The sequence below is a fragment of the Gossypium hirsutum genome, chromosome A01 (assembly GCF_007990345.1).
Source record: "Gossypium hirsutum isolate 1008001.06 chromosome A01, Gossypium_hirsutum_v2.1, whole genome shotgun sequence".
NCBI classification, from domain to species: Eukaryota; Viridiplantae; Streptophyta; class Magnoliopsida; order Malvales; family Malvaceae; genus Gossypium; species Gossypium hirsutum.
The window spans coordinates 428,413-553,941 of NC_053424.1; the positions used below are offsets into that span (position 1 = coordinate 428,413).

General features: G+C 32.2%; 14 protein-coding genes and 2 pseudogenes across 24 annotated transcripts in view; 8 read left to right on the top strand and 8 right to left on the bottom strand.

Moving 5' to 3' along the window:
- Positions 1 to 5,816, bottom strand: part of LOC121231885 (proline-rich receptor-like protein kinase PERK5) — a 6,794-nt gene extending 978 nt beyond the window's left edge. The window contains exons 1-8 of the mRNA XM_041116927.1: positions 5,608 to 5,816; positions 4,706 to 5,515; positions 3,227 to 3,685; positions 2,669 to 2,755; positions 2,429 to 2,499; positions 2,269 to 2,345; positions 872 to 1,016; positions 348 to 509 (exon numbers count right to left, since the gene is read on the bottom strand). Coding sequence (XP_040972861.1) covers positions 348 to 509; positions 872 to 1,016; positions 2,269 to 2,345; positions 2,429 to 2,499; positions 2,669 to 2,755; positions 3,227 to 3,685; positions 4,706 to 5,441 — 1,737 coding nt within the window. The 5' untranslated portion in view covers positions 5,442 to 5,515; positions 5,608 to 5,816. The remainder of the gene's footprint in view (positions 1 to 347; positions 510 to 871; positions 1,017 to 2,268; positions 2,346 to 2,428; positions 2,500 to 2,668; positions 2,756 to 3,226; positions 3,686 to 4,705; positions 5,516 to 5,607) is intronic.
- Positions 5,817 to 9,024: 3,208 nt separating this feature from the next.
- Positions 9,025 to 16,495, top strand: LOC121231887 (membralin-like protein At1g60995). 2 transcript variants are annotated; one of them, XM_041116934.1, is made up of 15 exons: positions 9,028 to 9,336; positions 11,014 to 11,076; positions 11,195 to 11,438; positions 11,520 to 11,632; positions 11,716 to 11,797; positions 12,067 to 12,128; positions 12,256 to 12,350; positions 12,481 to 12,560; positions 13,121 to 13,204; positions 13,646 to 13,762; positions 14,119 to 14,204; positions 14,287 to 14,393; positions 14,882 to 14,973; positions 15,053 to 15,129; positions 15,763 to 16,495. In XM_041116934.1, exons 1-15 carry the CDS (start codon positions 9,184 to 9,186, stop codon positions 16,147 to 16,149), a joined length of 1,842 nt encoding a protein of 613 aa, XP_040972868.1. In that variant the 5' UTR covers positions 9,028 to 9,183; the 3' UTR covers positions 16,150 to 16,495. The 2 variants fall into 2 exon arrangements, with proteins under 2 accessions (XP_040972865.1, XP_040972868.1); XM_041116931.1 differs by having other exon boundaries at positions 9,025 to 9,336; positions 11,195 to 11,632.
- Positions 16,496 to 19,133: 2,638 nt separating this feature from the next.
- LOC121231890 (protein starmaker) lies at positions 19,134 to 25,068 on the bottom strand. 2 transcript variants are annotated; one of them, XM_041116941.1, is made up of 4 exons: positions 24,685 to 25,068; positions 24,081 to 24,616; positions 22,467 to 22,911; positions 19,134 to 19,702 (listed from the first exon to the last, which is right to left on the bottom strand). In XM_041116941.1, the coding sequence occupies exons 1-3, from the start codon at positions 24,910 to 24,912 to the stop codon at positions 22,470 to 22,472; spliced, it is 1,206 nt and encodes a 401-aa protein (XP_040972875.1). In that variant the 5' UTR covers positions 24,913 to 25,068; the 3' UTR covers positions 19,134 to 19,702; positions 22,467 to 22,469. The 2 variants fall into 2 exon arrangements, with proteins under 2 accessions (XP_040972875.1, XP_040972871.1); XM_041116937.1 differs by lacking the exon at positions 19,134 to 19,702 and having other exon boundaries at positions 22,181 to 22,911.
- Positions 25,069 to 25,643: 575 nt separating this feature from the next.
- Positions 25,644 to 30,336, top strand: LOC121231893 (transmembrane 9 superfamily member 1). The gene is made up of 12 exons (XM_041116943.1): positions 25,644 to 25,910; positions 26,146 to 26,338; positions 26,430 to 26,534; positions 27,109 to 27,126; positions 27,216 to 27,313; positions 27,390 to 27,542; positions 27,696 to 27,830; positions 27,931 to 28,097; positions 28,339 to 28,433; positions 28,528 to 28,901; positions 29,263 to 29,536; positions 29,844 to 30,336. The coding sequence occupies exons 1-12, from the start codon at positions 25,812 to 25,814 to the stop codon at positions 29,909 to 29,911; spliced, it is 1,779 nt and encodes a 592-aa protein (XP_040972877.1). The 5' UTR covers positions 25,644 to 25,811; the 3' UTR covers positions 29,912 to 30,336.
- Positions 30,337 to 30,961: 625 nt separating this feature from the next.
- Positions 30,962 to 34,106, bottom strand: LOC107928832 (COBRA-like protein 6). The gene is made up of 6 exons (XM_016860110.2): positions 34,014 to 34,106; positions 33,853 to 33,932; positions 33,301 to 33,754; positions 32,858 to 33,002; positions 32,268 to 32,545; positions 30,962 to 31,399 (listed from the first exon to the last, which is right to left on the bottom strand). Exons 1-6 carry the CDS (start codon positions 34,102 to 34,104, stop codon positions 31,116 to 31,118), a joined length of 1,332 nt encoding a protein of 443 aa, XP_016715599.2. The 5' UTR covers positions 34,105 to 34,106; the 3' UTR covers positions 30,962 to 31,115.
- Positions 34,107 to 43,021: 8,915 nt separating this feature from the next.
- On the bottom strand, positions 43,022 to 45,449 carry LOC107928907 (B3 domain-containing transcription factor VRN1). 3 transcript variants are annotated; one of them, XM_016860197.2, is made up of 6 exons: positions 45,100 to 45,397; positions 44,597 to 44,658; positions 44,266 to 44,435; positions 44,138 to 44,212; positions 43,865 to 44,064; positions 43,022 to 43,480 (listed from the first exon to the last, which is right to left on the bottom strand). In XM_016860197.2, exons 1-6 carry the CDS (start codon positions 45,157 to 45,159, stop codon positions 43,199 to 43,201), a joined length of 849 nt encoding a protein of 282 aa, XP_016715686.2. In that variant the 5' UTR covers positions 45,160 to 45,397; the 3' UTR covers positions 43,022 to 43,198. The 3 variants fall into 3 exon arrangements, with proteins under 3 accessions (XP_016715686.2, XP_016715684.2, XP_016715685.2); XM_016860195.2 differs by having other exon boundaries at positions 44,266 to 44,710; positions 45,100 to 45,449; XM_016860196.2 differs by having other exon boundaries at positions 44,138 to 44,194; positions 44,266 to 44,710.
- Positions 45,450 to 48,375: 2,926 nt separating this feature from the next.
- Positions 48,376 to 51,926, top strand: LOC107944298 (uncharacterized; annotated as a pseudogene).
- Positions 51,927 to 59,771: 7,845 nt separating this feature from the next.
- LOC107944299 (protein DMR6-LIKE OXYGENASE 1) lies at positions 59,772 to 62,340 on the top strand. The gene is made up of 3 exons (XM_016878124.2): positions 59,772 to 60,336; positions 61,161 to 61,488; positions 61,898 to 62,340. The coding sequence occupies exons 1-3, from the start codon at positions 59,822 to 59,824 to the stop codon at positions 62,153 to 62,155; spliced, it is 1,101 nt and encodes a 366-aa protein (XP_016733613.2). The 5' UTR covers positions 59,772 to 59,821; the 3' UTR covers positions 62,156 to 62,340.
- Positions 62,341 to 63,344: 1,004 nt separating this feature from the next.
- On the top strand, positions 63,345 to 70,491 carry LOC121231906 (flavanone 3-dioxygenase 2). 2 transcript variants are annotated; one of them, XM_041116958.1, is made up of 3 exons: positions 63,345 to 63,881; positions 64,052 to 64,379; positions 65,446 to 65,597. In XM_041116958.1, exons 1-3 carry the CDS (start codon positions 63,430 to 63,432, stop codon positions 65,467 to 65,469), a joined length of 804 nt encoding a protein of 267 aa, XP_040972892.1. In that variant the 5' UTR covers positions 63,345 to 63,429; the 3' UTR covers positions 65,470 to 65,597. The 2 variants fall into 2 exon arrangements, with proteins under 2 accessions (XP_040972892.1, XP_040972893.1); XM_041116959.1 differs by lacking the exon at positions 65,446 to 65,597 and adding an exon at positions 70,101 to 70,491 and having other exon boundaries at positions 63,347 to 63,881.
- Positions 70,492 to 71,102: 611 nt separating this feature from the next.
- Positions 71,103 to 74,861, bottom strand: LOC107943303 (serine/threonine-protein kinase SRK2E). Of its 2 annotated transcripts, none has more exons than XM_016877052.2 (9): positions 74,185 to 74,860; positions 72,963 to 73,037; positions 72,764 to 72,865; positions 72,623 to 72,676; positions 72,456 to 72,548; positions 72,224 to 72,316; positions 72,014 to 72,118; positions 71,844 to 71,942; positions 71,103 to 71,640 (listed from the first exon to the last, which is right to left on the bottom strand). In XM_016877052.2, exons 1-9 carry the CDS (start codon positions 74,353 to 74,355, stop codon positions 71,350 to 71,352), a joined length of 1,083 nt encoding a protein of 360 aa, XP_016732541.1. In that variant the 5' UTR covers positions 74,356 to 74,860; the 3' UTR covers positions 71,103 to 71,349. The 2 variants fall into 2 exon arrangements, with proteins under 2 accessions (XP_016732541.1, XP_016732542.1); XM_016877053.2 differs by having other exon boundaries at positions 71,150 to 71,640; positions 74,193 to 74,861.
- A 2,052-nt stretch (positions 74,862 to 76,913) lies between these two features.
- Positions 76,914 to 80,534, top strand: LOC107943306 (pentatricopeptide repeat-containing protein At2g15820, chloroplastic). Its single transcript, XM_016877056.2, has 2 exons — positions 76,914 to 77,565; positions 78,448 to 80,534. The coding sequence occupies exons 1-2, from the start codon at positions 76,939 to 76,941 to the stop codon at positions 80,329 to 80,331; spliced, it is 2,511 nt and encodes an 836-aa protein (XP_016732545.2). The 5' UTR covers positions 76,914 to 76,938; the 3' UTR covers positions 80,332 to 80,534.
- A 4,346-nt stretch (positions 80,535 to 84,880) lies between these two features.
- On the top strand, positions 84,881 to 90,897 carry LOC107943305 (la-related protein 6C). The gene is made up of 9 exons (XM_041116975.1): positions 84,881 to 85,219; positions 86,107 to 86,188; positions 87,126 to 87,220; positions 87,494 to 87,565; positions 88,437 to 88,516; positions 89,285 to 89,363; positions 89,474 to 89,521; positions 90,140 to 90,247; positions 90,437 to 90,897. Exons 1-9 carry the CDS (start codon positions 84,911 to 84,913, stop codon positions 90,668 to 90,670), a joined length of 1,107 nt encoding a protein of 368 aa, XP_040972909.1. The 5' UTR covers positions 84,881 to 84,910; the 3' UTR covers positions 90,671 to 90,897.
- Positions 90,898 to 91,154: 257 nt separating this feature from the next.
- LOC107943308 (armadillo repeat-containing protein 6) lies at positions 91,155 to 95,183 on the bottom strand. 2 transcript variants are annotated; one of them, XM_041116972.1, is made up of 9 exons: positions 95,045 to 95,183; positions 93,603 to 93,826; positions 93,202 to 93,510; positions 92,828 to 93,111; positions 92,616 to 92,744; positions 92,359 to 92,481; positions 91,945 to 92,052; positions 91,523 to 91,701; positions 91,155 to 91,372 (listed from the first exon to the last, which is right to left on the bottom strand). In XM_041116972.1, the coding sequence occupies exons 2-9, from the start codon at positions 93,748 to 93,750 to the stop codon at positions 91,249 to 91,251; spliced, it is 1,404 nt and encodes a 467-aa protein (XP_040972906.1). In that variant the 5' UTR covers positions 93,751 to 93,826; positions 95,045 to 95,183; the 3' UTR covers positions 91,155 to 91,248. The 2 variants fall into 2 exon arrangements, with proteins under 2 accessions (XP_040972906.1, XP_016732547.1); XM_016877058.2 differs by lacking the exon at positions 95,045 to 95,183 and having other exon boundaries at positions 93,603 to 93,942.
- LOC107943304 (E3 ubiquitin-protein ligase RNF170) lies at positions 94,814 to 99,035 on the bottom strand. 4 transcript variants are annotated; one of them, XM_016877054.2, is made up of 5 exons: positions 98,787 to 99,035; positions 96,598 to 96,797; positions 96,211 to 96,309; positions 95,594 to 95,645; positions 94,814 to 95,196 (listed from the first exon to the last, which is right to left on the bottom strand). In XM_016877054.2, exons 1-5 carry the CDS (start codon positions 98,935 to 98,937, stop codon positions 95,057 to 95,059), a joined length of 642 nt encoding a protein of 213 aa, XP_016732543.2. In that variant the 5' UTR covers positions 98,938 to 99,035; the 3' UTR covers positions 94,814 to 95,056. The 4 variants fall into 4 exon arrangements, with proteins under 4 accessions (XP_016732543.2, XP_040972915.1, XP_040972912.1 ...); XM_041116981.1 differs by having other exon boundaries at positions 94,814 to 95,237; positions 96,211 to 96,312; XM_041116978.1 differs by having other exon boundaries at positions 96,211 to 96,312; positions 98,787 to 99,034.
- A 3,081-nt stretch (positions 99,036 to 102,116) lies between these two features.
- LOC121203406 (vacuolar-sorting receptor 3-like) lies at positions 102,117 to 106,398 on the top strand (annotated as a pseudogene).
- A 6,463-nt stretch (positions 106,399 to 112,861) lies between these two features.
- Positions 112,862 to 113,987, bottom strand: LOC107928855 (uncharacterized). The gene has a single exon (XM_016860128.2). The coding sequence runs from the start codon at positions 113,900 to 113,902 to the stop codon at positions 112,895 to 112,897; it is 1,008 nt and encodes a 335-aa protein (XP_016715617.2). The 5' UTR covers positions 113,903 to 113,987; the 3' UTR covers positions 112,862 to 112,894.
- Between the last annotated feature and the right edge of the window lie 11,542 nt (positions 113,988 to 125,529).

Consider the following 125,529-nt stretch of genomic DNA (forward strand, 5'->3'; position numbering starts at 1 on the left):
GTAACCCATGCCTTATAACTTATAGGGCAATTTTTAGGTGAGAATGCTACCATTTAGGCTAACTATAAGGCATATGTTCGAGTCCAACTATGCGCAATCGTGCACGGTTAACCTTCTTAAACACTAGACAAGCACTCCAACTCTGTGAACCTGCCATCTCTTCAAGCACCAGACATGTGTATTTTTCTAACTTTTATATAAAAATATAAAAGATAAAAACACTCTCATAATAATATGTTACTTTAGAAAAAATAATGCATTTTTAGTAATTTTTTAACATCTTTAAAACCTAGTTAATGAGTGAAACCAACTCAATTAAGCACTTAAAAAACAATATAGATAAATACCTGTCGCATTTTGGGTCGTTGTCTAGCAGAATGCCTAACACATGCACTGGCACATGAAACCATGGATGCCATCTCATGGATGACAAAATTGTTTCCTAGTCGTGGATCCACCAATTGACCAAAATTCCCATCCTCCATAGCTCTTGCACATAAGGGCCTAGCCTATTAATCCATATACAAACATATATGGATACTATATAGTTTAGTCATTCACTATCAACATTTGGTGTTATATCAAAGATGTTAAAATTTAGGAAAATAAACATGATGCAACGACAATTTGCTGATGTCAAATTCCAATTTGTGCATAGATAAAGGAACATGGTTGCAGACTGGTTAACAAGGAATTGTTCCTCAAATGCAGAGAGTTTAGTTAAGATAGAATTTCCTTCATTTCATGTTAAGAAATTACTTCTAGAAGATAAACTAGGAAATGACATTGTAAGAACAAATTGAAATAAGGCATTATGATGCTTTCTTTTCTTCTATAAAAAAAAAGATGTTAAAGTTTATATATTTCATACCCAATCTACTAAGCTTTCATCCATATTCAATGTGGGATTATAAGGCCGACGTCCGGTTATCAGCTCCAATAACACAATGCCAAAGGAGAAAACATCAGATTTGTTTGTCAGCTTACCACTTGATACATATTCAGGTGCTAAGTAACTGCATTTATTTGATTATAATAAAGATCATATGAGGCTTTAAACAATTCAAAATCAAAGAATTTAAGGTGTGCTTGGTTGCATGAAAAAGTGAAAGGTTGAAAAGAAAAGAGTGAAAGTGAAAAGAAATAAATTTTCAGTGTGCTTGGTAGTAAAGAAAAGTAAGAAGAATGAAATGATGAAAGATTGACAAAATTTTCCAATTCTAAATGCATAAAAGCAAAAGTCTAATGATAAATTTCATCCCTTTGCTTTATGAAAATAGAGAAATTAGTCTCTTTACTTTTGTTTGTTGGAATTTAGTATTAGTATTTTACAAAAATTAAAAAGTAGTTCAATTATTGTTATAACACAAGAACCATAACTATTATTTTTTTGCTAGTAGTTTGCATATAAATTGTTGAACTGTTGATTTTAAGATCAACGATTTGACAAGAAGGATTAATAGTGGTATCCAATTGGACTCACTTCTTAGTTTTTGTAAAATATGAAGATATGATTCTAACAAATTAAGTAGAGGGATGAAACTTATAATTACACCAAAAATAAATAATTCCAATTTGAAATTAGGGTTAATGCAATTTTTTAGGGCTTAAACTTGACTATTGTTCCCACATTGGAACGAATTTTTTTGTCCAAGATAGTCATTGAACTTGTCAATTATTTTCACGCTAGGGCTTGAACTAGACAATTTTTTCTCACATTGGGGTCTAAACTTTTTTTTTACTCAAGTTAGACCCTAAACTTGACAATTGTTTCCACATTGGGGTCTAAACTTCCTTTTGGACCAACTTTTTCAAAGGAAATATTAGGGAATAACTTGAACCAAAAAAGAGTTCAATCCCTAATGTAATAACAATTGACAAGTTTAAGAACTAAATTGGACAAAAGGAAGTTTCGGCCCCAATGTGGGAACAATTGCCAAGTTCAGGTACTACCTTCGATTAAAAAAAATTCAAGCCCTAATGTTGGAACAATTACCAAGTTAAGGCCCCAAATAGTGCATTAACCCTTGAAATTATAAGACAATTGAAAATAAAAAAGATATAAAGTGTGCAAATTTACACGACAATGTATTTTTTTGAAAATTTTATTTATTTCCTCCCTTTTCTTTTTTTTTTTAACTTTACCAAGTAATTGATAAGAAAAATATAACTTTATTCACTTTAAAAGAATTTTTTTTTTCTCTTTCAATTTTTCTAAATTTCAAAATTTTTTCACCCTATCAATCAATTTTAACCATTTTTGCTTACCCAAATGTTCCCATGACACGAGTGGAGACATGAGTATTACTATCTTGAGTAAGTTTAGCCAATCCAAAATCTGCTACCTGAATTACAATTCAAATATATATATTGAAAAAATCTAAAACAAACACAATTTAATTAAATAATTTTGAAGTTATTGACATACCATGGCTTCAAAACAAAAATCAAGTAAGATGTTGGCAGATTTGATGTCTCTATGAATGATGCGAGGGTGGCCTGTTTCCTTAAATGGCATTAGAAAAAGAAATATGTAGAAATGTATTATGTGGATTCCAATGCACTTAAGTGTATAATATCCTCCACTTTAGATTGGAGGCTGTGGGTTATGTGTAATTTAGGTATTATATAAAAATAAACAATGTTATATAGGGGGGAAATTACTTACAATCTTCATGCAAGTATGAAAGACCTTTAGCTGCTCCAAGTGCAATTTTAAGCCTAGTAGGCCAGTCCATGGTTGGGAAACCTTTCTCTATAGCCAAACAATTAATGATAGCATAAATAGGGTTATTATTGTAATCATATAAGTCTAATTACACCCTCAATCGTTGTATTTTTTAGATTTCTAAAATGTAGTCCCCTTATTTTAATTCTAGGAATTTAATCCCTTGTTTGATTAAAAATGAAACAAGTAGAGAAACTAAATCCATGGAATTAAAAGAAAAGGGACTAAATTTTAAAAGTTTGAAGAGTATAAGGATTGATCACATAATTAAACCAATCACATATTTCATATATAGTAAGCAATGTTGTTGAAAACCAACAAGCTATCAATATTAGTACTAGACTCATCCTAGTAAAGGCGAGAATATAAGTTCAAATATTGAGAAGTGCATTTAACACTCCTAATCTGACATGGATTCATCTCAAATCTAATGTGACTCCAGATACTTTGTTTCACACAAAAAAATTGATAAAAAAGTACCATTATCCCATTACATACCATGAAGGTGGAATTGAAGAGTTTTGTTTGGAAGAAACTCATAGACCAACATCTTTTTATCCCCAGCAATGGAAAACCCAACAAGAGAAACGAGGTGACGATGATGAATGCGGCTAATGATCTCAACTTCGGCTTGGAATTCACGTTGGCCTTGCCCGCCACTTGATTTCAAGCTCTTGACAGCCACTTCTCTTCCATTAGGTAAGACCCCTTTGTGAACAAACCCGAACCCACCTTGACCCAACAAGTTCTTCTGAGAGAACCCTTGAGTTGCAATGGCTAGCTCTTCATATGTGAAAGAGCACTTGTTGATCCCTAATGGTGATTGATATTTGGGTGTCAAATTTGGAGGTGATTCCTCTCGTGGTGACCCTCCTTTACCTACAATCCCACTTGGATTCACAGGTATATTAACACCATGCTCATTTGCTTCATTCCCAATTCCTTTTTCAGAATCACCTATACATATCAATCAAAATGCATGGCAATTTTCAAAAGAAAAGATTGATTAAACACTTTTTTTAACATTAATCTCATCATAGGTTCTTATCATATTCACTCTTTTTTATACAATGCCTAGAACTAACCATAGCCCCTCCCCAACTCTTAAATAGGAGGATAATGCACTTCAGCTCACTCGAACCCACATCCTTCTGCACTGGCAGCAATACCGATGCAAACAACTTGAAGTATATGATTAAATTGTGCTTCTATTCCTTATATTCTTTGATGTTTAATCCCAGTATTTTTAACTAGATAACTTAGTCTCATGCCGACTGAGTCCTAACTCGGTTAGCACCATTGATGTTACAACAACTTTGAGGTTGTGCGTTCAAGCGCGCTTAAACATATAATATCCTTCAATTTAGTTAGTTTAGGGTTTGAAGGTCTATGGGTAATTTAGAAAATGTATCAAAAATAATTTAAAATATGCTTTAAGTCCCTGTACTCTTCGTAAATTTAGAATTTAGTCCACGTGCTTATATATCCAAGAATTTAGTCCCTCTAGTTTTCAAATTTCAAAATTCAAGTTCTGTCGTTAACATCGTTAAAATTCTTTTTATTAAATTCTCTAGTGTGAAATTTTGGAATAAAAAAAATACTCGCTTAGTAGCTATCTAACAAAAAATTTGACATTGTAATACTTAAATTTAACAAAAGAATTTTAACTGTGTTAATAATTGAACATGAGTTTTGAAATCCAAAAAGTAGGGGACTGAACTCATTAAAATATAAATAGAATGACTAAATTCTAAATGAACAAAAAGTACAAGGACTTGAAGTATATTTTAACGAAAACAATTAAAATAACACACATTCAAATTTAATTTAAGTTCATCAATAGTATAATCAATTAGACTTTAATTTTTAGATCAGATGATTAAAGAGACTAAATTCCTAAAGTTAAAAACAGAGGAACCAAATTTTAAAAAATTCAAAGGGTAAAGAAACTCGAGAATTAAATGAAAATATATTTACCTTTTTGCACATGCTTTTCGAAGTCTTCTTTCCTTTTAGTGCGCATCGCATTGATGCACATTAAAATGAGACCAAGTAATAAACCAACACTAACTGGAACACCTATTATAATTGGCAATGTAGATGAAAATGGCATATTAGATGATTTTGGTGTGTTTTCAATTTGATTAGTGGATGAGTTTGATGTTGGTGGTGGGGATGAAAGTATTGGGGTGGAAGAAGGATTCGGTAAGCTATTTTCAAGTGGCGAATTTGCTGGCAGTGGCGGCGGTGATGATGATAGTGATGATAATGGTGGTGGTGGTGATGGTGTAGGGCTTGTTACGGTGGTATTATTTTGATTGTTTCCATTGGTATTTGACGAGGGTTTCTGTAAAGGCGATGTTGATGATCTTGTTGATGATGATGAGGGTGATTTTGATGTCGATGTTGTCGATGATGTCCATGATGATGGTGATGATGGTGACGAGGACAAGGTCGACTGTGATGACGATGATGTAGAAGACGATGTCGGTGGGAGCAAAGTGGGTGTCGAAGGTGGTGAAAAGGATGAAGTACTTGAATATGAAGGTGGTGAAGGTGAATTTGACTCTGCTGGGGGAGGCGGTGGCACCAAAGGTGGGTTTGGTGGCGAGGAAGCTGGAACTGGCGGTGGCGCAGTGGACTTATCCCCCACTGATGGAGGTGGTGATGAAACATGTGATGAAGATGTAGAACCTTTTGGGGAAGAAGCCATTTGGGGTATTTTTCACAAAGGTTTCCTTGAAAAACCCCTTCTTCTATCCTCCTAACAATCCCTTTTGGTGACCTCTACAATGAAATATACTACAAATTAGACATAAAATACTCTTTTACCAATAATCAACTATTTATTGTAATTTGCATTTAAAAAAATGACATACCATAAGACTAATTAGCCATGAAGAAGAATCCAATAAGAAAAATAAAAAAGCTTTAACTCAACAAATTAAAAAAGAAAATGGAAATAGCATACTTGTAAGAGAAGATAAAAGAGACAATGGAACAAATTTGGGTAATAATTTCCTTTTTTGTTTTGTTTTGTTTTGTTTGGTTAGGCAAGCTCTTCCTAAACCATGAGTTTTCCTTTTTTTCTTTATCATTTCCTAAAATGGAGGGGAAACTCTTGGGGTTTCTAATTTTAAGATCAATTTTCCTTTTTTGCATTTTGTTTTAGGATATATATATATATATAGATTCTACTTAATTTATTTGTTCAAGTTGTATCTAAATTGAAAACAAAATTATAATTTAAAGAGATGAATGACATTATTTGTAATAGTTAAAATCTTGAACCTTCGAATGTTTAGATTAAAGTCTCATAATGTGAAAAATTATGTGCGAACTAATTAGTTAGTTGAGTTAAATTATGGTCAAAGTTTACTAAGAGTTCCTGTACTATTAAGTAAAGTTCTTTGTAGTCCCTCTATTTAAATTTACTTTAGATTAGTCATTGTATATAAAAAATTTGTTCAAATCATGATAACGTTACAGTTTGTTAATAATTTGGACAAAATATAGCATACCCAACAAATTTATCTATTATTTGACCCATAAAAAAATCCAACCATCCCCCAAAAGCATCCATATTATGTGGTTGGAAAATACATAGATTTTTTTTTTTGGTGGGGGGATGGTTGGGTTTTTATGGGTCAAGTGGATCATATCAGTTGGATATGATATATTTTGTCTAAATTATCAATAATTTATTAGCAAATTGTAATGGTGTCATGATTTAAATGAAATTCTAATGTACAATGATTAATTTGTTGCATTTTTTAGTAGATGGACTAAAATGAACTTTACATAATAGTATAGGGACTCAAAGTAGATTTTGACCATTAAATTATTTGCTTCAATGATTGTAATGATTAATTCTTATGGAAACTATTGATAAAGCTGAATCTTAGTTTTATAATTTTATATTGCTTATTTTTGTGTAGGATGTAAATGAGAAGACTGTGTTTGCAAGATATTGAGTTTTAATTCCCAAAAGAAAAAAGAAATGGTTTCGATCAATTTCGAGTCAAATTTGAGTAACTTTAACTATCGAGTAAAATGAATTTGAGTATTCTTATGCTCAACATAAGCAGGGATAAAACCATAAATTTTATTATAAGGTAGAATTGAATTATAAATTATTGAGAGGTCAAAATATATTTTTATCATGTATTAATTTAAGCTTTAATCAATTTTGAAGGACCAAACATAATTTTTTAAACTTAAGGGGCAAAGTGTAATATTGGCATTTTCAATTTTGTAGATCTAGCCTATGAACTCACAAGGCTTTTTGCAAAACAGCTCAAATGGTAGCATCCTCTATGTAAAATGACTTATATGTCACAACTTTTTTGCTCAAGTCTAGAGTTGTTCATGGGCCAGGTTAGATCAAACTTTAACAAAAATTAAGACTCGATTGATATGTTTGGGATCGACTCGAAAAATAGGATTAAAATTTTGCTCAATCCAACCTAGAATATAGATGCTAAACCCAGATCCGGCCCATTTTACTTTTTTTTAAAATTCTTTTATTATATAAAACAAATTTAAAAATATAATATATTAAATACACTAAAAACATTAAAATAAATGTTTTCCAACAAATTGAAAATATATTAAAAACATTGAAACAAATGTTTCCTAACAAATTTTAAAAAGACATGTATCCGAGCCAGGTCTAGCTTGAGCAAAAAAAGCTTATTTTGAGTCCCATATTTTTGTCCCAGCTTATGTTTTTGTCCAAATCCTTCCATTTTTCGAATAAGCCTTTAGGCTTGATTGAGTGACTCGATCCATGAACAACTCTAACAAAATCTCTTCTATTGAGCCTAACCGAACACGAACTCTTCAAACTTATGTAATTTTTGTCTATTCAAATATTTTAAGAGTTTCTCCTTTTATGAACCCTTTAGATAGAATTAAAAACCTAACCAAGAAGTTTTTTTTTTCATGGTAAAGCCTAATAAGTAGAAACACCTCCACTTTTATGTTAAATTAAATTCAAACCTAACTTGAATTACAAGTAAAACTCCAACTTGTTAGGGACCTAATTTCTTTCTAACTTTTTTTTTAATGTTGGGCATGCAATTTTACCCAATTACTTTTTTTTTTTACAAATATATATGTTAAGATTTAATATTTTTTAAATTTATTAGTTAAAATAATTATTAATTAAAATTTTTTTTCTAACTTTTAAATAGAAAGATAATATATTTCAACACATTCAAACTCATATTCTCTTACGTTGACAACAATAACAATATTCAATTTTTATTAATTTATTATTAATTCACTGTAATGGATGCCACAAGATTAGTTATTATATAATATTTATTGTGAATGTAATGAATGACACATGTATTCTTATAAAATATAATTAAAAGAGCTTCTCATTTAGACAAAATTCTCGATTGAAACAAAATATGAATGATTAAGATTAATTTAATTTTTTATATCTCAGGAGCTGTGAATTTTTAATTAATTCCAGATTAACAATCATGTGTTATTAAATAAAGGTAAAAATTCAACATTAGTTCTTTTATTATGCTTAAGTTCTCAATTTAGTCCATATACTTTACTCTCGATTATTTTCACTTTTGTACTTCTTTTTTTTTCTAAAGTCTTATGTAGCAAATATATTATCACGTTTATTATGAATGTCAGCTTGTTATTTCTACACGATACTTATAAAAAAAACTCATGTCATTTTAGTTAATAGATTTAACTGTTACTATTTAAGTCAAAATTGAATTTTCAAATTTTGAACAATATAGGGACTAAAAATAATTAAATTGAAGAATAAAAGATTCAATCCACAACTTATATGTAATACGTGAGTAATAGTAAAATTTAACTAAAGATATTTAATAGCTATTATTTGGGTCATGACTCAAATTTCAAAATTAAATTCATAATAAAAAGAATAATTGCATAATTTGACCTTAAGAAAAAATGAGAAAGAATACTATACATTATTAAAAGGTTTAAATACAAAATTTACCTTCAAGCTATGCCATTTTTTTTCATTTAGGTCCATAAATTTTAATTTAAAGTGGAATTTAAACTATTAATTTTCTTTCATTTTACTTCAAAACACAATAGCAACCAATAAAAACATACCACATGGCACATTCTTATCGGGCATAATATATTTTTGGGGTAAAATAACGTGAAATGGATATTTTAGGTACTACTCTTGATAATAAAAAATTGAAGTACCTAAATGTGAAAATTGAAATAGTTTGAGGGCTAATTTTGGCATTAATCCTAAATAAAAAGAACAATGGCGGTCAAAATCAGACTTCGCGAACATTTTCAATATCAGACAGCTATTGTAATATAAACCCACAAAATTTTCCCAGAAAGAGTAAAGAGGGAAAAAAAAATGAAAGGTCGTTTAATCTGAAAGTTGTGGAATATATAGTTGATTGGGAGATTAAGAAAAAAAAAATTGAAAAAAAATGGATCCAGAGCAAACATTTATGAGGGTTCAAGGGAGATTTTCTCAGATATTAACCCCAAGAGTTAGGGTAGCATTGGAGTATATCTATCTCTTCATTGCTATTACTTTCTTTTGTATTCTTGTTACTATGCATGCAAATTATGTTCAACAGGTATTTTCTTTTAATTTGTTGGGTTTTTTTTTCTTTTTGCTGATTTTTTTTGGGGGGTGGGATTGTTTAATCGGGTTTAGAAGAGTTTAGTTGACGTAATTTCAGCTAAATTTTTTTTGGGTATTTCTTGTTTGGAACTGTTTTAGGTTTAATTTATATTCACTGTTCATAATTCCAACTTACTAGCTTAATTTTATAATTGAAGTTTGAGAAAGTGGTTCTCTTACTGCTGACCGTTTGATCAACTAAATTTAATTGTAGAATAGATGATTTTAATGATCGAAACGCCCATTGGAATACGATTTTACAAGTACTATAAATAGTTAGAGGGTGTTCATTGTTTTACAATAGGGTGAACAGGATTGCTAAATATCATTAGGGAATTGAACTAGGATGGCAGTGGTAAGGGTGGTTACGGTTCAGTTCGAGTCAGCTTTGGATTTTTAAGGCCTGCTACTTTAATGAAGCAAATACTAAAGTCAAACATGCCAGTTACAAAGTCAGTTACAACTTTTATAGGAGACTATAATGTCTTGGTCACTGTTTATTTTACTTTGATTAGGAGTTGGGATGGTTCATCCATAGAATGGTTGAAAAATCTATTGTTTCTTTCTCTCCGTACAACATAAATGAAGGCATTCAAATGCTAACTTGATGATGATAGTGATCGAGGATTTACCCTTTAGGTTGCTAAGAGCCCAGTATAATTTGTGGTCTCAATCAATGACTTTCATTTTGATGTTGCATAACACTGGTATTTGCTACCATAGCTCTTTGGAGAAACTGCAGCCTAAGCAAATGCATTTAGAGCATAAAAACAGTGCTCATCCTCTACAAGTCCCCATCGTACTAGCCTATCTCTTGTTGGGAGGTCTATCCAAAATTGCGATCTTAGAGATAATTGCGTGTTTCGGGGACTGAGAATTGGTACCAAATCAGTCTATGCCATTCAACTTTATCCTTCCCCAGCCTTAACTCTTGCTGAACTGCTGCCACTATGTATTTATCCCTGGGAAAGGCCTCTTAAAGTGCCATTCACTTGCTTCATGACCTGTTGTGCCATTGGCCTCAACTGCAGAAAGCTTTCACCAATTCCTAAGTTTGCACTTAGGATTTGATCCATGCTATCCAAGTGGAACCAGCTGAAGCAAGAATAGCCCAAAGGTTTCTAAGAATACAAGCAAGTTTCCAAGACTTTATGTCTTTGATTCCAAGACCTCCTCCAGATTTGGGAAGACATATAGACTGCCAACTAACATGAGCACATTGACAAATGAACCAAGCTGACCTGAATTCCACTGGTTCGGGTTGGTTAATTTTTTACTTATTTAGAATAAAATATCTATTTTTATATTAGAAATAATTATAAATAAAAATAGAATTCTGTCTGGTTCAAATTGCTGTAGTTATTTAACTTTTGAACCAAAAACTGAACCGAACCATATATGTTTAAGTATTATATAAACTAAAATGAAGAAAATTCAATAAAACCAAACGAAACACTACGGTTTGAATGAGTATACTGTTTTCTCTTTTTTTTTTTTTTTTTTTTGCTCAGCTCTATAAGTGGGAGAGGGATGGCCAACATGTGATTAATTTGTCCTTTCCCTTTAAATTTTTTTCTTGACATGTAAGGAAAACTTGAATGAATTGTGATACTTTTTTTTGCATATGAAGCCTGGATGTTCGAGTGAGCTCTCTGGAATTGATTCAAATGAAGTACAACTTATTCAGATTAAGGTAAGATATTAGCTTTTATTTGTAATATATTAATGATACATAGAGCTTGAAGAGACAAGAGACCTATTTGATATAATACTATTGCTCCTTTAGACCTCAAATTTGTCCTTTAATGTAGATAACCAGTGCTGGCTTGTGGTCAAGAAATGAGTCTGAAACCGTTACTGTAGATAACACTGATTTAAAAACCGCAACTGAAAATGTAGAAGTTGCAAGTGTTGTTGATGAAGGGTTGATGTTCTTGGATGCCAAGTTTTGGTTGAACTGGTTTGATTCAGGTGCTAGGAAGGGGAAATCAGCATGGAAGTTCTGGAATACTGATGGTGATCTTATTAAGCAACATGCAGAAAGCTCTACCAATGGTGAAATCTCTAAGCCAAATATCGACAATGTTGTTGCTAAAATCGATAATGAGGAGACACATAACGGTTTCTCTTTATCAGCAAAACAGACATTTAAAGCAGCTGTTGTGCACTTTGGCAAAAAGTGGTACAGACGTTTATCTTTTATTTGGAGACATGCAGTTCAAATCTTTGCAAGTTTCCATAAGTTGTTGGTGAGTAAAAAAGGAAGCAAACATATCCTTTTTTTTCATGGCTTAAACTTCTCTTTGCTGAGTTTTGAACTTCTTAAGTGCAGAACATAACAGGTTTACATCTAAATCTTGATGTTCCTAAATGGTTGCGTATACTTCACTTCGACAAGCTTAACTCATATGCAGGTGATGACATCATTTCATCCTCTCATCTTTGTTCACTTGGTCAAATTGTGAGCTTTCAGAAATAATTATGAATACTTAGGTTTTATGGTAATGATAGATTATGATTCTTCTTGTAAAAGATTCTGTTTCTTGCTTTGTTGAGCATGAATAGCAAATAACAAGCACATGAACGCGAACACACCATATATGTTATAAGCAATTTGGCATTTTTGGCATCCTAGGGTGTATACTTTTTATTTTATTAAAAAAAATTGTGCTGTTGATTTCAGTGCACTGGCTTGAGAGAAGAAGTAAAGCATTTGAACCAACTTATCTCTATTCTTTGGAAAAGGTATTTTCTCTGAGTCTGAATTTTCTTCTTTTTTTTGGGTGAATCTTTGATGCATTCTAAGATTTTTTAATGCGTTCCACCATTCGAAGTCTGTATCTTTAAACATAAGAAAATGCCACTGCTGCAGGGTTACTTCTTGCTGCCTGAAGCAGCTAAGTCACAGCATAACATCCGTACTGTTAATATTAGCTTATCAGCTCGACATCCCTGTTTTGGGAACAGGTATATTTGCTGAAATTTACTATTTGCAACTTCCACTTTCATCTTTCTTAGATTGCTATGTTTTTATCTTCATGTGATGCGTAAATAAAATGAGAAAGAAAGCCATACATTAATGCCAACTTGTTTGCAGGTGGCAGCAACTTCTCATCAATAGATTTGTCGGGTATGACACTATTATGATGAATAGCCTATTGCATAAGCCTGGCCTAGGTAATACTTTGTATTCAAATGCTGCATCACACTTTTCTTCAATAGCTTTTTGAGTTTTACACTATGTAACAACATGTTTATCATGCAATATTTGATACGGTTTCAATGCATCAGTGAATTTCATTTTAAGGTCGTTTTATCATTACATTCTTAGCTTTCATTTTATTAGTCACTTAACATCTTTGAATGATTATTTTCTTTATATATTCACAATTTATCATACATGTCGATAACATTATGCACTTAATCCCAGTGCCGATAAGGGTCATTATGACATTATAAGCAGACTCTGCATATCCTTCTAGTCCTTATGGTAGCTTTTGTGTACCTAAATGTTTAAAGTCACCTTGTAGCTGTTGTTTTTTTTTTTTTTTTTTTTGGTATGACCAACGTATCCTTTATGTCAGTTTTATAATCTATGAAGATTGATCCTTTGGGGGTCTGTGGCTGCCTCTCCCAACAATGTTTTTTTCAGGGTTTGAACCTGAGTTCTCTTTTTGCATGGTGATTTTGGGGCTATTTTGTTCCTCTTTATAGCTTGTTTTGGAACTGTATTTCAGGTTATCTTTATAACTTTCAGACGAAGGAGTTCTATAATCTTAATTATGCACAAGAATTGCCTGGTAGTTCTGCAAGACTTGGAGGTTTGTAGTTTTAATTTCTTTTACACATTAAGCCATTTTATTTCACTAGCCATCTAATGCTAAAACCACCTATGTTACTTGAACTTGGGTGTGAATGTCGGATACCTGTATGAGTCCAACATGGATATGTTCAATTTTTGCTAAGTTTTCGCATGTGTTTGAGGGACCCTTTGAGTGCCATATTCTGAGGCCCGTGTCAGAAATGGGTTTCTAACACGTGTACTTCAAGAAAAATGGCACATACTTAGAGAACACATTAAGAAAGATAGAAATATGAGAATAAGAAAGAAAGTGGTACAAATGGTGAGAATAATGGCACTTGATCCTTATAAAATAGCAAAGATGATAGTATATTATTGTCATATTTCGTACTATAATCTTGTTTTGTCATCAATGGATGAAATTTTCCTTGAAGTTATTTTTTATCTGGTTTCAATGCAGACTACCTTGTCACCAAGTGCGGTGTGCTCATGATGTCTTTGTTTGTATTTTTCACAACGACCATGTCGGTATCATTTACATTGAGGGAAACTCAGACTCGCATGCTTAAGTTCACAGGTCCGTTAACTTCTATTTCTTGGCAGGCCATGTGACGTTGTGCAAGGCAATGTAATGTTTGTGCAGATTGCATTCATTTCAATTTGTTGAAGAAGTTTATGATTAAAAACTTGGATACCAACTTATCACCCTTAGACTTTTGAAATCCTTTTAGATGGGTTTTTACTTTTGTTTTAGAGAGACTATGTTTTGACCTTTTGCCTATAGTTTACTGAAGGAGTCATTCAATTGGATTATATTGATGGATGAATTCTGTGTTTAGAAAGAGGTGGCAGCACTTTGACATCGTTGAAATGCATCATTTTTCCTTCAATTTTCAAATATGAATTGTATCTCCTTTTCTTAAATTATTTCAGTGCAGCTTCAACACCACGCTCGACATAGGCTTCCAACATTTCAGTTGATATTTGTGCATGTAATTGAATCGCTTGTATTTGTACCGGTAGGCATAAATCTCTTGGCTTTTCTTTCGAACTTTCAAGCGTTTGCCACTAGCCTTAAAGAATGTTGTTGTCGTCTTGCAGATTATGATTGGCATCCTCTTTTTTCTGTTTGAGTTCTATGATGATCAACTATTGGCTTTCATGGTTTTAATTCTTGTCTGGATATGTGAACTTTTTATACTGATCAGGTTCTCTCTCTCTCTCTCTCTCTCGTTATATATATATCTAAACTAGAAAGAGTTGGGTTATACATGTTTTCTTAGGTGTTAGGACCAGTAGGTGGTGTTTATGGCAGGCATAAATTTGAGCAAAATGGAGAAATCTCTCAACCTGAGTTACTTGAACTTCGGTGTAAGTGTCGAACATGGGTATGTGTTAGACACGGGTATATACAAATTTTTCCAAGTTCTTTCATGTATTTAGAGGGTCTTTGGAGAGTCCTAATACCCACATTGAAATTGTGTCGGACATGAATACTTTAAGAAAAATAAAGAGTTGGAGCAACGTAGCTCTCAACTGTAGGTTATAATCATATAACTTCAATTAGATAATTCCGGCTCCTTTTGGTTTTTAATTGGGTGCAGGTTAATATCTACGATATACGAATGCATCGAACGAGTTTACTCCGTATCTTCTGAATTCCATAACTATTTAATATGATTGTTTCTGTTTGCAGTGTTCGGACACCAATATCAATGAAGTTTTTTCCTCGATTCTTTTCTCTCTACTTTCTGGTTTTTCACATTTATTTCTTCTCCTATGCATATGGTATGATCCTATACCGTTCGTAGAATAATTAGCCTCGGAATTTGCTTCTTTTTCTGATTTTTTTTTTTAATTTCTCAAGGTTTTTCGTATTTGGCTCTCTCTACTGCTGCCGCATTCATGCAGCACCTTATTCTGTACTTTTGGAATCGTTTTGAGGTAATGATCATTGAAAAGGCTGGCAATCTTCTGTTCTATACTGTGGTTTTGATATAATTTTGGGTAAACTTAGGTAGAAGTCACCGAACTATGGTTCTTTTTTCTTTTTGTCATTCAACTATGAAAAGTTACAAAATGGTCACCCAACTATTAGTAAATTTCTTTTTTGGTCACTCAACTGTTCAATTTTGTCTTTTTTAGTCACCAGCTGGCTGGAAACACCCAAAAATCCAAAATAGTTGGGTGACCAAAAAAGATAATTGAATAGTTGAGTAACTATTTTGTAACTTTTCATAGTTGGGTGACCAAAAAAGGAAAAAAAAAATCATAGTTAGGTGACTGCTAATGTAATTTACCCTATAACTTTTTATCTAAGTCTTATTATGGGAATTTATGATTTAAAATTCACTTAAATGTAACTAGTAAATATAATTTATCGGCTAGGTGTAGGGAGAGTGATTGGGGATCAAATTCCCATACTTGGGTCCGGGTGTTTGTTTGTTGAACACTAATACTTCCATAAGAACGAAGATTCGGAGTAACATAACAACAAATAAGTTGCGGAAAAGAAAATTTTCCGATATAGATATTTTGTTTACATTTCTAGTACTTATCAGTACGTTACACTTCTAGGTACCAGCAGTTCAAAGGTTTATGCAAAGCCGGCGATCTCAGCTTCAGCAGCATCCGGACTTCCATATCACTTCTTCGACTATACTTGCATCTACTCTACACATTCGAAGATTAAACACCCGGAATCCAGGCCTAGCTAATACAGATCCTTCCTCCGGGCTGGGGTCGAGAACCATATCTGATCAAGCAATGCCAGCAAATGTTGCCGGAGAAGCTGCTGGCCCTCAAGGAAACACGGGAAACAACAATGTGGGCCAGATTGTTGACTCTGTGCAGATTCCTGGACAAGGACAACCTGAGCTACCGCAAGCCGAAACTGGCTCTAATCCTGGGACTACGAGTTCATTCAGTTCATTGTTATTATGGATCTTGGGAGGTGCTTCATAAGGTCTCAATTCATTTCTATCCATGTTCCGGGACGTGAGAGAACAAGGGCAGGTTTATACTAACTCTCCTAGGCATGAAGATCGTGCGACGCAGAATGTCCAATAGCCCTGAGCAGACTGAGTGGCACACTCGAAAGCAAAATGAAGATACATTTTAGTATTAGATGTTTGTATAGCTAATATTTCTAGTCATCTATACAGCAAAGATGAAACAATGCATAAAGACACACATATGATATATGGTACAAACCAATGCTTTAAAGTGTATAGATAAAAGAAAAAACACTTAGAATATTCACTTAGAGAAATTTAAAAAGGAAATGACAATATTGACATTGATATGAAAATAGGTTATAGCCCTTTTGAATGGTTTTTTGCCCTTTTTAATGCAATTCAAGTCTTTAAAGTATTTCTTTCAAAAAAAAAACACTCAATGTGATTAAATTATTAATGAGTTTACATATTAAATTAAATTATTAGTAAGTTTTATATTTTTTAACGTCAAAAAGTTACAAAATTGATATTGAATTTTGAATTTGAAAGTTTCTATTTAAATTATAAGTTGTTTTGCTTTCCTTCTTAAAGTTTGTTTAGCGAGTTTTAAACGATGATTTGATAATTAGTATAGTAAATTAATATCTGTTGACAATATTTATTGACAAATGGAAGAATATATGTTAGATATAAGTCAATTAGATGGTGCCAAATATAAGAGAAGAAAGTTGGTTGGATTTCAACTCGCATATTCATTACGTTCAAAGTTGTATCATGAAAATTGAACAATAAAAGAGAAGGGAAATGAAAACTTTCGATTGGTGCAGGTGATGCGAACAAAGAAAGTCATAAACAACAATTTTAACAACCTAATGGCTTAAATGAAATCTTTCGAATGGTTCAATGATATTAGTTTAGTGAAATTAGTTGTATTTTATCCCAAAAAACTCTATAAAGTATAATAATAATTTATTAGAGTACTAACTAGTTTGATGTCCTTTTAAGGTCAAAGTTTAGTTTTTTCCTATTTTTGTCAGTTCAGATAAATTTCAAATATATGAAATTTAATTTAATGTGTAATTTAACACACGAATTTTGATTTTGTGTGATTATATGCATAAAATTTTGATTATAGTTCAAATATATATATAGAACTTTAATTTCGAATCAGTTATATACTTTTAAAGAAATAAATACATCAAATTATTTTTATATTGGATATATATAATTATTTATACACGCAATATATGTAACACTCCTAACCTATATCCGTTGCCGGAATAAGGTTATAAGGTATTACTTGACTAAACAAAACTTCTATAAGGTCAAAGATACTTACCAGACATAAATTATCAACAATGCAAACATGTCTCATTGATTTCCAATAAGAGCTCTTATAAATTTCTAAAATGACTCACTATCAAAACATAACCGAATATCTAATAACAAATTAATTACTATCAAGTTATAACTAAAATGTATACAAAGTCAAAATATCATTCTACCTATAGTCTATCCTATACATGCCTTAAACCATGATGATATACAATCTTCTCAACTCACATAATGACTAGATAGTGTGATGATATCTCCGGCCCTTCCAACTCGAGCTAAAGTATATACCTATAAGAAATGGAAAAGAGAACACGGAGTAAGCTTCAATGCTTAGTAAGTTTTAAGCAATGCAAACAATTAATTTACTTATAGATCGATTATTCAAATTTTCAAGAAATCATTCCTAGATAATTGCCATTTTAGCCAAGTATCCATGAGCATAATGCATTTTAGCAAATTCACCACTTGAATCTGAAATCAATTAAAACCAAATATTGAAATTACAAATAAGATCATAAGAACTCGAAAAGCATCTCATTAACAAGTTTTAACCATGTTTGCAACAAAATCACAAATTCACTACAAGCTGTCTTCCTGAGCAACAGTCACTAAATTATTTATAACTGGAGCTAAGAAACACCAAATCAAGTGCCGTTAATTTTCCCTGAAAATAGACTCATATAACTTCCATCCATCAAATTTTCAGAATTTTTGGTTTGACCAATCAATACCAGGTTTTTATTGAAGTTTCCCCTGTTTCACTGTTTGACTAATCTGACCACTCTTCACTACAAATTAAATTTCTCATTATAAAGAATTTGAAATATGTTATCGTTTATTTCATTTGAAACTAGACTCATTAGGGAGTCTAAGAATATAAATTTTATCTTATAACCATTTTTGTACCATTTATAATGATTTTCTGAAAACAGAACAGGGGACCTCGAAGTCATTTTGACTCTGTTCCACGCCACTTCAAATATCTCATTATTGAAAACTCTTTTGCTTACACGGTTTCTTTTATAAAAACTAGACTCATTAAGATTTCATGACATAATTTATTCAGCCTCTAACTCAACTTCCACAATTTATGGTGATTTTCTGAAATCACGTTACTGCTGCTGTCCCAAGCAGATTTATTACCCATTCTTTGGATTCATATTATTTAACATGTATATCACCAAATCAATCTCATATAACCTTTCACCATAACCGAATACACACATACACATATGAGATTGTCACATATACTTCTCATTTCGCATTCATGATTCAATTCCGATCAATCTAACATATAAAAGTATATAATACATATCTGACCGACTTAATGTATTGAACATATATATTCAATGGTAGTTTACTACGAACATTTGAAATCATAATCTTACTCCAATCATCGGCATTAAGTCTGCTGGATTTAAAACCAAAATCAAATCACCACCACAAAGCATGCAGGACTTTAAGCCCGGATATAATACCAGCACGAATGCCTTCGGGACTTAGCCCGGATATAACACCAGCACGAATGCCTTCGGGACTTAGCCTGGATATAGCACTAGCACGAATGCCTTCGGGACTTAGCCCGGATATAATATCAGCACGAATGCCTTCAGGACTTAGCCCGGATATAATACCAGTACGAATGCCTTCAGGACTTAGCCCGGATATAACACCAGCACGAATGCTTTCGGGACTTACCCGGATATTTTTCCAGCACTTAGCCTGCGGACTTTAAGTCTGGATATATTTCCAGCATAAAGCCTGCGGACTTCAAGTCCGGATATATTTCCAGCATAAAGCCTGCGGACTTCAAGTCCGGATATTTTTCCAATACCATGCATACTTAGTTATATATTTAACACATCTCAATCGACCTATCACTTAGTAATCATTTAATACATTCGGATATAAGTTCAATAGGCACATCATCATTAACATTTCAACTCAAAAATTATACCTAATATCACACAATCATTTCGCCATTCAAGCTTAAACTCAAAGTTACCATCGACCTCAAAGTCATATACACGCATTGTTTATTAAACAACTTTGTACAAGTGCTAACTGAATTTCAATTCACCTATTATACTCTTATAAACCAGCATCAATTATATATTAAAGGAAACTACTCAAAACTTACCTCGGATATTTTGAACAGTTGCGGATAGGCTACTCGACTGCTTTTTCCTTTCCCTTATCTGATTTAGACCCTCTTTGCTCTTGAGCTTAATTAAAATAAATAGATTTATTTAATGACTTATTCAACTTTACTAAATACAAATATCAATTTTTTTCAAAACAATATTCAAACATTATATCCAATGAACCACAACTATCGAGTATTTAACTTATAATCGGACATATGATATTACCCGTATGTCATAAGCTGATTACCGAACCTATTACTTCAATTCATGTACATATCGAATGGAGTAATCCTTACTTGAACTATTAGTCAACCTTATCAAATGGACAAATATACTTAAGATACCTTATATATATATATATCTATATATGTGCATAGATACCATGTTACCGAAAATTATTTTTCTAGCTTAGTTGCCGAACCAATATACAAAACCCATATGCTAAACAACTCGTCAATGTTACCTATATATATATCAAATTCATTCCTCATCCATTCGACTAGCTAAGTTAATATCACGACACACTATCATATAATCCTTACGGCCACAAAGCATGCTCATTATTTATTATTTCCAAACCAATTTATAAGCTAATTTATACAATCAAAACAAGTCTATAATAAACCACAACCTAATCATATCCACCAATCACATTTACTTTACTTAAACCGAATAAGCAAGCACATTTAGTCCTTGGCCGAATATCACTAAACACAAGTCAACAATAGTCTTAATATTTATCACCCTATATATATCATTTGCAAAAGAAAAGAAAAAAAATGGATTAATCATACATATATACTACAAAAGCCGAATACAAAAATTTAACCTATGCATAACATTACTTACATTCCAATACTCAAATTATTCAAAATCAAACTCTTAAAAGTTATGCACAAAGCCGAATCCCTAATATGAACAAACCTCAAATTCATTCATTTCAAACATCCACACGGTATTTGTTCAAGTCATTAAGTAAATTTATGTTCGGCTATAGTACTCATGAGTATTAAAAATTTATAACTTAACTAACTCCAACCTTCCTCTTCAACAATTCTTCATAAAACATAAAGACTATAATCCAATCTCCTCCTTTAATAACCAAAACCGAATGCTCAAATCATCACCAAATTTCAAAATTTTGACATGGGCTATGTATGAAACTATCTAATTAACTAAAATCAAGCTTAAAATTTCATAAACTAACATAATACTAACCTTCCCCAAGCTTAAAGTGACCGAAAATCTTGTCCCTTTTTCTTTCTTCAATTCGGCCAAGAAGAACCAAAAAAAAAATGAAGCTTTGTTTTCATCACCTCTTTTTCTATTATTATTTTTATATACATTAATACTATAAAATATAAAGCCACTTCACTAATAAACAATACATATATTCTAAATAAAACCACATCATGGCCGGCCATTACACAACAAAATAGATATTTGACATGCAAGTCCATCTTTTTGTATTTATACATTAATAGGCCACTTTAAAATTAACCTAACATATTTCACAATTGTCTCACCTAAGTCCTATTTAATAAATTTCACATACAAATGACAAAATTAAAGCATGAAACTTTCACACTTGCATGTACACATACTATAAGCATAGAATATAACAGTTAATTATTTTTTTATGACTTGGTTTTGTGGTCCCGAAACCACTTTCCGACTAGGGTCAAATTAGGGCTATTACAATATATAAACAAAAAATGATGCTATATCAATAATTGTATTAAAAAAAATTTGAAAATTGGATCAAATCAAAATTTCATGTATAAAATTCATAAAATCAAACTTTATATATAAAATTGCACATCGAATCAAAATTCATATATAGTTTTGAGATTTATCTTAGTTTGATTCTGCATTGTAATTGATCCTACATATATTTGTACTTGTAAATGTATAATATTTGACGATGAGCTCTTGAACTATACATGTTTTCTCATTTTAGTATTTAATTTTTTTGCTCTACTTTAATACTTGAATTATAATTTTTGTCTTAATTTTCCCTTAGAACGGGGAAATGATATAGTTCAAAGATCAAATTATGATATAAACTTTTTTTTTCCATTTTGATCTTTCAAAAATAAGTGCCATATAATAGTAATTTTAACAATCCAATGATTTAAACGAAAACTTTCATATAATTTAATTACATTTTTGTATTTTTTAAAAATTAAATAACCAAAACATAAATTTATTAATAGTTTAATGACCTTAATTTAATATACTATTTTTTTTACAGATTTATTAAAAAGTTAAAAGTTGAACTAACTTTTCCGAAATTTATTATCTATGTAACCAGTGGCGGAGCCGAGCTACTCCCTTACCCTAAAAAATGATAAAATTTTAATTTAATCTTTTAAAAATTATAAAAATATAGACTATTAAAATAATGAAATTAAATTTTTACTATAGTAAAAATATACAATTTAATTCCGTCCAAAAATAATTTTCTAGTTTTGGGGCTATATAACCATAATAATTTTAAAAAGTAAATAATTTTAAATTCAATAAACATAATTTTCACGAAAATACCACCTTTGACCCGACATTTTTAATTAAAAAATCTACTTAGAATTTTTAAACATATGAAGTAAATCTCAAATTTTGCAAAAATATAGGGATTAACTGCATATTTTAACCTAAAATAAAATAAAGTTTTCATGTTTTCGTCCTCCGCAACCTCTTCCATTGAAGAACACAAAATCATACCAAATATAGCTTCAAAAAAAAAAAAAAAGAAGAAGCTACAAATCACTTGAAAATGTGAGCCAAAAAAACACTAAAATCACTTGAAAATCATACAAAAAAACATAATTAATTGATTTACCTCTCAACAACAACCTTCCAATATACTACACGTCTCCGATCTCTGTTCGTCGGAGAGTTCCATCGGAAACTTAACGAGAAACGTAATCCTCAAGTCACCTCGTTTGTCTCCTTTAACGTTAGGCATCCCTTGGCCATGAATCACTTTTTCGTATCCCGGATATATGACCTCACTGACGTGTATGCTCATCGTTTCACCTCCGAGCAACGGAACGGACAAGGAACAGCCCGTCAAGGCCTTAACCAACGGGATCTCGACGACTATCTCCAGATCGTCGCCGGTTCGCTTGAATAGCTCGTGCCTCTTCTCTTGAATCGTGAAGATGATGTCGGCCGGAAGGTAACCCGGTTTCTGATCGCCCTTGCCTTCGAAGGTAACCTTCGTCCCTTTGGTCCATCCCGGCTTTACGTTAATTGTTAGTGTCTCCTCTTGCTTGACTATCATTCTGTATACATAAAGAAAAAAAAATGAATTTATATGCGGGTCGGGTCGTATCGGGTGGGTGGAAACGGATTTTAGTATAGCTTAATTCAAATTAGTTTTAAAAAGTTATAAGGATAAATTTAGTTCTTAACATTTAAATTTTTTTATTAATTTGGTATTTATTTTTCAGTTAAACTTATTTTTTTAACAGAGTTAAATTATTTTTTTAACAAAAATATTAATTTTTTTTACAATTTCAGTGTGACAAGTTGTGTACCAATCTATATGTATTTCATAGGAAAAATAAAATAATTTTAAGAATTAAAAAAATTAACATTAAGTACACGTGGATTGTTATGCATGATGTTTGTTGCTTTTAAAAATTTAATGTTTTAGTCAATATTTTTATTAAAAAACAATTAGACTCTTTTTGAAATTTGATGGACAAATTTGACACTTTTTAAAATATTAAAAGCTAAATTATAGACTAAATTTATCATTATGCCTTTAAAAATATTTACTATCATTATATTGTTTTTAAAGAGCTAAACCGAAACCAAAATCGAAACTAAATTGAACCATACTAATTTGGATCGGTTTAGTTCATTGGTTTCTTTACTCATCCTTAATTGGCCGGCTTATGTATTGTATTAAGATTATACTTGCTTGTTGAAGTTTTGCCTAACCCGACAAGAAATATGAGTTTTAAATTTTATTCGAAATCGTTTGTATTTGTAGGTAGTTATTTTTTTAATATTTTATTATATCGCTATAGGATACTTGTTAACTCTTTATTGCTTGTGGAATCTAAAAACTCCCATCAAATGTACCAAATATTTTTCCTTAATTTAAAATTCTATATTTTATAAAAAAAGACTATATTCTAAAATTAGAAAACAGGTCGAGATGAGCTTGGACCAAAATACAGGAGCTCAAACTCAATTCGTATTTTAAATAGATTTTAATATTTTCATCCAAATCACACTTTTTGAGCTTAATTTGTTCAAACCCTTTCAAATATAGGGTAAGACTTCAGATTTAAGTGAGTAGTCTAACCATAAATAAGTCTACCTCAAACTCGAGATTCAATTTAATTGTTGATTATAGCATCATGCATATTTAAGTCTTATGAACATTAGATATACTCGAGAAAAAGATGGCATACATATAAAAAGAAATAGAGTTTCATACCCTTCTTCAGAAATGACATCTTTTACGATGTTGATCTTTTTTAGCCCTCCATGACAGAGCTCCTCCAAGGTGCATTCAAGTGTTTTTTCGACTGGCAAAGGTTTTCTCCGAGCAATGGAGTGTGAGAATATAATAGGAGTGGTGCTCCTTTGGCTTGTACTTCTCGAAAGGTTAGGTTTTTCGGTTTCTGAATTGCCTTTTCGGCTCAAACTTCTCGAAAGAGTGGAAGCTCGATTGACACTAACACTTCTCTTCTGTTGTTGTTTTTGTGGTGTTTCATCTTCGTCTCGACCCTTTTTACTAAAAGTTCTCGAAAGCGCGAATCTCGAAGGGCTATTAGATGTCCGGATCGAACTCTTTGACAAATAGGTCGGTACAGGTGTAGGTGTGTGGCTCCTCCTACTCGAACTCTTCGAAAGAAACGAAAACTGACGAGAAAACATGCTCTCGTCCGCACTTAGCCTATTTTGTTTCTCTCTTTTTGAATGTTTCTCACCTTTTTTTGATTTATCTTCTTGTTCCTTTTTATTACCTTTCTGAAATTTAAAGAAAATCAAACATCAACATACATACATACATTTGAATTGAAAATTTATGTACAAACCTTGGAAGAATCATCATGATCTTTGATCTTGCCTTCCTCTTTCTTTGGAGAATTTCTATCAGAACACCATTTATTAACAATAGATTTGTATGCTTTGCATGACAAGCCAATAATGCCAGACGTATTTGAACGATGACGATCGTGATTGTGGTCTTCATCTCGATCTTGATCATGATCGTCCTCATGATCATGACGACGACGATGACGAGAATGAGAGTGATCTCCCATCAAAAAGACTATAAAATACCAATAATTAAATGAATGTTTAAAAAAAAAACTAAAGAGAGAAATTGAGGAAAAGGTTTCAGAAAAAGAATGAGAAGATGGAATAAGAGAGAATGTTGGTGAAATGCCCAAACAGTCATCACAAAGCAATTTGTTAGGAGCTTTTATTAGCCATAAGAATAGGTCAGTTATACATACACGTACACATATACATATATATATATATATACACAAAAGCCTTCTTAACACTATTAATTACAATTTGTAGTCTTTTTAATCTTTGTCCATTCCATCATATATAGTTGCATACTATTTTGATTTATCTTTATTTAAATTTAATTATACAAATATATAAACATTAATATAGCTTTTTATGGTGGGTTAGGTGGAAGTTAGCTTGGGCTCGAAAAAAATTTAGAAATATGCTTTCATTCAAAAATTTAAAAGTCTTAACTCAAATGGTAACCATTAAATTTATTAAAAAAAACTTGATTTTTTTATGAGTAACAATTTAACATGACAAGCATGTGATAATATATTTTTCCTGTAAGATTTTGGATATTGTTTGGTTAAGAATGAAATTTCAAAATTCAAAAACAATATAAAGATTAAAAAAAGATCAAATTAAATTACAAGAACTAAATTAAAATTTTACACATTGTACAAGGACTAATAATAAAATTTAACCAACAATATCCTCTAATTTTAGCGAGAAAAAATAGAGGGAGATGATGATTCATATAAATAATAGGAAGAAAAAACTGAAAAAACTCTCTCCCAAAAATCTACAAGAAATTCAAAGGGAGAATTTAAAAAAAAAACTAAGGGAGAGAACTCAGTCACGTAGCATTTCGAATCGGCGTCGGGAACATTCAGATCCGATCAACCGTCCGACGATCGCAATGTCGTCCGCCGTCTTCTCCGCCGTCCGATCTTTCTCTGTTTTCGTCTTCGTTTTACTCTTCCTCTCCCACGCTTTCGCTTCCGAGTCAGATCACAAGGTAAAAAATCTAGTACTATTCGGTAACGCTTTAGATCTCGTGTCTTTTTTTCGGTGTAATTTCTTGATTCCGAATTTAGATCTTTTGCATTTCCTTGTAATGTATTCGAATCGCATTCGTTATGAATGGAGAACTTAGATGGTAATCGTTTCTTTTTTTAACGTGTTTGATGTTTAGATTTCATTGATGTGGTTGTATTGTTAGGTTTCTTTAAGTTCTTGTTTTGTTCTTGTAGTATCAACCCGATGATCCAATTACTCTATGGGTGAATAAAGTTGGTCCGTACAATAATCCACAAGAAACATATAACTATTACAGCCTTCCGTTTTGTCAACCGGGTACTAATCCTGCTCACAAATGGGGTGGTCTTGGTGAGGTCCTTGGTGGAAATGAACTGATTGATAGCCAAATTGATATGAAGTTTCAAAGTACGCTTTCTTGTCTTCTTTTTTGATTCGTAATTTTGATTGCTTTTTTTTTCTTCTAATAATTAATTTTGATTTCTTTATTCTTCAACAGAGAATGTGGACAGAGGTACCATTTGTCAATTGGAACTTGATGAAGCAAAGGTCAGACAGTTCAAGGATGCAATTGAGAACAGCTACTGGTTTGAATTCTTTGTGGGTATGTTTAACTTGTCATTATTTTGTATGAAAATAGTAAACGGGCATAGACTGGTCTCGAAAGATATTGATACTTGATATATCAGTTGCGTACTTAAAATCCCTGGATCTAAAAGCATTGGAAGCATTGGGTGGATAAGTCAGCTGCATCACATTCCTTGGCTCATATGATGGATGCAAATTGTTTTCTCGTAAAATTTTTCTACAAGGTTTCTCCTCCTTGGGATCTATACTTAAAACGTAGGTTATATTATTGTTATTTTGCTTAAATCAAAGAAGACATAAGTTTTTTTATTTGCATTATAAAATTCTTTAGGAGCATACTGAGTTCACATCCTTTCCTGGATACATGATTAGAGATAGTTGCATAATGCAAGCTAGAAATACATTTCAAATCATGTAAGTAGATGCGGAGAGCATGGATGCTTGGGTGTTACTTTCTTTGTATTGTATGTCCATTCACAGTAAGGGGTTCTTTGTCTGATATGACTTACTTTGTGGAGCACTTACTCTTTATTGTCCTTGTCTTTTTGTTGATGCAATGCCTCATGCTCTTCGCAATGCTGAAAGTTCAGATGATCTGCCTTTATGGGGTATGCATGACTCTACTTTTTCTGATTTTTATTTGGTCTGGTAATCCTTATATGCTTTGTTACTGAAGACTATCTTTAAACTTTTTTAGGCTTTGTTGGCGAGCTGCATCCTGATAGGAACAGTGAAAATGGCAAGCATGTCCTCTACACACATAAGAATATTGTTATTAAATACAATAAGGATCAGGTTGTTTCTTCTGACATATTCATGATTTCTGTTCCATTTTTTGGAATTAGCTGTTGTTGACTGTTCTATCTTGCAGATTATTCATGTCAATCTCACTCAGGAGAGTCCAAAACAACTGGAAGCAGGGAGAACCCTGGACATGACATATTCTGTTAAATGGCTTCCAACTAATGTGACTTTTGCTCGTCGCTTTGATATTTACTTAGACTATCCTTTCTTTGAGCACCAAGTAAGTAGGCATTATTGGTGATAGTTTCCCCTTTATGAGATTCTTTTTTGTTACTACTGCAACAAAATATTTTATTTATTGCCCAACTCTTGCATTAGGTTTTTTTTTTCTTTTAAATTACCAGGTTCTTTAAATAAATGATGCAATATGCAGATCCATTGGTTCTCTGTTTTCAATTCATTCATGATGGTTATCTTTCTCACTGGTTTGGTGTCAATGATCTTGATGCGAACTTTGAGAAATGACTATGCGAAGTATGCTCGGGAAGATGATGATCTGGAAACTTTGGTGATATTACTTGCCCCCCTTTCCTTTTTGCTCTTCTTTAAGAAAATTAATTTTTTTCCCTGAAAATTCATGTTTTTCTTGCTATTTACTATGTTCTCAGGAAAGGGATGTGAGTGAAGAGTGTGGTTGGAAACTGGTCCATGGTGATGTTTTTAGGCCTCCTAGCAATTTGGCTTTGCTTTCTGCTGTTGTTGGTACAGGTGCTCAGCTAGCGTTGCTTGTTCTCCTTGTCATCTTATTGGCAATTGTGGGAACTTTGTATGTTGGGTATGTTGAGAAGACACTAATGAAATCAAAATTCGTGGGAGCTGTCAAAACATATTTTTTCATGATTTTTGTTTTTTTGAGCTTTTCTATTCATAGCATTGTCAACTTCGACCATCATTTTTGTTGTCTTTCCCCTCGTTTTTGTTGTTCATAATGGTGAACTACATTGTCTGCTGGTTTTGGCATTTCATTTTTCAGCATTTTGATTACTATTATCTCATATACTAATTATCTTGTTCAGGAGAGGAGCAATTGTCACTACCTTTATACTGTGTTATGCTTTTACATCATTCATTTCTGGTTATGTGAGTGGTGGAATGTACTCACGAAATGGGGGTACGTGCTTAATCCCTTCCATTCTGGCTTGCATTTAGTCCCTCTTGTTGTTGGCCGCCTTTCATTCTAAAAAGTTGGGTTCTGTGTTTTTCAGGTAAAAATTGGATAAAGTCAATGATCCTGACAGCATCTCTGTTTCCATTTTTGTGCTTTGGGATTGGATTCCTCCTCAACACAGTTGCTATATTTTATGGATCTCTAGCAGCTATTCCTTTCGGTACAATGGTGGTTGTTTTTGTAATTTGGGCTTTCATTTCCTTCCCCTTGGCTCTTCTTGGTACAGTTGTTGGAAGAAACTGGAGTGGTGCTCCAAATAATCCGTGCCGTGTAAAGACCATTCCTCGCCCAATTCCAGAGAAGAAATGGTATCTTACAACTTCTGTGGTCTCTATGATGGGAGGACTTCTTCCATTTGGGAGCATATTCATTGAAATGTATTTTGTCTTCACATCCTTCTGGAATTACAAGGTGAAATTCTTTTTCCTAGGTTTTGATTGCTTGATAATGAGCCATTTTTTTGGAAATTGAATCATATTTGCAATTCTTTATTCAAAATCTTTTGGATGCATGTTCGATAACTTAAAGGAGTCTCTCTTATTCCTAATGTTACCTTCATAATGTCTTTGACAATACTATCTGAAAAACATAATAGTCAAATATAGACAAACTCGAACTGGAGTAGCCTTCCACACTTATGTATGTTGTAAAATCGGAAATAAAATTTGTAGGGTTATAGTGATTACTTACTAGAACAGTCTTAATTTATACGACATGGAAGTTGTCAGTCCATTTCATGTAATTTCATATGCAATATACTTCTGTTTTGCAGGTTTATTACGTCTATGGTTTTATGCTGCTGGTCTTCCTGATTCTCATCATTGTAACCATTTGCGTTACGATCGTGGGGACATATTTCTTGCTAAATGCTGAGAACTATCACTGGCAGTGGACATCATTCTTCTCTGCTGCCTCAACAGCTATTTACGTGTATTTGTACTCCGTGTACTACTACTCCGTGAAAACCAAGATGTCGGGCTTCTTCCAGACCAGCTTCTACTTCGGATACACTTTGATGTTTTGTCTTGGTTTGGGAATCCTCTGTGGTAAGTTTCAAATATATATATATTATCATAATCGTAATAAAAATAAGCATTTTCTCCCATGACTTTTCCGGCACAGTACCAAGTCCTGCCAAAAAAATTTTGGATCGTTTTCCTTGGCTAAAATTTCAGACATTTTTGAAGAACTAGTTGGGATGTCTCGAAACATCTGTAGATTACATGAAAGTTTGCACAACACAAACCATTTTTATCATGTCGTTTATAGAAAGGGGGTTTTGCACGTGTTGTTTGTTGTTTATTATGTCATCTTTTCATGTTATTTTATATTACTTCCTTTTTCAATACGTAGGAGCCATTGGTTTTCTCGGTTCGAACTTGTTCGTAAGGAGGATCTACAGAAACATCAAGTGTGATTAAACCTTTTGTTGTCAGAAACTAGAACCATCGGTGCTTCCATGAGCTTTTCTTTTTTTTTTCTAGTTGTCGAGGCAATAAACATCGAGAGGAAGCTTTCAGGTATAGAGACCCCATCAAAGCCTCCAAACGAAATCACAGGGTTTAACAGTAGGTATGTACTCTCGGTTCCATGGACCACGGTAAACCCCATGATTTTTGTTTCGCCTTTTTCCTTTTTTCACCCGGGTTTGTAATAGGAAGCCCTGATTTAGAAATTCAGATCATTGTTTTATAATTCAAAAGCTAGCTAAAAAAAAAATTTAAAACTCCCCCCATTTTGTTATATACTATTTGTCATTGATCCCTTTGCATACATAGATATGCTTTCTGTGTAAGAATTGAAACTGTGATGATCGGTTAAATTCCCTTTGGATTTGTTTTTCTTATTTGCACTTATTTTTGAGTTTAAGGTTGGAATAATTTTAGGTTGGATCATTATGTGTTTAGGTTATTCAGGGTTTTTTTTGTCATTTCAGGGTTTGGATCAGTTCGGACTATAGTTCGAGAGAATTTGGATTTGAGTTTTTGATTGATCATATCGGGTTTATCGAACTAGAGTCAAAATTTATAGGTGGTCTTAACCGCGTACACTACGCAAGTCAATATGAATTTGAGATTTGAGTCCAAAAAATTTGAATTAAACATTAACTTGTTCATCCATTCAAGCTAAAATTCAATTAAAAGGTTCTCAATTTTATTTAAGAGATATCAATTTATTTATCACTTCCTATAACTACACTTACACTCAAACCAAAAGAAGCATAATAGTGGCCTAAGTTTAAGGTTGATAATACTTTTTTCTCCTTGAATTTGTGAACAAGTCAACTAACACCTCAAGATTGAGCACGTTATCATACTTTTACATTTTCCAAGTTTTTTTCATAAACCCAATGAAACCAATATTTATCTAATGAATGTTTCATTGGTTTTTTTTTTCTCTTTATTGGTGCTAACAATTTTATTGGTGCTACCAATAAATTTTGGTAAAAATAATTTCAATCTCTCTTAAATTCAAAATTGAGTAAATTAGTCCTTATAAAAAAATTCAACAATTTAGTCTCTGTCAATTTTGAAAGTGTGTAAGTAAGAATATTAAATAACCCCAATAATATTTTCTCTCCAAAAATCCTACGTGGCAAAAAGAAAAACAATATTTTCACATTTTTTAGAAGGAAACAATTGTTAGCACTAATAAAGAGAGAACGATCAAAGAAAGGCTAAATATAGGACCATTTCCACCAGTGTTAGGCAACGTTGGGTACTGATCTGGAAGAGGCATAACACATTCATCACCATTAAACAAAACCCTTGTCGGAAAACCCCATCCTTGTCTGAAACTCGGAAAATCTTCGCCTTTACGCATCAACATCTCGGTTTGCACGTACCCGTTTACACCTTCCTGCAACATGTCGTTGTAATAACGAATCCCCCAAAACATCCCCGAATCATCTGCCAAATTCAGGACTCGTGTGAATTAAGGCAAAGGCAGGAAATTGTTTTAAGGAGGCTACGGAATGAATTTTTTTTTTTTGGAAGAAGCTGAAGTGCAATTTTATCATTACACTAATTTGATTCTCTTAAAAATTAAAGAAATTATATAAGCAATTTTTTAATTTTGAGAGACCAAGGTCACTTTGTGACCCCTCTCTCCGCCCTTGCGTGTGAGTGTCTAATAAAAGCATGTTCATTTTTCATTTGACAAAAATAAATTTAGCTCCTAATATTTGTACATTTTATTATTTTGCCCTTATCCTTTTTAAAAAAAATCAAATTTTAGTCAAATTGATTTGTTTCCAAATAAAAAGTTGACTGAACTCTTAAAATTTTAATAGTATTAATGTGATAGACTATATATACTTCATTTCTAACATCGATGTACTTTTTAAAAAAATTATATTTTAATTTTTTTTTTGAAACTTTATAAAAAATTAATAAAAATATTAATATTTTTCAACAAAAGTTCAAAAAAATCATAGTTTTTTTTTTAAAAAATCATGTTAGTAATGAAGTACATGTAGACTATCACATTAATGCTATTAAAATATTTATAGTTTAGACATATTTTTCATCCGAAACAAAGTAATTTGACAAAAATTTGAAGGTTGAGAGCCAAAAAGTTCTAAAAGAAAATAAGGACAAAAATTACAAAATAAGTAAATTTTAGCAACAAAATTTATAATTATGCCATTTTCCCAAGATTTCCATGCCTTCATAGAGATTTTAGAGATGCATCTGACATGAGTACCGGACATCAATATTTAGAAAAGAAAATTAAAACATTAGTATTTAGTAATAATGAACTTTTTTTTTAACTTACTGATATGCCCATATGGATTAAGTGGCTCATAATTGAAGCTGAAAACTTGTGTCAAGTTTTTCAAATTTGGGTGTACTGCCTCCAAATTCCATTGACTGTAATTCTTCAATATATTCCTATTATTCAAAGTTACTTTCACCCTCCAATACTGTTTGTAACTTTGTTTTATATGCCAATGTATTCGTATTGGACACATATGTGACGAACATCTTATTAGTGTTGATAACTGTTGATTCGAATCTCTCATTTCTTGCAATACCGGTGGTGTTTCCCCGAACCTATTCATAAAACATATAAGTATGCATGTTCAAATGTACATACAATGGCAGATATGGGATTAAATTTTGGGGGGCCTAGTAAAATTTTCAAAAATTTAAGAGTTTAAAGAGAATTTTTAAAAAAAATTGGGGGTCTAATTAAAATTTTTAAATTTTTTTGTGAGATTAATTAGTGATAATTTTCAACAGTTTAAGGAGGGGGCTAATTAAAATTTTCTAAAAACTTCAAAGGAGAAATGGAATTTTCCCAAAATTTTATATAAATATTTGTATCCGAATAAAAATAAGGAGATATTTAAGAGGAATTTTTACTTGACACATTTGGATGCATGGCAACTGCAGCTGCATTTAGGGCAAGGGACAATGGTTGTGTTGTAGAATGCTGATAAGGAAACACAGCATTTTGGTGAACTTGATGCCATGAATTGGGAGTACATACATGTAATATTCCATGTTCCTGCAACACAATACATACCACATTTGTGAGATACATGACATTACCCGAGTCCGATCTCGAAAGCTTATTATAATAGTTGAAATCCGAATCAAATCTCGAAACTACATGACATTATTATAATAGTTGAAACCATAGTTGAAACTTGAGTCTAATCTCGAAAATTTGCTTGAATGGTGATTGAAACCTAAATCTAATCTCAAAACAAATTTATGTGATGGAAAATCTAATATCTATAGCAATAACTTAGGGGAATGTTACTATAATCGTATCAAACACTGACATCCAAACTCGAACTTACCGAGAGCCTGAGTCCACCTACGGCCACTATCCGAACTATACCGACTCGGTGGAACCCGAACCGGTTGCCCACAAGTATAACCCGAAACCCCGAAGCTAAAATTTCCTGGCATTTTGAACTGATCTGAACTATTGACAGCCCCAATTTTCATCACAAATATTGCAGCATAGTTACTAGGGTCTTGAACCATTGAAGACAATACACCCCCCTTGCAACAATTACTTGTTTTCATGTTGAATGAGGCTTCTGGTAATAGATCAATAATCATTGGTTTCTTTTCACAACAATGAGGGAGGTTTTCGCCTCCTTTGAACCTCGAACAATTGCCTTGCTCGGTTGCCTCGGCACCGAGCATGCTCATAATCGCCTCGTCACCTTGCCATTCCCAACCAAGCTGCCACCCCGGCCGCTCTATATGGCGGTATAATTGGAAGTTAAATATTGATACCCTCACCTGCAAATACATATAAATATTTTAAAGAAAATTGCAAAACCCTAACTACTATACAACTATATGAACATCATATATATATATATATACATATAACTTACATCACTTGTATCAGGATTAGATTGCAAAAGATCCCATTTAATAGTTATGTTGCCATGAGGATCCAAAGGATCATATCCATCTGCATTTTTCAATTAAAAAAATATTCCAATAAATATACATTTTTAAATAAAATTCAATACTTAAAATTAAAAACACTTACATGAAGGTGAAACTGATATGAAAATAAAGAAGGAGACCAAACTGAATACCATATCTACTGATCTTTGAACACTAAAGTAAAACTGGGTCATTTTCAGAACTCCAAAAATAATTAAAAATTAGTCCTTGTGAATATATATATATATATATATGAACCTTGAGTATATCTTCTTGTGAATAACATTTTTGTTTTCACTTATCACCAAAAAAAATTTAAGGAATAAATTGTAAAAAATTTAGTGATAAGTGTTATACATTTTTTATATAAATTTTATTTTTTATCTCCTTAATATCTTTGGATTAATTTCTTAAAAAAATTATATATTTTTGGAAAAACTAATGATATTAAAATCAGTATTGATGAAATTTAATAAATTTAAATTCAAATTTCAACATTTTTACCTTAATTTCATATTATAATTTTTTATGTCGAAAAAAAAAAGATGATGAATTTTACGCATATAAATTTGGCTGGCAAAAATTGCCATTAGAAAAACAATAAGATCAATATCATCATTGAATGATAAAGATCACTATTTCTTTTTCTCGTATTTATCAAATTAGAAATTGTGATATGAATGAAAGATAATTAAAAATATTAACAAAAATAATTTAAAACTGAAAATGAAAAATTATATCAATATTTTCATTCTAAATTTCAATTTTCATATTTTTAAAAAAATTAAATCTAAATTAAAATCTTAAAATTTAATATGAAGATATTAAGAAAAGATAATTACAAACTTTTCTCAAATTTTAAACTATGCATACCCCTAATCGTACAAGAATAACGAAAGAAAGCAAACAAGAAAACGGCGTAGCGCGCGCGAGACACCAAGTGAAGCTGTCGTGCAATCGCCACCTTTTCTTACAAATTAAAAAGAAAAAAGACACATTGAATTGAATTGAATGACAAAGACATTCATATCATCACCAATCACAAAGACATCCCATTATATATTTATGCTCAAATTCTCACTGTCTACCAAAACACTCCTCAGATTCAGACATGGAAATCTTCGCGACAGTTCTAACGATCACAGACATTGAAAGAAGATTGTCAGTTTCAAATGGTTGTTTATTATTACAAGCTTTATCACACTTCAACGGCTGCCATGGAAGAATCGTATTGAACGTTAAAGACGATGAAGGAACCTTCTGGAACTTTCGTTGCTTAATACGAACCGAACGGTACGGCCCGAAACTGGTTATCGTTTCCGGTTGGATCGATTTCGTCCGGACAAAAGATCTCCGGCAAGGTGATATCGTCGTTCTTTATAGAGAGGAAGATGTGATTGCCGGCATGGAATAGAAAATTGAAGTGAAGAAGAAGAACAGTTTTAGTTCTTTGAATCGAATCAAGGGAAGTTTAGGGTTAAATTGATTTCTTTTAAAAAGAAGTTTGTAAAAGTTCATCAATTTGTACGTAGAAAAAGCCCTGCTTTTGGTTTTTACATGGCTGAGAACTGGAGATTCCGCAATTAAAGTTTGAGGGGGTTCACTGTGTATAAATCTGGATAAATTCAAATCTTTGATAGTTCTTGTAGGTTAAATTCTACTAGTAGTCCCTTACTTTATAAAAGTTGTGGATTTGGTCCTTATCCTTTTCAAATTGGTCAATTTGAGTCTTGTATTTTTCGAATTTTGAAATTTTAATCCTGATCCAAATTTGGTTTAAATTCAATTACTAATCTTGTACTACGTGTACAATTACAGATTTAGTCTATATTCTCTAATTGAATCATTTTAGATCCTTATACTTTTTTAATTTTTAAAAATTCAATCTTGATACAAACGATGGTCGTTAACTTATTATCTAAATTTTTAGTGAGTAATATGTGGAAATAACATGCTAGCATGACATTATATACATATGAAAATAGTAGAACTTAACTTAATAAATTTAACAGTTATCATTTAACAAGGACTAAAATTTTAAAATTTTAAAAGTATATATAGGGACTAAAAATGATTAAATTAAAGTATAGGGTTTAAATCCGTAACTTTTGTAAAGTGCATGGACTAATGGAAGAATTTAACCGAAACTAAAAGATTTAAATAAAGTCTTATCTTTTTCGTCAAATTCATAGAGTTATATCAGCACTGATATTTAATTTTAACGTTTAATTTTGAGTTTTTTTTATCAGTTTGGCACCTAAGTTTGGTTTAATGTCGAGTTGGTACTTAGATTTTTTTTTTCAATTTGACAGTTGAGTTTTCTTTGTCCCATTTAAGCAAATGAGTTTTCAATATTCAATTTGATATCTAAGTTTTTTTTTTATATCCCAATTAAGTACCTATGTTTTTTTACTAGACCAAACATGCCACATGATGTCGTTTGATTTGGGCATCAAATTGAATATTGAAGCCAAATTCAAGTACCAAATGATGTATTAACTCTTTTTAATTATTATTTTTTGGGTAAATTGCACCCAAGGTCACTAAACTATTAGTAAGTTTACATTTTGGTCACTCAACTTCAAAAAGTTACAAAAATGGTCACTAAAATATTTGAAAGTTTTCATTTAAATTACTAAGTTATTAAAATCATTGTTATATGACTTTAATTGTTCATACCACCTATACGAAACAAAAGCTCTCATTTCCTTTCCTTTTCTTTTCTTTCTACAGTTTAGTTTTTTTCATGAAACAACTTTGATCGTCATAAACTGCGAACCGAAATCCATACAAGTTTATTCTCCGATCTCTGACATTAATTGCCAAATTGACTTAGATTTAAAATATGTTCTTCTACTTGTGGATAGGTACTAATATATTGTACCAATTATCGAATCGTTACTTGGAGCTCACTAGCCATACTTAAAAAAGGAAGAAGCAAAAATAGCCCAGTAACTAAAATGAAAACATTTGAATAGTTTAATAACCATTTTATAAATTTTTAAAGTTAAGTGATCAAAACATAAATCTATTACTAGTTTAGTAATGTTGAATGTAGTTTACCCTTAAAACATTTTTATGGCCAAAGGCAGTGGCGTGAGTGACGTGGTGGACGTACGTTTCCGCTTTGAAAACCTGGCGTCAGATTATTGTGTCGCGCGCTAAATACCATGCAAAGCATACGTCCACGTTATTCACATTGTTTGGCCAACTTTTTTTTTTCTTTTTAGAGTTAATTGCATTTTTTGGTTTTGCTTAAATTTGTTTTATTCACGAATATTTTAATCTTTATAATATTTAAAAAATTAATATTTTAGTCTTCATTTAATTTTACTATTATTGGAATTACATGATTTATTGATTGCTGATGTGATATTAAATCAAAATAAAAAAAATAAATTTACAAAGTTAAGCAACAATGAGTAAATGCAAAAAATAAAAATTGATTTTGCTTTTATTTAAAATTATTTTTTATTTTATTAATTTTTTTGTATATATTTATTGTATTTAAATTATTATTTATAGTTGTTTTAATATATTTGAAATTTTATATTGTTGTTTTAATAAATTTGTCAATTGAATCTTATCTCGATTGACATTGGTATTATTGTTCATGTAGAAGGACGTAAGTTCAATTGCGCTGTAGTGTATTATTCTCCTATTTAATGGTAGAGAAAAAGCTATAGATAATTTTAAGTATTGTATCAAAACGAACAAATACAATAAGAACCTATAATGAGATTAATGTTAAAAAAATAATTAATATATTTAAATTATTTTCAACTATTTGAATAATATTACATTACATGAATTATATTAAAAATTCATTAAATAAAAATTGAGCCGCTTATATTAGGATCTTAAAAAATAAATTTTAAAAGCCCAAATAATAACTCTGATTTTAATTCAATTGTACATATTTAAAGAAATGGATGCATACATTTATTTTCATATTAGATTAATATAATTATTTGTGTATGCGATATATTAACATAAATTGGCGCTGATTCGATAATGTTGTCAATTATTTATGAAAACTGAATCAAACCAAAATTTCGTTTGAAAAATATATTTTTAAAAAATTAAATCGCTACATCAATTAATAATGGACCACTCACATTCTTTAAAATGTTGCAATAATAACATTATATCAACTGAATTAAAATCCGATTAATTTAAATTTTAACACCTTAAAATTTTGTTTAATTATTTTTCTCACTATATTATTGTAGTTTATAAAACTAATAAATTTAGGAATAAATTTAATTAAAAAAAGGAATAAATAAAAATTAATTTTTTAATATAAAATTGACATTGGAGATGGACTTGTAACTTAATTTAGTCATATTCTATGTCTACAAGAATTCTAATAGTTGTTTACTTCTCAAAACTTGCTTTTAATATTTTTATTAAGGTTATGGATTTAATTTTGTATTTTAATTCGTTCATTTTTAATATTATTTGACCCTGTTGGATTAAGAACGGGTAAGTTCATTGATCTAAATAAAGGTTATATTAATTGACCCGTGAACCATTTGGAATTAGTTGAACTAAGTTTAAAAAAAATCACTTGAACTGATGATTATATGAATATTTTTTACCACTTCACCTACAATCATTATCCATAGTTATATATCTAAACTGGACCAGCACTAAAACTTGTCAAGGAAACACTTTACACCAGTTGAGCCAATTTTTTATAAATATTTTAATAATTTATTTAATTCTAAAAATGTTGTCAGTGTCAAATAAAATAAATTCTACCACATCGTGTGGCGTGGCGTAATTTCATTGTACTTATAAAACCGTTTCTCTTTTAGTATACATATCAAAAGGAGACCATTGTTCGAGAAGATACACGAGTTTGCCTTGAATTTTTTAATAATAACTTAACCTCCAATCTTCCGTTACTTTCGATGCGGTGCGAGACGCGTTACAAACAAAAAAAAAGAAAAGGGTAAATTTCATCATGAGTCATTAAATTATTAATAATTTTATTTTTAGTCATTAGACTGTTAAAATCACGGTTATATATAGCTTTCTCTATTCTCACCTCCAACACTAATCGAAAAGGTTAAACTTTCTCTTCTATACTTTACTCTTTTTTTTTTTATATAAAACAATCTTAAACATCACAAATTAGCAAATTAAAATTAGAACAACTTTCTCTTCTAGTCTCCGACACTGGTTATCATATTAGTTTGGAGTTGAGATATATTCTTCTACTCGTTGATGTGTACTGTTCCACAGTATCAATAGTTGAATCGTCGTTCGAAGATAATTTTGTGACTTAAATAAAAAAAATATTCAAATAGGTCAATGACTGTTTTGTAACTTTTTGAAGTTGAGTAACCAAATTATAAAATTATTAATAATTTAATCAGATATATACACACACATCTATTTGTACATATATAGACTTAAGAGAAATAAGAGAAAAAAAAACACAATTGAAACTTTCCAACACATTAGAAAAACATTAATACCAACACCTAAGAAACTTGGAAGATTTTCCAATCGAATTTACTTGTCTTCCCCAGTCAACATTTTATAATTTTCCCACACTTTCCAGGAAAATCCAAGGAAGATAAAACTCCCACATAGCATTCTATATATAGAGATATAAGCTTGTGTATATGAGTGTGTGTTGAAGCTTTAGAATTTGGTAAGTTAATGAAACATATATTACATATGGAGCTAATATTTTCCAAGTTACTAACACAAACTGATATCGAACGACGATTATCGGTCCCGACCCGTATTTTGTATCTCTTTCCTTACACCACTACTGATCATCGATGTTTTGATTTGCAAGTTAAAGACACCAGCGATGTAGTATGGAGTTTCCGATGTATTCGACGAGACGGGGTTTACGCGAAGCCGGTTTTTTCTAAAGGGTGGCTTGAATTTGTGTATGCTAAAGGGCTCAAAGCCTATGATAAAATTGTTGTGTACAAAGAGAAGGGTGTTGTTGAGGGTGATGTGCCTTACAGAATTGAAGTGAAAAGGAAAATTTTGAGGTTAATGGGTGAAGATATTTGGATTGAAATTGAACATTTACATCTTTATAGCTGAATTTTAAATTTTTAGGGTTATGTTTGCAATTTCATTTATGTTTGAATAGGATAACTAAAGAATTGTTTGAATATGTATTGCCATATACTTCTTGTAATAGTCATTGATTATAAAAGGTTTAATTCTAAAACTGGCCCCCAATTTATATCATTTTTCCACTTAGATATTTAAATGCTAAAGTTCTATGGTTAAAAACGATACTTAAACTATTAATTTCATCTCATTTTACTTAAAACATGTACGACATTTAATATGAATGCGACGTATGGTTGGGATAAAGTGAGACGAATTAATAGTTGAGATATCATTTTTAATTAAAAAAAAAGTTAGATACTAATTGGAAAAATTAATATAGTTTGAGGGACTATTTTGGATTTAAACCATTATAAAACGGCATTACAAATTTGCAATAGTATCACAACTTGCGAACGGCTTTTCTAGTTTCTATATTTAATTTCTTTATTTTTAATTTTATGAATTTAATCCCTATTCGAAATTTTGACGAAAGTTCGTTAACAATGTTATAAAATGAATTTTAATTTTTAACCTAAAAAAGTATAAAGAGACTAAATTCTAGAAATCAAAAGCAATAAAACTAAATTTTAAATTTTAAAAAACTCCAAAGAATACAAAGATCGAGAGCATAATTACCCCATATATTAAATGAGCTTACAAGTGCAATTGCAAGTACAAGTACATTACAACACCAATCGAGGAATTCTCCTGTCGTGAACCTCACAGGATTCTTGGCAAAGGCGGGGGACAAAATTACCTTACCATTGTTAGGGGTTTAGTTTCCTAAAGGAGTCAGGCCCTCTCAACAATGTCCAATCAAATAAAACTAGAAACAACAAGATACAAAGTGATAATGAAATGAAAATCAAAATATATCCATTCCAAAGACCACTTACATGAGATTTAAACCTAGAATAATTTAGGAGAGAATGGCGGCAAATCTAGAGGGCAAGGGCCTTTTGCAAAAAAATATAAACTTATTTTTAAGCCCCTTAAAAAATTATAAATTTATAAATTAATATAATGATGAAATTACCTTCTAGCCCTTCAAGAATTTATTGTTCAAATATAACTCCTCCCTAATTCTTTTTTTTTTTTTTTTTTTTTGCGTTTGACAGAAGAGAATTTACGTATTATGAGACTTAAAATTAGGCACTCAAAATCTCAACCTTTACTAACTATACCAAATCCTTGTAGACTAAACCCCACTTATATTAGACTTTGGAATAATATCACAATTTGCAAACCACTTATATTTAATTAATTTTTTTATTAAAAAAAATTGATGGACAGTAGCAAATTTCTGCTGGAAAAACATGTTGGGGTGTCCAAAGGCAAATATTAAATATATAGGTAAATTATAAAGTTATTAAATTTATATAATTATTTGCATATTTATATTGTATTTTTTAAGTAAAATTCATGTTGGACACCTAAAAAGCACAAAAGAGAAATTCCAAGAAGAAAAAGGTAATTTGAACGCTTCAATCTTTTAGAATCAGCTCTTTACAGCAAACAAATAAAGCTATAGACTTTCAAGTTGTTGCTTTTAGTCCTTCTACTCTTCAACTTTTTTAAATTTAGTCTCCTTGATAATGATTATAATGAACTTCCATTAAATTTGAATATGTATCATTCTAATACTCATAAAGGTTTAATTCAGAATTTAAAGTTCAATTTAACGGAAATCAATTAACAAACGCTATTGATTGGATTTTAATTTTTAAATCAGATAAATATAAGATCAAAATTTCTGAAAGTAAAAGGGACCAAATTACAAAATTTTAAAAAGGTACAGAAACCAGGCAATGTAAATAGGTTGTTTTTTTTTTATGTGTGAAATAACCCCACAATTTTCTCTCTTTTAACTTCTATACCAACTAAAGAAGTTTCAACTTTTCTTATCAACCAAACAAACTAAGGACCTTTCCTTATGAAATTAATTATTGTAAATAAATATGATAAATAAATAAGGAAAAAATGGGGAAAAGGTCCAAGAAGGAGAGAAAAGAAAGACTAGCAAAAGGAGGAAAAAGAGGGAAAGAAACAAAGTAGGAATATGTTAATTTTAATTTGTATATTTTTTAAATTTGAAAGATGGTAATTTAGTTAGATTCTTCTATTTGTTTGTATTATACATAAAATTGTATGCTTAGATAATATTTCGGGAATTTTAAAACTTCAATTTTGACGTAAATTGTAATTGCTAAATTTATTAATTAATTTTTTTATAAATAATATGCTAAATTAATGATCTGGCATAATATATACTTTTAAAATTGATCAATTTTAATTCATATAAATTTAATTTTGACTAAGTTAAATTATGTTAATCAATAAAATTTAAGATTTAGTCCATTTCAGTTTAAAAACTAGAAGCTCAATCATCTTACTTTTTCAATTTAAAAATTTTAATTCAATTATTATTGTTATTAGTTAAAATTTGTTAACAAGTTCATTCTTCATTAATAATATGTCACATCATATAAAATTATTTTTCATTAATAATATGTCACATCATATGAAGACAGTTTAAACAATATGCCAAATTGATAAATTTTAATAAAAAATACTAACAATGATAATGGTTAGACTCTGATTTCTCGATTAGCAAAATAAAGACTTAATTTTTACTATTTAAATACAATGACCAAGTCCCAAATTGTCAAATTACAAAGACAATCAATATATTTTAACCTAAATTCCACTTAAATTTGTATATTTAGTACATATTCTCCTATTAAATAACACCTTTTGAATTTTAAAATTCAAATTTTGACTAATAATCGCTAAATCCGTTTAACAGATTTTTGGGAATAATACATGAAAATAACAATATGACATGATATTATACATATAACTATATATAAGAAAACGGGACTAAATTAACAAGTTACGAATAACACGGGATTAATAACAAAATTTAACCTAAAAAACCCATTGAAAAGTACAAGTAACACAATACATATGCATGCATATATATATGCCATGAAAATTTTAAACCAATCAAACAGATGATAATCAAGCTTAAAACCCCAATTTTCAAATCCAGTTCAATGTCAACTTCAATGAACAATCTATTTACAAAGTAAATCAAGCCACAAAATTTTTTGGTATTTCACTTTCCTAGGCTCAGTTAACATGTCACCTGAAAAAGAGTTGCGTATAGGCTGGTACACTCGAGCCGCCAGTTTTAACTTAGTTGGCATTGTATTGAGATCGGTGCATTAGTCCGGCACCATCCATTACACGGAATACAGTCACTTTAAGCACGAACTCCCTCGATCTAAGCAGCTCGAATACACAAACATCTCCTTCGCCTAAATTGTTCTCCACTGTGAATTCATACCATCCTTGGCTGAACTTAGCTTTGCCTCCTCTATAAAGACATCGAACGGACCATTGTTTCCCGTCGGGAAGTTGGAGTTTAATGAACCCGGAAACCCCACTTAGATGCTCGGCGAAGCAAGACGGTAGGTACTGCAAGAGAACATTTCAAAAACGTGCAATATGGCGGAACCAAAATAAGATTTTATTCGATAAAAGAATCATGAAGGTCTTTGTACTAAAAGTCAGATTACATTTTACTCCCTCTACTAAAAAAACAGGCAATTTTATCTCTATACATTAGACCAAAGAGCAAACTGATCATTTTGTTAAAAACTTCGTCCGTTTTTATTGATAAAAACAATCCTTGTACGTTAGAATGAGATTTTTAATAAAAAAGACTAACTTTGCTCTTTAATCTAATTTAAAAAAAAAAGACTAATTTCTCCGTTTTCTAAATAAAAGAAACAAAATGCAATCCGACTTCTAATACAGAGACTTCCATAATACCTTTATCAATTATATTCAATGCCTCACCATGATACATCCCCGGTATAGATACGATGGTCGCAAGACGACTCTGCAGAAAGGGTTACTCGGTTCGAATGCTTTGGCTGCATTCATTGCCCTTTCTCTTTCTTCAGCTGTCACGGTTCTCTTTCGAGCTGAAGCGCTTTCGTAAAACCTATACCGCATTTCCGAATCGTCTTCATGTCCAACGGACAAATCCTGATCATCTACATTTCACCAGACAACCAGTGAGAAAAATCCCGAATCCCTTCCATACTGCAAAAACTTAAGAACACTTACTAGGGTCGAACTTCTGCTTTTTCCTCCCGGGTTTCTTTGGTGGTGGCGTCTCCGAACCTGAAGTACGCAATTTCACTTCCATTAGCAGAATCATCTTAAGTTCGAGCACATTAAACGAAGAACCATACCTCGAATAAGTTGCTTATTCGCGCTTTTTGCCGCATTAAGGTTAACTTCACCACTCCAATTAACGCAACGGTTAAGTTTGGATCCCCCGAACAAATGCTGCATAGCTGAAGACATGCATTCATCGTCTTCGAGTTCATCGAACGGATACGATTTCCCATGATTGTATTGACTACCAAGAAGAGCATTAGACTGATAGTTTATTTCAGAATTATTCAAATTAAAGATACTAACACTAAAAGCCGAATTCCCTTCGTATCGAAAGATCAAAAAGTATCCTATTCGGATATAGTATCGGTCAAGGAATTCGGGCCAACCCTCTTGAAACCAGACCTTGTTGTCACCTTTCCTAATCCCCACACGCCAAACATGACCATCAGGGACAGTGAGAGCAGCTGCAACAGAAAGTTCATCCTTGAATTTCTTAACAAAGTTATCAGGAATCCTCTGCAGACAGCCCCCAAAATCCAAAATTAGGGTTCTTTAAAATTGGGAATTTTTGCAGATTTTTTCATAAACATCGTGAGAAATTTCTTAACTAACAAGCTTTTTCACCAACATCCACGAAAGAATACACAGAAAAATCAACAAAAAAATCCATTAAAATGAACTAAAATTCAACATCAAGCAAACAAAAACTCTAACAAGTCCCAAACAATCAAATTTCAAAAAACACAACGAAATCTACAATAACAAAGGAAAGTAAAACAAACCCAGAGCTCAAAACAAAAGAAAAACTTGGGTTTTAATTTTGAGAAATTAAAACACACAAAACACACAAGCATAAAATAAAATTATAAACCCAGAGAGGAAATTAGGGTTTTTTAGTAATTTACCAGTTTCTTATCTTGGAGAGTAGAGGAGAGAATAAGCTTATGGAAAAAAGGGCGTGGCATATTTGAAGAGATGATCAGATTATACAGTGATGCTTGAGTTTCAAAGAGAGCTTTAAAGAGGTTTTTTTTTTTTTTGAGTTTTCAAAGTATATGTGTGTATATATATGTGTGTATAGCACAGTGATTGAAATGATAAGACTTCAGAGATAAGCCGAAGAAGAAAGCTCAAAGAGAGAGAAAATGGAGATTTCAGATCTGGTCTTCACTGCTTCTTCTGCTTTTAAAGCTCCAAAAAAAAAAAAACCCAACTTGCCCTAAAAGTTGAACCGAGTTGAACCACAATCTGAACTCACTTACTCACTACTGAGTTCTTCGTCTCGCCTTTCTTAAACGAAAGCGACCAACGTGTGTCCCACCTACTACCCCTTTTGCTCTTTTAGTTTTTTTTTTGTTAAAATAAGTCATACGTCCCTGTACTTTTCTCAAATTTAGATTTTAATATCTGAACTTTAAGTCCAATTGATAATACTGTTAAACATTTTTTATTAAATTTATTAGTGTAATATTTTAAAATATAAAAATACTCATTTGATAACAAAGTAACTGAAAAAATAGCATTATAATGAACCTACATTTAACAAAATAATGTTAAAAATGTTAATAGTTGGACCTAATTTCAAAATCTAAAAAGTAGAGGGAATAAATTACTAAAAATAAAAGTAAAAAGACTAAATTTCAAACTTGAAAATAGTACAAGGACCCACTATTTATTTTAACCTTAGTTAATTTCATCAAAAGTCCTTGAACTATTATCCGAATTTTGAATTGGTCTTTGAACTATAAAGCATTTTATTTAAGTTCTCAAAATATTAGTATTGTATTGATTGGTTACTTCCATCAACCTAGTTGTTTCATTTGGATATGATGTTGAGCATATTTAAAGTGCATAGAGCAAATTGCAAACACATGTGTAGTTATTGCACTAACGGCTTGGATCTAACGTGTTTATAAAGCAGTGCTTATAAATTTTATAAGGATATTTCTTCTTCTTTTTTTACATGTAAAATCCAAGTTGTCTATCTAATAAGTACACATGCGTTTATGATTTGGATTAATGCGTTTAATGCTCATTCTAATAGTTAGTTTAATGGAAAGATACGAGTCAAGGGCAAAGTTAGAAAATTACTTTAGTAAGAGATAATGATGAATCATAAATTTTTGGAGAGATCAAAGAGAAATTTTACTATTATATTAACAGGTAATTTTACCGTTATCTATCATATGAGGGAGGGTAGCTACCTACCCTTTACCTTCGCCCCTAGTCTGAGTGATACAATATTTATATTTTGAATATTCAATTAATGCATTTTGATATATAGGACCAATTTAAGATCCTAGCCATAGTTTGAGGATGTATGATACAATAAACCTTAAATTTTAAAAATAATTTAACATTTTTACTATTTAAAAAATAATTTAAAGTGATATAATTTAAATTTATCTTCTTCTTTTTTCTAAAAGTTTTCAAGTTTTTTAAAATAAATTAATTTAATTTTCAATATTTTTAAAATTATCTCTAAGAAAATAAAAGCCAAAACGCCAAGGGTTGTAATTATGTTTCTTTTAGATGTACTAGATTTGTCCATGACCCAGCTTGAAGGTCTGCCTGAAAAATAACAAAATATAAGTTTAAAAAATGAGATTAGACAAAAAAAAAAAAAGACTTGTTTTCTAAACAGGTCGGGTCTTGAGTAAGTTTTTATTGCTCAGGCTTACCCGACCTGACCTAAAATTACCACTGATTTTTTATTGATTTGTTATAATTTCATTATAATATTACTATTACGTTTTTTATTATTATTTAAATATTATATAACTGTTATTTTATTATTAATTTTGTTACTCTTTTAAACTAACAGTGTAATAATTTAAATAAAAACTGTCTTAAATAAAAAATTTTAAATAATTTAATTACTGTTTTGAAAAATTTTAAAATTTAATAATCCAAACATAAACTTACGCATGGTTTAATCAACTTGTGTAATTTACTATTATTATTTTTAAATTGAAATCTGTTGGAGTCGTTTTCATAAGTGAGTTGAGTCGGAAGAGTATGAGAAAAATGAAGAATCACTGAGTCAAAAGGCAAAAGAAGACAGTGTGGTCCCGAGTCGTGAACCCATCAACTCTCTCAGCAAATTTTTTTTATTTAATTAATACTTTAAATAATATATAAAAATACTTTGAACACGTGTCAAGCTAGGGTGGATTAGACCATGCCAGAATCACACGCGCCCAACATAATGAAAATAATTGAAAATAAAATAATTCATTTAATAATTTATTACCATATGATATATATATAAGTTGGTAAATTGCTCGAGTTGGATTTTAAATTCAATTTTTAAATTTTTTTTTAATTATTGTTAAGCTTATGTTTTGATTATTTACTTTTATAAAATTATTAAATTATTAAATTATTAAAAAAAATTTATTTAAGTCATTAAATTATTAAAATTATTAATTTGTACTAATTAAAAACTATCATATTCTTCTCTCTTACATTTTAATTTTATTTCATAAAACAATTTTGAACATTATGAATTTGTAAACCAAAGTCCATGAAGCTTTCTTCTCTGATATCCAACATCGATTATCAGATCGACTTAGATCTAATATATGTTATTTCACTCATCGTTGGGTATTGATCCATCAAAAAGACTGTCGAATCGTCACTTGGAGCTCGCTAATTAGACTGTTATTTAAAAGAAACTTAACATCTTATTGACTTAAATAAAAACATTCGTATAATGTTGCTATACTAAATAAAAACTTTCAAATAATTTAGTGACTATTTTGTAACTTTTTGTAAATTAAGTGATCAAAGCATAAATTTATTAATAATTTAATCACTCGTAGTTGTACTTTTCAAAAAAAAAAATTCCCAACCACCACAAAACGCAGACGTTTCATTTATTTTAATGTAGAGGGATGACCTCGACGGCGTCGTTTGAGCAAAGGCGAGATTTTGCTTTCAAGCGCACATTTGAATTGCCATTTGGCGGGTCCATTTTCGACCGTAAACAACCGCTACCGCCATCATCATCAACCAAACTTCAAGCTCTCCCTTAATTCACACACATCTCATGCAAATTTCAATCTTAAAAAAAAAAAAACCAGGAAATAAAATTCATCCCAAAAATTGATCTCTTTTTAGTAATTTTTCTAATCCATTTCAATCTTTGATACGAAAAAAAAAACGAAGAAAAAAAACAAATGGAAGCTACCAAGATTCCACCTCCACAGAAAATGGAAGATAAAGACGAAAAGGAATGTCCAGAAGATGAAGAAGAACCAAAGAGTGGAGGAGGTTGGGGTGGTTGGGTTTACTCCACTTTCTCTGTTCTATCTGATCTTCAAAAAGCCGCCGCTTATGCCGCCGAGGAGATCACTCTCAATGTAATTTTATTCTTTTTTTTCCCCTTTTATTAGTACTTCTGGGTTTTTTTTGTATTCGAATTAAAGATCTGTTTTCTTTTGAATCTCCGGGTTTTTAGGTGAAATTTAGATCTTCGATGACATATGGATGTGACAGGCTTCTGAGGTTGCAGAGAAAGCTGCCAAGACTATTGCGGATATTCAAGTTGCTGAAGATTCGGAATGTTCGTCCAAGGAGGAAGAAGCTGAGGAGTCTTCGATTGAAAAAGATAGTGAAGATCATGAAAGTGAAAAGCTTCGAAAGTCTGCTTTGGATAGGTAGAGAAATCAAGTGACGAATCTTTTCTTGGCCCGGCAAGTTCTTTCCTCTCTTTTTGATATTGGTGGAATTCTTGTTTTGGCCCCTCTAATTAAATTTTAGATTTAGTCCATTAATCCGGCATAATTTAATCATTTGTTCTTATAATGATATACATAGCTTATATATATATGGTTACAACACAAAAGTTGGGGTGGTTTTTATGGCGGTTCACATTGTAAAGGACGTGGAGAGCTGCTAGATTTAATAGCCTAAGAGGGTGAATCGGGTGGACTCTGGTCAAATTATGGTTAACTTGGCATGATTTAATTATCTATTTTTATAATGTCATTAGTTAGTCTACTCAACATAGCTTAAATACCACTATATATATATGTTGATACAGCACAAAAGTTGGGGTGGTTTGCTATAACTGTTCATATCGTAAGGGGTGCAGAGAGCTGCTCAAATAGGTGCAGTTCACATCGTAGAAGGTGTGGAGAGCCTCTAGATTTGGAAGTCTGAGAGGGTAAGTCGAGTGGAGTCTTGTTAGAGTAAAGACTGCCTGTTTTTCTTGTCTTCCTTATCCTGGTGATGGGGGTATTTATAGGAGAATGGAGGCTGAACGTGGTTTCCAACGACATGAGTTTCCTTTTTCGGGATGGAGTGATACGGTGGCATGTGTTAGCCTAAGGCACTGTTGGAATTGACCTGAAGGGCCTAGCTGTCGGATGTGTTGAATTGATGGGTGCTGTCAAGGAGGTTTCCCAATATATCTTTTGCAGATTGTATAAGCTCACTAAATGTGATATTTAGGCATGAAATCAGGTTTCTCTGGCGAGGAGCTGCCAAGGTTGTATCGCCAGGCCCCTAGGATGGTCTGGTGAGGGAGCTTAAGGTAAAGGTATAACATATATTTATATATAATCACTGTCGCAAGTTAGTCTAGGTGCTTTTAAGAAAAAAAATCTACGACTAACTAATGATATAAAAGTAAAGAATCAATTTATGCCAAACTAAGTACAAAGATTATATCTCCAATTTGATCATAGTTGAGGGACTAAAACAATAATTTGACCTTTTGATACCTTGAAACTATACTAATCTGAGATGACTGTAAACCAGCAGATTTTAGTTTTCTTGTTTGTGTTTGAACCTATGTTTTGTGTTTTCTTGTTCAGACTTTGAGTAGAAATTTTCCCTGGTACTTAGAACATGCAAATGCCGTAGGTAGATAATTCGAGAATGGAAATTTCCGTGCTAATATAAACACGAATAACGTAGGCTGCTGCTAGATTTCGTGTTAATGGTCTATCTCCGAATGTCATAACGTTTTTCCATTTTATTTTCTAGGCTCGAGCATTCTACTGTAAATTTTGCGGATTCCATGCACCGTGGAAGTTTACCTGCTGGTTCTGTTGCACCATCATCGATCAAGGTTTGTGCAGGCCTTGTTATCCTTCTTAATAATGCCATGATGATCTCGTAAAATCCTCATCTTTTTTTTTTCTTCTAAGAACAGAAAACCTTTTACAACAAAGGGAATGCAAGTGCTCGAGTATGTAGGAAAGGAGACTATGGAGTTACTAATCAATGAAACCGGTATAGAACCTGAAATGAACACAAAGAGAAACGAACAATCATCTGAGGAGGACCGGTTATTAGAGGAAGTTAGTTTCAATCAATGCTTCTACATATACGGAGGTCCAGAACAGTTGGAGGTTTAACTTCTTATCCTCGAAGTTGGAATTTAACGATTCAAATGGTTATAATCTTTTCGAATTGCTGAACTATAATGATGTTAGGAACTGGAATCATTATCCAGCCATTACGCCCTTCTATTTAATCGAAGAAAAACAACATTACCACCCAAACAGAAATCCATGTATGAGGGAAAGCTTAAAGAAATCCAACCAATTTTCACTTCCGAATCCGGAATGGATGCAAAATGATCTGGAGTCAGCCAAAGGAAAGACCAAGGACGGTCATGACGAGATGAAAATTTTACATGATTCAAGTATTCGAAAGTATGCGGATATGGCTGTCGGGTAATTTACTAAATACTGTTTCTTTTTCGTTTTACCTTTGCTCGGAAAATTTCCCGACTGAGTTATTAACGGCTATATAGTATGGGTCCCGTATTTTCTGCAGTACTATTTATATTCGATGCTGCTTGGTGTCGTTAATCCACAACTTTTTCAGGTTCATAAATGCATTGACCGGATTAGCTGTTAACGATATAATCCAAAGAACTAGTAGAAGGCTAGAGTCACTTCACTGGGCGGGAGTTCATGTATCGAAATGTTCTTTAATTTTTTTTTCCGAGCATTTTGATGATAGTTTCTGCATATGAACTGAATTTAAAATAACGTGTATGCTGCAGATGGTTTCGGAATTGTGCTGTTTAGCGGTGTCTCACCTCTTGATGCTTGCTAAATCCGTCATATCTAGTGGCAACAAAGTTCGAGTTGAAGATCCCGATGATGATGATGGTGATGATATAATGAATATCGACTGGCCTGAGGATCCTGTTGAAAAGGCGAAATTAATAAGAGTAGAGGCACAATCTATGACATGTTATACGGAAGCTGTGTCGAACAACTTTATCACTGGTTAGTTTATTTGCAGTTACCTTTATTTTCGAGCTCCAATAGCTAAGGTGATCCATCTTTGATGCTGTTTTCAGGCATATTCTATGTAACCAAAGCTTTACGTAGCAGTCGTGAGAGCGCTACCGTGGATTCGCATGAAGCACTTCCACAAGCATCAATCAAGGAGAAAGCCAAGTCCTTCTCCAAACACCTCCACAATGATTGGGCCACCGCGGTGAGCAAAATCTAGGATGGACTCCAATATTTGTCTGTTAAATATGATTTTTATTTTCAGTCAAATTTGAAAAATAATTAAACTCTGTTTACTTATTTAAATCAAACACTAATTAGTTTAGATTATTTTATTATTATTTAATTTATGAATTTAGCCTATAAATAAGCCATCTTACAACCTTAGCAAAATATACCAATTAGAGATTAGAACTCATAACACATTTAGAGAATTTTGTGTTTACGTTTTATGGGTTATTTGTTTTCGGTTTTTCGGGGTTTAATTTTTATCTCTATCTTTTGTACTCTTCGTTCTTTTGCCATTATAGTAAAATTATCTTTGCCCGTAATTTTTTATCCTCTTTGGAGAGATTTTTTTATGTTAAATTTGTGTGTTCAATTTCTCAATTTATTCTGCTATTTTCTTGTTTGTTACTTAATCGGGTCGAAATCCTAACAAGTTGTATTAGAGCTAGTTCAATTTTCATAGATCAGCCCGTTCAGAAATGACGGCAACAAGATTTTAAATTGAGAAGTTTGATGGTGAGACAAATTTTAATCTGTAGCAAGTTCGGATGATGACAATTCTAGTTCAATCCGATTTAAAAAAGGTTGTTACTGGGAAAAAGCTTGAGAATCTAAATAAAACAGAATGGGAAGAGCTTGATGAAAAGGCTCTTGTCTGCAATCCAGTTGTGCCTCGCAAATACAGTATTGCAAGAGGTATTGATAGAGAAAACCTTATCCGCTTTGTGGAAAAGGTTAGAAACTCTTTATGCGACTAAGTCTCTGGCTAATCGTTTAGTGTTGAAACAACGTCTATTTACGTTTCGCATGAACAAATGTGAGCTTCCTAGAGATCACATCAGTCAATTTATTACTCTTTTAAACGATTTAAAGAATGTTGAGGTTTATATTGACGATGAAGATTAGGCTATGTTATTATTGTGCTCTTTACCTCATTCATACAATTCTTTTAGGGATACCCTGATTTATGGCAGAGACAAATTCTCGTTCGAAGATGTGAAGGGTCATTTGTTGAGTAGAGACAAACTCGACAATGAGCTTCATTTGGATAGCAAGACAGATAGGCAAGCTTCTGTTCTGGTAGCATCAAAGACACGAGATAAAATGTGTCGCTATTGTAAAAAGTTAGGTCACGTCAAACCAAATTGTTATAAACTGCGAAATAAAAAAGTTGTTGAGAGTAACAAGGAAGATGTAGCTAGTGCTAATTTGGCCGATGAAAATGGTGATGATTTCTTGTTAGTGTCAACAAGCGATAACATCAAGCTTACGTCCGAGTGGATCCTAGATTCAAGATGTTCTTTCCATATATGTCCCAATAGAGAATGGTTTTCCACATACAATTCGATTGAAGGTGGAGTTGTGCGCATGGGAAACAACTTATCTAGTAAGGTAATTGGTATTGATACTCTTAAAATTAATATGCATGATGGGACGATTAGCACATTCTCAGATGTCAGGTATGTACTTGATTTACGAAAAAATCTTATCTCCTTAAGTATTTTAGACTTGAAAGGATGCAAAATCAACATTAAGTCGAGCGGCATTAAAGTATCTAGTGAAGCTCTCATTTTGTTAAAAGATAAAAAAACCGACAATCTTTATATTTTAGAAAGTTATAAAATAACAGGTGAAATCGGACGTCCATTGTCCGTTACGGAGTTGAAGTTAACTTGTTCAGAACGGAGGCAACTTGGTCATAGGAGGGAAAAATGTATGACCGTTTCGTTGAAGTGAGGTTCTCTTTTGGATGCAGGTTTTGAAAAGTTAGGGCACTGTGTTCGTGAAAATCAGACCCGGGTTAGTTTTGATTTGGCAGTGTACAAGTTGAAGGCTAGAAGTCTTCCAGTTTCTAAGCACAAATTCGACTCAGTTAATTCCCTGCATAGTTTAAGATAGGCTCGTAGAGGTTTTTGGCAAAGATGGCATTGTGAAAATATAAGTAAAGGTGGAGATTTGTTAAATATGACTCTTATTTTCAGTCAAATTTGAGAAATAATGTGACATCCCTAATTTGGCTCTAGTCGGAAAGTGGTTTCGGGATCACTAAATCGAGTCACAAAAATAATTACATGTTATATTCTATGTTTATTATATGTGAAAGTGCATGTGTGAAAATTTCATACTTTGATTTTGTCATTTGAGAGTAAAATTATGAAATAGGACCTATGTGAAAATTTCTGAAAATGCTATAGGCTAAATTGTAGTGGACAAATAATTTGTAGTGCAAAATAGGAGGATTTGCATGTCAACCCCCCTATTTTTACATGTAGTGGCTGGCCAAGGTGATGGGTATTAGATAAAATATGCATTTTAGCATTATAATAGCTATAATGGATGGTGGGCATGATAAGCTTTTGTGTAAAATTTTTTATTGAAGTTATGGCTTAGTTATGGCACAAATTAATATATAATTTATGTGTCATAAAATGTTGGGGAATAAGAATAACAAAAAAAGGATGGAAAGAACAAAGTTTTGTTCATTCTTGGTTCTTCATAGCCGAAAATAGGAGAGCAAGAGGAGGGAGATCTTTTGAATATTCGGTCACTTGGGGAAGAAAAATCCAAGGTAAGTTCATGGTATTTTGCTTCTATTTTGATGTTAATGGGTTCTTCTTGATTCTACCTTAACTCATGAAACATATTTTGGTTTTTGGTTGTGTTGTGAGCATTTGATCATGAATTTAAAATGATGAAATGGAGATTATGCTTAAGTAAAATCATAGATATGTGATGATTGATTGGTGATATACATGTTTAAATAACATGCATGCAAGGTTTGTGTGAATGAGTGATTTGGTAATAAATCTGCTTAGGACAGCAGCAGTAACGTGACTTTGGAAAATCACAATAAATTGTGGGAGATGAGTTAGAAGCTTATAAAAGAAACCTTGTAAGCAAAGGAATTTCCGATAATGAGATATTTGAAGTGATGTGTGACAGGGTCAGAATGACTTCTAGATCCTCTGTTCTGTTTTTATAAAATCATTATAAATTGTAAAAAAATGTTCATAAGATGAAATTTATATTCTTAAACTCCTTAATGAGTCTAGTTTCAAATGAAATAAACGAGAACATATTTTTAATTCTGTATAATGAGAAATTTGATTCGTAGTGAAGAGTGGTCAGATTAGTCAAACAGCGAAACAAGGGGAACTTTAAGAAAAATATGGTATTGATTAGCCAAACTAAAAATTCTGAAAATTTTATGGAAAGAAGATATATGAGTCTATTTTCAGGGAAAATTAATGAAAATTGATTTGGAGTTTTGTAGCTCCAGTTATAAATGATTTAGTGACTGTTGCTCAGGAAGACAGCTTGCAGTGAAATTATGATTATGTGGTAAACATTGACAAAAATTTGTTAATGAGTTGCTTATTGATTTCTTATAAGCTTACTATGATCTGTATGTGTGAAAGTCGAATATATATATTATATATTCTGAAAGTGATGCTTGAATAGTCGAATAATGACTAAGTTTAAAATTGTTGAATTTAAGCTCAAGAGCATAGAGGGGCAAATTCGGATAAGGGGAAAAAAGAAAGTAATCGAATAGCCGTTGTAATTGTTCGGCAACATTCAAGGTAAGTTCTTAAGTGTTTAAGCTTGATTCCTTTTTATATGCCTAAGAGTTAAATTAATATGGTAAAGGGAATGTAAATTTTATTTAGTTAATGTGCCGAATATGTAATGATTTAAGGCTATAAGCCAATTATGGCTATTATGCCTAAGTTGAATTGGATTTGGAAATTTGATGCACTAAATGAGTGTTACAATGAATAAACTATGCTGTATATGTGCTGGTGGAGATATCACGATTGTGATTATTGAATATCTAAGGAAACCATGATGTGTATACAATTATTATATTTAGTCCGTTGTGGTAGCCGAAGGTGGCTTGGTACTAAAGTGATTAAATGTGAACTTCGATGAGGTAACTGTTAGTGATCAATGATATAAGTTATGCATTATAATATATATTCGGGTTTCAAACCTAACAGATGTAATGCCAGTGAAATGACATCGGACTTAAAGGTCTAGCAGACTTATGGCTGGTGATGAAATCAGGTTATTACCTAGCAGGCAAATTGCCGATAAACTATTAAAAGTGTGGTGCTATAAGACTATGGGCTAATACGATATGTGGATTCGTTCCGTATAGTAAATTATTCAGGTACGAACAACCTAATTAAGTACATGTAAATTAAATGAATTTGATGATTGATGTGAATCGAACCTATAAGAAATGGTTTCATGTTTATGTTCAATTATGAGACCTTGTGTTAAATTGACAATCGAATTCGTTCAAATACATTAAGTTGGTCAGGTATGCGACATGTACTTATGCATGTTAAATCGATTGGAATTGAATCACAAATGTGAATTGAGAAGCATAGGTAAAAATGTCTATATGTGAGTAAGGGTAAAACCATCGTAAATTATCGATAAGGATGGGCTATGTGCGGAACCATCTTATAATTGCTAATTTGAAAGGTTGTGTACGAATTAGTGAGCAATATGTACATGTTAGATGAATTGTGACCTTTTGGTTCTACCTGAATTAAGTTGTGCGATAAATAATTTATGTATATGACTAAGACTCGAATGGTCACTATGGGTTAAGTTTGAATGGTGAAATAGATATGTGATATTTACGTATGACTTTTGAACCGAAATGTAAATGATGGTGTTCATAAGGAGCTTATATCCGAATGTAGCAAATGACTACTAATATGATATGTTGAATGAGAGGTGTTAAAATATGATTAAATATGCATGATATTCGATGTATATCCGGGTTAAATCCCACAGGCTTCGTGCTGGTATTATATCCGGGTTAAATCCCGCAGGCTTCGTGCTGGTATTATATTCGGGATAAATCCCGCAGGCCTAATGCTGGTATTATATTCGGGCCTTCGTGCCTAGCAGGCTTCGTGTCGGTGATGTGTATTCGGGCCTTCGTGCCTAGCAGGCGTAATGCCGGTGAAATGATATGTTATGTGAATTCGGTGTTCCTTGTAAGATAAGGCTTTAGCCAAATGTTAAAGATGAAATGATAGTGTATTGTATCATGCTTATATGGCCTAATGGCAAGTATAACATGTTGGTAAATATGCAATGTGCTTTTATAATCGAATGATAAGTTTGAAATGAATGTGAGTGAAATGTTATGCACAAGCTATCAAATGTTAAGTGTGAAAATGGGATGAAAGAAAAGTGTTTGAGATGTATAATTATATATACGTTCGAATGATGTTAGTACTCAATTGATATGAATATGTTATATGGAACTTGTTGATTTGATTATTCGGGCCTTTGAGCTTAGCAGACTATAATGTCGGTAAGATACTATTCGGGCTTTCGAGCCTAGCAGGCTATAAAGCCGGTGAAATGATATCGGGCCTCGAGCCTAGCAGGCGAAATGCCGGTGATTTGAGAAAAGCTTATGACTAAGGTACCTCGTGCTAGATTGTCAAATGAATACATTTAATACGTAAAATGGGCCAGGTACGCAGTATGTACTCATATGTAAGTTTGATTTGAAGTGAATCATAAGGGAGTAATGTGATACGTACGTGAATAAATGTTTAAACTATACCTATGATCATGATACACCTGGTCAGGATGTGAAAGTATGTGAGGGTATTTGATAAAAATATGTTATATGAATTCAGATTAAGTGTGATAAGAATGCTGAACGTGCATTATGTGCTTGTGTATATTCGGTCAGATGGCAATATCCCTAGAATTTGGCCTCTTAAGAAATTAAATAATCGAAGTATAATTGCGTTTATTTGTTTGCATTGCTTAAGACTTACTAAGCTTATGAAAGCTTACTCCGTTGTTACATTTCTCTGTTTTATAGATTGTTGACTTCAGTTACCTGCTCGGGTTGGAGTTCGCCGGAGATATTATCACACTGTCGAGCTCACGTTATCGGTGTAAGTAAATTCTAGTATTTCGAGTCTATGGCATGTATAGGGTTTTAATGTTTTGGACCTCGTAAGCTCATATATGGGATAGATTGCATGTGAAAAGAAAAGTTTTAAATTGATTGAAATTTTTCAGCACGGTTTTTGTGTGATTGACTGAGTTTAAGTCGGGTAACACCTCGAAGCCTGTCCCGGTGAGGGATACGGGCGAGGGGTGTTACAAATAATCTTTCAGTTAAACTTTGTTTACTTGTTTCAATCAAACACTGATTAGTTTAGATTATTTTATTATTATATGACCTATGAATTTAGCTTACAAATAGGCTTTTTTACAACCTTAGAAAAATATACCCATTAGAGATTAGAATTCATAATACATTTAGAGAATTTTGTGTTTACGTTTTGTGGATTCTTTGTTTTCAGGTTTTCGGGGTTTAGTTTTTATCTCCATCTTTTGTACTCCTCGTTCTTTTGCCATTATAGTAAAATTATCTTTTCCCGTGGTTTTTTATCCTCTTTGGAGGGGTTTTTCCACATTAAATTTGTGTGTTTAATTTCTCAATTATTCCGTTATTTTCTCGTTCGTTGCTTAATCGGGTCGAAATCCTAATACTATCTTTTGTAGTCCTTTCGACCTCGATGCCGGCAACTTGAAAACCCGAATTCTCTACGCAAAATTTCTATTGATGATGCGGTATAATTTTAGAGCGAATCGTCATCGCATTTCAGGTAGCAAAGTACAGTTGGTTACCAAGTTCATCTACCAGAGTGGAACACGAAATTACATTAACCCTTCAAAAATACAGAGATCAGAGTACAATTTACGCAATTCCACACAAATAGATTCAGAGAAAATGTATTTTAAAAAAAAAAATAATAATAATAAATAAGCCATCTCATTAGAAAAAGAACAATTGCAGCAAGTAGGTTAAAAAAAGTCTAAACACATACAATGAAAGTCCACGGGGGAGAGAGCAGTTGTGAAAACCAACGGTATGCATGCAGGACTGATCAATTCGATTGATTAGTCCGATTCAATTCAAACAATATTAATAAAAAGATAAATGGTACCGACTTAGAAATGAAACCGTTTCTCTTGCTGTTACAATATCAAATATTAGGGAAGGGGAAAGAGGATAATAGAGTTCAAAACCTGTGTTACTTAACAGCTAAATATTACTCCAAATTAACTCTTAATTAGAATTAATGTTGTTTGCATTAGGTTATATCAATTAAAATATCGGTTCGAAAAAAATTATTAGATCAATTAATTTAAGAATTAAGAGAAAAAACGATTTGAATCGAATGATTCAACTTGATTTATTCATTAATTTTTATTAAATGAATCGGACCGAAAACTTTGATTATAACTTTGGCATAGAAAGAAAGGGAGGATTCTAGAGAGAAGGCATTGGGTACTTGGTCACTCTTGGTGTGACTGTATTTTTTATTCTTTTAGCAAAACTGTCCATGTTCAATGTATGTGAAACTATGTGATTTCATATATATGTCTATGTTCAATGTACGTTTGATATATAATTATTTCATTATACCCTAGATATTATCGTCAATATCATGTTAAATTTGTGTTAACATACACGTCACGTCAGAATTTGGGACGATTTCTTATTTTTTTTCAGAATTACTAACCAACGAGGATTTATTTGTTCAATTTTTTATATTAGAGGAACTGCCAAGTATTTTTACCTATTCTTTTATATGTTTGTTTTTTGGGTAAACTACAATTAAGGTCACTAAACTATTAACAAGTTTACATTTTGATCATTCAATTTCAATAAGTTATAAAATGATCACTGAGCTATTTGAAAATTTTCATTTAAGTCACTGGATGTTGATATCATTGATGTACGGCCTTTTTTTGCTCACACCGTTTGCATCAGTTCTCTTTTCCTTTCTCTTTTACAGTTCTTTTTTTTTCATGAGATAGTTTTAAATGTCACGAATTTACGAATCAAAATTAAAGTAACTTTCGTCTCCAATTCTGACACTAATCGTCAGATCAACTTAAATTATTCGTCAATGAATATTGATTCACCGTAAAAAACCACAACCGACCGAGATGAAAACTTTTAATAATTTCAGTTTGTAATATTTTTTTTAGCGAAAGCGTCCATGTTCAATGAATGTAAAACTAAGTGATATATAACAAGCCATAGTCACATAATATTACTAATCTTCCTTTAATGCAAGCTTTCTATATCAGAAACTTCAACATCATCATCATCATCATCATCAATCTAATCTCCATGGGAGAAGTTGATCAAGCTTTCATTCAATCCATTGAACACCGACCCAACCTGGATACCATCGAAATCGAAGGAATCCCATTGATCGATCTTTCATTATCCCACACCACAGACATCAACGTACTCGTTTCAAAGATCGGAACCGCCTGCAAAAACTGGGGTTTTTTTCAAGTGATTAACCATGGGGTACCTTTGGAGTTGCTGGAAAAGATTAAGGTAGCAGCTAAAGCATTCTTCGATCAAACCATGGAGGAAAAACGTAAGGTTAAACGAGATGAAGTGAATCCTATGGGGTACTATGAAAGTGAACATACAAAGAATGTTAGAGACTGGAAAGAAGTGTTTGATTTCTTGATAAAAGACCCTTCTTTTTTACCAGCTTCGCCTGAACTTGAGGATGATGAAATGAGGACGTTGAGTAATCAGTGGCCTGAGAATCCTCCACAGTTTAGGTGATTAATCTTTCATTGGCGCTTTTCTTTAATGTTGTTAGGTAAAAGTAAACTCTTGGATGCACTGGTTAAATTATATTTTGTCCGTATTTACTATAAATATATATATAAATTAGTTTTTACACCTTTAATAAATGATCTTTTCTGTTAAAAGAATGGTCATATACTGCATGCGGTCATATACTGCATGCTAATTACAAGAATAATTTTTAATATTATAAATAGATAAAATTTATAACACAAATTTACTGTTTAATCTAAATTATAATGATTAATTTATCCATTTTATGAATAGAGGAAGCAAAATGCAATCCGACTCCTATTATAAGAGTTTCCATATTACATTTATCAATATTCCCTTCGGTGTGTTTGATAGATTGGTTGGTAGAGATGATCAAATCTATGATTAGGGTGTAAATAAGATTAGCATTAGCTATTCGAGTTCAAGTTTGAATAGAAAAAGATTTTTACTCAATTCAGTTATTATTAAGCTGAGCTTGAGCTTGAGTAGCGAGCTATCAATCAAGTTAAATTCAAATTTAATAATATCTAATTTGAGAACGAAAATCGATAAACAAGCTTAATCGAGCTCAAATTTGATTAAATTCATTTACTTATTTATATTTGAGTTGAATTCGAATTAAAAAATAAAGCATAAGATGAACCTCGGCCGAGTTAACCCATTAGGGTACTCAAATTCAATTTGCTCAATATTAGCTTGAGACTAACAATGATCAAGTGGAATGCGAGTTTTTTTTCAAATGCAATCGTAACAAATGTCTCGTTTACGCCTCATGTTAATCCAATCTATTAATGTTTGCCAGGGAGGTATGCCAAGAGTATGCAAGAGAGGTTGAAAAGCTGGGTTACAAGCTATTGGAACTCATCTCTTTGAGCTTAGGCTTGCCATCTAATAGGTTCAATGGCTACTTTGAAGACCAACTAAGCAGGATGAGACTTAACCACTATCCTCCATGCCCTTGCCCCGAGCTAGCACTCGGTGTAGGTCGACACAAGGATGCCGGTGCTTTAACCATCGTCGCTCAAGACGATGTCGGAGGATTACAAGTGAAGAGAAAATCGGACGGTGTCTGGGCTCCCGTTAAACCGACCTCAAATGCCTTGGTCATCAATGTTGGTGATATTGTTCAGGTAACCTCAGTTCATTTTGGGCTAATTTATCCAAGCTCTTGCATATAGATTTGCCCAAAGTTCGGGCCACCAGTCCGGATTAACTTGAGGCAGACTAAGACAAAATGCAAATCTGAAAATTAACTAAATGGTCAAAATATACCTATCGGTCCCTATATTTCGGTAAAGTTTGAGACTTAGTCCCTCTATTTTAAAAAGTTATAATTAAATCCTCTTGCTTTTTTAATTTAAAATTTTTAATCCAATCATCGACAACATTAGTATTTTCTGTCAAAAAAATGCTTATTATCATATATAGTTATTGAGTTCATAACAATTTGCTTCTAAAGTTAGTATGATCGCATTGATGAAAAATAGTATGGTTTTACACGAAACTATTAAAGATGATCAAATAATATTGGATTTTCAGGTTTGGAGCAACGAAGCTTACGAGAGCGTGGAGCATAGGGTGGTGGTGAACTCGGAACGGGAAAGGTTTTCGATTCCGATCTTCATTTTCCCTTCTCACTATGTGATGGTGAAGCCATTGGAGGAGCTTGTGAATGAGGGAAACCCACCCAAATATAAACCATACAACTTTGGGAAGTTCAATGTGGCTAGAAACCGCAGTAATTATAAGAAACTTGAGGTCCAAAACATCCAAATTAGTGACTTTAAGATCATCTAATTTTTGCCCTTTTCGAACTGTCGGCAAAGGTTGAGGCTCTTCGGGATACTAGTTCAGTCTCGATTTATTCTAGTTTAAGTCCAGATATATTCTGATTTTCAAATTGTTATGCTCAGTACCGAATTGATTTTAGTTCTAGTTAATCAAACTTATATATATATTGCAATATGAGGTTATAAAGAAAAGGAAATAAATAGTCACTTGGTATGTTTACAATTTGGGTAAATTACTTTTTTACTCTTTTTACTTTTTAAATATTTTTAAAGTTAAATTTTGTTAAATTTTACCGAATTTGTTAATAAATTTATATGTCAATTAAATACTTAAAGTTTAATAATAGCAACTAATGATATTATCAATTTGGGCATATTTATAACATTATAAAAATTGAAAGACCAAATACCATTAAATTCAAAATAGATAGGCTAAATCTAGAATTTTAATATAGTGAAGGGACTAAAAGTAAAGTTAAACCATTGAAAACCTAAATTATTACAATATCTTGTACCATAGAGCAAGATACAATATGAAGCCAACCTGGTTCCACACGGCAAACCCACTAATTACCTACCGCCAATTAATTATTCAATAAAAGTTAAAAGGTTAAATTATGCTATTAGTCCATATATTACGTTTTTACTCACTCAACTTCAAAAAGTTAATTCAAAAGATTTCATTTAAGTTACTATTAAGTTTTTTTAAAGTTCAACTAGTGAGCTCCAAGTGATAATTTGATGATCGGTAGAATGGGTTAATACCCTTCAATGAGAATAAGAACATATATTATATCTAAGTCAATCTGACGGTCAATGATGGAGATTAGAGAAAAAAATAGTTTGGATTTTGATTCGTAGATTATTAACGTTCAAAGTTGTTTAATGAAAAGAATTAAACTATAAAAGAAAAAGAAAACGAGAACTTTATATTAGTGCAGATGTGTAAATATAATAATAATTTTAGAAGTCCACTCAACTTTTAAATAATTTTACGGTGATTTTATAATATTTTAAAATTAAATGACTAATAATTTAATAAACCAATTTACACTTTCAAATAATTTTATGGTGATTTTATAATATTTTAAAATTAAATGACTAATAATTTAATAAACCAATTTACACTAATTATTTTTGTCCATTTCCTTCTCTTATTACCCACCACCAACCAACGAAAATATTTTTTTCTAAAGAAAATTTCTTTGGAATTCAATGGTTTATAAAGCTTGCTAAGCTACGTTGTCAACTATCTACCTACTGCACTGATAAAGAATCGTCATGGGAGGGGTCGATCAAGCTTTTGTTCAAGAACCAGAACAAAGGCCAAAACCAAGTACAATCGAAGTCGATGGGATCCCAGTGATCGACATGTCGGTTTCCGGCACCGGAGGAATCGAAAAACTGGCTTCGGAGATTGGTAATGCGTGCCGGAAATGGGGTTTCTTTCAAGTGATCAATCATGGGGTGCCTTTGGAATTACGCCAAAGAGTCGAGAAGGTGGCTAAAGCGTTCTTCGATCTTCCCATAGAGGAAAAAAGGAAAGCTAAGCGAGATGAATTGAATTTTACGGGTTACCATGATGAAGAACATACTAAGAATGTTAGAGACTGGAAAGAGGTTTTTGATATGTTAATTGAAGACCCAACATTTCTCCCAGCTTCGCCGGATCCCGATGATGAGGAAATAAGGACGTACAGTAACAAATGGCCTGAGAATCCCCCTGAGTTCAGGTGAAGAAAGGGTTTACATTTTTTCTCACAACATGCTTGCTTGAATGTCTGAATGAATTCCCACTTGAATATTTTACTTCAATTAAGCTCAGTTAAGATTTTGGTGGTATATATGTTTGTATGTATGTACGTTTGTGCTTGTTTGATGCAATATATTTGTGTCTATATAGGGAGACATGCCAGGAGTACTGTAGAGAGGTGGAGAAACTGGCTTTCAAATTGCTGGAACTCATATCTTTAAGCTTAGGTTTGCCTGCTAACCGGTTGAGTGATTTCTTTAAACACCAAACCGGTATGTTGAGGCTGAATTACTATCCTCCTTGCCCTTCACCCGAGCTAGCACTTGGCGTCGGTCGGCATAGGGATGGTGGTGCCTTAACTGTTCTTGCTCAGGACGATGTCGGTGGATTACAAATTAGGAGGCAATCAGATGGGGAGTGGATTCCTATCAAACCAATCCCAAATGCCTACATCATTAATATTGCTGATGCTCTTCAGGTAACGTTAGTTTTACTAGTACAAAGGGGACAAGAGAAGAGATTGTTGATTGTTGGGGTTTAAACTGGGTTAACTTCACTAAATTATTAGTAATTTTACATTTTTATCACTTCACCTTTAAACAGGTACAAAATGAGCACTAAACTATTTTGAAGTTTTCATTTAAGTCATTGAATTGTTTGGATTTGTTTTGTAAATTCGTGCTATTCAAAGTTATTCCATAAAAAAAAAGGAACTATAAAATATAAGAGTTTTCAATTAGTGCAGACAATATAAATTAAAAAGGCCATATAACAATAATTTTAACAACTCAGTAACTTAAATAAAAACTGTCAAATAATTTAGTGATTATTTTGTAACTTTTTGAAGTTACATAACCAAAACATAAACTTATTAATAGTTTAGTGATTTTATGATACGAGTCACAAAAGCCCAAATTCTTGAAGGCGAGGCCCAATAAGCAAATTCCCAGCCCAATCAAGAAATCCATCCATACTTAGTTGAAAATCAGGCCAAATTGTCAAAGTGGCCCAAGTTGTAAAGTTTTATTTTTATTTTTATTTATTTATTTATATATTTACTTAGTTTAAATTTTTATGTCAATATTCAGTCCAAGAGTCCCAGATAAAATGACCTTTGACCGAATTTCCATATTAAAATAATTAGGAGTTTTTTTATTTTAGTTTTCTAATTAGATTAGGACTAGTTATAAGGCCTATTTAAAGGCATGGCTGTCCACCTTGTTAAACACTTATCATTATTATTAAAATTTCAGATTTGTTGAGAGCAGAATTTTCTTTGAGTTTTCTCCAAGATTTTTCTCTTGAGTTTTCTTTAGAAGTTGTTTTAACAATCTTGTGATTGTGGGAGCCATCTTCAACCTTCTTCTTGCCATTGATATTCTTTGGAGGGGAGATTAGAGCCGTTTGAAGGGAGTTGTGAGATCTTTCGGGATTTCAAGGCTTCTTAGGACTTATCTTTTAATTTCTTACTGTCAATTCTTTCTTTATTTCTGCTTGTGCCGAATCTTTATCTAATTTATTTTCTGTTCTTATTGTGTTTTCAGCCTTTTTCTATCTTAAGGAATTAGCCCAAAAATCCCCAATTTCTACGGTTCTTGCCGATTCATCCATACTCTTTTGGGGAGAAATTAGATTGCCGAAATTTGGGGAAAACTATCTGAGTGTTCAATTGGGCAGAATCACAATCTCTTCTAAGGTTTCAAGATTCCTTATTAACACTTATTTCTATTCTCTATTTGATTCTTTACTGTTTTGGGGATTTTATTTCAGATCTGAAAATTCAAAAATCTAATCTTTTAATTTTCTGTTTCGTTTCAGATCTAATTGTTTAGGGTTTTCGTAGGAGTTTCTCGTGACGTGGCAACTCGATCTTGGTCCGCGCGCAACCCCGTATCATTTGGTATCAAATTTTGGGCGTTTTGGGTGTTCTTGGTTGATTTCTAAACTGATCTCTATTTTTTAAAGCATAAACGGCAGTTTTACCCAGAAAAATTGTTCAAAAAAATTCATTTGAGTGGGTAAACGTTGTCCGATTGATCTGAAATTTTACATACATGTTTTTGGCACTGTGATTGAATATAAAAAATTATTCCCGCAAAAAAATCAGTCAAAAAAGTCAAAAAAAATCAAAAAATACGAAATTCAATAAAAATTTAAAAAAAGATTTAGCGGGTTGAATTTGGTGCCCAAAATTTCCAGATCAAAAATTCAATATATAAGGACACTCCAGATTTAATTTCGTGATTTTTGGAGATCGGGAACACCTCGAACGAAGTTGTCAAGTTACTCCGCAGTTTTTCGGGTTTTCTGTTTTCAGCAATTTTTATTGATTCTTAGCTGTAGGTTTTCATTTGTTTCCCTTTATTCTTCCTTTACGTTATCTAACACCTTCTTGTTTCTTGTGTTAGTAGGATTTAAACGTGTGCACAACTTCTTCCTCGGTGCAACACGAATCAATTGGTGTCTCGTCAGTTTTTGGCATCCTAGTGCAAATTAGGATTCTTTGGTAGTTTGGTTCACACTCTCTAATTGGTTGATATAAACTCTGATAAAGAACTCACAAGATTGAATTCGACCTCATTGAGAATTTGATTTTTTCTTTTTGAGTGATTAACGGTGAGGTTTGATAACTTTTATTTTTGAGTGTTGAGTGTTTTGCAGGTTTTAAAAAAAAATGTCTACAGGTGATAATACTAGTGACATATTTAAAAAATTCCAACAACAGTTGGACGAACAGGCTGCTGCACTTCGAGCGTTGACTGCTACTATCAATGAGGTGCGGTTGAATCAAGAGCCTCAATATCGAGATCAAATTAAAGACGATGTGGATAACCAGCCTCCTGCTCATAGGCGCGCTCCTCGGCGTGTCCCTAGAACTGATTATGATCTTCATGATCGTGGACAACCCTCTTTGGCAAAACCAAAGAGCGAGCAGCAACGAGAACATCTCTTTCATACTCGCTGCCATGTACAAGGTAAGCTTTGTAGAGTTATTATTGATGGTGAAAGTTGCTCGAACGTAGCCAGCACGACGATGGTGGAAAAGCTTTGCTTAACCACTACCAAGCATCCACGACCTTATCAACTACAAGGGCTTAGCAACGAAAGCCAATTTAAGGTCACTCAACAAGTGCGCATCGCCTTTTCTATCGGTAAATATCAAGACGAAGTCGTGTGCGACGTAGTACCTATTCAAGCCTGCCATTTATTGCTAGGAGAACCATGGCAACTGGATCGAAAAGTCACTCACGATTGCCGTACCAATAGGTATTCCTTCAAGCATCAAGGAAAGAAACTTACCTTAGTGCCGCTCACTCCGGAACAAGTCCATGAGGACCAAATCAAACTGAGAAATTCTGTTAAAACAAGTGAGGAAAAAGAAAAAAAGAATGAAAAAGAGCAAAAAGAGATTGAGAGTGAAAAGAAATGTGAAAAAGAAAAGAAATTTGAAAAAGAAGTTGAAGAAAGAAGAGAAAATGAGTTAGAAAAAGAAACAAAAGAAAAAGACGAGGAAAGGCTAGTGAGGAATGTTTCCACTAACCAAGATATGAATTTTTCTTGTGTTGCTACTTTTCAGGTTCCTGAAAGATCGAAAGATAACTTTCAACTTCAATACCTCTCAAATGAAAGACGCTTTCATACGGTCAACTTAGGCAAAGATGAAATCACACTACATGATCCCGAAGGTAAGCGAGGTAAGGAAATTTTAGAAACCGAGTCCAGTGCAGATTTGAAAATTATTGATAAAACTTTTGGTGACTTAGTTCTTAAAAGATCCCCTCATTTTGATCCGATTAATTGTTACTCTTCGATTGTGGTTGATAAAGTCATTACGAAAAGAAGCGTGATTTGTTATTCTCTTGATTTACCTTGTGTAAAATCCTCGAATTTGTCCAAATCTGTTTTGGAGAATAAGGTAACGAAATTTTCCAAATTTGTTTTCAATTTATATTCGTGCCTTAAACAGTTTATGTGGTTGTACATGAAGTTTGAGTTCCATTTGACAAAGGTTAACTCAACAACGGAGATTCGACTACACTATGCCCCCGATGAGCGAAGGTTTGTTTTAAATGAAAAAGGTAAAATCGACCCTTATTCTTCTGCTTATCGAGGTAAGATGCTTGAAACCTTTAAAACACTTTTGTACTCCTCGGATAGTGATAAAGATCGTGTTGATGAACACTTAGATCGAAACGTGCTTGACTGTCCTATTTTATTTATTCTATCTGTTTTGATGGTTGATAAAAAGATTCTTGTTTTTGATAATGCATATGTGAGTGAATCTATAGACCGTCGATTAATGCATGGTATGATTATGCAACTCTGTGAACCATGTGAATCTTTTCAAATACCTACTTGTGACGATTATGTTTACCATTTGATTTATTACTCGCAATTTATTCATGGTTTGTGGGAACAATATGAGACGACTGAATGCCTTAAAACATGTCCATCTTTGTTTCAAATATTTGACGAGGCAGTGGTGAGTAAATTAGATTGTTTGCATGGTAATCTGAATCTGTCCATTCACATGCGTTATACCTGTTCTGTTATGCTTATGATTGGACTACAAGCTTGTTTCCGTTGCTATTTACTATCTCATGGCTATTCTTTTCAGTGGACTCAATTGCCATTAGTCCCGTTCGATAGAGGAAAGTCGAGTTCATTTGATTTTTCAGATTCGAGGACGAATCTTTTTGAGGAAGGGGGAATGATACGAGTCACAAAAGCCCAAATTCTTGAAGGCGAGGCCCAATAAGCAAATTCCCAGCCCAATCAAGAAATCCATCCATACTTAGTTGAAAATCAGGCCAAATTGTCAAAGTGGCCCAAGTTGTAAAGTTTTATTTTTATTTTTATTTATTTATTTATTTATTTACTTAGTTTAAATTTTTATGTCAATATTCAGTCCAAGAGTCCCAGATAAAATGACCTTTGACTGAATTTTCATATTAAAATAATTAGGAGTTTTTTTTATTTTAGTTTTCTAATTAGATTAGGACTAGTTATAAGGCCTATTTAAAGGCATGGCTGTCCACCTTGTTAAACACTTATCATTATTATTAAAATTTCAGATTTGTTGAGAGCAGAATTTTCTTTGAGTTTTCTCTAAGATTTTTCTCTTGAGTTTTCTTTAGAAGTTGTTTTAACAATCTTGTGATTGTGGGAGCCATCTTCAACCTTCTTCTTGCCATTGATATTCTTTGGAGGGGAGATTAGAGCCGTTTGAAGGGAGTTGTGAGATCTTTCGGGATTTCAAGGCTTCTTAGGACTTATCTTTTAATTTCTTACTGTCAATTCTTTCTTTATTTCTGCTTGTGCCGAATCTTTATCTAATGTATTTTCTGTTCTTATTGTGTTTTCAGCCTTTTTCTATCTTAAGGAATTAGCCCAAAAATCCCCAATTTCTACGGTTCTTGCCGATTCATCCATACTCTTTTGGGGAGAAATTAGATTGCCGAAATTTGGGGAAAACTATCTGGGTGTTCAATTGGGCAGAATCGCAATCTCTTCTAGGGTTTCAAGATTCCTTATTAACACTTATTTCTATTCTCTATTTAATTCTTTACTGTTTTGGGGATTTTATTTCAGATCTGAAAATTCAAAAATCTAATCTTTTAATTTTCTGTTTCGTTTCAGATCTAATTGTTTAGGGTTTTCGTAGGAGTTTCTCGTGACTTGGCAACTCGATCTTGGTCCGCGCGCATTCCTCTATCATTTTAGGTGTAGTTTACCCTTAAACCTTAAATCTACGGGATGTCATCTCTTAAAAATGATGGTATGAATGCAACTTAGGGATAAGAGAAGGGGTCGTAGATGTTGGGATTCGAATCTCGTATCTACTGTATGCAATCTCTCAGAAAAAGGGTTCCATGATGCATCTTTAGGATAAGAAAAGGGGTTTGCAGGGTTCAAACCCCGAATCTATTGGATTCCACCTCTTAAAAGTGGTAGCATTAGGAGAAAGGAAAGTGTTATAGATGTTGATATTTGAATGTTGTATACAAAAAAGTTGGGTTCCAAAACCCAAATTTGCTATATGCTATTCCCTTAAAATAGTTGCATTTAACTAACTAAGCTGAACTTTAGGCTCACCAAAGCTAGATTTCGGGCCTAGTTAGACAAGTTACTTGCGTTTTCGATTGCATCTAAGGCGAATTGGAAGATCATATTGTTAAAACGAGATGGCATTTTGCAGGTCTGGAGTAACAATCTTTATGTGAGTGCGGAGCACAGAGTTGTGGTGAATTCCGAACGGGAAAGATTTTCGATTCCGTTATTCTTCTTCCCTTCCCACTATGTCAAAGTGAAGCCTCTAGAGGAGCTAGTGAATGAGCAAAACCCAGCGAAGTATAAAGAATATAGCTGGGGAAAGTTTTACGTTAATCGAACCGGCAGCAACTACAAGAAACTCGAGGCTGAAAACCTTCAAATCGACCATTTCAAGACGTCAGAATCCGAATAATTGCTGCACTCTATCATCTTTGATTCTAAACCATTACCTGTTTTTTAGTTTCAGCTTTAAATTGTCATCATATGATATAATGAACATAGTTTGTATCATATAGAAAAATATGCTTTTATCATATGGAAAAACATGCTTTTAGTATTTCTCGGCTACGTGATTATATGTAAGATTTTAAGTTGAATAAAGACTGTTTTCATATGATTTTCATAAATTAATGTTGCTGACGAAGCCGACTCTTTCAAGAAAAATCTTCAAAGTATCGTCCGTCGGTCAACCAACCAGATTCCCAACAACCGAAGGTATTGTCTCCATATTGAGTTTAGTTCCCAGCCTCCGCGGAGAGCTATGTACAATTCATAGAGGGGGGCGCCTCGGTTGATGGTACTGCAAGATTCAGGAAATGTGTAACCCAAGTGGTACCATGGTTGCAAGTATAGGGGCTATAAGCCTCAGGTTGATGGTTCGAGTCGCCTCACGCTCAGATATTTCCATTATTATTCACATGCCTCATATTGACACCTTTCCCGAGTCTTACAGGTACCACCAATTGAGATGCCCTCTCTGTGAACCGTACACAGCTCTTTGCGGAGGCTAAGGACAAAACTCTGACACGAGAACAATACCTTAAATTGTTGGAGATCCTGTTAGCTGCTTGATGAACGACACTTCAAAGACTTGTCTCATGAAGGAGCCAATCCCCTCAACAAATATATCAATACTTGCCTTTAGAGTAAAACTCGAACTTAATCCAGTTAGTTCACGCAGTTATCTATTACAAACTTTATGAAAATGGAGAGACAAGGAGTCATCATTGCAGTTAAAAGACAAAGGTTTTCATTAAAAGAACATAAACACTTCATTTTGAAAGCTAATTGCAACAAATGCTGGATTCTTCCGAGAAACTCTCCCGAATTTCTGAGAATAAACTTAGATTAACATCAGTTGACCACCCTAGATTAGTACACGAGCATGGTGAGAGTCACATCGCATATATTAACTCACCACTGCTATCAATATCTAGTTCGGAATCATTGTCAAGGTCTTCCATATCATCATCAAGGTCCAAGCTACCGGTCAAATAAGAATCGAGATTATTCATATTCGTTGCAGGGATAGTAGCTTCGGAAATGATCTGCATTATCTCGTCAACACTTTGCATAGGTTGATCGGGTTCTTCGAACTGGTCGTTCATCGAGTTCTCATCTATGAGATCTGCTGGTAAGTTCTTTAGAAACCATTCGTGATTCTTAATTTCAGGAATGGATATCCTCTGTTGCAATAAAAATCGAATCAATATTATATATGCTTAGAATATATAAATCTATGTTGCTCGGACTTTTCGTTTTCCTTAAGGTACCGGTTTCTAACACATCTGGATACCCAATGAGTTCGGGTAGCATAGTTTTGAATTAAACTCTGACATTTCAGATACAATCATAGACTGAGCCATGATAGCACAAAGAGAGAACTAACATTTGCCGGGTCAGCAACAAAAATCCTCGAAAGCAGATGACGGCACTCGGGGGATATATGGACGTAATCCGGGATTGAGTACTGGACATGTATAATCCGCTGTGAACCAACCAATTCCATTAGTCGAGATATAAGTTGCTATGGTAGTATTAACCAAGGAATGAGCTTACATGTATTGTTTTGTGGAAGTTTCTTGGATCCTTGGGGTCTTCGAACGGATATGCTCCAACCAACATAACATATATGGTAACCCCACAAGACCAGACATCTGCAACCTGAAATTTAGTTCGACATTAAAATTTTAGCATATATTTTATTTGCAAGAAAATACAAAGAGAGGTGATACTAAGCAATCTGAAGCAAATACGAAGCATCATTACCTTTCCGTCATATTCTTTCTTGAGTAACACTTCAGGAGCAATATAAGCCGGAGTTCCGACCGTCGATTTTGGTTGAGAATGTAATAACGAGGACTGGGGAAAAAAGTATACTACATCAACATATCGTATACGGAAATCAAAGACAATGAAAGCAAAGTACACTATGTTACTTGAACAGAGCTACAAGCATCAAATATGGATACTTCGAGAAAATGAAGAGCACTTTTTATACCTTGGAATACCCGAAGTCACAAATCTTCAAACGAGGAGCTGGACTCCCGTCCAGTAATGTGTTCTCCAATTTCAAGTCCCGGTGGCATATTTGCTTCAGAGAGGAATTCCGGAAAAGGGATCAAACCGAGTTAACTGGTAAAAGCAATGAAACAATAGTTTACTCACCATTGAATGACAATAACTCACTCCTGATATAAGCTGTTGAAAGAAAAACCGAGCCTACAAACCGGGGAAACAAGTTTAGACAAGAAGAAGAAAGGGGATCAAAACAAGCAAATATAGACTAATACGTAATCGATCAAACACCTCATCTTCACTAAACCGGCCTGCATTACATATCCGTTCAAACAACTCTCCTCCAGCAGCATATTCCATCACAATAGCTAGATGTGTTGGTGTTAATATGACCTAATGTAACACCATGGATTCACAAAGTTAAAAATCTTTATCAAGGATGACGAAAAATATGATAAAATTTGATGGAACACTCAGATTGAGGACCGACCTCTTTGAACCGGACGATATTCGGATGCCTTAGAGACCTATGATTGATAATTTCCCTTTGTACATTTTCATCTATCTGTTTGCATACGACATATTATGAAAAAAAGGAACATGAAAATAGAAAATCGAAAACAAGCTCAAATATCAAATACCAACAGGATCAATCGTAAACAAAAGAACAAGAAAAACAAAATCAAGGTTGATTGGCAAAATACTAAGGAGATCCTGGTATTAGAATTCGAATTACATTTTGTTCATAAAAAAATAAATTAATTAATCTTTATAAATTAAATCAAAGAGTAAACTTGTCCTTTTGTTAAAAATCTTATTCATTTCTACATTTAAAAATTAATCATTGTACGTCAGAATGAGATACACGTGGAATGCCACGTGTAATTTTTTGGTTATTCTAGCAACCACGGTAGTTTTTAATAGTAGAAATAAATGAAAATTTTAACAAAAAAAAACAATTTGGGCCTCCGTGTTACTTTTACCAAGTTGATCATAAAGATTAAAAATACCATTGAGGCCTCTATAGTAAGAGTCAAATTGTATTTTACTCTTTTATTTAAAAAATTACAAACTAATCTTTATATGTTAGATCAAAGAACAAATTGATACTTTTGTCCAAATTTTCCATTTCTATTTTTAAAAATTGGTATCTGCATGTCATGACATTGCATGTCACTGTTTGGTTGTTTTGTACTACTTGATTGTTTTGTCAAGCGCGCTAATTTTTAATACTACAAATAAATAATTTTTTAATAAAAAGAACTAATTTACTTTTTAATCTAATAAAACTCACCGATAATTTTACGATTGTCAAAGTTAGCAATGAACTGAAAACAGAACCAAATTCCAAAAGCTCAAATCAACCAAATCAAAGTCCATTTCAAGCTCAATACCATACATGCAATTTCAAACACATTTGTAAAATGAAAATCACTTATGTATGAATTGCAGAATTAAAATTCCAACCTCAAATTTATTGAAAACAAACTCAAATATCAACCAGCCATTACTTCTCAATCATTTACAAAGACCCAGCAAATAACACAAAATAAAAGTTGATCATCAAAACAAAGCAATGAACCAAGAAAAGAAAATCAAATTCCCAAAGCTCAAATCAAATTCAATTACAAGCCCAACACCATTAAAAACCATAGAGAAAAAATGGGGTTTTAAAATTGAGAAGAACAAGAAGAAGAAAAATACACACTAACCTTCTCACCTCTCTCGATATACTTAACAGCAACAAGCTCATCAGTATGTTTATCTCTCATCAACCTAGCAACCCCAAAATTCCCTGAACCAATATCTTTAACCAATTCATAACGATCACTATCATGCATAATTGGCAAATCCATCCCAGCTCCCATTGCTGGTCGATCCATTTCAGTCAAAGCTTAAAACCCTTTAAAATCACCCCCCCCCCCAAAAAAAAAAAACTAAACCCAAAGAGGAAAAATATGAAAGAAGCAAAACCCAAAACCTCTCACATCACGTTATCATCTGATATTCTGAAAAAAACCCAGATCAAAGCTTAGTCGGTGATTGGGTTTTTTGTGGTTGTAAAACGTGGCAAAACAACGATCGTTTGATTGGGTTGTTGAAGAAATGGGTTTTGGCTCGTGAAATTGTTTAACTCAAAAAGAAACTATACTTTTTCTTTCTGGGGATCTGAATTGAGATTTGAGAAAGAAATTTTACAGATGAGAGAGCTCGTGAACTGTTTGGGTCTTTTTTTTTTTTCTCTTTATATCTATATATGTATATGTGTTTATGTGTGTGTGTGTATAGGAACATTGAACCATGACGATGGTTTTTTTCTGAAAATGAGGGGTGCAAGGCAAGCAAACAATGGGCGATCTTGTTTCAGCAATATTGTCTTCTTCTTTTTTGCCGTCCATTGCTTGAAGACACCATTTTAGAGTTACTTAAGAACATGCATTAATATTTATTACGTCTTTTATAAGTTTCTGCTACTGATAAAATATAGGGTAAACTATACCTAAGATCACTAAACTATTAGTAATTTTGTGTTTTGGTCACTCAATTTCAAAAAATTACAAAATGGTCATTTAACTATTCGAAAGTTTTCATTTAAGTCATTTAACTATTCGAAAGTTTCATTTAGGTTATTGAGTTGTTAAGTATTTTTTTTTTTAATATAAAGTTTGGTTAGTAAGTTTCAAGCGATGATTTAACGATCGGTATAATGGATCAGTATCCATCAATGAGTAGAATAACATACCTTAGAGTCAATTCAATATGACAGTCAATGTTGAAGACCAGAAAAAAAAATTGTTTAGATTTTGGTTCACATACTCATGATATTTAAAGATGATTCATGAAAAAAGACTGAATTATAAAAGAGAAGCAGAATGAGAGCTTTCGATTGTTGCAGGCTATCCAAACAAAGAAAATCATACAACAATGACTTTAACAACCCAATGACTTAAATGAAAACTTTCAAATGGTTCAATAATCAGTTCGTAACTTTTTGAAGTTAAATAACCAAAACAAAAACTTACTAATAGTTTAGTGGCCTTAGGTGTGTTTGCCCTGAAATTTAAAATAGTAGAAGAAATGGTTAATATACTATTTAGTGCTTGAGTTTGATTTTAATGTTTGATTTGGTATTTGAGTTTTATTTTTGTTTCAAATTGGTATCTTAGTTTGGTTTTAATGTTCAATTTGGTACCTAGGCCAAACAACATTACACCGCTTAATGAATATTTGACACATGTGCTCTAATTAAAAGAACTTATGTAGTTAATTAGGACAAAAAAAATTTAGAATCTAAATTGAATATTGAAGCTAAACTCAGGTATTTAAATAGAACAAAGAAAAAATCAAGTACCAAATTGAAAAAAACTAAAGTACCAAACTAAACATTGAAGCCAAACTTAAGTACAAAATTAGGACAAAAAAAACTCAAGTACCAAATAATATTTAATCCTAGAAGAAACTATATTACCAAATTGGCCGCTAAATTATCAGTTTTTCCCTCTTAAATACCTAAAGGTTTTTTTTTTATCCAAAGTGGTACTTAAGACTTGCTCTTATTGACTAGTATCATGTTTTAGATAAAATGACATGATATTGATAGTTTTTGTACCACTTTTAACAAAAAAAAAAAGCTTTAGGTACCTAATTGTAGAAAAAGATAAAGTTTGATGGCTAATTTTTTAATTGGGTAACTAAGTTTAGGACCAAAATTAGGAAAAAAAAGATTACAAAGTTAAAGAGGTTAACATGGATCAAAAGAATTTAGGGACCAAATTGAAAAAGATTACCAATTTTATGGAGTAAATGTTTTAGTTAATCCCCTTCTTTGCGACAAGTTACCTCTAAGGTCACTAAACTATTAGTAAGTTTACATTTTAGTTACTCAATTTAAAAAAAATACAAAATAGTTACTGAACTGTTTAAAAGTTTTCATTTAAATAATTAAGATATTAAAATTGATATTGTATAGTCTTTTCTATTTGCACTGCTCCCATCAAACGAAAGCTCGCATTCCCCATCTTTTCTACAAGTTAGTTATTTTTTCTTTACAAAACAACTTTGAAATCACGAATTTATGAACCAAAATCCAAACGGTTTTTTTCCAATTTTCGACGCTAACCGTCAGATTGACTTGGATCTAATATATGTTTTTCTACTTGTTGATGGGTACCGATTCATCGTATCGGTCGTTGAATTGACGCTTGAAGCTTGTTGGCCAAACTTTAACTAAAAAAAGTAAACAACCTAGTAACTTAAATAAATACTTTTGAATAATTCAGTGACTTAAATAAAGACTTTCGAATAATTTAATCATCATTTTGTATTTTATTTTAAAATAATTGTATCATGTAATGGAACAGGGGCCTAAGATTAATGGGCACTGGCCCAAAGCCCAAAGCTTTACCATTTTCATGGTCGCCTTTGAAAAAAAAAAAGGAAACAATCTTTTGGATTGAAAAAGGATTATGGATATGCAGCAAATGATAATAGCAGCAAACAGAGCTCAATGCTTCGTTTCCCCGCCTCTTTCAACCCTCATAATCACCATCAATACCCCTTCTTTAAACCCTAATAAACCCTCCAAAACCCCCATGCGCACTTCCCTCTCTTTCCTCCGCCTCTTCCGCCCTCTTTCCCGCTCTCAAACCGCCCTTTTCCGCCCCCTCACCCGTCGCTACGCCGCGCCTCGGTTTTGCCCTTCTTTTTCCCGCCACTTCAGTGTATCTTCAGCCCCATTCTCAGCCTCCGCCGTCGGTTTCGTTGACGAAAAGGAAAGGGAAGAAGAAGAGAGGTGGGATTTCTCCAACAACGAAACCGAAGCGAAATTCGTTTTCGAAGACAATGATGGAGTTTTCGCGGATAACGATATGAAGCACTTGGTGGCACCGGATATTGAGGTTAAGGAACTAGACGAGTTGCCGGAGCAGTGGCGAAGGTCAAAGCTCGCTTGGCTTTGCAAAGAGTTGCCGGCTCATAAGGCGGGAACCTTGGTTAGGATCTTGAATGCGCAAAGGAAGTGGCTCAAGCAAGAGGATGCTACTTACTTGGCTGTTCATTGTATGAGAATTCGAGAAAATGAAACTGGTTTCAGGGTATATTAATTGATTTCTTTCTTCGATTTCATTATTGTTTTTGTTTGCCCAATTTGATGCTAAAAGTTCATGATTGAGGGTTTTAGGATTTAGGGTTTATGTGAATGACAAAGAACAATTGGTTGCCATTGCAAATTTGTTGATGTTAATCTTTCACATTTAGTTACTTTAGGGTTTTGGGTTTAAGGATTGTTCTTAGTTTTTGCTGAAGTTAAGATTCCTGTGTTACAAGTAGTAACTCTCAAGTAACTTCTCGAAAAAAAAACCAATCCTACGAAATTTCCTAAGCTATGAAACTTTAATTCCTTACTGATTCTGCTATGTTGTGTTTATGATTGTTGATATATGCTGTTTGTTGCTGTATATTGCTTTGAGTTTTTCAAAAATCGAAGAGAAATGTCTTTGAAAAATGGGAATACGGGTTTTGTTTAACTGTCTGAATTGCTTCTCGACAAAACCCAGTTTACAACATTTCCGACGTTATAAAATCTTGATTTCTTACTGATTCTGCTAAAATTGTGTTTATGATTGTTGATATATGCTGTTTGTTGCTGTATATTGCTTTTGAGTTTTTCAAAAGTCGAAGAGAAGCATTTTTAAGAATGGGAATTCGGGTGTTGTTTAACTGTCCGAATTGCTTCTCAACAAAACCCCATTTTATGACATATCCGAAGCTATGAAATCTTGATTCCTTAATGATTCTGCTGGATTTGTGTTTATGATTGTTGATATATGCTGTATGTTGCTATATATTGCTTTTGAGTTTTTCAAGAGTCGAAGAAAAACGACTTTTAAGAACGGGAATCTGTGTGTTGTTTAACCATCTGAATTGCTGCTCTGGTCGTATGATCGATGTTGAGAGAATCTTTTTCTGCATTGCAGGTCTATAAGTGGATGATGCAGCAGCATTGGTATCGATTCGATTTTGCTCTTGCTACCAAGCTAGCAAATTACATGGGGAAGGAGAGGAAGTTTACGAAATGTCGGGAGATATTCGATGACATCATCAACCAGGGATGTGTGCCTAGTGAGTCTATGTTTCATATTCTGATTGTTGCATATCTTAGTACACCGGTTCAAGGTTGTTTAGATGAGGCTTGTGGTATTTACAATCGTATGATTCAGTTAGGAGGATACCAACCACGTCTTAGCTTACATAACTCGCTTTTCCGAGCTCTTTTAAACAGACCGGGAGGTTCTTCGAAATATTACTTAAAACAAGCCGAGTTTATCTTTCACAATTTAGAAACATGTGGTTTAGAGATACAAAAAGAAATCTATACCGGCCTAATTTGGTTGCATAGCTATCAAGATACGGTGGATAAAGAAAGGATAAAATCGTTGAGGAAAATGATGCGAGAATCGGGTATGGAAGAAGGAAAAGAAGTGCTCATTTCGATATTGAGAGCTTGTTCGAAGGATGGGGATATTGAAGAAGCCGAAAGAACTTGGATCAAACTACTCGGTTCCAATGATAGTATCCCTTCTCAAGCTTTTGTCTATAAAATGGAAGTTTATTCAAAGGTTGGGGAAATTACGAAATCTTTGGAGGTATTCCGGGAGATGAAAAAGTGTTTGGGGTATACTAGCATCGCATCATACCACAAAATTATAGAGGTATTATGTGAATCCGAGCAAATGGACCTTGCGGAATCGTTCATGAAGGAACTCATTGAGAGTGGTATGAAGCCACTTATGCCATCGTACATCAAGCTAACAGATACATACCTCCGGTTGAACTGTCACGATAAGCTCGAGTCGACCTTTTTAGAGTGCCTTGAGAAATGCCGACCGAATCGTACTATTTATAATATATACTTGAGCTCGTTGGTGAAAGTCGGGAATCTCGGCAAAGCAGAGGAAATTTTCAATCACATGGGCGAGAATGTCACAATTGGTGTTAATGCAAAATCATGCAATACCATTTTATGTGGATACCTTTCTTCCGGAGATAATTCGAAAGCAGAAAAGATATATGATTTGATGTGCCAGAAGAAATTCGAAATTGAATCTCCGTTGATGGAAAAGTTGGAAAATGTCCTTAGATCGAGCCGAAAAGAGGTTAAGAAACCCTTGAGCTTAAAGCTAAGCAAAGAACAACGAGAGATTTTAATGGGGTTGCTTTTAGGCGGTTTACGGATAGACTCAGATGAAAAGAGAAAGAACCACATGATACGGTTCGAGTTTAATCCAAGTTCTATACCACATTCTATTTTAAAGAGACATATTCACGATCAATACCACGAGTGGTTACATCCTTCAAGTAAGCTAACTGCCGGTGATGGTGATATCCCGCACAAGTTCAATACCATTTCACACTCTTATTTCGGTTTCTATGCGGACCAGTTTTGGCCAAAGGGTCAACCCGTGATCCCAAAACTAATACACCGGTGGCTGTCTCCGATTGTACTTGCATACTGGTATATGTATGGGGGCTACAGAACATCAGCCGGTGATATCCTTTTGAAACTGAAAGGGAGCAGCGAAGGCGTCGAGAAAGTGGTGAAAACGTTGAAATCAAAATCCTTGAATTGCCGAGTGAAGCGAAAAGGGAGAGTGTTTTGGATCGGATTTCTCAGGACAGATTCAATGTGGTTCTGGAAACTGGTGGAACCTTACATCTTAGATGACTTGAAAGATTTTCTCAAAGCAGGCAGCGAAACCGCAGATGATTGTGCGGTCGAATCTCGAGACATAAACTTTGACAGTGCATCCGATTCCGATGAAAAGGGTTCTTCTGATTGTAGCGAAGACGTTAATCCATAAGGCTTACACAAGTAAAAGTGCCATTGAAAAGAAAAGTGTTCTTCCGATTATAGCAAAGATGATAATCCATGTGGCTTACACAAGTAAAAGTGCCATTCTTTGGTATAACGCATTCATCAAAGAAATTTGAGCTGCCTTTGCAAAAAAATTGTATGTACGGTAGTGATCTTTTGCTATATTATGTATATATATGTTTTTGTTTCCTTACAGGCTTTCATGTCCAATACTTACGCATTCCACTTAGGGCACGTTTGGTTCGCTGTAATGGAATAGAGGCGTAATAGCAATTCAATTGTTTGGTTAAATGTAATGGAATAGAGGCGTAATAGTATTCTTGTGTTTGGTTGAATGGAATAGAGGCGTAATAGCAGAAGGAAAAAAACTAAAATGACTAGAATACTCTTAGTAGAATTTTTTTAGGTAGATGATTTATTGTTATTGTTATTAAATTTTAATAAGATTATTAATATGAATAATAAATAATTTAATAATAATTTAAAATAATTATTATTAAATATAATTTAATAAAAAATATATAATTTAATAAAATTCTTAATATAATTATTCTTATATTAATTTACTAAAATCATAATATATAATAATATAAAAAATATTTAATCTCATTTATTATTTTTAAACCGCAATACAATGTGCTAAAACATCATTAGTGAATCAAATAATTTAATTATTCTACAAAAAAAAATAGAAGTAATAAATAACTTGAAAATTATATTTTGCATAAATATAATATTCAAATATTAACAAACATAAAATTAAATTTCAGGAATAATTTTAAAATTTACCCCAAAGATTTAGTGTACTTCTTGACCTGAACTTGACAATTAAGTTTATTTTAGTACTTGTATATTTTTTGTCCACTTTAATAATTGAACTTGACAATTAGATATATTTTAATCTTTGAACTTGAAATATATAAAATTTTATTGACATAACTCTTTAATAATTGAACTTGACAATTAGATATATTTTAATCTTTAAACTTGAAATGTATAAAATTTTATTGACATAAAACTTTAAGATTGTCTCACATCATTAAATTTGGACGGAATATAAATTCATAGTCAAAATAGACCTACTTGTAAAGTTAGATGCTAAAGTAGACCCCAACAACATATAAGTATCAAAATGAAACTAGCTCACAAAGCGAAACTTCTTATGAAATATGATAAACAAATTGTGCTACTTGAAGGGAACAACACTTGGCACTGGAAAAACATTCCGTGGTTGAGGACATAAAATCTCTTAAGCACTGCGTCCAGGTTATGAGCTACTCACAGCAACACAGATCGCTGGGAAATAGTGTGCCAACTTACCTTTTGTATCTCTTCTTGGAACCACATGGACAGGGAGCATTACGGCTCATTTCTCCACTCTGTACCATATTAAACTTGGCAAGATCCAATGGTGTTGAACCCATTAGCTTTTGCACCTGCAAAAGATAAAAAAATAAAACGAATGACATTTCCAATGGAGAAAGAGAGAGATGCATAAACTAATACTTGTCATCGATATTTTAAACTGTGGGAGGGGCATATCCATGCAATCCACCATTACAAACAAAATTTTCTTGATATTTATATGATTTAATTGTTCATCACTCATCCTCCTTCATTGGGTGACTAGCAAACAAAATCTTGCAAATCTGAAACGATCCAAGCAAGAAAAAAATAGCAAACCTTCAACAGGATCAAAACCAGGAGGCAGATTTCCAAGTGGGATTGGCTCTATCTGTAGAATAGAAAAGAGGAAGATGATGTAAATATTGAAAAGAAATTTCAACTGCATTTAAAAAGAGGAGACATCGAAGGAGATCTAAACAGGTTTTATGGTCAATTACATTTTGTTTTTCTTCTTTTGCTGCCCTAGATTAGTTCATGTGTCTATATGGGGACACCTTGTCATTGACTTAAAGTAACAAAACTCTCATGCGCTAAGGCTGAAGATTGATGAAATTTAAGATCCCTTTGATATAGTATTTAATTAGTTTAATAGTAAATGAAATAGACTTGATAGAATAACAATTTTCATCACTAGCAGGTCCAATCCTTTCCTATTCAGGGATAAAGAAGAGAGAGCAATGGCAATAATAAGACTTGCTATTCGGTAATCACATCAATAAAAACTATATTTTCTTCATTTTTTTAAGAATTATGTTCATCATTGTTGAAACTTAAATATAATGGTTGGACCATTTCCTATATGCTTAAGCTTTTAGGACTATCATCACTTATTTAACATGGTATTAGACCCAATGCGTGACCTATTCTTCCTGCCTAACCGTATGTGGGGTCAACCACCCCTTGTGAGGTTGTCCGTGTATAGGCCCTTGTTGAGAAACACATAAAGGGGAGTGTTATTTGGTATTATATCACATCTAATAAATCTCATGTTTCTTGTGACCTTATATCCAAGTTGAGCCCCTCACCTATTGGCAATTGGTTTTAGGTTGGATGCTTAACAATCACACAAGAAACTTTCCTTTTTCTTTTATTTCTTCAATTCAAGAGCAGGAGAGGACCATGGTCATATTAATACTTGCCTTTGGAAATCATATTTTTAAATGACAACAGAAGCAGCAACAAAACTACTCAAATAATAGGGAACTTTACCTTACGTTAAGGCCTAGATTTAAATTATACTTAAAAGATAAAAGATATTAGCATAAACCATGCACATCGTGACAAATGGAAATAATTTAGCATAAAAGAAGAAAGCTTCTTTGCATATTCATCTATGCTAGTTGATCAAATAGAAATAATTTAGCATGTCAGAGGACCTAACATTCTTTAGGGCCTAAGATGAAACTTAAATGATATATGATTATGCATGCCAGGACTTTTAACATTCTTTCTCCTTTTATGTTACTAAAACCTTGTCCCTCAGAGAATTTTGCTCTTTTGATCAGGTGACAGAAAGCAAATTAGATCAGTCCTAGCCTTTAGAAGACAATTCTAACTCAATTTCAAACAATGGAATGCACTAATTTCTCGTCCCGCTGTTGTTTTCCTCTTTCTTATTATTTAACTAATGAAAACAACAAGCAATAGAGTTTTATTCAGGCAAAAAAATTCTTGTCTTCAACTGAAATTATATCATTCAATTTTCAAAGAATCCAAAGTAGGGTCTGATTTTTTCTGGTAGAAATTATGTCTATGCAAGCAAATATTTTTATGACCAAAACATTAAAACCATCGGATACTCTGTGTTAAACAAGCAACTTCTTTTGTGTTTTGCAGTGTTATTTACAATACAAAACTATCGTACATGCTTATACTTGATATGATAAAGGCAAACCCAGTTCAGTTTATCACAAATCAAACACCTAAAAACCAACCAAAATAAGAAATTCACAACAGTATCATATTGTACCAAAATCAGCAGCAGCAAAATGAAAGCAGCCACAATCGAAGGCAAAGACAGACAAAGAAATGAAAAGTTCAAGATTCATACCTCAAAATCAGTCTCTAATGAAGCAGTGAATTTCAAAAACCACAACAAAATGACAGGGAAAAAATGAAAAAAGAGACCGAGAGAGATCAAAACCACAACAAATGACAGGGAAAAAATGAAAAAAGAGACCGAGAGAGAGAATAGGTAAATAAATGGGAGGAGAAATCAACGAGGACAGAAAAAGGAGAGGGTGGAGGTCGATTTGGGAGGGAGGGTAAAACAGAGACTGATTTGGGAAGACGGACGTAATAGGGCTAATCGTCGATTTGGGAAGGGAATAAAAAAGCAGAGAATTTAGGGAATAGGTCGGTAATGTAATAGGCGCGTAATACCGATTACAACGAACCAAACACCAGAATAGGTCGGTAATGTAATATGCGCGTAATCGGGGTGTAATGGAGTACCTATTACACTGAACCAAACACGCTGTTAGTGTCGTGTGGGGTAGGGTTATACATATATTTGATCTTAATACTTTTTTTGTTCCCAAGTTTTACTCACATTAGGGCTTGAACTTACAAGTTAGTCCCTAAACTTAATAATTATTTTCATATTAGGGCTTAAATCTCTTTTGGTCTTGAAAATCTTAAAAGTTTAGGTTTTAATGTGGGATCAACTGTAAGTTCAAACTCAAGTATGAGAATAATTATCAACTTTGAACAAAAAAAGTTGAAACGTCAATGTAAGAGATTTTATCAAGTTAAGACATCAAATAGTGATTTAACTCAATTAAAATTGACAGATATTAGATTTTACATCGAATTTAATATTATATTAATAATGGATAAAATAACATCTAATCTCTGAATTTAGTAACTTTTTGAAACATTTTTTATCCACTTCAATTTCTTAAATTCGACTCTCATCTGATTTAAAGCTCGAGGTTTGAAATAAGTGGGTTAGCAAAGAAAAAGGGAAAATTAAGGTTGTCATTAATGATGTTGAAATTCCGAACACAACGGTCGTGTAAGAAAATTCCTTCATGTCTCCGCATTTACATGGATTCTACTCTCAAGAAAACAGTTACTAATCTTCAGGAGAGACAATCAAATCTATGTTTTTTTTTCAAACACGTTAAGCTTTTGTAATAAACAAAAAAATAGAAACCATGGAAGAATCACAAAAAACTGAGAGAGAAGAACCCAAAGAAAAGCTTCAAATGGATAACAATGGAGGGAGTAGCAATGGTGTGAGGTTCAAATTCAATGCGTATGCACCCGAATTCGTGTCGAGATCGCGTACCCAAATGTTACCCGTTTCGACTTATTATTACCCTTTCTTTCACTACCTTAACGGTGGCGACGATGGTGGTGGTGGAGGAGGATTTGATTGGTTCTTTGTTGGTAAACAAGAACCGATTTCCACTAATTCTATCCCGAATCATAATCTTTCTAACCCTAATTTTTATTCCAAGATGGTGAGCTTCGCTTAAAGATCATCTTATGCTTATTTATTTATTTATTTTCACCTTAGATTTTCAAAGATAAAGTAACATTTACTCCTTGAATTTGGTAACTTTTTTCACCTTTGTTCTTCAAATTATTTTTGTCCACATTTATCTCATAATTTGGTAGATTTTTTCTTCTCAACTGGGTCCATAAATTTAGATTCCGTTAATGAATAATGACGTGACACTAAAATTGTCACGGCATTACTTGAATTTTTTTAAAATTTTTTAACTATTTTGTAGATTCTATATAATTTTTAGGTGACAATGCGACATAATCTCAAAGTATTACATTATCAAACTTTAATAGAATTCAAATTCAAGGACTAAATAAAAAATAAATTGTCAAGCTTCGAGATTAATGTGAACCAAAAAAGTACAATGACCAAGGTGAAAAAAACTTGTCAAGTCTAGGGACTATATGTTACTTTATCCCTTAAATTATTATTTACATAGCTATGCTATGTTACCTGAACTTGGGTCAAGTATGTATTGAACCGGATATGATTCATTTTTTCTCTAATTTTTCATACAATTTGAAGGATTCTTAAAGTATTGTATCATTATATTAATGTCCCGATATATGTCCAACACGAGTGTTAAACATAAGTATAACCTTTTCAAGATATAGTTATACCATGTTACTCGAAGTTGAACCAAAAATTATATATATTTGATTTTATTCAAGCTTTTCACGTATTTAAATGATTTTTAAAGGATCATATCCCACAATCGTATAGAAATATGCACAAAACACATATGGAATATATATAATTATTTTAAAATCGATATATAATTATTTTAAAATGAAAAGTCGGAATAACATAAAATTCCTACTCTGCTTTGGTCAAAAACAGGTGGAACACCAATTCAGTGACATGAGCCTTTTAGCAAACGAATCATTGTCAAGGCAAATAAGCAAAGATCCTGAAGGTTATGGTAAGAAGGGGAAACACAATTAGGGTTTTTATAACTCAATTAGGGTTCTAAAAAGTTCTTTTTTGGTATAATTGCAAATTTAGTTCTTAATATTTACATCATTTGTCAATTTGACCCTTATTCTCTTTTTTAACTAAATTTAACCTTAAACCTTTTAAAAAGAGTCGAATTTGACCATCAACATCAAAAACAGTCAAATTGCCTTTTTTAATAGAAATACTAATTAAAATGTTAAATTTTTAGACATGAGAACCCGCATATCAATCTACATGTACTTCATACTTCTTCTTCTTTTTAATTTTTTTGAATATTTTTATAACTTTTAAATGATTTATTAATTTGGTATACTGGTGTATAAGATAAATAGTTTCATGTTAACATAAAGTACGTAGGGATTACCATGCCAACATCATTAAAAAAATTAATGTTTTAGTCAGCATTTCTGTTAAGAAAACGATTTGACTCTTCTTGAATGGTTAGTGGCGCAATTGAGCTCAAAAAATAATAATAAGGGCAAAATTGATACAAAAATGCAAATGTTGAAGGCTAAATTATAATTATTCCTTTATTCAATTAAAGAAAAGTTCTGTTTTCTCGATACTCTAAATCTGCTCTTACAAAATTTAAGATTTAGTCCTTATACTTAAAATTTAAAATTCTATTATTTTTCTATTTAAAAATCTTAATCCAATCATTAACATCGTTAGTACATCAATTACAAGCCACATCATATGAGAATAACCTAATTAACATGCCGAATTGATAAATTTTGCTAGAAAATATTACCGATGTTAATCACTAGATTTTGATTTTTAAATTGAAAAAGTAAAAGAAATTTATATTTTAACATCTTTAAGTGTAGGGACTAAATCTTAAATTTTATTAAATACAAGGACTAACAAGATATTTTAACCAAAAAAATTCTCTATGCTTTTAGTTCCCATATCTTTCATTTCTTCAACAAAGAAAATCAACTCTCTCATCTCTAAAAAACTGTTGCTGGCCAAAGTACTTCGATCCTCTTCAAAGCTTGTAAGTTTTTTTTTTTTTTTAATCTCTGAACTTGCTAGCTTTTTTCCAATTTGGTGCCATCATGCCATCAAATTTTAATGGAATCAAAATTTTGGTGACCAAATTGAGAAAAATTGCCAAATTCCGAAATTACTATGGATCAAAAAAAGTTTAAGGATCAAGATGAGAAAAGCTGCAAAGTTCAAGGACTAAATGTTGCTATATCCCTTTGAATATCTTATTTTGGAATTTAAAGTAATAATTTTTATTTTTATTTTTTTGGTTGAAATGAAGGTTGTTAGTGATGATGGTAAGAAGGTTAAACGTAAACATCCTTTCACTAAGAAGGACAAAGAGGAAGTTCAGGTATGAGTGTTGGATAGAGATACATTTGTGATATAGGTATGCTCAATATCTTATTGAGGATTGTACTCAAACCTCTATACTAGATCAGTCAATTTGGTGGTTGGGATTAGTTTTGGATTAGCTCGATCTAAAACGAATTAACACGAATTGTAAAATTTTCACATCTTTTCGGTTCAAGTCAATCATGAGTTTTAGTCTTTTCAGGTTTGAATCACTTTTAAGTTCAAGTCATTTCAAGTTCATGCTATTTCAAGTTCTGATCATTCAAGTTTGAAGTTTAAGTTTTTCGAGTCAAGTCGTTATGGATTTTAACCATTTCAAGTTTGAGCTGTTTTGGGTTTACTTGTTTCGATAATTCAAGTTCAAATTTGAAGGTTTTCGGTCCAAGATCAATTTCAAGTTTAAACGACTATGGATTTGGGTTGTTAACTTTTTAAGTCAATTTGAATCGAATAAATTCAAGTTATAAAATTTTCGGGTCATTTCGGTTCAAGTCAACCGAGGATTTTGGTTCACTTTCGAGTTCAAGTCATTTCGATTTTTGGTTATTTTGAGCTCGGGTCACTCATATTTGTAGTTAGGTTTTTTAGGTCAATACAAGTTTATCCATTTCCAAGTTATTTCGAGATATTTGCTTGGGTAATTTGGATTCTATTGCAGAATCAATTTTAGATTCAAATAAATTTAAATCGAATTGTTAACTTTATATAATTAAATCGAATTACATTGAGTTCATATTAGAATTGATAGTTGAACTCCATACCAATATATAAAGGTGTATAGGAAAATAAAGATCCCGAGTTTTTTTTTTTTTGGATATTTTATGTATGATTCATTACAAATTACGACCTTATTTCTTTTTTTCTTGCAGTCTCGTACTGTTGTTGTGGAGAATTTGCCTGAAGGTCACTCTCATCCGAACCTAGACAAAATTTTTAATGTTGTCGGAAGGTCCTTCTTTAATAGCTTCTATTACATTCTTTTTATTGGTTAAACTATGTTTCAAGTCCCTGAACTTTTCATAAATTGAATTTAATCTCTCGACTTTTATTTCAAAAAATTTAGTCCTTCACTTTTCGAATTTTAAAATACAAGTCCAATCATTATCATCATTAAATTTCTTCTAATAAATTAAGTGGCAGAGTGTCGTTAGATCGATAGGGACTCCTCCCAAGTTTTTGGAAAATTTCATTATGCCTATTAAATATTTTTAATTATGTCCCCTCACAATTGTTAGAAATTCGAATTAAGTTTCCCAAAAGTTTTAAAAATTTTAATTAGACCCTTTAATTTTTTTGAAAATTCTCATTAATCCTCTCATGATTTTAAAAAATTTTAATTAACCCCCCCAAAAAAATTTGGAAATTCCTATTAAGCCCCTAAATCTTTTGAAAATTTTAATTATCCCCCTAGAATCTTTGAAAATTTTAAGTACCCTGAAAACTTAACAGCACCTTCCACCAGTGGACTACCAAGTGAGTTTTTTTTTTTGTTCTTTCAAAGTGCCCTACCAATGAACTTGACAAAATTTTAACAGTATTAATAATTTGATCTAAATTTTAAAATTTAAAAAATAAAGAGGCCAAATTCTTGAAAAAATCGAGTCTAAGAACAAAATTTCCAATCTACAAAAACTACAACAACTTAGAAACATACGCAATTGTATGTCCTAAAAGGTTGTTTTGCAACACCTTAATTGCTAATGATATTCAAATACAGTGTGAAGAACATTCAAATATGTCGTCCTCAAGAGTCCAATTCTCCTCGCTCTAAAACTGATTTTTCCACTTCTAACAAGGTACGATAATATTTAAGTAAAATCAAACATTTTTTTTAATGTAATCCTTCAAAGTTCAAATTATTACACAATATCCTTAGTAATTCTTTTTTTTTTCCATTTTCTTTAAGCTTTATACACTTATGGAGCTCGAATTGAGGGAGATTGCTAAAAAAGCGGTAATTTGATTTTTCATTTTTATTGAAGTGTTTGTTTTAGATACTTTGTGTCTAATATATATTTGGATGTGGATATAGTTTTTTTTTTTAAATGAATATGAAAATGAACATGTTTATCTCTTGACTTTGTTACGAGTTCGAACGGGTTCACAGAGCGAGAATGTCTTGGTAGGTAATCAAGCGCCAAGCACAATTTATTCCAACGAGACACTCTCATTCTGTGATTGCCTTCCCAAGGCACTCGAGAACACGGAAAGTTTATGTTGTGAACCCACTCAGGCTCTTAATAAAGTCGAAAGATAAAATCTTCACTTGGGACAATATTGACCCATTGAAGGGTCCATTGAGAGTTCGAAGACTTCTCCAAAAGGAGTCAACCTCCCTTCAACAATATACATATAGAATAAATACATTTATTCAACACTCGCATCCAAAATCCAAATCTAAATATTTTTTGCCTAGGTTGAGAAGTTAAATGATGAAAGGAATTGGAGAAAAGGGCTCCGAGCAAGATTGCTGCTTAGATTCTCGATATCTATATTATTCATAATATTATATTTTTCACATATTGGTCTTCCTTAATTAAATTTTTTTTTTAATTTTGAAATAAAAATGCAGCCAAAACCTATTCTAAAAACCCGAAAATCCGAATTTGATGCCATATTGAACGAAAAAGACTTCGAACATTCCTTTCAATCAAACAATGTTGAATCAACTGAAAATAAGGTAAGCATCAACATTATGTTTTTATCCACAACCAGTACTCTTTATTTTTCCTCAAGTAATCATATCCGGTTCTCGTCTTTAACACATTCGTGGATATGAGTATGAAGAAATAACCTTACAAATACATTGTATTGGTATCAAAGACATTCAAATCCAAGTAACATGGTTTCCAACTTTTTTCTTCCATAGACTGAGGACAATGGAGTGGGATCAAAAAAGGGAGACGGCAGAGGCCGCGGGAAGGGCCGAGGGCGTGTTCAAAACCCCAACAGACGAGGCCAGCTCCCAACATCACCTCAACCTATCAACCCAACGACGCAATGTGAAGCATCTATGAAACAGACTTTTAAGGGTCCGAGAATACCAGATGGAACCAAGGGTTTCACCGTGGGACGAGGCAAGCCGTTAACTTCATATTTTTAGAGTGAAGAATGACACTTAATGTTACTCTGACTCTTTATTTATTTATTTATTTATTTTTTGAGATATTCGTGTCTGATATCTATATCAATGTATATCCAAATAGGGGTATGATATTATAATAATCTGTATTTTCTTTTTTGGAAATGGCTTTATTAGCCATGGATAGAGTGGTCTACAATATGTTAATCAATAATTCAAGATGTATAATTTAGTATTTTTCTTAAAAACTATCTGATAACAATTTTATTGCCCTTGTTTTCCTCTTTCTACCACATATTTTAGTTCACAAGTTAAAAAAATCTTTGATTACCCGAACCAAGATGAATCTCTTTTTTTATTTAATTTATAATTTTTTTTTATGATGTAAAAATAAATATTTTTATATTCATAGTGAAAATAATTTAAAAATACTATGAAAATATTTTTCAAGCCTCCAAAATTAAAGGAAATTAACTTCATCAAGGAACACTAGAAACAGTTTTGATTCTCCAAAATGCAAAATTGAAACTTAATGAAGAATGAAAACCCCAAAAATAACCACACCCAAAAAAGAGAACAAGTCCCCTGATAGTTCTTAACTATGAGTTATAGTTATCAAGCCCCAAATCTCTTAGCGCATCGGTGGCAGCATCTTTGCAGCTTTCATGATTTTCCTTTGCCTTACGGATAAACTTGTCGATACCGTTATTCAGCAGAAGGGTTCTGCACACGAAAGCATCAGTTTTCAATAAATCGAGACTAGTATTACTAGTAACTTCTTTAATGGCATTATTAAGCGATTGAAAAAATTATGAACTTTGATACTCGAATTGTCTATATCCAACTTAAATGAAGTGCTGAAATAAAACTTGCCTGTTTTCCGGGTTCCTGACAACAAGATTCCGTATCATGAGACAGGAACTTCTTTGCATCGGCTGAGCAGCAGGGAACTTCTGCATGGCTTGAATAGCAAGATCACCTGCTCCAGCTTCAATGGCACGAGTTGCATTGTCGGGTGATCTCAAGCAGAGTACAGAAATGATGGCCATGACCTAAAGTCAAGTTCATTATGATGTCAATCCTATATTGTTATGCATGCATATGTTTTATCACGAAAATGCACATGACTTTCGCATCCATTATTACATCGAGTGTTTCTCAGAGCATCCGAACTGCTGTTTAAAAACAAGTAAGACTATCATGTTGTACAAATACTAATTGAGCAGAACAGTAATATGGTTGTGAAAACTGGATCATCAAGCATTTCACGGGTATAAGATTTATCAATCCCTTACCTCTTGCAGCACAGATGGATCATCAGAAAATCTAGCCGATAATTTGATCAGCTTGTCCAAACCTCCTTTTTCGACTATAGCACTCTTATTTGAGTCACTTCCTGCCAACTAGCCAAATAGGGGAAAAAAGAAGGCATTGATGATTCCGGTAAGACATGAAACTAAAATTCAGATAATGCAGCTTCATGAAAGTACAAGCTTCTGATTCATAATCCATATAGTTAAGATTTGCGATTTAAAATATACAAGCGCACGCAATTCTAGTATCACGTCACCTACAATAGAAAACCCTTTTTCGAATGGTACCATTGTACAGCTCTAAAAACAAAATATTTCATGCCATGAAAGCGGAGAAGATAAGTGAAAGATTATAATAAAGGAAACAACCTTCAACGGAGCATTTTATGTCTATACCTTGGATAACAATGAACAAGAAGTTCTAGCTACAGTTTTGTTGCGTTGTTCACCACTATCATCAACACACTTAAGAAGCACATCGATACCACCAGCATCGGCAATGGACTTACATATTTCATCCTGCACAAAATGAAACACATTATAGTAAATTCAAAGGCTAATGTTCATCATTCATACATAATTAGTATTTTAAGCCTATTATATTAACCTAAATCAAGTAGTCCCTTATATCTCAACTAATTCTAATAACTTACATTGACAGCAACGGCTTTTAATGCTATGCTAGCGGAAACAAGACTAGGTGAACTAGGCCCCCCATGAAGAGATTCCACAAGAGCTTTTGCAATTCCAATTTTTGCAAATCTTCGTGCATAACCATAAACCTGAAGCAACCAAATATCGCTCAATCGTTTTGAGGAACAATAACGGTACTACCTAAAAGATTTAGTACACGTATTTTACTTACTTCGGAAGCAACAACCCGATTATCATCGGAGGTTAATAGAACATGTATAGCATCATACAAACTTTGAATGCTTCCCTGAGTTTGTCCACTCAAAACTTGTAGAATCAGCTCATCAACTTGTAAGTCCATAAACGATTGTTTAACAACTTCATTACCGCTTGCAGCCGCAGCAACAACAGTGAAACCCGAATTCAAAATATCGAAATCTCGAATCCCATCACTAAGAATACCAACCACAATCTTCGGTCCTCCACTTGCCCTAAAACTCTCTGTACTTTGAACATCTAAAAGACAAGCAAAACAGAGCATAAACTAATTTAACTCCAACACATAAACTATTACCAAATCTTAAAACATATTGAATTGTTCTAAACCTGTAAGCAATGATGCCATTGCCTTAAAACAAGAAACTAGACAATGCCTTGATTCAGTTGGAATTTTACTACAGATCGAACAAACCAATTCGATACCGCCGTTTTTAGCAACAATTGCTGCATTCCCCGAATCTTCTTTATTAGAAATACATAATTCACTTAGGTCATTAAGCAACGCGGTGATTTGGACTAAATCTTGGCCGCCGAATTTATCCTTCGAATCGGCATTCAGTTGATTCAGCTTATCCAAGCATTGCATCGCCGGGTGGTCCTTGATGCCGCCTTCTCCAGGAACACACTTCACGATCCCTATTTCAAATCGGTCGTTCAAAAAACACTCAGTTAAAAATGGGAATCCACGACAAAATGGATTAAAAATGAAAGGGAGATTGCAGAGATACCAGAAAGATCAACGCCTTGAAGGGAGAGTGTTTGGATGGCGTCTTCTAGGGCTTCGGCGGGATCCATCCCGAGGTCATCTATGTTCTCTTTCACTAACTCGTCGAAGGCCTCTTGTGAGATTGTACGTACGTTCTTCGTCGGAGCCATCTTTGGTTTCTCTTAGCTACAGATTTTAGGGATACCCCGCTGATCGGAGGAGTGACGGACCGGCGGCGAAGAAGATCTGTTAAGACTCAGGAGTGTAATTTTTTACTTTCCGAGAGGTCAGGGATATTAAATTTTAATTTTTTTGGTGGGGAATTGTTTAACTCTTATCTGACGATTTGGCTCCTAAATTATTATGTTTTATTTTTTTAACTTTTTTTTTTTGGGTAAATCACTTTTTCTTGAATTTTATAATTTTTTTTATATTAAGGTTGTAATTTTCTTTTTAAGTTAAATCTATTTTTTTTCATTTAAATTAATCCTTAAGAGGCTTAAAATTTAATTTTAAACTTAATAATTATTCTCATTTTAAAGTTATTAAGGAGTACCTTAACAAAAAAAGTTAAGTCCCATATTTAAATTCAGAAATAATTTAAATATAAAAAAATTTTAAGTATTATATCAATTTCATCATCTATTAGTCTAATTATTAGTTTAGATGTTAAAAATCTATAAAGATCTACATAGACATGTGGACAACATAGGTTTAACGTATTAAAATTTAAAAAGAGTTTTTTTTTTAAACATGGAAAAATGTATATATCTGCAATTTGACTCGTATTTAAAAATATTTCGTACCATTTTTATGCTGCATCCTAGGTAACAACAAGGACGATTAAGAAACATTTATTTAAATAATACTAATATTTTGAGATTTTTACTAAAATATTTTAAAATCTGAAAGCCAACTTAAAATCTAAGACAATAAATCTAATAATGTAAATGAAATTTTAATGCTCACAAACTGGAAAATGAACCGAATTAAAAACACTATAATACTCAATTCAAACAGGTTGCGAACCTAATCTAGATTTTCATTTTAATTTATTCTAATATTACAAAATTACATATCCCCATCATTATTTAAAGAAAATTTAGGTGCATAAAAATTGATAAGCAAGGTTAAGCGAACTCAAGCTCGTGTAGTTGGGTTTGGTTAGGCTATGTCTTAAACTCGAGCCGTATATTGAGCCCTAAATTTTGGAGTCAAACTCGAGCTCGAATATATAAAAAGGTAAAACAAAACATTGAACAAATATAATGAAAGGCCTGTTTGCTATTGGCTCCCCAATACAATACTGCTGAATCATACACTCCAAATTCTACTGATAAAATATATACAACCTAATGTAAGCTCCCCTTTTCACACACACACAATTGATCCATTTTTACGGCTATTTTCCTTTGATAGACATAATAAAGTGTTAATAATAGAGAGGGGGGCAACAAAATCTACCATATCGAAGTTTCATTCTTGTAAAAGTTCCATGGCGGCTAAGCGCCTCACACGCTGCATAAGTCGTCGTCTGCGATAGATACCAACCAGACGTAGGATGAGTATGAGAATAATCGCTGAACAATCAAACACCCTTCCGATTCCTATCCCCCCTGCAAAACAGGAAAAAAAGAACACCAATTTGTACAATTGGCTAGCATATACGTACCGCAATGCATTAGCTCCAAGGTTTTCAGAACCAGATTAACAATGGTTGAGCTGGTCAGATCACTGATTCTCAGTCCGACCGGTTCGTCCAATTCGATTAAATAAATTATTTTAAAATTTTAAAAAGTAGGAAAAAAAAACTGGTTCAACCGATTAGACCAGCCAGTTTGACCCCTTATTCTGGACCGGTACCCCGGCCTATTCCCAATCCGATCAACTAGTCCAGTCCAGTTTTGAAAATAATAATTAGCTTTCCAACACCAAAATGATCTGAAAATATCGATCACATGGTTACTTATTACTACCATCATCAAATTGACCCTGTGAACAACATATATATACCTGTTGGAATAAAATCTAATGGTGTGGCTCTGTAGATGATACTTAGCAACATCTGCAAAATAGTGGTTAAGAGTTTTAGCAGAGAACAGTCGGGAACCGGAGTGTTTAAATGAAATGAGCAACTGATTCAACATACATATGTGTTGCAAGTTAGTCACCTAACTTTGATTTATTATCGTCTAAACCGTCATGACAACCTATTAGTTTGTTATACTTGAAGCTTATAAAACAGTCACCTTTTTGTCAGCCCTTCCTAAAATTTACTGATAGAAGCTTTGACTAACCTCTGGTTTATAAGATCCTTGAAAGTTCTACCGATTTCCTTTTGAATTGAAGATATAAAGTTAATGTATGACATGCACCGTAAGAAAATAGAAGATAGTGCACGCTCTCGACATTGAAGAAGTGCTAACTTTTCTAATTGAAAACGGTAAAACATAACATTAACTCAAAATAAAGACAAGGACAAGCACATGACCGCCACAAGACGTAAAATGCTTGTGCAGGCTAGTCTGCACATGTGCAAATCACATAAACGCATGTCTGTGTCTAGATGCCACTGCTGTATATATGCATATATATATATCTTCACAGCATATATATGCACTAAACTTAACTGCAAAAAGGCGAATCTCGGCAATATATGTATCATTTGTATCAGGATCCATCAATCCCTGGAAGATTCTCTTGATGAAGAATGGTAACTCACGCACTTTCTGCTAAGAAAAGAAGGAAGAAAATGTTCACGGCCTGCTCACAACAGAACAGAACATCAAGCATTACAGTTGTAAGACAAACGGAACAATAAACAAGAAGCGAGTATAAGGATTGTTAGCGTGAACAAAACAAAACAACATTATTCTGCAGTTCACCTCGAAAGCAATGTCAGAGCCATTAAATTATATGGTAAAACCATTAATTTTAAAGTTGTATGTGTCTGACAGAAATCAACTTAACATAAATGTTTACTAGAGTATACAAATGGCTATAATTAGCACGCATACCTGAATGAATCCACGTGCACCTCCAAGAAAGAGGAGGTTATACCTCCGTACACTTTTAAGCACCTCGGCAACTTCTTGGTTCTGTGGTTGTTGTTCCAACGATGCCTCTGGCATCAAATTAACAATCATGCAGGTACACATGGGACACCCGCATGGCTTTGACGCCGAGGAATAGTTCCAGAATTGCAAAATACAACTTCCTGCCAAAAACAGAAACGACCAGAAAAAAAGAAACCAACTTAAGGAAAGTTGATTAGAGGAAAAACACATAAGTCAGTTCCCCAATCCGGGGAGTATTCAATGACTATAATTTATCGAGACAATCATTTTACTGCAAAAAGCAAGTTAAGAGTTCCAACTTAACACAAGTTCTGGCAATCAAAGGCACTAGCTGCACAACTATAACAACAGTAAATAAATGAAGAGCTAATATATACCAAGGTACCTAAATACTTGGCAACTTATACTTGGTACCTAAAATTTTTTTAGACCTAACTGATGCCTAAACTTGAAAACCATAAGCCAACTTGGTACTTTTTTAGGTACCTGACTAACTCCATTAAAATGTGTTGACATGGCACTGACAACCAATAGCATGGTAACACATGGCAGCCTCACATTTTGACACACGAAAAAGATAAAAATTAATTAAAAATATTATAATTTTTATTTTTGCCACATATCAAAATGTGAGGCTGTCATGTGTCACCATGTTATTGATTGTCAATGTCACGTCAACGCCACGGCGTATTTTAACAATGTTAACCAAGTACCTAAAAAGTACCAAATTGGCTTATGATTTCCACGTTTAGTTGCCAAGATCACATACCTCTGTATATATTAACCCATAAATGAATTTCAGCTTCAGAAACAAAGGCAATGACAAACGGATAATGCAACCCCCCGCCCTCCCCACCCCCCAAAAAAAAAAAAAATTACCATCCATTACACCTATTGCGAAGGGAAAAAAAAGTTTAATAGCACTCAACAACCACCTTTGTACTAATACTGAAAGTTTTGCCATTTGGGGGATCCACAATTTCATGTGAGTTCCTAATATCTCTTCCTGATTACACGACTCGATAACAATCTCATTAGGTCATCAGCATCTAAAGGGCGAAACTATATTGAGAAGAAACGAATCCTCCTTTAAAAGTGTCAATGGTTTATAGTTTAAACCTCAAGATTCTTTAACAATTCCACTATAAAATAAAAGAGAGAATAAATTAATGACTAAAAAGAGACTTGTTTCCTAGTAACAAAGAAATTCTTTTCTTCAAGCAATATACCACCTTTACACAAGCTTCGGAAAAGAACAAAATAAAGCATATCATGTAAATGTATATAAACCATAAAAAATTGTATACACAAAGTACAATAAAAATCAAAACAAACTATTTGAAAAGGTTAAATTCTGCTATTAGCCCCTGTACTTTACAAAAGCCATGGATTTAATCCCTATACTTCAATTTGAGCATTTTTAGTCCTTGTACTTTTTCAAATTTTAAAATTTCAATCTTCACCAAAAAATAACTGTTAAATTCATTAAGTTAAATTTTGCTATTTCCAAAATTTGATGTAGCAAAGCGTATATGTAATGCCATGTGAACTTGTTATTTACAAGTATTACCGACTGAAAATTCAGTTAATAAATTAACTAATATCATTTGCGTCAAGACTAAAATTTCAAATTTTGAAAAGCTTATTCGAGAATATGGACTAAATCTATAATTGTAAGCATACTGAATGGATATAACTGCTACTGTTTGGGTTAGACTAAAATTTCAAAAGTAAAAGGACTAAAATTAACAAATTTGAAAAGTACTGAGACTAAAATTGATCAAATGAAAGTACAGCAACTAAATCCATAACTTTCACAAAGCATATTGGCTAATAGCAGAATTTAACCATTTGAAAAAAAATGGTTTCCTAACAATTTCTTGAATGAACCAACAAATTCATGTTAACCAGTGAGAAATTTTAACTAATTTGTGCTAATTCAAAATACTAATTCGCGCTGGAAACTAAAACTCCAAGTACAGTTTCAGAGAAAAAGCCTTATTTCTTTTTCCTTTTCTTTCTTTCTTGAATTTTTTTTTCTAACCAACCAAACAAAACGACGCTCAAGACAGTAGTGGCTAAATAAATTTGTTAAAAAAAAAACAAAGTAATTTGAAAAAGGGAAGTACCGCAATACCAATGGCCGCAATTAGATCGACAAGGAACAGTGAAGGGACCAAAGCAAATTGGGCAACAATCATCATCGGGAGGGGTTTCACTCAATCTCTTATTGCCTCCTAATTCCTCCTCCATTTTTCTACCTGTATCATCAGTTTCCATTTTCCCTCCCTTACTCTGCCACTTTTTTTTCCTTAAGAATCTATTATTGAATAATGTTTTTTTCCATCACTTGCTCGGGAAAAATGGTTAAAAAATGTGAAATATCAAATGCCCCGCCCTTCATATATATATTCACGAGTTTTCGCGTAGTTTTCTAGGCAAGGACATAAAAGTAAATCTACTTTTTAAGCAAAAAATTAAACAAATTTTTTTAAATAAAGTAAATAGTAGATTCGGATATTAAAATTAGTATTCGTAACCCACAAGAGAAACATGGGATTTAGATATTTAGTATCCAAATTTAAATCCGTTATTTGTATACGTAAAACAGATTAGGATAATAAATATTTGTATTTACTTCAAATATGTTACAAATAGTAATTAAAATATTCGAAAAAATTATTTAAATTTGTAATATTCAAACCAGGGTGAATCTATGAATTATAAATTTTTGTGATCTCAAAATATAATTTTATTATTTATTAATTTCTAGTTTTATTTTTTAAAAAAAAGGTTATATATTAATTTATAATTTTATTATTTATGGGGGACTAAAAAGGTTAATTTTTTATTTTTTGGACCAAGCCCTTGTCTGCCTTTAAATATAGAATATGATCCTTGAAAATTCCTTCAAATACACAAAAAACTTAAAAATAAATATATTAAAAAATTATAACTATTCGTTTTAAGTAAATAAAAAAAACTTTGTAACCGTTAAATATATATTAATATAGATTATATTTTAAAATTCAATAACCGATTACTGACCATCATAGTTAAATTTTGACTTTTTTTTAACAATAATTTTATTATATGTTATTATCATATATACTCTTTTTGACACAATGCATATAACTGCTCATAATCTCTCCTCAACCTATAAATAGGAAAATAATACGTTTCAGCGCACTCGAACCCATATTTTCTTATACTGACAACAATATCAAAACCAATTGAGTTATAATTAATCGGCATTTATACTTGTTTTCATATACCTATATCTAATATTTATATATTAATTTGAAAAACATAAGGAATGCAATAAATATGCTGCTCTTTCTGGTTGCCCTCTTAATTAGTTGCCTAATGCCTTGAGATTGAACATTTGAATAATGGTTTTAAGATTTGCTGCTGCTCATCAACCACTATAAAAATAGGATGGGGTCTATTGAAGGAAGCTTTTATGCTAATCACATTATTTTTTAAATTATAGGTGAATATAATGGTAAAATTACACTTTAATCTTTTAAAAATTTATAATTTAAAATTATCCCTCTAAAATGATTTCATGGCTCCGCCTTTAGTTATAATGTTTAATCTTTGTTGAATTTGTTCATATAGTTGTAACTTTAAAAGAAAAAAAAAACATTACCTGTATTCTACATGTTATACTCGAACGATTCTGCTTCAATTTGCATGTGCTTTTATATGATTACGAATTTTAATATTAAATTTTGGAGATTAATTAAAAAAAGTAAAAATAAAGGGTTAAATCAAATTCTTAGAACTTTCATTAGGCTTAGTTAGGATTATTAACAAATTTGAAGAGTTTAATTAAAACTTTCAAAAACATGGAGGGTCTTAATAAGAATTTTCAAAATTTAAAGATAATTTTTCAAATTTTTTTGATGGCCAAGGTCCCTGGCTCTTATAAGGATCCACCACGGGTTCATACATTTTGGTGCTCTTATCATGGTGTATTTTTCACTGTTAAATTTAGAAGCCATCTTGACTCTAATATTATTTTCGATAGAGACTTTTTCTTCTAACTCTATTGAAAATTTGAATGCGTGAAGAAGCAATAGTTTCAACAATTAGAAGCACTTCATTGGGTGCCTATCGATAAACCATTAAAAAGAACTAACATAATGATTTACTTCGCACTCTAACTTTATAAAAAAATTATTTTAATTTTTTATTTATTTTATTTATTTGTCTATTTTAACTCTTAAACTTATATTATTTATCAAATTACTCCAAAATAGATAAAAAAAATTGATGTTTATTAACTTTGCCATGTGACATTCACATATATGTCGTAGTAATTAATTATTTTTTAAAATTAAAAAATAAATCTTTTATATTTTAAAAATTTTTAATAGTGAGATTTTTTTAATTAAAAAAAATAATTATTGATGTAGCACCTACGTGGATATCATATTTACAAAGTTAGCAAAGGTTAACTTTCCATCTATTTTCTGGTAAATTGACATACAGTTTAAATTCAATGGTTAAAAGAGACGAAAAATTAAATAAAGGGTTAAAGTCTTTTTGTAAGGTTGGAGAACAAAATAAGTCATTATACTAAAAGAATTAAAGATTTCACAATCGATGATGTTTGAACCCATATATTAAATGAGGCACAAGTACAAGTTGGCTACACGAAACGTCAACAATAATTCACATAAATTATCCCAAAAACTCGAGTTAATTGAAAACATCTATTGTCTTGGATCGTGTGAAAAGAAGCTCGATATCTTTTAAACCAAACCAACTATGACAGGCATCTCGAATATAAACACCTCTAGACCTAACCCACAAGCACTTAATTACAACTAGAGTAAATTGCATCAGAGATTCCCAAACTATGATTCTCATTTTCAATGGGTTTCAAATTTTAAAAAATTTAATTATATCTCCAAATTTTCAAGATTATGTCAATTAAGTCCTTTCATTACTAAACTTGTTAAATTCACTATTAAGCAAAATGACACTTTACTTTTTAAATTTTAAATTATGTCACACAGGATCTGATATGTTACTTAACAACCAACTTAATGGTTTTAGTATCATAAGGACTTAATTAACATAATCTTGAAAGTTTAAGGATGTAATTAGAATATTTTAAAGTTTAACAATTAATTTAAAATAAGTCATAGTTTAGGAGCCTTTAGTGCAATTTACTCTTACAACGAGCTACATGTATGAACGACTAAGGGTGGGTTTGGGACGGCGCTACAGTATGGCCTATCCAAATTGTGTCATTTAAAACAAATAATTTGTTTAAAAGATCAAATATTTCTAACTTTTGATTTAATATTTAATGGCGATTTTCACTATTTTTATTTAAAAAAAAACCATTTAATTTTACATGTTTTTCATACACGATCTTCTTCATCAGTATCGTCCTTAAAACTGATCCAATCCAAATCCAAAAACAAAAAACCCAAAGTAAAGATATGGAGCTACGAACATTTCATCATCATCTTCTTCAAGTGTTTATGTTATTATTTTTGATAAGCAATTGTTACGCGAGATTCGTGGTGGAAAAGAACAGCTTGACGGTAACATTGCCGGAGAAGATTAAAGGAACCCATGATAGTGCGATTGGGAACTTTGGGATACCTCAATATGGTGGAAGCATGGCTGGTGTTGTGGTTTACCCTGAAGAAAACCAAAAAGCTTGTAAAAGCTTTGATGACTTTGGGATTTCGTTAAAATCCAAGCCTGGTTCTCTTCCTACCTTTGTTTTGGTCGATCGTGGAGGTATTCTTTTCTTTTTTTTTTTCAAAATTTTCGCCTTATAGGAAAAATTAATCTGTGATTTTGTTTATTTGAGCTATAATTTGTTTGTTGTAGGGTTGACCGATAAGGAATTTTTGTGTTGTTTTAGCTAATTTGAGTAATTCCAATTGGGGAATTTTTAATATTAGGTTTAAAGTTCAAATTGTTGGATTTGGTTTATTTATGGGGCAATAATTTATTTGTTAGTTTGGGATTTGAGGGTTAATTGATTTGGTTTTTTCATCTACTTGGATTTATGTTATTATTTTTTAACTAATTCATTTAAATAAATTTAGGTTTATCAGTTTCCATTGATTTCATTATCATTTATTTATATATTTATTCATTCATTTATGTATTAATTTACTTGTTTTCAGCTATGCTTTAAGTTGTTTGGAAGGATGTCTTTTTCTCTTTTTATCTTCCTAGTGGTTTTCTGAAATTAGGTCCATTTTTTTAGCTTCATTTCCCTCCTTTCATAGGGATATAGCCTTAGAGGTGTCTACAAAAGTAGAGCTAAGTTTCTCTGATTCTTGGTTTTGCTTTAAGTACCAGTTTTAGACTCAATATCCGAATATGTGTACGGTGATATGATTTTTCAAAGATCCTCCTAGGTACATGAAAAAAATTTGAATATATCTGTGTCAAACACATATCTGTATTTGAAACTCTTACCCGAGTCCAAGTGAACATATATGCTTTGAGTTTGGTTGGTTCTCAAGACAGATGTATGATAATAAAAATGAATTTCAAAATGCTGGTTATCTAAGAATTTCGTAGTAATGGCTTGTAGTTTTCTCCAGATTGGATAAAGTGGTTTAGAGCTAAGTTTCTCTGACTCTCAGTTTTGCTTGAAGTACCCGTTTTGGACTCAATACCTGAACATGTGTGCGGTGATATGTCTTTTCAAAGATCCTCTAGGTACATGAAAAAAAATTGAATATATCAGTGTCAAACACATACCTTTATTTGAAACTCATACCCAAGTCCGAGTGAACATAGATTTAGAGTGTATGATTTGAGTTTAGTTGGTTCTTAAACAGATGTATGATAATAAAAATGAGTTTCAAAATAATGGTGATCTAAGCATTTCGTAGTACTGGCTTATAGTTACCTCCGGATTAGATAATTCAGTTACATTACTACAATGCGACTACGCTGTTAATAATCCTCTAGATATCCGTTTGAAGTACCCGTTTTAGACTCAATATCCGAACATGCATAGGGGGACACATGACTTTTCAAAGATCCTCCAGATACATGAAAAACAAAAACAAACATATCCGTGTCAAACATGTGCCTACATTTGAAACTCATACCCGAGTCTGAGTGAACATAGATTTAGAGTGTATGATTTGAGTTTTGTTGGTTCTCAAACAGATGTATGGTGATAAAAATGAGGTTCAAAATGCTGGTTGATCTAAGCATTAGGTAGTAATGGCTTATAGTTACTTCCAGATTAGATAATTCATTTACATTACTAAAATGTGATTACACCGTTAAAGAGATGAGAAAAATCTGAAGTGTTGCCTATATACGGACACCAGCTGCTGCTAAGGTTGTAAAATTTGCTTATTGTCCTAGATTGAGTTATGGTCTTAGATGTAATTTTTCTTTAGTTTTTGATATATATATATTTGCGGAGACCGCATTTAGCGCCTTTTTCCTTATTATTTTTCATGATTGCTTCTTTGCTTTAAAGGTTTGGAATGTACAGCAAGCAGGTGCTTCTGCTGTGCTTGCTGCGGATGATATTGAAGAAGCATTAATAACCACGGACAATCCTGAAGAGGACAGTTCATCTGCCAAATACATTGAAGATATAACAATTCCATCTGCCCTTATCGAGAAAAATTTTGGTGAAACTCTAACCCTGATGATCATGTCGAGTACGAGCTATGGACCAACAGCAATGATGAATGTGGAGTTAAATGTGATATGCTGATGGCATTTGTGAAGGATTTCAAGGGTGCTGCTCAGATACTCGAAAAAGGTGGCTATACGCAGTTCACACCCTATTATATAACTTGGTACTGTCCTCAAGCTTTCACCCTAAGCCGACAGTGCAAATCTCAATGCATCAACCACGGAAGATACTGTGCACCGGATCCTGAGCAAGTTTTTAGCTCAGGTTATGAAGGGAAAGATGTAGTTATTGAGAACTTAAGGCAACTTTGCGTTTTCAAAGTGGCAAATGAGACCAATAGGCCCTGAGTGTGGTGGGATTATGTGACTGATTTTCAAAAAAATGCCCCATGAAGGAGAAAAAATATAACAAGGAATGTGCAGATGGTGTTATCAAATCTCTTGGTAAATAGTTAATTGGAAGAATTCTTGGTTTATCTTAAAATTTCTGTTAATAGCACAGTCAAATATCAAAATCTTGCTGGAAACTAGTAATAAATTGATGATATTCTTTTGTCATCCATTCAGGGCTTGATGCTAAAAGGATTGAAAAGTGTATGGGAGATCCAGATGCTGATATGGAGAATCCTGTTCTGAAAGAAGAACAAGATGCTCAAGTAATCCTCTCAGGCTTAGATATTTTATGTTTAGGATTTGAGGGTTAATTGATTTGGTTTTTTCATCTACTTGGATTTATGTTATTATTATTTTTAACTCAATTCATTTAAATACATTTAGGTTTATCAGTTTCCATTGATTTCATTATCATTATTTATGTATTTATTCATTCATTTATGTATTAATTTACTTGTTTTTAGCTTTGCTTTAAGTTGTTTGGACGGATGTCTTTTTCTCTTTTTATCTTACTAGTTGTTTTCTGAAATTAGGTTTCATTTCCCTCTTTTCATAGGGCATTGTAGTTTGGCATCTTAATTTTACATTCAACAGGGCAGTTTGGCAGTTTGGCAGTTTGGCAGTTTGGCAGCTTGGCAGTTTGGTAGTTTGGCAGTTTGGTAGTTTGGCAGCTTGGCAATTTGGTAGTTTGACATTTTGGCATTTTGGCATTTTGGCATGACAATCGAAGTCTATATAAAACTTATATCAAGCAATGCAAAACAATCATCAATAAATCAAATCAAATATATACATAATGGGAGAGAAATCATGGGTGCTGATGTTTTGTTTGCTGTTGTTGTTAGTCCCTCACGTCAATCTGCTACAGCACTCGTCCCGGTTGGATTTGAGTATGCGGTTTGCTTAACTACTTGCGTCGCCAACGGAATTTCCTTTGGGGATTGTATTAAACCTTGCCTGCCATCAAAAGCACTAGTGGAGACTCATGAGGAAACCCACCTCACGAACAGTTCCGTATTCTGCACTGTCAGGTGTGCTGTCCTAACATGCCCGAGGCTAAGCAGCCAAGGCAGGATGCCTGGTAATTTTTCTTTTTTCCTTTTATATTAATATTTGATGGTAAGTAAGTAGTATTTGCTAAAGTAGTATGAAAAAAAAAAACAATAATACTACAATTATTGGCGTGACCCAAGTATCAGTGTGATGTTCCTTGTTTGTTGTTTTTTTTGGATCCTTCATGTTATATTTTTTAATTGTTTTCCTTATTTTTGGAGGATTTTATGTGCTAAATGCACCCCAGAATTTGTTGATTACTTGTTGTTATGATACTTACTTACCATCAAATATTAATATAAAAGGAAAAAAGAAAAATTACCAGGCATCCTCCCTTGGCTACTTAGCCTCGGGCATGTCAGGACAGCACACCCGACAGTGCAGAATACGGAACTGTTTGTGAAGTGGGTTTCCTCACGAGTCTCCACTAGTGCTTTTGACGGTAGAAAATGTTGAATACAATACCCAAAGGAAACTCCGTCGGCGACGCAAGTAGTTAAGCAAACTGCATACTCAAATCCAACCGGGACGAGTGCTGTAGTAGACGATTAACTTCCCTTGTAGCTTGGAGTATTATATGTTATATGTACAAACAAATATATTTCAATTACATCTATTTATATGGAAAAATAAGTTCTAAATTTATTAATTGGTTCAATAGCTTCAGTTTATTTTAATTTTAAATGTAATTATAAAAAGTTAAAATGTTTAAGATAAAAAATTAAAAAGATAAGTTTAAAATATCAAAATTTTGTACCTGCCGGTATTGGCTAGAATGAGCCAAAACACATTGGAACATGCAAAGCATATTGAAATCTTGACCGAAACGAAACCTAAACGACTTGGTACAGGCAGAAGACCAGAACGGTATGGTACCGATTACTAAATTGGATTTTTCTATTACACATTAGGTGAAAATTTGGGGGTTAACAAAAAAATTCTTAAAATTATTTAAGTATTGAAAATGCATGTTGTAATTAAAATTTTGATAAATTCAATCGATGTAAGTGAGATAATAATGTTTAAATTGGATAGGTTGAGTTATGAATTTGTTAGGATATCAATTCAGATAATGTTATCAAATTGATTTATTCATAAACCGATACAGATCTATTAAACCGGCAAAAAAATAGATTGAACTAGTGATGGAATTGAAATTTTTTTATTTCTTATCTTTTTAATCAAACCAACGAATGAGCAACATTTGATAAAAATAAAACATTAAAATGATTTTAGAAAATAAAATTTTAAACCAGTATTAGGGGGTCGGGCCGTAATAGAAAATTTTCTATTTAAGTCTTTTTTTATAGTTTATAAAAATTTAAATTAAAATAATAAAATTACACTTTAACCTCTTAAAAATAATAATTTAATTTTAATTTTTTACAAATTATAAATATACAAACTATTAAAATAATAAAATTATAATTTTACTATATTTTTAATATACAATTTAATTTACTCCCAACAAATTTTTCTCATTTCCGCCGATGTTTTAAACGTTGATTTATATGGGACATTATCAACTCGTTAAAGTCTAATAAATCGGCCATATTATTAGTAATAATGAGACAAATTTTCATTTACACTCTCACTTTTGCTTGGACAGCAAATGTCTGTTTATATGTTAAGTGGTCAAACATTGGGTCTTTACTCTTTAGTCAAAAAATATAATGACATTAGTTTTCCTTACAAATGATAAAATTATATTTTGATAGTAGAAAAATTTATGTTAAATTATTTTTCTGATTATGCTTCTATTTATGTGTTAAGTACATATGCATTTATAATTTAATCCATGTGTTTTAAATATACATCCTTAATTAACATTTTAACACTTAACTTGCCTGATTGGTTAACGGAATGATTTGATTGGTATAATATTAATAATTTAAAGATTTAATTAATTTTTTTGAGGTTTAAGGACTAATTTGAAAATCTAACAATAGTTTGAGAACATATGATGCAATTAACCTTAAAAAATAAAGGAAATGGTACTATGGTGGTTTACTATCATGTCTTCAACATAAATTTAGCTCTTAATGTTTACATCTTTTATCAAATTGATAATTTTTTTAGCTTAAATTGATCGTTGACCTTTTAGAAAGAGTTAAATTTAATGATCAACTTCTAAAAAAATGGATCAAATTGTTGAGTTTTTTAACGAAATATTGACTAAAACATTAAATTTTTAAACACGGTAGTTTGCAGTTTGCATGACAACCAGGGGCGCAAGCAGTGGCCTTGGTCCCCAGCCAAATGGTATACTTGCTATTTTAAGCCCTCTAAAATGTAAAACATTAAATATAAGTATTTTAAGCATTTAATTTTATATAATTTTATCTTAGTCCCCTAAACAAAATTCTTGGCTTCACCCCTGATAACAATCCATGTGTGCTTCATTTTTTTTATGATTTTAAATGATTTTATTAACGTAAATATATAAGACAAATAGTGTTATATTAGCATAAAGTACACATGGGCTATCATACGGGATGCCGCACAAAAATCATTAAAAAAATCTAATATTTTAGTTAGTATTTCCATTTAAAAAAATTTTCAGACTCTTTTCGAAAATTTAACGATTAAATCTGGATTAAAAAAAAAGAATAATGACCAAAAATAAATATAAACATCAAAGGCAAAATTATCATTATTCCTCTTTATAATAAAATATGTTATAAATTAAGGATCGTAAATGTTAGAATTTAAACTTAAACCCATAAATCTCTAACCCTTAAATTAGATGATAATACATGTTTAAACACATGTCTTCGTAGTTATTACAATAACAATCAGGGGTAAAGTCAGAAATTAAGAGGGACTGAATAGGTGTTTTTACCAAAACCTTTTTCCAATTTGGACCACTTTTTTTTTATGATTTCTTTTATTGTAATTGATTACATCAGGTTGTAATACAAAGCAAAAAAAAAAAAAAGGGTTCACTATTTGATCAAAATTATAATCACTAGGCCTGCATGCTACATTGATTAATTAAACACCCTTTTTCATACTTTTAACTATATTGTATATCAAACATATCTGTCCAATTTTAAATGATGCTAAATGATCACAAATTATTCCACAAAATATCTAATTTCACCACTTCCTAAGATTACTTTCTAAAATATACATTATTTAAATTTTTTTTATTTTTAAAATGTATATTTCGATATATATATTTATATATATATGTATTTAAACATGAGTATAAGAGTTAGCAACTATTATGAACATCTCTGATTTAAGATGTTCAATCTATCAAAAATTGAGTAAATTAGTCTTTGCACATTAAATCAAAAAACAAATTGATTATTTCTGTTAAAATTTTCATTCGTTTGTAGTGTTAAAAACTGGCGTAGTTAATTGAATAACCAGACAATGACACGTGGCATGTCACCTATACCTCATGCTAACGTATAATGACTTGTTTTTAACTGTAGAAATTAATGAAATATTTAACAGAAGCAGTAATTTGCTATCTGATCTAATGTATGGAGACTAATTTACTCGTGATTTGAATAGGAAGGAAAAAAAAGCAACCTGACTCCTAATACAAGGATCTCCACGAATACTTTGTACCGAATATAAGACGGTATAATTTTTAAAGATATTAAAAACTTTTAATAATTAAATAAATTAATACTAAAAATATATTTTATATGTCCTTCCAAATGTAAAACACATTTGACCATCATTAGGGCACATGTAAAAAATAAAATTAATGTCCTACTTTAGCATTATTTATTTTATTATAATTATATATTTTATTGGTTAAACTTTCATTTTCTTTGAAACCTTAAAAAGTACAATACGACAGCAATAAGTTAGATTGGTTCAATTTTTTAAGGCAAATATATATATATTTATAAATATCATATATTTAACATTTCGGTTTAGTTTTTTATATAAAAAAAACGTGAATTTTAAATTCTAAAGAGTATAGAAACTAAATTTAATGAAATAAAAGTATAAGAATAAAATTATTAATTTTCGAAAAGTATAAAAAATTATAACATATTTTAATTGTATGTTCGATATAATATATATTTAAACATAAATATGAGATCATATAAATTTTATAAATATGTTCTGATCATAAATAATCTTTTTGACACAAGAATACTTAGAATTACTCATAGCTCTTCAGTATATTCGAACCTACATCCTCCTACATTAGTAACAATACTTAGACCACTCGAACTAAAATTCAATCCACATATATTAAAAACTTTTAAAAATTTAAATAAATTCATACCAAAATACATATTTTATATGTCCTTCCAAATGTAAGATACATTTGAACATCATTAGAGCACAATATAAAATTTTTTAATGGCCTACTTTAGCAATCTTTATTTTTATTATAATTATATATATATATATATTTGTTAAACTTTCATTCTCTTAGAAAACTTTAAAGTTAAAAGTACAAGACGACAGCAACAAGTTAGATTGGTTCATTTTTTTAAGGCAAAAATCATGGAAATTGGATATATTTATATATATATATAGTGTTGTTTTTTGGTTTATAGGGGAAGTCCCTGTATTATAAAGATTATATCAATTTAGTCCCTTTATTATTAAAAAAATCAAATAAGTCCATATCATAACAAAGTTAATATTTACTGTATAAAAAATACCTTAAAAAATTATTATTTTTTCATTTGCAATTAATTAAAAACAAAAGATTTCATATACAAAACCATAAAAACTTTAAAATATATTAACTTTGTTAAACAATAAATGATATTTTTTATACAGTAATTGTTAACTCTATTCTAATTTGACATTATTTGATTCTTTTTTTTATAGTACGGAGATTAAATTGATCCATTTAATAATATATGGACTAATTTGATCAAGTCTCTATACTAAAGGGACCTCTCAAATACGTTCATAATTGTTTTTGAGGTATTATACGTTTTTATAAAATTTAAGTAATTATTTTTTATTTTTGTCACATGTTAAAATGTGAGGCTACCATGTGTCACCATGCTACTGGTCATGAGTGTCATGTCATCGTATTTTAACAGTGTTAGTAGAGTTGTACATGGGCCAGGTTGGTCCAGATTCGGGCTGAGCCCTAACAAAATTCTAGGCCTGACTGATAGGCTTCAGTCCCACTTTTCAGACAGGCCACCCGACTCGACCCATTGATAAGTCTAAGTATTAGTCATATACCTAAAAGAAGTACTAAATTAGTTTACGATTTTCAAGTTTGGTTACCAGTTAGAATAAAAAGAAATTAAATACAAATTAGTAAATATAAGTTACTAAGTTCAGATACCTTATTATATATTAACTCAAATACCTAAACTTAAATACTCGAAATTCCATTTTACGAACACCGGAAAAGACCCAATAGCTTTTGAGGCTATTAGAGCCTTAATTAATTAATGTGTATAACAATTAGTTTACACTAATTAAGCACCATTATTAACATCATTACTCTAAAAAAACACATGATTATGGTACATAAATTAAGCTTTATCTACTCCAATGTATGGTCCTAACATTTACTTTATTTCTCTCTTTTTCTTTTTGCTAAGCCATGCCATGCTGTAATATTATTCTCCAACATTTCACCTTTCTTAAGTTCTTAGCTTTAAATTCATTAAATTAATGTTTTTTTATAAAATAAAAATTTAAGATAAAAAGTTATCAAACAACCACTTTTCCGGTGGATTGATTAAAATATGAAATAAAAACTTTAAAACTCAAATTATTTTGGTTAAAATACTATAAAGGCCCTTGTACTAAGTATTGGATTATATTTTGTTCATTCTATTAAAAAAATAGGTAAATCAGTTTTTGTATGTTAGATCAAAGAGCAAATAAGTTATTCTGTTAAAAATCCCATCTATTTCTACTGTTAAAAACTGATATTTGTACATCAACATGAGGCGTGACATGCTATGTATCATTGTCTGGTTATTACGTCAGCCGCACCACTTTTCAATAGAGATGAACAAATTACTCATTAATCTAACATAAAAAAGTAAATTTTTAAGTAAAGGGAATAAAATGCAATCTAGCTCTCAATACAAAATTTCCATAATATTTTTTATGACTTTTTTTTATATACATAGAAAAATGTTTAGTCGATACAAGAGCCTTGGTCATTAAAATGGAAAAAAATTATAAAATTATAAATTGTTATAATGATAAATTTGTTTTTTTTTACTCCTCAAGAATTTATAATTCTATTTCGCTCCTTAATTTTTTTTTTGGTATCACTCGTGGTTGGTATTATATCAATAGATGTCGTATTGATCGGTACGTATCGATTTCATTATAAAACAAAATGTTACTTTAGTTTCATTATCCATCTCTATCAACATATACCTATACATATTTTTATATATTATTAAAAATTTTGAAATTAAAATTATAAATCAAAATAAATTATTATTATTTTAAATATAAAATTTTAAAAAATTCAAATACAATGGAAGAATGGATTGGACTCTCCTATCCCCTAAATACATCTAGAATTTATATATAAAAAAATATTTAAAAACATCGATAAATCTAAAATATTACTCCGATGTATGCCGATTCTATAGATATAAGTTTATACAAGAATTGAAAGGAATAATAGAAGGCAATCAAAATGATTAAAATTTATATTCTCACAAATTCCGAAATAATTAACTTTTATGTATTATAAAAATGGGTAAATTACACTAGCTGTCAATTATAAGTAAATTTCCTTTTTAATCACTGAAATATTATAAAATTTATTTTCTTTTATCACTCAATTATTCAAGTTTTTTTTTGTGACTAATTATTAATTATCAACGAAAAATTAACTTAATAACTTTTAGAAATTGGCAACATAATTAAAAATTATATTTTCAAGTACGAATCACAAAAAATTAAGATTAATTTCCCAAACAAGCCCAACCAAAGGGTAGATTGAAGTTATTTTCTCTAGACTTTTTATTTTTTTCCATATATGCATTTTTCAAATATATAAATAAATTTTAAAAATTAAATAATTTATGTCTTTGAAAAATATTACCACATCAACATTCCTCTCCAACATGAATAATTTCATAAATAAACAAAAAAAAATCGAAAAAAATATCTCGACAACCTCGAATAAAAAATTTAAATAAAAAAAGGAATTTTTTATTTATCCACGTGTCAAAGACCCAACACCACTAGAAATCTCATGCATACTGCCAGGGTTGAAACCCAAGCATCCAAGGAGACCTTGTTTGTAAGGCAAAAATGTTTTCCGCCTCATCTCCTCCGCGACGGCCCGATTCACCGTATAATGCAGCTCGTGTGCCGATACAGGAGGCGTTCTCCGCTTCGAACTCGCCGTCGTCGACGATGGCGCGTGTTTAACATCTTCCACTTCTTTCTTACCCAAAACAGAGTATTTCCTCAAAGGTTCTTTGATGTTAGTTGCTCTGCCTTCAGATGCACTCCTAAACAGCAATAAGTCCCTCAATTTCCATTTTTTATTGCCTCTTTGAAACGAAATGGCTGAAAAGATCGATGAAACGTAGGATTTGGGGGTTTTTGTTGATGAAAAATTGACGGGGTTTTCGAAATTTGAGGGACATTCATCTTGTTCATCCAAAATGATGTTGGTGACTCTAAATGGGGATAAAGATCGGCTTTTTTTGTGAATTAGATTGTAATTATAGCTTGAAGATGATGTTGTTGATGATGAAAATGAAAATCCAGATTTCCTTTCTCTTCCTCGTTGTTCTTGTTTCACTTGCGGTGGTTCATGGTGGTTCTCCGCCGTTGTTTCGAACAAATGCGGTGGTTTAAGTGGCTTTATCTTACCGCCGTCGAATAACTCGTCGGCTGATAATGAAGTTCTTTCCAACTGGCCGCTGAAATTAAACTCGAAATCTCCACACCCATTGTTACCATCATCATTGTCGTTGCTTTGCTTTGGCTCCCACTCGAAAGGGACCGCCGGTGAAGAACCGACGACGTGAGAAACGCCGTTGAGTTCACCGTACAACGAAGAATCATGAGAAGGACTGGTTGGAGCAGTGGAGAATAAGAGGTTCCCGCCGAAGCGTTGCGGGCTTGAGGGAGCGGTGATGTACGGCGATGAACATGAGCTGTCGAAGTTGAACTCCGTCGTAGGGAGCGGCGCCACCACTTCGACCTCCATTTGTGGCAGTGGGAATCAAAGGTAGAAAGATATAGAAATGGGAAGGTGGGCGGAGAGGGGGAAAAATTGGTGAAGTCTCACAAGGGCGACCCATTTATAAATAATGACTAGAGTAGTATAAGAGTCAAAATTGAACCTTCTAAAAGTTAGGTAAAAATTGAAAATTTGAAAATGGATTGTAGTTAAGAGTGTTTGGTCCATTTTTAAAAGGGATAATTTTAAAATTATACACGAATTTTAATTTAATATATAATTTGATACATGAATTTCGATTTGGTGCAATTACACGCTTCAAGTTTTAATTATGGTTTAAATGTATAAATAAAAAATAATTTTAATTCAACCGTATATATTTAAAAGAATAAATACATTAGTTTATTTTTATATTAAATATATAAAATTATTTGTATTGCAATATGAATACTTAAAAATGTATTATATCGATAATTGTGTAAGTAATTTACGAAAATTGAATTAAATTAATATTTATTAGAATATTATTACGAGATATTATCTTTTAGAAATATCTAAATATATTGTACATCTTTTAGGGATATAAATATATCTAAATATATTTATATATTGTACATCTTTTGGTTAAAATCGAATTAATCGATCAAACCAATCTAAAGTTTTTTATATAAATATATTTGAAAATAACTACGTAAGAGTTTATGTCTAATTTATATTTATTTCAAAACTATTTTTTTGAAATATTTATAAAGAAATTAAAATTTTATTAAATTATCAAATAAGTCCATAAACTCAAAACACAAAAGTAGTATAGACAAATAGAGAATCGAACTAAACTAAATGATCACGAATGATTCAAAAACTTCATAAAAACCAAATCAGACCAAATCAAACTCATCTTTAATTCGAGCTCGATTAAGGATTTATACAAAAATTTGATCTAACTTTATTTCATTATAAAACAAAAAAAGAGTTAATAATTTGAACTCATCTATCCAAACCATAATTAATCTAAACTCAAATAGAACCAAATCAAAATTAATTAAACAAGTAATTCGGAAACACGAGCCTCAAATCTAAAAGACTCAAATATAAAATAATTTTAACTCAAATCAATTTAAACTCGAAAATAATTGAATTTGAATTTTTTAGTCATTAAGTTTCATAAGTAATAATCATTGAAGTCCAATACGTGTTGAAATTTTATTGGTTTTCCTTTTCACTTCTACCATTCATGTTTTCACCTAATTGGGATATATATATATACACCCTTAATTTTTTTAAATTTGTTGATTGGATGAAAAAAAAAAGAGGAAATGATGATTTGGTATTTTAAAGCTAAGTTATTGAGTACTCCTTACTTTGACTACTAAGATTTTCATCAACCATTTATTTATTTTATTTTATTCGATAATTATATTGAGATTCAGATAAATCTTAAATCGAGTCAAATAAGATACATAAATTATGATAAGTTCTTTTAAAAATTTATCAAATTTAATACTACTTGACTCTTAAAAGAGAGAACAATTTTTTATTATAATCGATAAAATTAACTCAATTAATTTAATCAATTTTGGTTTTTTTTATCAAGGACTACAATAGATTTAGAATGATTTCTTACATGGATTTTTTATTCTGGGTTAAATCGAGAACCTACTAAGGTGTCGGTTCGAAATAAAAGGTTGGACTTGTTGATTCACGAATTGGTGCGAACCAATTGAATTGGGTTAATTTTTTTTAACATTTTATTTTTATAATTTTTTAATTAAATTAATTGGACCGATGAATCAATAATTTGACTAATTCAACGACCAAACCGATTTTAAAAATCTCATATAACATATTATCCGATATATTCATTTTTTTTAATCTAAATAAGTGAAAAGAGATTATAAAATATTGAAAAGGAAAAACATGAAAAAGGCAATGTGCAAGCCTGGGCATAAGCATCAAAAGCATGATTTGGTTGGAATAGGGTGTTCATTAGGTTGGACAAAATGAGTACCCCAAAAAATTAATTTATTTATCCTCCCATCCCCAAATCTTTGATTCATCCAAAGATTAAGTTTCATGTAGAGTTGTTTATGAATTGAGTTGAATCACGACTCAATTTAAAAAAAATACGATTGGACTCGAATGAAGAACGAGTCTAATAACTCAATTTAGGAAAAGATATAGTTTCATGTTAAGTACTCTCAAACCGTCAAAGCAAGTATGTACAAGGGGCAACCAAAGATTTTGGCCCCTCTTAATATTTATATATTTTTTTGTTAATTTGGTCCTTTCTATTAAACTCAATTTGGTCCTAACATTTTAAAAATAATCAAATTCGACCCCTTTAAAAAGAGTCGAATTACTACTTTTTAATGGAAATACAGACTAAAATGTTAAAATTTTAAATATAACATGCATTGCAATCCGCATGTACTTCATATATATATATATTTTTGCTTTTTTAATATTTTATAATTTTTTAATTATTTATTGACATTATATATAATATAGATAGTGTCATGTTAACATGAAGTACACACATAGACTATATTTAGTAAGCATTTTTCTAAAAACAACGAGTTTATCTCTTTTTTGAAAGCTTAAAAGCCAAATTTATTTAAAACAAAGAAGAATAAGGACCAAATTAACAAAAATAAAACTTAAAAAGCTAAATTTATCATTACGCAAAAATAATAATTCAATTTAAGTCCTTTTAATCTCGGGAAAAATCATTTTTTATACTTTCTAAAAAAATGATAATTTAATTTACGAAGTTTTAACACAAGATTTTTTACCTTTCACCCCCAAATTTTTTAAATTTCATCATTTCTATATACAAAATTCCCAACTTCATATTTGTGATAAAAAAGATTTTCAATTCTTTCGAGAGAAGTTTACGAATATAGTTGATCCAAAATCGATAAACCTTTCAATAAGTCCAATATTATTTTCATGAGTGAAAATTTTTTATCTCGACTCTACCAAAAACCCGAATACCTAACAAATAAACAAGTTCACAGAACAGAAAAAATATTCACCCAAAACATTATTTCTAATCAATTACCATTTTAGACCAACATCAACTTCATTTTCAACAAAATTTAGTACTGACAAATCCCAAATTCTACTAAAATCCCAGCATCTTTGTAATCCAAGAACACAAGTAACATATCAAAGATGTCTGAAAATCTCTGCAGACTGTTCTTCTTCTTCTTTCTTACAGACATTAATATCATTGTCCCAATGTCCACCATTGCAAAACATTAAAGACCTGGTTTGTCCTTTTACCGACAAATAAGGTTTTCTTTCTTGGCCCCAATGTGAGATTTTGCATTAAAGTTGACATAGACAAGAAATTGGGATGTGTGTGTAGCGACCTAAAAATTTCAGGTACGGGCGCTAGTCGATGTAATTTTATAAATTTGAAAACTGAATCTCGATTTTATTTGAAAAAAGGAGTCGCCACCGATCTTTTTTCTAGGTGTGATCGGACACCTACAAAATTCTCTTTTTAGAAGAAAAATTTATTTTTAAACTTTTCTAAAAAAGAGGTAATTTTAGGTCCACGTAAAAATCCAGAGAAAATTAGGGTTCGGGAGTCGGTTACGCGCGAGGAAGGTATTAGCATCCTCGCGACGCCCAAAATTGGTATCTCGTTAAATGCGCATTGTCCTAATTTTCAAAAATACGAGTTCCATTTAATATTTAGTCGTGATCCGATTGAAATACGAGAACCCCCTTTTTTTTAAAAAAACACGAGAATTTTGAAGCGCAGTATTTCTTTTTTAAAACGAAAGTTTTTTTTTTAAATACGAGAATTTTTGAAAACACGAGAATTTGTAAACACGAATATTTTAGAAACACGAAAATTTTTGGAAAAAAACGAAATTTTCTTAAAACACGACATTTTTTTTTGAAACACGGGAATTTTTAAAACAAGACATTTTTTTGAAACAAAATTTTTTCTTAAAAAAAAAATTTTAAATACGAGAATTTTTAAAACACGAAAAATTTTTAAAACACGGAAATATTTTTTTTAAAACACGAATTTTTTTTTTTGAAAACAAGAAAATTTTTGAAACACTAGAATTTTGAAAACACGAAGATTTTTGAAACATGAGAATTTTTAAAAGCACGAGGATTATTGAAAGCACGAAGATTTATAAAAAACGACAATTTTTGAAATACGAGAAATTTTTTAAACGCGAAAATTTTTTTCAAACACGAAAACTTTTGAAAACGCGAAAATTCGAAAATTTCTAAAATACGAGTAATTTTTAAAGATTCGAAAATTTGAAACAAGAATTTTTTTTTAGAAAAACGTACCATATTTAACACGAATCGATGATATTCACCCCAACATGGCAATGAAATCGACGAATTAGTGTCAAACCAATTCAATTTAATATTTAATCGGGTTGTATTAAAACACGAGAAATTTTTTTTTGAAACACGAGGATTTTTGAACATTTTTTATTTTTAAAACGGGTCCCGAATTTAACATAAGCCATCGATATTCACCCAACATAGCGATGAATTCGGTGACTCGATGCTAAACCGATTCGTTGCCTTATTTATTAAAATTATTTAAAATAAAGTAAAATTGAAATTTAATTAAATTGTAAATATAAATACAAAAATATAAAAATATATAAAATGCATAAAATGCTAATAATATTAAAATGAAATAACATAAAAATACGAGCATTAAATTAAAAGAGAAATAAATAAAATTACCGAAAAATCTAAAACACGAGCTTCGCCGAACGGGTTGCTAAAATTGAACCCCCTTTTTCTTCTTTTTCTTCTTTTTTTCTTTTTTCCTTTTTTCTTTTTTCTTTTTTCTTCTTTTTCTTCCTTTTTTTTTCTGCTGGGCTGCCTTGTTGGGCTGGCCTGCGCGGGCCTGCTGGCTAGTGGCCTGTTGGCTGCTTGTTGGGCTGCTGGAATTGGGCCTATTGTTGGCCTGCCCTTTTTTTTTTGTGCTGCTTCTTTCCCTTCTTTTTTTTGCTTTTTTTTTTTGCTTTGATTTTTTTTTTTGGGCTTGTTTCTTTTTTTTTTGTTTTTTCTTGGGCTGCTGGGTCGGATCGGGTCGTAGGTGGGTCGGGTCGGGTTGACCCGACTGTTATAATATTTTTTATTATTTCTTTTTTTTTTCTTTCTTTCTTCTTCCTCTTTTCTTCTTCCTTCTTCTTCCTTCTTCTTCTTCAAAGTCTAGCCTCCACCACCGCTTGCGCCGCCGCTACCTCCTCCGACGCCGGTACTCTTTCTTTTCTTCTCCTCTTTCTCTTTTCTTCTCTTTTCTTCTTTTTTCCTTCGAAAAAATCTCTCTTTTTGCAAGTTTTTTTTTTATTTTTTTTCGTGGGTGTCCTCATTTTTGGAGTTTAAACTCCTTTTTATAGTTGGTTTTGCTTCTTTTTTGCAGGTAGCAAGTGGGGAAGGAGCAGCCACCCATGTTTATGGCCTGAAAATCTGGAAGTGGGTGCCCCAAATCATGTAACTTGTCTGAAGGACCAAATCGCAAATGCAGCAAAACTTCTGGGGCTAAATGTAATTTTTAGAAAATTTAGGATTAAAATGAAATTTAATGAAAGTTTAGGGGTCTAAGTGAAATTTAAAGAAAGTTTAAGGGTCAAAATGAAATTTAGGAAAAGTTTAGGTGTCAAAATGCAATTTTTATTTTTTAAATTTTTTTTTTTTTGAAATTTTGAAAATTAAACACAAACTCTAGTCGGACAAAAATTTAGTGCTTACAACTGCCCCTCTTTGCTTATCATTGTGAAACAAGGATAGTGCAAAGACTTAAAAGCACTAAATTTTGTTCAATTGTCCAATCTTTATTCTTTACTCGGCATGTGATCCTGAGCTCAACTCATTTCTCGCAATATGAATTGACTATTTAAAACTAGACATTAAAAATAGAAATTGAAAATAGCTCAGCACGTGAGCCAAGGCTCAACTCACTTCTCGCAATATGAGTTGATTTTTGAAAACAGAATTTGCAAAAGGCTCAACTCACCTCTCGCAATATGAGTTGATTTTTGAAAAATAGAAAAAGGCTCAACTCACCTCTCGCAATATGAGTTGGTTTTTGAAAAATAGAAATTAAAAGGCTCAACTCACCTCTCGCAATATGATTGATTTTTGAAAAACAGAAATTAAAAGGCTCAACTCACCTCTTGCAATATGAGTTGATTTTTTTTTTTGAAACACAGAAATTAAAAAACAGAAATTAAAAACAGAATTTGAAAAGACCTCAGCGTGTGGCCTGAGACTCAACTCACCTCTTGCAATATGAGTTGATTTGAAAAAGTAGAATTAGTAAAGCAGAAATTGAAAATACCTCAGCGTGCCTTGAGGCTCAACTCATCTCTCGCAATATGAGTTAAGTTTTGAAAAGCAGAAATTGAAAATACCTCAATGTGTCTTGAGGCTCAACTCATTTCTCGCAATATGAGTTGAATTTTGAAAACAGAAATTGAAATTACCTCAACGTGTCTTGAGGCTCAACTCATTTCTCGCAATATGAGTTGAATTTTGAGAAGCAGAAATTGAAAATACCTCAACGTGTCTTGAGGCTCAACTCATTTCTCGCAATATGAGTTGAATTTTGAAAACAGAAATTGAAATTACCTCAACGTGTCTTGAGGCTCAACTCATTTCTCGCAATATGAGTTGAATTTTGAGAAGCAGAAATTGAAAATACCTCAACGTGTCTTGAGGCTCAACTCATCTCTCGCAATATGAGTTAAGTTTTGAAAAGCAGAAATTGAAAATACCTCAATGTGTCTTGAGGCTCAACTCATTTCTCGCAATATGAGTTGAATTTTGAAAACAGAAATTGAAATTACCTCAACGTGTCTTGAGGCTCAACTCATTTCTCGCAATATGAGTTGAATTTTGAGAAGCAGAAATTGAAAATACCTCAACGTGTCTTGAGGCTCAACTCATTTCTCGCAATATGAGTTGAATTTTGAAAACAGAAATTGAAATTACCTCATCGTGTCTTGAGGCTCAACTCATTTCTCACAATATGAGTTGAATTTTGAAAACAGAAATTGAAATTACCTCAACGTGTCTTGAGGCTCAACTCATTTCTCGCAATATGAGTTGAATTTTGAGAAGCAGAAATTGAAAATACCTCAACGTGTCTTGAGGCTCAACTCATTTCTCGCAATATGAGTTGAATTTTGAAAACAGAAATTGAAATTACCTCAACGTGTCTTGAGGCTCAACTCATTTCTCGCAATATGAGTTGAATTTTGAAAACAGAAATTGAAATTACCTCAACGTGTCTTGAGGCTCAACTCATTTCTCACAATATGAGTTGAATTTTGAAAAGCAGAAATTGAAAATACCTCAGCGTGCCTTGAGGCTCAACTCATCTCTCGCAATATGAGTTAAGTTTTGAAAAGCAGAAATTGAAAATACCTCAATGTGTCTTGAGGCTCAACTCATTTCTCGCAATATGAGTTGAATTTTGAAAACAGAAATTGAAATTACCTCAACGTTTCTTGAGGCTCAACTCATTTCTCGCAATATGAGTTGAATTTTGAAAACAGAAATTGAAATTACCTCAACGTGTCTTGAGGCTCAACTCATTTCTCGCAATATGAGTTGAATTTTGAGAAGCAGAAATTGAAAATACCTCAACGTGTCTTGAGGCTCAACTTATTTCTCGCAATATGAGTTGAATTTTGAAAACAGAAATTGAAATTACCTCATCGTGTCTTGAGGCTCAACTCATTTCTCACAATATGAGTTGAATTTTGAAAACAGAAATTGAAATTACCTCAACGTGTCTTGAGGCTCAACTCATTTCTCGCAATATGAGTTGAATTTTGAGAAGCAGAAATTGAAAATACCTCAACGTGTCTTGAGGCTCAACTCATTTCTCGCAATATGAGTTGAATTTTGAAAACAGAAATTGAAATTACCTCAACGTGTCTTGAGGCTCAACTCATTTCTCGCAATATGAGTTGAATTTTGAAAACAGAAATTGAAATTACCTCAACGTGTCTTGAGGCTCAACTCATTTCTCACAATATGAGTTGAATTTTGAAAAGCAGAAATTGAAAATACCTCAACGTGTCTTGAGGCTCAACTCATTTCTCGCAATATGAGTTGAATTTTGAAAACAGAAATTGAAATTACCTCAACGTGTCTTGAGGCTCAACTCATTTCTCGCAATATGAGTTGAATTTTGAAAACAGAAATTGAAATTACCTCAACGTGTCTTGAGGCTCAACTCATTTCTCGCAATATGAGTTGAATTTTGAAAAGCAGAAATTGAAAATACCTCAGCGTGTCCTGAGGCTCAACTCATTTCTCGCAATATAAGTTGAATTTTGAAAACAGAAATTGAAATTACCTTAGCGTGTCCTGAGGCTCAACTCATTTCTCGCAATATGAGTTGATTTTTTTAACAACAGAAATTAAAATTACCTCAGCGTGTCCTGAGGCTCAACTCACCTCTAGCAATATGAATTGATTTTGAAAAACATAAATTAAAAGGCTTAACTCACCTCTCGCAATATGAGTCAATTTAAAACATAAACTAAAAATACCTTGGCGTGCCCCTAGGCTCAACTCACTTCTCGCAATATGAGTTGATTTTTGAAAAACAGAAATTAAAAGGCTCAACTCACCTCTCGTGATATGAGTTGATTTTCTTTGGAAAGCATGAACATTAAACATTAAAATACCCAAAACCAGTCTTTTGGTAGAACTCGGGTATCTTTTCCTTTGATTCAGTGCGACTCTCATTCAAGATTTCTTGCTCTGTTGGAGTACCTGTATATGCCATGTATCATTATATGCACATGTTTGTCTTAAATGCTTTTATGCCTACATGATTATGCGGTGCTCCTTAAGCATGTTTGTCGTATGTCCATTTAGCCACGATTGTTGAGGATCTGCGTTCATTGCTTTGATTCTCGACCTTCTCTTCAGGCCTCATACCTGTCTTCGAGCTTTACGAGTAATCGACGTTTCTCAGATATCACCCTTTTGCCCTTGGTTAAACTTTGTTCTTGCTTTGAAGATCTTGCACTTATCAAATTCTTATCCGGGTAATGCTTGACATTTCTTTTGTTTAGAGCATGTCATTTCACTATTTATCATTAAATAAACACATAATGAGATACATGAGAATGGTCAGGTAGGGACAAAAAGGATATCTCATATTCCTTGATTTCAAATGTGGCAAACAAAGAAAGTTAACCAATGAGAGTAAAAATGTCAAAAAGAAAGAAAAGGTCGTATACAACGGATACAAATGCTCTAGATATTCAACACATGAACTCTTCCACGTTCCTCAATCAATAATCTTTTCGAGCATGGCTTCTTGCGTAGAAAATTTTGAGCTTTCAGAAGTGCTTCAAATACTGTAGTCTCACTACTTGACCTACCGTTCGACCGCCAGGTTTGTTTCATTAGGACGCCCTCTCGGGTTTTCATCCTAATCTTTTTGTATTAATCAAGACGCCCTTTTCGGGTTTTCGCCCTGATCCTTTTTTTTTTTTTAAGATGCCCTTTTCGGGTTTTCATCTTAAGCATAATATTTCTTCACCACATCTGAATTCACCGGATTCGGTAACTCCTTCCCATCCATCTCGGTAAGGATTAAAGCTCCTCCTGAGAATGCCTTTTTTACAACGTATGGTCCTTCCCAATTTGGTGCCCATTTTCCTCGTAGGTCTTTTTGTATTGGGAGAATCTTTCTTAGAACGAGTTCTCCTTCATGGAACTCTCTTGGTCGTACCTTCTTGTCATGGGCTGCGATCATTCTCTTTTGGTACATTTGCCCATGACAAATTGCCCTTAGACGTTTTTCTTCAATGAGGTTCAACTGATCATATCGAGCTCGAACCCATTCTGCTTCTTCTAACTTTGATTCCATCAATACTCGCAGAGAGGGGATCTCAACCTCGATAGGTAGCACAGCTTCCATTCCATAGACTAGAGAGAAAGGAGTTGCTCCCGTAGATGTTCGCACAGATGTGCGATATGCAAACAAAGCAAATGGAAGTTTCTCGTGCCAATCTTTATATGTCTCAGTCATTTTCCCAATGATCCTCTTAATGTTCTTGTTAGCTGCTTCAACAGCCCCGTTCATCTTTGGGCGATAGGGCGAGGAATTATGATGCTTTATTTGGAACTGCTCGCACACTTCTTTCATCATCTTATTGTTCAGATTCGTGGCATTATCTGAGATGATTCTTTCAGGCAAACCATAACGGCAAATGATTTCCTTTTTCAAAAACTTGCACACTGCAGTCTTCGTCACATTGGCAAACGAAGCGGCTTCAATCCATTTTGTGAAGTAATCGATAACCACAAAAATGAATCGATGTCCATTTGAAGCTTTTGGAGAAATTGGCCTATGACATCCATGCCCCACATAGAAAAAGGCCACGGAGAAGTCATGACATGAAGGGGTGAAGGGGCTACATGAATTTTATCGCCGTAGATTTGACATTTGTGGCATTTCTGGCAACATTGATGCAGTCACTTTCCATTGTCAGCCAATAATAACCGAGTCTCGTGATCTTTCTGGCCATATTGAACCATTGGCATGCGTTCCGCAAATTCCCTCATGGACTCTTCAAGTATTTTTCTGGTTTCAACATCATCCACACATCTCAAAGCATCTGATCCTTTCCTCTTTTATACAGGATATCCCCATCAAGAACAAATCCCGCTGCCATTCTTCTAATTGTTCTTTTATCGTTCTCATTCGCTTGTTCGGGATACCTTTGATTCTTGATATATTCTAAGATATCATGGAACCAAGGCCGTCCGTCTACTTCTTTCTCAATGCTACAACAGTGTGCAGGGACCTCGTATATGCTCATTTTGAGGGGCATTATTTCTGCTTCTCTACTTGCTTTGAACATTGAGCCAAAGTGGCTAGGGCATCAGCCAGTTGGTTCTCTTCTCGTGGGAAGTAATGAAAGTTATTTCTTTGAATTCCTTGGTCAATCCAGCCACTAAATCGCTGTACTTAATCATTTTGAGTCCCTCACTTCCCATTCTCCACGGATTTGGTAAATCACTAGGGCTGAGTCCCGTACACTCCAAGATCTTGATGTTTCGTTCGATAGCTGCACGAAGCCCATGATACAGGCCTCATATTCTGCGATATTATTGTACAGAAGAAGTTCAGTCTTGCAGTGAACGGATAATGATTCCCGTCTGGTGATACTAGGATTGCTCCAATTCCATGCCCTAAAGCATTTGACGCACCATCAAAGCACATCTTCCATGACTTCTCTTTGATGACTCGGATTCTATTTCTGTGATGCACATTAAGTCTTCGTCTGGGAAATCGAATCTTAAAGGCTCATATTCCTCTGTTGTTCGAGTTGCTAAGAAGTCAGCTATTGCGCTCCCTTTTATTGACTTCTGACTTACATAGGCAATGTCATATTCCGAAAGGAGGAGCTGCCATCGTGCCATTCTTCCTGATAGTGCCGGCGATTCCATCATGTATTTTATTGGGTCCAGCTTTGAAATTAGCCATGTCGTGTGATACAACATATATTGTCTGAGTCTCCGAGCTACCCAAACCAGAGCGCAACAATATTTCTCAACGGACGAATATTTTGCCTCATATTCAGTGAACTTTTTGCTGAGGTAGTAGTCGATTTTCTTTCTTT

Bases quoted from the DNA above. Each gene is read 5' to 3' on its own strand.
- LOC121231887 (XM_041116931.1), top strand. From the start codon at position 9,184: ATGGATCCAGAGCAAACATTTATGAGGGTTCAAGGGAGATTTTCTCAG. The intron at 11,077-11,194 runs GTAAGATATTAG...CCTTTAATGTAG, and splicing joins TACAACTTATTCAGATTAAG to ATAACCAGTGCTGGCTTGTG. The intron at 15,130-15,762 runs GTAATGATCATT...TTACACTTCTAG, and splicing joins ACTTTTGGAATCGTTTTGAG to GTACCAGCAGTTCAAAGGTT.
- LOC121231890 (XM_041116941.1), bottom strand. From the start codon at position 24,912: ATGGGAGATCACTCTCATTCTCGTCATCGTCGTCGTCATGATCATGAG. The intron at 24,617-24,684 runs GTTTGTACATAA...TTTAAATTTCAG, and splicing joins ATCATGATGATTCTTCCAAG to AAAGGTAATAAAAAGGAACA. The intron at 22,912-24,080 runs GTATGAAACTCT...TTATGTATACAG, and splicing joins GATGTCATTTCTGAAGAAGG to AATGATAGTCAAGCAAGAGG.
- LOC121231893 (XM_041116943.1), top strand. From the start codon at position 25,812: ATGTCGTCCGCCGTCTTCTCCGCCGTCCGATCTTTCTCTGTTTTCGTC. The intron at 25,911-26,145 runs GTAAAAAATCTA...TTGTTCTTGTAG, and splicing joins CTTCCGAGTCAGATCACAAG to TATCAACCCGATGATCCAAT. The intron at 28,098-28,338 runs GTATGTTGAGAA...TATCTTGTTCAG, and splicing joins GTGGGAACTTTGTATGTTGG to GAGAGGAGCAATTGTCACTA.
- LOC107928832 (XM_016860110.2), bottom strand. From the start codon at position 34,104: ATGACCCAGTTTTACTTTAGTGTTCAAAGATCAGTAGATATGGTATTC. The intron at 33,933-34,013 runs GTAAGTGTTTTT...TGAAAAATGCAG, and splicing joins CATATCAGTTTCACCTTCAT to ATGGATATGATCCTTTGGAT. The intron at 32,546-32,857 runs GTAAAAATTCCT...TTTTATGAATAG, and splicing joins CATGCATCCAAATGTGTCAA to GTTCGGGGAAACACCACCGG.
- LOC107928907 (XM_016860195.2), bottom strand. From the start codon at position 45,159: ATGCCACGCCCTTTTTTCCATAAGCTTATTCTCTCCTCTACTCTCCAA. The intron at 44,711-45,099 runs GTAAATTACTAA...GGCTGTCTGCAG, and splicing joins CTCTCCAAGATAAGAAACTG to AGGATTCCTGATAACTTTGT. The intron at 43,481-43,864 runs GTGAGGCATTGA...GTTCTCTTGCAG, and splicing joins TATACCGGGGATGTATCATG to TACCTACCGTCTTGCTTCGC.
- LOC107944299 (XM_016878124.2), top strand. From the start codon at position 59,822: ATGCAAGCTTTCTATATCAGAAACTTCAACATCATCATCATCATCATC. The intron at 60,337-61,160 runs GTGATTAATCTT...AATGTTTGCCAG, and splicing joins GAGAATCCTCCACAGTTTAG to GGAGGTATGCCAAGAGTATG. The intron at 61,489-61,897 runs GTAACCTCAGTT...TTGGATTTTCAG, and splicing joins ATGTTGGTGATATTGTTCAG to GTTTGGAGCAACGAAGCTTA.
- LOC121231906 (XM_041116959.1), top strand. From the start codon at position 63,430: ATGGGAGGGGTCGATCAAGCTTTTGTTCAAGAACCAGAACAAAGGCCA. The intron at 63,882-64,051 runs GTGAAGAAAGGG...GTGTCTATATAG, and splicing joins GAGAATCCCCCTGAGTTCAG to GGAGACATGCCAGGAGTACT. The intron at 64,380-70,100 runs GTAACGTTAGTT...GGCATTTTGCAG, and splicing joins ATATTGCTGATGCTCTTCAG to GTCTGGAGTAACAATCTTTA.
- LOC107943303 (XM_016877052.2), bottom strand. From the start codon at position 74,355: ATGGATCGACCAGCAATGGGAGCTGGGATGGATTTGCCAATTATGCAT. The intron at 72,677-72,763 runs GTGTTTGATCGA...CCCGGTTTGTAG, and splicing joins GCCGGTTTAGTGAAGATGAG to GCTCGGTTTTTCTTTCAACA. The intron at 71,943-72,013 runs GTAAGCTCATTC...GTTGGTTCACAG, and splicing joins ACTTCCACAAAACAATACAT to CGGATTATACATGTCCAGTA.
- LOC107943306 (XM_016877056.2), top strand. From the start codon at position 76,939: ATGGATATGCAGCAAATGATAATAGCAGCAAACAGAGCTCAATGCTTC. The intron at 77,566-78,447 runs GTATATTAATTG...TCTGCATTGCAG, and splicing joins AAAATGAAACTGGTTTCAGG to GTCTATAAGTGGATGATGCA.
- LOC107943305 (XM_041116975.1), top strand. From the start codon at position 84,911: ATGGAAGAATCACAAAAAACTGAGAGAGAAGAACCCAAAGAAAAGCTT. The intron at 87,566-88,436 runs GTATGAGTGTTG...TTTTTCTTGCAG, and splicing joins AGGACAAAGAGGAAGTTCAG to TCTCGTACTGTTGTTGTGGA. The intron at 90,248-90,436 runs GTAAGCATCAAC...TTTCTTCCATAG, and splicing joins TTGAATCAACTGAAAATAAG to ACTGAGGACAATGGAGTGGG.
- LOC107943308 (XM_041116972.1), bottom strand. From the start codon at position 93,750: ATGGCTCCGACGAAGAACGTACGTACAATCTCACAAGAGGCCTTCGAC. The intron at 92,745-92,827 runs GTAAGTAAAATA...TGGTTGCTTCAG, and splicing joins ATCGGGTTGTTGCTTCCGAA to GTTTATGGTTATGCACGAAG. The intron at 92,053-92,358 runs GTATAGACATAA...CTATTTGGCTAG, and splicing joins CTTGTTCATTGTTATCCAAG to TTGGCAGGAAGTGACTCAAA.
- LOC107943304 (XM_041116978.1), bottom strand. From the start codon at position 98,937: ATGGAAACTGATGATACAGGTAGAAAAATGGAGGAGGAATTAGGAGGC. The intron at 96,798-98,786 runs GTACTTCCCTTT...TGTTTTTGGCAG, and splicing joins TTGCGGCCATTGGTATTGCG to GAAGTTGTATTTTGCAATTC. The intron at 95,646-96,210 runs GTTAAGTTTAGT...ACTATTTTGCAG, and splicing joins CCGAGATTCGCCTTTTTGCA to ATGTTGCTAAGTATCATCTA.
- LOC107928855 (XM_016860128.2), bottom strand. From the start codon at position 113,902: ATGGAGGTCGAAGTGGTGGCGCCGCTCCCTACGACGGAGTTCAACTTC.